This window comes from Ursus americanus, chromosome 1, assembly GCF_024610735.1.
Source record: "Ursus americanus isolate L20-20 chromosome 1, mUrsAme1.1.p, whole genome shotgun sequence".
Taxonomy (NCBI): domain Eukaryota; kingdom Metazoa; phylum Chordata; class Mammalia; order Carnivora; family Ursidae; genus Ursus; species Ursus americanus.
The window spans coordinates 37010132-37154310 of NC_142127.1; the positions used below are offsets into that span (position 1 = coordinate 37010132).

Genomic DNA, 144179 nt, shown 5'->3' on the forward strand with positions numbered 1-144179 from the left:
GTTTACTGATAAAAATGTTAATATGTGACCAAATTCTCCATCCAATCGATGCATTTAACCTCAATTTACAGATTTGTAGTACATTTGTACCTAGTCCTAATTATTTTCCAATATTCACCAGGCTAGGAATCTTTAAAACTGCCCAATGTGAAACCACGTTTTCACCTACTCTTTTTCTAAAAATTGTAAATACATGGCACAGCAGAAGCCCTCCCTCCCTGACCTCAGGGAAACTGAATTAAACAGCACTTGGCACCAAGTGTTCAACATGTATAATCATTACGGTAGGCCCTGTGCCAATCCCAGTTATGCACAACCCTCAGTATGCAGTATGAAGGAACAACAAGGATGGCAAGCATCCCGTTGAAGAATTAATTAGCGGACCGCCTGGACTCATCAGGACGGTAAATAATTATCCTCTAACAAACTCAGTCAGATGTTAGAAGAAATTGCAGTTTGAATTGCTGTCAATGGTCACAATTCATTATATAAAAGCTACCAAGGGCTACATTTTTACGTAGGACTGGAAAGACGCCCCAGTCAGATAGTGAGACATAAATGTTATGCTCTCCTGTCTATAGACCTCCCCAGCTCTCCTGCCTTCCCCATCTCACCCCCAAATTCTTGAGCCAGCGATTCCTTACCTTTGACCTGAATCCTGGGACCACACTTATATGCCTAAGTGCTGGATTATTTCAAGATACTGACCTACCTTGTTTGGCATGATGTCAATCCTGTCTGTGGCTTCAAAACGCAAGGGCAGCTTCTTATCTACTCCCATCCCTGGCAAGACAAGAGATTACACAGGTGTTGCTTGTCCTCTTCCTTTGGTACTATTACTAATTTTGGTCAGGTGATAATGCTTGAGAACTAAATGACTGATCATTGGGTAATCTCCTGAAGTTAGAGATGTACGGGAAGGACTACCTGGAAATGTTACTTCTTTCGTGCGCTAAGTTGGATAAGAAATGTAGTTCAATGTCTTCCTAGATAGTAGGCATCCTTAAATTATGCAAACTGTGAACTGGGCCACTTGAAGTAACTTGAGGGTAAAAAGAAAAAGGCAAGTATAGTTATGATACAGACTGTGTGCACACTGACGACCATATTCAGAATCACTCTCTCACCCTCATATCAAAGCACTTACATATTCATGAGGAGAAGAATGTAGGATACTTTCCCATACAAATATAATGTGACATCCATAAAAATGTGTTTTACAGCATGGCAGATATGTCCTTCTCAATTTTAACAGAAAGATGGCGTGGGAGACCTAGAAAAGTCCTCTGAATTATTTTTACCTCAGCAATGTGTGCCAAATAGTCCTTTTGTCCCCTCAAGCAGGTAGACACAGAAGCATACGGTAACTCATTGACATGTTGCCTTAAGTAGTTGATGCACTTTAGACATTATTAACCGGAGATGGGTGGAGATCACAAGTCAAGTTTCCTTTACTAACTTCCCCCTAAAACATCCCTTTTTCACAAAAGGAAGTGCTCTGATTGTTCAATCTTAGGAGTAAAGAATTCAAGAATTCATGTCACTCAAGATGATGGCAATCACAGCAAGGTAGCATACTCTTGAGTCAGGAATTGTAACTGTGGCTTCTCCAATTACTAAGGATGTTTTGGTACCACACAGGAACCACATGGTTCGATATAATTTTAATATACAGCAACAGAAAAGCCTGTCTCAACTCTCCACCCTTGGGAACAGGAGAATCAGTTGCTTAGTAGAGGCGGTTTTTAACAAAAGGTCAAATGAAATTGTTTTGGAGACTTTGGAAGACTTTAAATAGCTGCATAAGACAGGGAATCACTTACAGAGGTGAGTCCTTTATGCAGGTGTCTCCTTGCTGCTTCCATGCAAATTAGGAAACGAAACATCCTCCTTCTTGCCTTCCCGCTGCTTCACTCCCCTTCAACCTATAGCCCCATTCACACACAAAGGCTATGCAAGAGTTTATCAATTTAACGAACATTTTTATTTAAAAATATAAAATAATGGGGGTGCCTGGGTGGCTCAGTCGGTTAAGCATCTGTCTCCTGATTTCAACTCAGGTCATGATCTCAGGGTCCTGCGATCAGGCCCCACGTAGGGCTCCATATTTGGTGGGGAGTCTGCTTGTCTCCCTCTCCCCCTGCCCCTCCTTCTCTCTGTCTCTCTTTCTCTGAAATGAATACATAAATACTTAAAAATATAAAATAATGATTACTGAATGGAAAAAAAAGACTATGCTTCCCAGAGACAACATTCATAATCCCGTACTGCTGTTGGGATCCTGCAAAAGTCTAGCAGGTAGAAAAAGAAACATCGAATCAGTTTGAGATTGAAATTTGAAGTTAGGTGAAACCTAGTCCTAGGTGAAAACTCTGAATGTATTTTATAATTTTTCCTTCAAACTTCACGAAAAAATGTGGGATGGAATACCTCCAAAAACTCTACCAGGCAGGTAAATGATGATTCTTTCTTCAAACACCATGTGCTTTAGTGGCTTACATTTTAAAAGGCAAGATATGGTAAAACTATGAGGTATTTGATCTGTAGGAAACTCTCTTAAGGCAGCATAGTCTGACACAGGTTTAGCAGATTAAAAAAAAAAATAAGCAGAGCGTTTGACAAAAAGGGGGAAGAAAAAGCTATCACAGGAAGCTTCTTCCTGAGGGGACAACCACTGGACTAATCAAGAGACGATACACGAAGAATGCCTTCTTTGGTTAAGAGTTTGAATGAAAAGTATTTACAGGCTCTTTAACTCCCAAGTTTAAGAAGTCCATGACTGTCTTGTGGAAGGAATGAACTCAGTATGGTACAAGCCAAGAAGTCCTTTGAGGATAAAAAAACAAAAGAATGAAACAATGGCATATATGAAGAAGAAAGCAAGGCATCTTGGATACAAAGCACATGACATCCATTTTTAGAGAACTCTCTTTTTACCTTCTCACTTTCAGACTCAACCACATTGACAGAACCACATACCGTGACTAGCATTTCACAAGCTCCAGTTTGGGCATCTTAATAAATGGGTCTATGATATGTCGGGGATTATACAGTAATATATCGGGAAGGACTTCCCTCAGTTATGAACAGAAATAACAAAACACTCTGAGAGTCACAACCCTGCTTAAAAAGAGATAAAATGAATTGTCCCAAAGGATTAAAAAAATGCTTTTCATTTTCACCTTCATATTAACATTTCTTACCCAAGGGTGTAGTGAGGAATGTTTTTTGGAAATGATAGCAAGCGCTTTGAACTCTAATGATTCTTATAAAATTAAAGTCTGTTGTCAACCATTTTAAAGATATTTTATTTTCTCAATGGAGATGCAGAGTGCAAAAGCACCATCTTGTGGCTGAAAAGAAAAAATATTTCAATGCAAGCCAATCCGATTCACAAATAACTTTTTTCACACATATTTTTTATGAAATATTTGTCAAGTTTAATTTTAAGCACTTGGTAACTTTCTCTGTAACAGATGGCTAACCGACTTAATACAATTTAGAATTGAATATACCTTTAATACATTTGAATAGAGATAAGATTCATGATTACAAATCCCAGTACATAATAACCATATGAGACTTAAATACCGAAGGCGAATTTGAAACAAAAATGGAATTTAGTTATAATAAACAAAAGCTTAGTCTTTGTAATTTATTAATAAAACTTGTCCTATTGATCGTTTTAAATTTGAAATATAGTCAGTAATTTGTCCAATAGGAAATAGCAATTTTTCTCACAGAATTAATACAAATAAAATCAATTTTTAAAAATATTAGCATTTGTATGTGGCAAATTTCATTCACAGGGAAAAGAGAAGGATTGAGATAAGAATGGCTCAAACAACAATAGATATCTATGGGTACATAAGGATATTTCTCTCTTTTAGCAATACTGAATATCATCTGTCTTCTTATACATTGCAACTTTATTACTGTTTTTTCATTGCTCCCACTTTAGAACTGGAATAACCGAAGTCTGGAGAGGTCAAGCAACTTGCCTAAGTTCACAGCACTAGGAGAAAGCAGAAGCAGAATTTGAATCCAGAACTCAGGGTCCCCTTCCCTGTTCTCCAGTGGCTTCCAATCCCCGTCTTCAGGTGTAGCTGGACTGGCGGCCCCAGGATTACTAGGGCTGTGTTTCTAATCCTTGGAGATTTTAATTAGTAGATTGGCTCTGAAGTCCAAGAATCTATGTTTAAAAAGCTCCCTGTGGTTCTACTACAAGAAACCAGCCTGTTAAAGCTGAAAATAACAAGCACAATAATTAAAGACAAAACTGAACATCAGTGAATTCTCTTCATTTTAGCTATTAGCCTTAGTCTATCTTAATTCATAACTCCGCTTCTTCAGAGTCTACTCCAAAGCGTACCTACTCTAAAGCTTTCCCTGATGAACCCAACTACTCTTCTCAGTTTCTCCTTCACTACGTTAAAAGTAACTCACTAAAGGTAACATCAGCAACCACCATCTATGCTGCAGATATTATCATGCTGACGTTCTAAGTATTTTATCATGCTTTAATAGTGATAAAATATAAAATAATTTTTATTGTAAATACCTTATAATCAACTGATTCCCACAGAATGTTTTCATTGATTTTTATCCCTCTTTATCTGTAGCCAACCTATGATTGCAACTGAGAAACAAGTGTAGTTCTGACATGAATGTAATTGATATTTTATTGAGGTTAATGAGTAAGATAAAAATGAAAAAAAGGTATATGTTGGATTTCATTCATTCATCAATGCGTAAGTGACTATTTTGCTGAATTGGATAATTGTTTTCAAATACTAGAAGAATATATCCTCGGGTTTTTGTGCCATTCACAAGGTAGCAGGTACAAACACGATATTCTTATAGATTTAATCCACAATATTAACATTCACCATCACTATCTTATTTCTAGAAATCAACAAAATGATAAAATCTAATTTATATGGCTGTCAACTTGTGTAAAGCATATACTATTATGTATTATTTCCACCCTATGAGTATCATTGACGTAAATAATTTCAAAAACATATATAATACTAAAATGTAGCAAAATAATTAGGAAGTCTTGAGTTTTGAATATATGTTACCTTTGGGTTTAACATAATTTATTTAATTAAAAGTTTATATAATTTAATTTTTTAATAATGACAATTTTAATAATTAGATTTCCAAATTCCTAAAAATTTAACAATTGGCTTTTGCAAGCCACGGTGAGTAGACTTCAGCACTCCTCTGATTATTAATGTAAGGAAACTGAGTAATCCAAGTGGTTGATTCATCCTGTCTTAAAGAACATAAATTGCAGGTCATAATTCAAACCCAAATCTCTTCAGTTACACTTGGTACTCTTGACCAACCTCTGTATTACCTGCCTACCCTGCTCATCTGCACAATAGTAATGATATCTTACTTACACGTTGCTTTAAATATTTTTCAATCATATTTATGTGTGAAGTTTCACTATTGTAATTTGAATTCTGTGTCCTTTTTCATCTAAAATCTCCTTTAATATCTAGGTTGTTTGTTTGGTTTTTAGCATAAATAAATTCTCAAAATTTTGTTCCCTGATGAGAAGAAATTAAATTGAAGCCAACTGGTGTCTAACTTCAAGCCAACGTTCAGAAATTAACTTAAAGTTAACTTTTGGTCTCCCACAGAAAGAATGTTTTATTTTGAGATACATTCTAATTCTAGAATTTTCTTTTGGAGTTCTATATTAACTATTTTCCTAAATGGGCAGCAAGATGGTGTAATCTAGAACAAAAGTGACATAACAAAACAATCTGGCCTGTCATCTCAAAATTCATCCCAGCTTACAGTAAAAGAGGGAAAGGAATGGTGAAAAAGAAAAATGAAAACAAACAAAAAGTGATGTAAAAGAGAATTCAGTTTTTTCTCAACTGAAGAGAATTTAATTCATATTTTTCTAAAGCTCTTATAAATTTTAAAAATAACAAAATTTTTAGTGAAAAAGCAGTTAAGCCTTTTCTTATACAACTTGGTTTCTTCCTTTCTCACTTATTTGAAAAATAAAAACTTTCTGAATGGTAATGGTAAGTGTAACATTTTATTTGTACTTTTAACTGGTTGTAGAAAGTTATGTTGGCAAATATATTGTAAATTTGAATTAAAAAAAATAATGGGAGATATTGTGGCAGCTACTTTAAAGGAAACTAACCAAGAGTTATTCTTAACAGTTTTTGATGGATAGCAAAAGGAACTAAATTACAGCACACCAATATAATCATGGCTCGTTTGAGCCATATTATTTCTTCCCCTTAAAATTAGAAATATTTGAGACAACATGGATGGACCTAGAGGGTATCATGCTAAGTAAAATAAGTCAGACTGAGAAAGAAAAATACCATATAATTCCACTCATACATGGATTTTTTTGTGTTTTTTTAATAAACGAAATCTTAAAAAAATGAATAAACAAAGAGCAGAATCCGAACTATAAATATGAAGAACAAACTTATGGTTGCCAGAGAAGTAGGGGGTTGGACACAATGGGTGAAGGGGAAAAGGAGATACAGGCTTCCAATTATGAAATGAGTAAGTCACGGGAATAAAAAGCAGAGCATAAGGAGCACAGTCAATGATATCGTAATGATGTAATGGGACAGATGGTAGCTATACTTGTGGTGAACATAGCATAATGTGTAAACTTGTCAAATCGCTAAGTTGTACACCTGAAACTAATGTAACGTTGTGTGTCAACTATACTAACACAAAAATAAATAAATATATTTTTAAAAAGGAAATACTGAACAATACCTAAATATTGGAGTGGGATTAGGAGTAACCCTAATATTAGAAGATTACATGCTGTATGTAATATTATGTGAGAAACACTGAAGTTTCCCACCCACCATTTGAAAATATCCCAGTCATCACCAGTCTACCAAGGTTGCCTAAATTCCCATATTAGTCTCACAGGTATTTCAAGAGATGACGCATCCACATCCACCAATTTGTTATCATCCACTAACATCTCACAGAAATGACTTTATCACATTAGCTAGTCACTTTCAAGAAACTGGGAAACTCAAGTTATGAAGTAATTGGAACAAAGTTAGATTAGTGAAAAACCACAGTAAGGGGTTATGGGATACTCGCGATATGATAAGTGGTCTAAATATAAATGGGGCAACACTAAAATGGTACCTTTTGTAGAAATATTGTTCCCTGGGAAGAAACAGATAATAAAAGGAAAGAAAAGTTTAGGTCTTTTATAGTATTCATTTCATCCAATTTAAGTAAAATGCCATTAGTTCATAATGCAATTGCTTAAAATTTTATTATTGTTCAGCTACAGATTTTTATTTTTCTAAATTTTTGTTTTGTTAAGTCAATGCAATTGAGATTATGGATATTTAAAACATTCTATTTTCAAGTACTAGAATAAAAATCAGCAATTAATTTCAGTTTCAGTTTAGCTATTACCTGAACTTGATTTCAATGAATAAGGTCCTTAGCCCCTCTGAATTTGTCCCTTTATCAACAAAATGAAGATATTTTGCTAAATAAACTCTATGATACTTTCCTATTCTTCTCTCCTACCTTTATGGATTATGATCAACAAATCTCAGTCATAATTTCATTTCAATAATAAATACTTCAACATATGCCTCTAAAAAACAAAGGTTTTTTTTCCCACACCTAGTGGCAGTGCAATTATCACAATAAAGTCTCAACATTGTCTAATATCCAATTAACATCCAAATTTTCCCTATTGTCTCATAATTTATTGTTTATAGTTGATAGTTGCACGGAGTGCAAAAGCTATTAGGTCTTTTCGGAATCTTTGTCCCCCCCCATCCCCTTACTTCCTTTCTTTTTTCCCCCAACGCACTTGCTTAAGAAGCAGAGTTTTCTCAGTAGAATTTTTCATACCCTGGCTTTTGCTGATGGGATACCCTTGTTGTCATCTCTCTATCTTCTCTCCTATGAGATGAGGTCTTGAGGCTTGATAAAAATAATGTTCAATATTTTGGCAAGATTACCTCACAAGTGGTGATGTGTACTTTCTATTGTGCATAGTGTTTTGGCTGTTAAGGTGGATCAGGGTGTGGGGCCTGGATGGCTCAGTTGATTAAGCATCTGCCTTTGGCTCAGGTCATGATCCCAGGGTCCTGGGATGAGCCCCCTGTTGGGCTCTCTGCTCAGCAGGGAGTCTGCTTCTCCCTCTCACTTCCCCTGCTTGTGCTCTCTCTCTCTCTCTCTCTTTCACTCTCACTCTCTCTCAAGTAAATAAATAAAATCTTAAAAAAAAAAAGATTGATCAGGGTGTTATCCTGAATTAACCATTTAAAAATTCCCGCTGGCTTTTCATCTGTTTTAGCACTTATTGATGATCATTCCCTAGATATAATTTTTAATTAGGGATGGTAAAAAGATGATATCCTGATTTTATCATTTTCCCACACTTATTAGTTGGAATCCTTCCTTAAAGAAAACCTCCCAATTTCCAGTTTCTGGTCCGACATGTAGGGAACTTAGAAGTCAGCACTCCACAATATCAACAAGTAAAAAAATTAAACAGACTGAAGATCAACTACTCCTCTTGGATCTAGTAAAGAAGTGAGATCACAGGGCAAACTTCTACCCCTAAAATTGGAGAGACAGACAGATGGATACAGAGAACCACTACTTGTGAAAGCAGAAACCCACAAGAAGAAAACTCTATGGGAACCAGTATCACAGTAGAAAAATCTGAACTGTAATCGACAAATTACTAGAAGCTAAGCATGGACAACTCTGAGAGTTAAAAACTCCAAAAAGTCCCAGTCACGGCAAGGGATGACCACACTTCTCTGAGTTTTATCTGCAGGAATTCTAGCAGATTTTCACAGTGAAAATCAGAATACCCACCAAGATAGAACACATTCTGGGCCATAAGACACACGTTAACAAATTTAAAAAATAGAAATTATACAATGTCTGTTCTCTGACCACAATAGAATTAAACTGGAAATCAATAACAGAAAGACAGTTGGCAAGTCCCCAGATATTTGCAAATTAAATAATACACATCTAAGTAGTACATAAGTAAAAGAAGAAATCTCAAGATAAATTCTAAAATATTTTTAATTAAATGAAAATGAAAATATAACCTATCAAAATTTGTAGGATGAAGAAAAAGGAGTACTTAGAGGGAAAATTTTTAGCATTGAATGAATTTATGAGAAAAGAAGAAAGATATAAAATCAGTAATCTAAGATTCCACCTGAGGGAACTAGAAAAAATAAGAGCAGATTAAAATCAAAGTAAGCAGGAGAGAGAGAAGAAAGAAAGAAAGAAAGAAAGAAAGAAAGAAAGAAAGAAAGAAAGAAAGAAAGAAAAGAAGAAGAAGAAGAAGAAGAAGAAGAAGAAGAAGAAGAAGAAGAAGAAGAAGAAGAAAGGAAGGAAGGAAGGAAGGAAGGAAGGAAGGAAGGAAGGAAGGAAGGAAGGAAGGAAGGAAGGGGGAATTAAAATTAGAACAGAATTTAATGAAGTTGAAAGCAGAAATCATTAGAGAAAAATCAACAAAGCAAAAATCTGATGCTTTCAAAAGATTGATAAAATTGATAAACTTCTAGCAAGGCTAACTAAGAAAAAAAGAGATGACACAAATTAGTAACATCAGAAATAAGAAAGGCACATCAGTATAAATCATATGGTCATTAAAAGAATAATAAGAGAATACTACAAACATTGTTATGCCCAGAAATTTGTAACCTAGTCAAAATGAACAATTCCTTGAAAGACAAAATCTTCCAAAGCTCACACAGGAAGAATTAGGTAATCTGGCAATCTATATCTATTAAAGAAATTGAATAAATAATTAATAGCCTTCTAAAACAAAAAGCACCAGGGAGGCCAGCATTACCTTAATACCAAACTCAGACAAAGACATTACAAAAAAACTATAGGCCAATATCTCTTATAAACACTGGTGCAATAGTCCTCAATAAAATATTAGCAAATAAATCCAACAATGTCTAGAAAGAATTATATACCACAACCAAATGGGATTTATTCCAGGTATACAAATCTGGCTCAACATTTTAAAATCAATTAATGTAATCACGTCAATAGACTAAAGAAGAAAAACTACATGGTCATATCAGCAGAATTAGAAAATGCATTTCACAAAATCCAACATCCATTCATGATAAAAACTCTCACCAAACCAGGAATAGAAGGGAACATCCTCAACTTGATAAAGAACATCTATTAAAAAAAAAAAGTCTACAGCTAAAAACACAACAATGGTGAGAAACTTGAAACTTTCTAACTAACTGCTTTTCAACATCATACTGGAAGTCCTAGCTAATGCAATAAGACAAGAAAATAAAATCAAAGGTTTAGAGATTGGGAAGAAAGAAATCAAACTCTTTTTGCTTATAGATTACATAATTGTCTATATAGAAACTCTGAAATAATTGATGAAAAAAGTCCTGGAACTAATAAGCAATAATAGCAAGATTGCGGGACACAAGGTAAACATACAAAAGTCAATCAGTTTCCTATATACAAGCAATGAGCAATTGGAATTTGAAGTTAAAAACACATTACCACTTGCATTAACAGTCCTCCTTGGCATCAGGGAAATACGAATCAAAACCACAATGAGATACTACCTCACACCAGTCAGAATGGCTAAAATTAACAAGTCAGGAAACAACAAATGTTGGTGAGAGTGTGGAGAAAGGAAGGGGAACCCTCTAACACTGTGGGTGGGAATGCAAGCTGGTACAGCCATGCTGGAAAACAATATGGAGTTTCCTCAAGAAATTACAAATAGAGCTACCCTACGACCCAGAAATTGCACTACTAGGTATTTACCCCAAAGATACAAATGTAGTGATCCAAAGAGGCAACTGCACCCCAATGTTTATGGCAGCACTGTCCGCAATAGCCAAACTATGGAAAGAGCTGAGATGTCCATCGATGGATGAATGGATAAAGAAGGTGTGTGTGTGTGTGTGTGTGTGTGTGTGTGTGTGTGTGTGTGTGTGTACATATACAATGGAATACTACTCAGCCATCAGAAAGGATGAAATCTTACCATTTACATCAATGTGGATGGAACTGGAGGGTATTTTGCTGAGCAAAATAAGTCAATCAGAGAAACAAAATTATCATATGGTTTCATGCATTTGAGGAATAGAAGAAATAGTGCAGAAGATCATAGGGGAAGGGAGGGAAAAGCAGAATGGGGAGAAATCAGAGAGGGAGACAAACCATAAGAGAGAGACTCTTAACTATGGGAAAGAAACTGAGGGTTGCTGGAGGGGTTGGGGGTGGGGGGATGGGGTAACTGGGTGAGGGGCATTAAAGAGGGCACATGATGTGATGAGCACTTGGTGTTATATGCAACTGATGAATTAATGAACTCTACATCTGAAACTAATCATCTACGTGTTGGCTAATTGAATTTAAATTATAAAAACAGTCAAGATAAACAAACGTGTTCTTTGCCATTATTTACCAAGTTAGAATAATGAGAAAATCTCCCGCATTTTCCAAAGGTTCACTGATCTTTAAATACTAACTTGAAAAATAGGAGCAAGGATACATAGTAGATATAGTCCATATCCTTACTTTGCAACCAGGCACATAAAACTTTTTAAAACTCATAATCATCTTTTACAATTATAGTTTTAGAACCATTTGTTTTATTTATGCAAAACAGTTGGTAGAAGGGTACAGTGAGATAGGGTATGATAGGAGTCAAAACACCTACATTCAAAATGCCAGGGGCACTACCTGGTCAGATAACCTTGACATTGTCTTAACCTCTGTTCACTTCCTCCATGTGTATGTGGCACAATAATACCTACTTTATTATGATAAAGATTAAACCCAATGCATCTAAAGTGTTGGTACTTGATATATATATACATATATCACATAAGACTTCCATTCATGATACAAAATCATGGGACAATCTACTTCATTTTCCCTGCCTATGGAAAAACAACTTTTGGAACAACCTAAAGGGAAGTTGTCTAGATAACTTTATAGATAATCAAGTTAACAGTAGCAAACCTCTCTGCACTGTTGTGACAACACAGAAATATCCTCTGGACATTGCCAAACATCCTGAGGTGGGGGAGCAGGGCAAAGTCAGTCCTGCCATAAAGTAATAGTGACCTTCAAAAGGTAAGAGGAAGTCGTCTTGAACTTTTTTAAGAAAAACTGCCCTCATATTTGAGGGAATGGCCCACTGTCTTTGTGGTCTTATGAAACTTCCCCTAGTTTTCAATTATCTGAAAGTGTAAGTGATAAAAACCTAAGTATTAAGTTCTTTTGAACCTTTATAATCACACTTACATATCCCCTTGTTCTACCGTTAGCAATTTGTTATAGTCGTAATGATACTATGAACACTAAATATGTTCAAATCTAATTCTCTCTCTAAACATTGAATATAATCATTAAAAATAAGACTATGACACAAAATCTTTCAAATAATCGCTTTAAATAGCAAATCATAAATTTTTCATGCTATATTTTGACATGTTTGTAAGGGATAGATTGACGATTACAAAAATCAATCAGTTCCCCATAAGACATCAGCAAACCTGCAAAATCTTCAAGCAAGGACCTTCTAGGAACCCTAAAAATAATATGTCTTCTTTTAGTTTAGACTCACCTACAAGATCCCATGAAGCCCTCTACCTATTGTCACCTTATATACCAGGAAAGACAAGCTTGGTCTGAATAAAAACTTATTTTGACTAAACCTGCAGCAAGCTGTTCACCAGAATTTCTAACAAATAAGCCCTTCTGTTCACTTGTTAGAGTCATAATCAACAAGGAGCCAAAATAAAAATGCTGTTAATCCACTAGGCTCTTTAATCACTGAAGAAAAGAAAGATTGGGTCACTGATCTGGCAAAGTGTTCACCAATGGCTTAAAACGGGAGATACAACAAAAAGCAAAAATATTTTTTCTAAAAGTCAATTTCTAATATCATGCTATGTGGTTAAACATTTTAATGTTCATGTCAAAGATAAATTTACAAGCTGTTGTTCATGGCGTTGTCATAAAAGAAAATGACTTCCTGGGGCGCCTGGGTGGCACAGCGGTTAAGCGTCTGCCTTCAGCTCAGGGCATGATCCCGGCATTGTGGGATCGAGCCCCACATCAGGCTCCTCCGCTATGAGCCTGCTTCTTCCTCTCCCACTCCCCCTGCTTGTGTTCCCTCTCTCGCTGGCTGTCTCTGTCTCTGTCGAATAAATAAATAAAATCTTTAAAAAAGAAAAAAAAGAAAATGACTTCTTGTAGGAAAAAAACACACATTTAAATTAGTATTTCTCATAATTTGGTTGGTTAGACTTATTAACTATTAGTATTTACTCAATATAAATCCATCCTCCTAGACCAACAACAAGGAGGTATCAAGCAGTCTAACTCCATCCATTTAATAGATTTGAGAAAGTAAGGGGGAAGGAAGAAAAGAGATTGGAAGAAATGGATTTAAAATGCACTTTGACTCATTTTCTAGTGACCACACCCCCCAAAATGACTATACCTAAGAAGGAAGAAAAAAATGTAAGTTCTACCATAAATTTTCTTTCTGATTTTTGCAGGAACTGTTTAGATACTTACAAGCATTTCCTACTGAAAAGATAAGCCTTTGTAAGCAAGAAAACTCGTCAAGAGCATCATCCTGCTTTAGATGTCACTGTTAATATTACTGTTAATAAAAATAGTAATTACAAATAGACACCACTAATTTGAGCAGCTACTATATGATACTATATGCTTTACCTAATCTTCACAACTAATGAAAGTGGGATTGTTATCTCTGTTTATAGATAAGAAAAATGAGAGCCATGTTAAGCAAGCAACTTTTTCAAAGTCACATAGTCAGTATGCTCAAATTATTTTCCTTTCATGATTCATGTTTTGTGTGTGTGTGTGTGTGTCCCATCTGAGAAATCTCTGCCAAACATGAGATAGAAAGATTTTTCTATGTTTTCTTATAGAAATTATTTTAGCTTTAGATCTTACATTTTAGATCAATAATCCATTTTTTTAATTTTTATTTCTTTATTTTATTTTATTTTTATTTATTTTTTATTTTTTAGTCAGAGAGTGTGCAACCAGGGTGGGGTGAGAGGGGGAGAGAGGGAGGGAGAGAATCTCAAGCAAGCTCCATGCCCAGCATGGAGCCTGACCTGGCCCTCAATCTCATGACCCTGAGGTCATGACCTGAGCTGAAATCAAGAGTAGGACGCTGAACTGACTGAGCCACCCAGGTGCCCTGAGTTATTTTTTTTATATAATCTGATATAGGTGTTGAATTTCATTATTTTGCATTTAGATCTGAAGTTTTTCAATCTCACATGTTAAAAAGACCATTCATTCCCATTAACTTATCTTGGCACTTTTATCAAAATCCAATTGACCATGCATATGTGGGTCTATTTATAGATTCAATTCTGTTCCATTATTCGATTTGTCTATCCTTAAATTAATAATACTACACTGTTTCATTTAGTGTAACTTTATGGTAAGGTTTGAAATCAAGTAGTGTGAATCCTCCAAATTTGGAGATATTTTAAATTGTTTGGGGTAATCTAACTTTTTTTTATTTCCACATAAATTCTGGAATCAGCATGTCAATTTCTACAAAAACAAAACAAAACCACAATGAGATACCACCTTACACCAGTCAGAATGACTAAAATTAACAAGACAGGAAACAACAAAATTTGGTGAGGATGTGGACAAAGGTGAACCCTCTTACACTGTTGGTGGAAACACAAGCAGTTACCGCCATTCTGGAAAACAGTACGGAGGTTCCTCAGGACATTAAAAATAGAGCTACCTTATGACCCAGCAATTGCACTACTGGGTAATTACTCCAAAGATATAGTGAAAAAGGGGCACCTGCACTCCAATATTCATGGTAGCAACATCCACAATAGCCAAACTGGAAGGAACTGAGATGTCCTCCAATGGGTGAATAGATGAAGAAGATGTGGTTCGTATATACAATGGAATACTATTCAGCCATCAGAAAGGATGAATATCTACCATTTACATTGACATGGATGGAACTGGAAGGTACTAGGCTAAGTGAAATAAATCAATCAGAGAACCACAATTATCATATGGTTTCACTCATATGTGGAACATAAGAAATAGTGCAGAGGACAATGGGGGAAGGGAGGGAAAACAGAATGGGAAGACATCATTGAGGGAGAAAAAAACGTATGAAACTCTTGACTCTGGGAAACAAACTGAAGACTGCAGAAAGGGAGGTGGGTGGGAGGATGGGGTAACTGGGTGATGGGAATTAAAGAGGGCGCGTGATATGATGAGTCATTTCAACTAATGAGTCATTGAATGTTATATCAAAAATTAATGATATACTATACCTTGGCTAATTGAATTTATATTTTTTAAAAAGTGAGGGGAAAAAAGCTTGCTGGGATTTTGATGAGAATTGACATTTTGTCAAAATTGAGTCTTCTGATCCATAAACACAGTGTTGCTTTCTGGTTATTTATGTCTTAGTTTCTTTCAATAACGTTTGTATAGCTTTTCACTGAAATGGTATTGAACATATTTCTTAAAAATTTATTCCTAAGTGATGTATTTTATGCTACAAAAATGGCATTTTTAACTTCAATTTCCAGTTGTTTATTGCTTGTACATAGAAATACAATTAATGCTTGTATGTTGACTTTGTATCCTTTTCCATATTCATTAACATAACGTTATGACCATTTCCTTTTTTAGGAAAGGAATCTTCCTTCTCTTAACACAATAAAGTACATCAATTGCTGTTCAAATGGTTCAAGCAACCTGTAGTCCTGGGATAAATCCAAGCTGGTAATTATGTTCTATTATTTTTCTGTATTGCTAGATTTGATTTACTACAATTTTGTTGATCATTTTTCTGTCTATAATTATGAGATATTTTGGTCTGTAGTTTCTTGTGTCTTTCTATAATTTTTGTATCAAGATATGAGGGTAATATTGATTTCATAAAATGAGTTTAGACTATCCTCTTATTTTCTGGACAAATTTGTAAAATGTTGCTATGATTTCTCCACTAAATGCTTAATAGAATTTACCAGTGAAATCAAATAGTCTTGGAAGTTTCTTTGTTAAAAGATTTTTAACTACAAATACTACAAATTCAGTGTTTTGAATAAATACAGGACATGCAGATTATATATTCCTTCTTGCATGACATTTGGCAGTTTCCATCTTCTAAGGATTTTTTCCGTTTATCTAAGTTGTCAAATTATAACCATAAAATTGCTTATAATATTTCCTTATTATTTTTTAAATATCCTTTTGGGGTCTGTGGTAATGCGAGCTTTTCATTCCTGATATCTATAATTTCTACATCCTCTTCTGTTTCCTTAGTCTGGCTAAATAGTTATTCATTTTATTAATCTCTTCAAAGAACCAGCTTTTGGTTTCATTTCCATTATTAGCTTTATTTTTTCCTTTTTTAAAATATTGTTCTTATCTTTATTATTTCCTTCTTTCTTTCCTTTATGTTTAATTTTCTTTTGTTCTTATGGAGTCCTAAGTGGAAGATTAGATTACTAGAGTTATCCCCTTCTTTCTTTTTCCTCTTTTCTTTAATCCACCTTTATTGAGATGTAATTGATTATAACATGGCATAACTTTAAGGTATACAGTGTGATGGTTTGATACATATATATATTATGAAATACCACAATAAGGTTCAATTAACACAGGAAACAATAGGTGTTGGTAAGGATGTGGAGAAAAGGGAACCCTCTTGCACTGGTGGGAATGAAAACTGATGCATCCCCTCGAAAGCAGTATGGAGGTTCCTTAAAAAGTTAAAAATAGAACAACCATACAACCCAGCAATTACACTACTAGGTATAGACCCAAAGGATACAAACATGCCGATTCAAAGGGGTACATGCACCCTGATGTTTATAGCAGCATTATCAACAATAGCCAAACTATGGAAAGAGCCCAAAGGTCCATCAACTGATGAATGAATAAAGAAGATGTAGTATATGTATACAATGGAATATTACTCAGCCCTCAAAAAGAATGAAATCCTGCCATTTGCAAAGACATGGATGGTACTAGAGCTCTGTATTATGCTAAGCAAATTAAGTCAGAGAAAGACAAATACCATATGATTTCAGCCATATGTGGAATTTAAGAAAGAAAACAGATGGACATATGGGAGAAGGGGAAATAAAGAAAAAAGAGAGGGAAACAACCATAAGAGACTCTTAAAGATAGAGAATAAACTGAGAATTGATGGAGGCAGAGGGATGGGGGATAGGCTAGATGGGTGATGGGCATTAAGGAAGGCACTTGTTACGATGAGCACTGGGTATTATATGTAAGTGATGAATCACTGAATTGTACTCCTGAAACCAATATTGCACTGTATGTTAGTTAACAGGAATTAAAATAAAAATTTGAACAGAAAAAGAAAAAAAGGAAGGTCAATTTGTTTTACTCAGTCTACAGATTCAAATGTTAATTTCTTTCAGAAACCATTCTCACAGACACATCCAATAATAACTTTAACAATAATAAAACTCAATAACAATGAATGATGTTTAACCAAATATCTCAGCATCTCATGGCCCAGTTAAATTGACACATAAAATTAACCATCACACAATTGTTTTCTTCTTATGTGATCATATGGCTTCCTCCTCATTTTGCTGTGCTCTATCAAAGGTAAATCTTTTGTGGCCCTCCTCTTTTTGGAGAGGCTTGTCATCCTTTGAAATTCAGTGATCCTAGTTTCTTTGCAACCTCAGTTCTCTGATGAGAACAAATAAATTATGATTTTATAGATGATCTCATATTTTTGTTGTTAGATTAAGAGTAATCTATATCCAAAGTAGAGGCAGCTTTCCCCAATACTCGAACACTCAGAGTAAAAAGCTTTTGAATCAAGACATGTTTATTGAACACCTCTCAGTTTTGTTTGTTTTTTTTTTTTTACAGTAACTGGAAAGACAAGTGATACAATGTCTCTATTCTTAAGGCTTTACAAATCTAATGCACAAAAATGATGGGTATGCAACAATAATTCTAATAGTTCAATGAGAATAATTAAATAATAATATTCTTTAAGCTACGAACCTAGAAGATCAAGACACTCTATAATCTACAAAAATAGCTTTGCTGACTCAAATTTTGCATAGAGCCAGTCCTATGTTGCTCAATATCAAAATAATACTATCATTGGCCTGGTAACATGGTTTAGGGTATACTTTTAACTCTAGATTTTTCATATGCAGAATATTTGTAATAGCTTTGTCTTATATTTCTGATCATTTGTAAGATAAAATTAAGCTTCTTTATTTTTTAGATAATCATTCTAGGCTATTTAATTTTATTCCTAAATTTCAATAAGCTAGCATTATGCTTAACATTTTCTTGTCCTTTATGAAGAGTATTAGAATTAACAGTTAAAATGTACTGGCCTTCAATTCATGGTAAAGATGCACCTTGTTTTCTTTGTCGAATAAAAGCATGGAAATAAGAAGATAGTTTGTCATATGGCTACATTTGATATTAAAGTTTTCCTCATAACGAACAAAAAAAATAAACCCACTTCCCACAATAAATCTTATTGTTGAAGAGTTTAGTAAAATAGCAATTGATTATTTTTTGAATTACATGTTTTAAATAAGTAAAAACATATCAGTTTCAACTTAGGTTTCATATTATAAAAATATGTTTTTAGAAGTTCAGGATGCAAATATTCTCTGGAACCTTAAAAAATTCAAAGGTTCTTGGCACAGTGCCTGTAAATGTATTATAAATAAAATAATCTTACCCTTACCTCCTTTCCTGATTCCAAAGGTGGTAATAAAGGCAGGGAAGATGACAAAGGCCAAAGCACTAGTAGCAGTGTAGTTCCTTAATCAATTTATAAACTAAAACCAGCAGGAAAAAACACACTTTATTTCCTCATAGGGAAAAGGGGAGCTGTGTCATTAATGGATCATACATGTTTATAATTATTCAGATTCATATGAGCAAACACATGAAAAAAGAAAGTGTTTCTTTAAAAGAGAATACAGTCGGGGCACCTGCGCTCAGTCATTAAGCATCTGCCTTCGGCTCAGAGTGTAATCCCAGGTTCCTGGGATCGAGCCCCACGTCAGTCTCCTCCGCTGGGAGCCTGCTTCTTCCTCTCCCACCCCCCCTGCCTGTGTTCCCTCTCTCACAGGCTGTCTCTCTCTCTGTCAAATAAATAAATAGAATCTTTTAAAAAAAATAAAATAAAATAAAAATAAAAAATAAAAGAGAATACAGAAAAACATTCCTGTGGGAGGGGATAATAAATTGTTTCAAAATTACATAAACCTCAACAGGTATAAACCATATAACATTCCCCTCGCATTTGGAGAATTCCATTAAACAATGCAGAACATAATATTTCCTCCAATATATGAGCGATGTTCCCACCAGAATCTCCACCACTTTCAACTATTTGTTGTTCATGTTATGGGTGCTGGTTCCAAATTTAAATCTATAAGAATTAACGAAAGATAAGTACCTGAAAAAAATGATTCTTCCCTCCCATCCCCAGTAGTATGGCCAAGAACGGCCTGAGCATGAAAATTATTACAATTTTGATGCCTTTGAATTTTCTGGAATCTCACTGAGGATGAAATAGTTTTATAAAGTTTTTATTCCAAAAATCTATTTCAGCTTCTCTAAGAATTATTCAAGAATTATTCATTAAGAAGTAACAGCGTCAAGGAAATTTTGTGGGCCGTGGCCAACTTCCACTTGCTCTTCTCCCTCTGTTTTCCCTGTTAACAGGCAGTGGAAAGATGTCAGCGCAATTGGTATTCCCTAATGGGAAAATTTTCCACTCATTCTCAACTGTTCAGCCAACTCAGTACAGAACAAACTCATGGTCATGGGTCAGCGCCCATAGTTCTTTGCTATTTGTCTTGTTATTTTTAAAACTACAGTATATGATGGTTGTCCTCTGAGTTTCAATTTTCTGAAGACAATTTTACAAATTTATTTCAACTATTCTGATGTAGAAAGCTAATTAAGTAAACTAGTTCAGCAACTGATCACATTTCACTAATTTCAACCATCTGCCTCAACATTTGTTCCTATGTGCACCAGCTTTCATAGCTTCGTTCCTCTAATAGCAATTAATGAAACTGTTAATAAGCTACATATATCATACAATGTTGTAACAATTTACCAAAGGATAACATTATGAGATAAATTACATTTAACAATTGTAGAAAAATGACTCCGATTATCAAATGTTGTACAACATCAACTAGTTTTCTCCTTAACTCATGCTTCTCAATTAATTCCCTAATTAATTTAACACACATTTTATGTATAATTTGTTATTTTAAACTCTTGGTCAGATATGCCATCTATTTTTACATGCTGTCTGCTTATATGAGACACATATTAATGAAACACAACCTCTGCACAAATTACTGAGACTTGATTTTATTTTCATTTATATTCTGAAGTTCACTGTGTTTTTTTCATAAGAATTATTTTCAATTATTGTGGCATGCATAAAGAGGCAAACTATACTATTACCCAGGTTTTGTCCTATATTCGAAGAATAGTACATGCACAAATGCACATTTATACCATGATTCTAATTTTTTAAATGAGATTAATTTGTAAATACCTTGAATAAAACAGTGTACTGAAAAATAAGACATTAATGGCTTTTAAAAAATAAGCCCTATCAAACTAACTTAATCTTTTATAATAGCTTCATGGCTCTAGTAACATTTGTACAAATAAAAAAAACATAAAATATCATTTGACTTTGCCAAAGATTTGAGGTTTATTTTCATGGCAATTCAGAAAAAAACAATCAAGAAAGATATATTAAAAAATATATGTCTTTAATACATTTTCATGAAATACAGAGTAAATGCTGAAAATTCACCTCATCAATACTAAGTAGCCCTCTGTTTAGCCACTACTCTCATTCAAATATACACCCATACGCATGTACTCACCCATACTCAAGACTGCACTCTTCTCTATGGTGACCATCACCTTCTGTTCCATACCCACAATTAAAATACTGTTATAAAAGGAAAAACCCTGGATATCATAATCTATCCAAGGCATTTTTACAAAGCTGCAAAATATAGATGACCTTACACATCTCTCCTCCAATAAGTTGTTTGGATAACACAGACCAAAGCCAAGAATTTTCAAGATGTTTTTATAAATTTATAGTGAATGATATGAACAAGAAAATATATCTGAAATCATAATGGTAAAAATATATAGCAAGTTTCCAAATGAATAGAGTAAAAAGACAATTTAGAATCTTAATGAATCATAACATGGATATATTTATAGAATTATTCCCATCCTACACTAAGCTATGTTCACCCTATGACTCGGGTACATCAAGATTGGACGTGACAGAAGGACCAATTAACTAGATTTACCAGAATTCTGTTTACAAGAAGGACATAAAAACCTTTTGAGAGGAAACTTATTCTACCACCACTCAGAATATCTCTAGCTATATACCACTCAGGTAATCTCTAACTCAGTTCCATGAATGTGTGTTTTATCTTATTTAACCCATGAGAAGATTGAAATTTAAAGAATTTTTGGTTAACATCATAAAAGTCAAAGTATGACCATTAAGTCATATGGGTACTTGGCTAGAGACATAACTCGTATTGTCTGTACACAGATCATCAGTTGTTCATAATCCTTCCTTGCTTTCACTTAAATTGCAGATTATGCTTGCCCTTTCCTGCCCCAAACTTAAAACCAACCTACTGAGAACACCTATACATACATCTCATGTCAAGTTACTTCTCACATTTTGCTTGATATTGTCATTTATAGAGATAAACAAGTACATTTTGATATAGTTAAGTTTGGAATAAATGTTGAAGGACTATAATGTGCTGCTAAGCAGTCTTCGTTCTCCTCTGTTTTGCCTATTTTTATATAACTTAGCAATTTTTATGGAAATTACTGCTACTTTACTGTTGGTATATAGAGAGAATTTAAATAACCCAGAGAAGAATAATACAAATAATTCAAAAATAGGAATTAAGTTCTTGGAAGAATGATGAACAGGAATCGGGAGCCATACTAGAAAGATTAAACTCAAAATTACAATATAAAGTAGTCCAGCCTCCTTTAAACCTGAGTGTTTTTAATATATAAATATATTTTATTTTACAATTGCTCGCTTAACTAAAATAATCAGGTTGAAAATCCCCTAAACTGAAGAGGCAGTGGAACTGAGAAGCTCTACCCTTTCAATTCATAGGAGAATAATCCCACCCCAGTTTAGAATTCACTGAAATTACTTTAGCAGTAAATTACATCGGTTGTGTCCATATAATTTTACTCTTTAAAATTAAAAAAAAAATCTTTTATATCTTGCATTTCATCCTAAGAAACATTCACTCTTAAGTCTTGTGCCTACAGTGCCAAAAGCAAGGCATACTAATCACAATCCTGTAACTTCTCAATAACTCAAAAACAGAACTGAAATTATACACCATGCCCCAATGGAAGAAGCTGTGCATGGACCAGGGAAAGACAAATTCTCTCCCTTATGTCAAAAGAAAGAAAGGAAGGAATGAAGGGAGGGAAGGAGAAAAGAAAAAACATTTCACGATTATATATTATGCAAATATCACACCTAAAGTCAAAATCCAATCTATCTGCATTTCTCTGAGGACCATATCAATGATGAATGAGTAAGAATACAACTGCGCCCAGTTCAATGCAATATCACCACAGACAAGCCACAAAGCATTTCATGGATTGAGTATGATGACCCAGGGCAATTTGTGTTTCAAAGAGCATAGCTCAAGTGCTTTCGATATTTATTCAACACATATGAGAGCTTTTAGGTTTCATTCACCATTTTCTAACAGTGTTGTTCACAATCAAAATCTTTCCATTGTTTGAAATATTCCACCCTTTTTTCCTTTCCTTTCTCTTTTGGAATTTTTCTCCCTTTTTAAAAATTTCTTTCTATAGCAAGAAGCCTATGGAGTGTTTCATGTTATTTTTCCATCAAAATTTACTATAAAAAACATACAGTAGAAGATAAAGAACCAACCCATTTAGACCACAATAAAGGGAAAAAATAAGCAATTTGGCACAACCTGAAATAGTTGCATTTTTTTTAATGAGGCAAAAGGTGGCTGCCATATTTCAACGCCAACTGTAGCTGTGAACTCTCTTGCAGCCAAAGCAAAAAGAAGATGAAAACACTGGTTTTACTGTTCTCGCTGTTCAGTCTTATGATGGAGCCTCCTGTGGTGAGGAGCAGAATGCAAGCAGCACCAGCAATCATAACAGAGGGCCCTCAAATTAGCTGGTCCTCTAGACATAACTGAGTCCTATGTTCTTTCTGGCTCCATTCTCTTTCCTAAACTAACCTCTTAATCTTGACCTCCTTCACCTGGGCAGTAGATAAAAATGGAGACCCACACCACAAAATTCAGTAAGTACCACTCACTGACTGGCAATGAGAAATCTGGCTTTAAAGATTTCCTAGATCAGGATCTAACTGGGCAGGCTTGGAATGAGTAAAAACCTCAGACCCCGTCCCTTCCCTTTACCACCGTTCCAAACACAGTCACCCAGCAGTCATATCTCTTTGTATTGGTGAGACACAGGAATTCCAAATTAATGACTTTCCTCATCGGCAATCTGCCAGTCATTTTCCAACCAAGCCTTCAAAGATTCGAATGTATCATCTGGAAGACAAGTAAGAAAATCTAATATGCCCAGCATTATCAGGAAGATCAACTACTTAGCATGGATTTTGAAGCAAATCCTTTTAACAATATCACTCTTTGAAAACCACCTTTTTTAAAGAAAATTACTTAACTTCTCTAATGACAATTTCAGGGTTATCATTTTGATTATGACTAGGAATTCATGAGACATGTAAGGTGTCTTGCTATGGGAAAATTGTCCCTAATCTGCTTCTTGTTTATACAAGGAGTCCTCTAGCCTTCTTGAAATCAGCTGCTATTTCTCATGGTTGTCATTAGGTTACCACTTTTCATCTGCTCTCTGTCTGTATATAATTTTCTGGGTAAGATTTTGAAAGTGTGCCAACATCTTTTCTGGAAAAAGCTCTTGACTATCATTTATCATTTAGAGTATTTTTTCATTTACAATCTGGTTCATAATTTGGTTTCAGATTATGGACTAAAATCTGCTTTCTGGATCCACTGGGGTTCATGGTATTGTATATGTTATTGTTGCTTTCCCAGAGAGCATCATATGTTTAAAATAGATTGGCTTAGGTTACCATAAATAAGAGATAAGAACTTGCCAGGAGCTTAATATTGTAGCCTATTAGCCTTAGAGATATGTAAGGAGCCTTGAAAGTTCTTTCTCATAGGCGTCTTGGGTTTCCAAGCAAAAAAATCCACTTAAATAAGAAAAATGTATTCATTTCTCTCATGGTTAGCTCTGGATCTTTAAATCAGCCCAACTCAAATACATGTGCATACCACAAACCACTAACACAAACCTTAAATATCTACAAAGGTTTTTAGCTTTTCTCATTAGCCTCCTCTTACTTATTCCCAATCAATTCCCTCATTTCATCTTTACTAAGCCCTAGTCTTCTCACTCTGTTACTCTTGACTTTATTTCTGCTTCTGGTATAAATATTTCAGCTTTTCTAGTGAGCTTGGATATTCTGGCTTTTGACTCCTGGGTAACCTCTGGTAGAAATCCCTTGCTATGGTTCCATGATTTCTTTTAACATGTATTTCAATCACTTCATGGGACTAAGTTTACAGAAATTTAGTCAGAAACATGTGAACAGAAAGTTAGTAATTGCTTAATAAGAATATTTAACTCTTTTCAAAACCATGGAAATTGCCAACCTGCTAAGTACTTGTAAGGGAATGCAACAGGATGTTGAGGGAACTTTTCCTATTGCTGTGGAAATTCTGCTGAAGCCCAATAATGAAAATCATAGGCAAGAAGCATATTCACCTTCCAAAAAAAAAAAAATCTGATACACCTATGCTAGACTTAAAAATGGCAGAAATGATGTAATGATTTTATTTATCACAATGACCAAGTTCCTGCCTCTATAGAGTAGAAAATAAATTGGAAAGGGATTTGAGATGGATCATGAACTGGAGAGTGTTGAATCATTCATTTCCTTTCCCCCCACATATAAAGAAGAGAAAGGAACTGCTTCCCATCCTTGAGCAAAGAAAGATTGGAGTGCCTGAAATTCAGAGAGACATTTAACTTTCCAGATAAATATTCGTTAAACTAAGGAGATCTTAGGGAACCAGAAGTGAGTGACATGATGAGGTGATTAGAGAGTCTGTAAAGTGTCCCATGGAGACCAGGAACATCGATGAACAAAAAGATTGGAATCTGCTTCCTGCTTAGAAAATTTTGAAGGCAGGGATCTGGGTGGATTGTAAGAGGAGACAGTTCAGCTATGAGATCAACTGTCCTTTTCAGCAGTTGGTGTGCTTAGAAAGCCTAAGTCTCCTTACGCCAAATGATCATTACTTAAAGTAGGTGGGTTCAAAGCAAGTCCATGGGATTCTGTCCAAGATGGCTACCTCCTGGGCTGAGGAGACCCATTAGAAGTGGCTAAGTGAAATGTTTTCCTGGGGTGAGGAAGTAAAGGAGGTCAGGCAGAGTCATTACTGTGTCAGAGAATGGGGGCAGGCTCAGAACAAATTGAGAACCTGCCATAACATATTACCCTGACCTGGCAAAATCATCATGTGTTCTAGACAAGGGGCAGATGACCATTTGCCAATGGTTTAAGAATTTAGTATATTTAGTGTGAATTTCAGATGATAAATCTGAAATAATCAATTCTTAAGTATAAGTCTTATAAAATCCATGATGGACTATGTTGCAGAAACAGTTTTATGCTTAAAATAACACCAAAAAATCATGTGTTGGAGCATTCTGGCACATTTTGTACCATCACTATTCTATGCCTGATATGGGTCTGAAGACTGTACAGTGAAAAGGAAGAGAGAAATGTGAATATGAAAGCCCTAAGTCATTTTTAACATAATGAGATAGGGCTTTGATTTAATATTAACAGATAGAGATATTTCAAGTAATAACTTAGACATTTGAAAACAGATATTGAGGAGGGTTCCTAGAAAACAATGTGGTAATCTTGGCAATACTCTCAAACTGGTAGACTATCACAACTAAAAGGCAAGGGCACAGCAGAAGTGGCCATCCTCACTCATCCACTGACAGACAGTGAAAAGCTTTGGGATTTACGCCAGGATCAATCAAAATACTAAATGTGAATCTCTCTCTCCTTTCCAAAAATAGCCATCTCATTTAATATAGCAAACCCATCGAATACATGAAAAGACAATCCAAATCTGACATTTTCAAAAAAGATTTTATTTATTTATTTGAGAGAGAGAGAGACAAGATAGCGAGAAAGAGCAGGAGCTGGGGAAAGAGGGAGGAGCAGGCTCCCAGCTGCGCAGGGAACCCAATGTGGGGCTTGATCCCAGGACCCTGGGATCATGACCTGAGCCAAAGGCAGACACTTAACCGACTAGCCACCCAGGAACCCATCAAATCTGACATTTTTAAGTAAAAATTAAACCAATACTTCTGAAGCTACATTGGTATTCATCTCCAAATCTGAAAACAGGAAGACAGAGATCAAATTCTACATCGTTTAGAAGAAGGGGAAAGTGGGGCGCCTGGGTGGCTCAGTCGTTAAGCGTCTGCCTTCAGCTCAGGGTGTGATCCCGGCGTTCTGGGATCGAGCCCCACATCAGGCTCCTCTGTTGGGAGCCTGCTTCTTCCTCTCCCACTCCCCCTGCTTGTGTTCCCTCTCTCGCTGGCTGTCTCTCTCTCTCTCTCTGTCAAATAAATAAATAAAATCTTAAAAAAAAAAAAAAGAAGAAGAAGAAGAAGGGGAAAGATTTTAAATTTAAACAAACGATTTGATCATGTGGTGAAATCTTCTATTATGAACCACATGTCTTCCAATACTTTCAAAATCTACTGTTTCTTTTCTAGGCACAATTCTGCCAAGTATAGATCCTCCTCAAATGTCACGATTTTGATTTCTAAAATGATCTTGTTTAGATGTAGCAAGCTGTATCTTCTTGTTTTCAGTTTTTTAAGTTTATTTGAATTACTATAAATGATCATTTGAAACAATACCTGGAATATCTGAAAAAGCATCCAAATCATTCTGAAATTTACCTTAGATTCAACATTCTGTAAAAAAAAAAAAAATAAGAGGAAATAGCACAGGTTACACACTTGGAGTTTTTTGTTTTTGTTCAACTCAAGATTTAACTGTACAGAGGATCTTTCCAAAGCCTGAATGTAGGGAGTTTCCTGTTCTTCCTGGTAAGAGAAGAGATTTTTTAAAAGAAATTTTTTTTATTATAATCATTTTCTCATTTTCTTCTCTCATATTTCTCATCTGTCTACTAAACTTATAGAGGGTTGCTAGGTCATTAAAACATGCTTATATTTCCTGAGTCCTAGAAGCCACTTTAAAAATGTTTCAGTGTTAGAGGCAAATAATGTCAACCACATCTTTAAATTAACATGAGTGGAAAGTAAATGCTATGATTATAGGTCCAGATTCCATTCAGGTATGTCTTGCCTTCCTGCCCTGTTTGCCAGTTAGAAATATGTGGTAGGTTAGTGTGGCCCAGGTGAAGAAACACAATAGGCATATGCCTAGGATAAAAATGAACTGCCGAATGTAAAGCTAATATGGTCTCTTTCCTCTCCAAAGACTGAGCAGGATACATCACACAGGTAAGGGTCAGAGGACAGCCCCAGTAGCCAACTCCCTCTCTGAATCCTTTATAACTAAGGAATAATTAACTTTTCTATCATCGTGTCCAAATGTTACAAGAAAAATACAAAAAAATAATTTTGCATGTGCTAGGTACCACCTACATCTGCCTACAGATCTTCATGACGCAGATTGAGAACAACCTGCATATGTCACTAGACAGAGGGGGTTGGAGTTCAGAGCACAAATCCCATTGGCAAGGATGTATTTTAGTGGGTTGACTTACACCCATCTGATAAACAACATTTGGGATCACCACGGGGAGGGCTTGGAAAGAGAGAGCCTGCTCACGAGGAGATGCTGCTACCTGGGAAGAAGCCGGGAGGAAGTGTGGCAGAACAAAACCCCATTTAACTATCAGTGATGGCTTCTCCAGCGTGAGACTTGGCTGTCCATTGCCATCTTGGAAGAAGTTGTGTAGATATTGGTATGCCCAGATAAAAGAAAAATAGGCTCATTCTTCAAATAACTTCTTTCACTTAAAGTTATTCTTCAAATAACTCATAATACCTATAGGATTCTACTGCAAAAAGACTATAAAAGAGCAAACTTCAGAGAATTTTAAAGTCTTCTGGGATAGAATCTTTTCACAGATTCAGTTGGATTAAAACTAATTCCACTTCTGAGTCTGTCTAAAATTTTGCATTCGGTTAGGTGAGTTAGCTAAGATTTATCTTTGAAGTTTATTTCAGCTCCTACAGTGTGCCATATATATGAATGAAACTGATTTTTTTTTCAATTGAGCTCTTACACAGCAATCTTGTTTAATTAACTTACAAATCCTAATAATTTATCAATAGCTGGCTCTAATTTTTTTGTTTATGCAATCATATCATCTAAAATACAATGACAATTGCATTTCTTCCCAATTGTCATGGATACTGTGGATAAATAAATGAAAAAAGAAAGAGAAAGGAAGAGTTTCCAGATACTTAAAGATCATGAAATGGTCACCTGCTATAAAATTTTTCTCTTCTTGAGTGTGGAATGCACAGGGACTAGAGGTTTAAAACTAGGTTCAATACAGTATCTGGAATATGCTGACATTAAATAAGGTAGCAATTTCTATATCAAAATGAAATAAGAAACTCTCTAAAAAGAAAAGAAAGAGAAAATGTACATTTCTGCCAATTATAAAGTTCTCTCCATTAAATTTCCAATAGCAACTTGTTACTAGGTTACTGCCTTTTCATTTAAAAAAAAATACGATGTTTGAAAGAGGTAGAGGAATGCAGCAGGAGTTTTTGGAGAAAATGACATCTGTTATTTGACATAGCTCAGTTGTATAGCTGATCATCCATAGTTTCTCACAAGGAGTCCCAAAGATAACCCTCTATACTTTTAAACTTTGTGCTTTTGGCCTGAACTTGGAAAAATATTTCTATTAGCCTGGCCAAATATGCCCACTGCAAGCACTATAGACTGAGTTTCTCTAAAATTCAACACATATTTCTGTCTTTTTGAAAAGCATTTCCTCCCTTGAGAAAACAGTCATCTTTGTATAGATAAGTTAATTAGTTAAGTTCATACCACTCCAATTTTAAAGGAGCATAAGAGCTATATTTCAACACTCAAAGATGTGGAGTTTCTCAGTTAAGTAGTGAGACGCACTTCATAGCAGAACAAGACAAATATTCTGTGTGACTAGAAAACTCCTCCAGCTAATGATTAAAATTAAATTTAAAAAAAATGGTGACCCAATATTTTATGTAACATGAAGGAAACAACAAAAGAGAAACCAAGTCTCTCTATTTGAGGGGCTTATGACATTTGGTGGTTATGCTGATACATTGTCTGTATAAATGTCTATGTATAAACTGTCTGACTGCAAGGTGGGCCACTGTGTTCCAAAGACTTAAAAAAATATTATGGGTAACTTTTAACTGCACGTAAAATTTACTTTTGTTAGAAGTGGAAGCGTGTAATCAGGGCAAAATTATCAAGGAACAAATAATCATGGCACTTTCTACCCCCTCCCTTCAACCCCTTAGAACTCAGGGCTGCAACTCACCTTAAGTCAAGAATAAGAAGATCTCATTTTATTTTAGTTAATATGGACAATGTTATTGCGGCTTGTCAAAGAGAACATTGAGCTGAACGGGGTGTATGAACAGAAAATAAAAAGCACAGGTTAAGGAAGAATTGAGTAACAGTCAAACTGAAAGCAGACAAGTATTATGTGCTTACACAGCACACAAAAGTATTGCACAACTCCAAGGGCACCATTTTCAAAGAACAAAGTAGTGGTGCTTGCCAGAATCATGCCATGACATTTCCTCTAGGAACTTGCCTGGTGAAGATATATGAAATCATGGTCAAAATAGTAAATGTTGCATCTGTTAGGAAAAAAGCTTTGATCAGAGAAAAAGTTGAGTTCAGTAATTATAGTTGCTGTTCAAGTCAGATCAGAATATTGTCAGACTGCAGTAGGGATTGCTGACTTGTCCAGCAATTCTTTTAAGTTGACCACTAAGATTTATAGCAAACTCTGAAATTGAAAAGAATGAGAACCACTGAATTCTAGCAAGGAAATTCCTCAATGTAGCAAAATCAGTGACCCCTTTGGGTTGAATATTTTAAGAAAAGGCCAAAGTCCCCTCTACTCAGAATAACTCCCAAGTCAGCCCCCCATGATTCCACTCCATCCATGGAGGCCTATCTTCGGTTTCAACACTAAAGGATTTTTTATAGTAAAGGTATTTCTTTCTCCCCATTCTTTATTTCAGTGGTCTTATTTTTTTTTAAGGGAAAAATTTGAAACTGATTTACATTTACACAAGAACCTGCACACAGATGTTCACAGCAGCCTTATTCATAATTGTCAAAACTTGGAAGCAACCAAGATGTCCTTCAGTAGGAGAACAGATAATAAATTGTGATACATCCAGACAATGGAATATTACTCAGCACTAAAAAAATGAGCTATGATGGCATTAAAAGACATGGAGGAAGCATGAAGGCACATTACTAAGAAGCCAATCTGAAAAAGTTACACACTGTATTATTCCAACTCTTTGACATTCTGGAAAAAGCGAAACTATGGAACAGCAAAAAAAAAAAAAAAAAAAATCAGTGATTGCCAGGCAGTGGGTGGGAGGAAGGATGAATAGATGGAGCACAGAGGTTTTTAAGGCAGTGAAAATATGATATCGTGGTATCATAACTCTATAGGATACCACAGTAATGGATACATGTCATTATATATCCATCCAATCTGCAAAATGTATACACGAAGACTGAACTGTAATGGACTTTGAGTGACTATGATGTGTAGATGTAGGTTCATCATACACACATTTCAGTCACTTAGGGTAGTATTCATGTATCTTGTCGCTAAAGTCTTTGGCCATTATTGTCTGGGAACTGTGGGCTTCTGCCTACTGAGTATAGAGCAAATTATTGGGCCTAGTCTCCAATATTCTTGTTTTTATTGCTACAGGCACTACTCCAAACTGTCATAACTGAAAACTGTCATAATAGCAACTGCCTTTTTTTCATGTGTCTGTTGGCCATTTGTATGTCTTCTTTGGAGAAGTATCTGTTCATGTCTTCTGATCATTTCTTGACTGGATTTTTTTGTTTTTTGGGTGTTGAGTTTGAAAGTTCTTTGTAGATTTTGGATGCCACCCCTTTATCTGATAAGACATTTGCAAATATCTTCTCCCATTCTGTACATTGTCTTTTGGTTTTGTTGACTGCTTCCTTTGCTGTGCAAAAACTTTTTATTCTGATGAAGTCCCAATAGTTCATTTTTGCTTTTGTTTCCCTTGCCGTTGGAGATGTGTCTAGCAAGAAGTTGCTCAGTCGAGGTCAAAGAGGTTGCTGCCTGTGTTCTTCTCTAGGATTTTGATGGATTCCTATCTCACATTTAGGTGTTTCATCCATTTTGAGTTTATCTTTGTGTATGATGTAAGACAATGGTCCAGTTTCATTCATCCACATGTGGATGTCCAATTTTCCCAACACCATTTGTTGAAGAGACTGTCTTTTTTCCATTGGATATTCTTCCCTGCTTTGTCAAAGATTAGTTGACCATAGAGTTGAGGGCCCATTTCTGGGATCTCTATTCTGATCACTTGATCTTTGTGTCTGTTTTTGTGCCGGTACCATACTATCTTGATAATCATAGTTTTGTAATAGAGCTTGAAGTCAGGCATTGTGATACCCCCAGCTTTGGGATTGATTCCTTAATTTCTCTTTCTTTTGTCTCACTCTCAGTGTATAGAAATGCAACTAATTTCTGTGCATTGATTTTATATCCTGCCATGTTGCTGAATTCCTGTATGAGACAAATGAAAAAATGTCCAACATCACTCGGTGTCAGGGAAATACAAATCAAAACCACAATGAGATACTACCTTACATGAGTTAGAATGGCTAAAACTAACAAGTCAGGAAACAACAAATGTTGGTGAGAATGTGGAGAAAGGGGAACCCTCTTACACTGTTGATGGGAATGCAAGCTGGTACAGCCACTCTGGAAAACAATATGGAGTTCCTCAAGAAGTTATAAATAGAGCTACCCTATGACCGAACAATTGCACTACTAGGTGCTTACCCCCAAAGAAACGAATATAGTGATCTGAGTGATCTGAAGGGGCACCTGCACCCCAATATTTTTTGCAGCAATGTCCACAATAGCCAAACTGTGGAAAGACCCACATGTGCATCAACAGATGGACGGATAAGGAAGATGTGGTATTTGTGTGTGTGTGTGTGTGTGTGTGCGTATATATATATATATATATGTATATATATATATAATGGAATATTACTGAGGCATCACAAAGGATGAAATCTTACCATTTACATTGACATGGATAGAGCTGGAGGGTATAATGCTGAGCAAAATAAGTCAATCTGAGAAAGACAATTATCATATGGTTTCACTCAAATGTGTAATTTAAGAAACAAAGCAGAGGATCATAGGGGAAGGGAGGGAGAAATAATATAAGATTAAATCAGAGAGAGAGATGAACCGTAAGAAACTCTTAACTGTAGGAAACAAACTGAGGATTGCTGGAGGGAGGATAGGTGGGGGGTGGGATAACTAGGTGATGGGCATTAAGGAGAGCACCTGATGTAATGAGCACTGGGTGTTAAATGCTACTGATGAATTACTGAACTCCACATCTAAAACTAATGATACACTATATGTTAACTAAGTGAATTTAAATAAAATGTTAAAGAAAAAAATAGCAACTGCCATTAATTTCTACCTTAGCATGTAATAAGCATCTACTATGTGCCAGACACAGAGCTAGGTGTTTTTACCCTGCTTGTATCCAATTCTCACAATGACTCTAACAAATAGGCATCAAAATCCACAGCTTGCACATGAGGGTTCTGGGGTGACTAAGCCCCATCACAAGAAAACAACACAGCTGAGATATAAATTTAAGATTCAGTGACCTCAAACTCTGTCTGCACTTTACTATACCAGGCTGTCTCCCTAAGAGAATTTTGTACATATGGTTCTCTATTCAATGTTCTGGGTTTTTACAAAGAATATATAGTGGGTAAATACTCATTTCTTTTTATGCAATTAGACCTTTAATGCACAAAAACACTAACAAACAGAACAGTAAAGATGAAAGAAAACAAAGAAAATGCTACCCAAATCATGACCATGTAAACCAGTGAACCCAGAACACTTCAGACAGACCAGCAGGACCCTGAGCAAGCCAATCATATAGCCATGAAGACCATTGTTGGCTTTCTTTCCTAAGCTGGGCTTCCTCATAGGCAGACAGACACAGATCAGTAAATAAAATTCCTTATAAAGTCAAATTCTGGTAACACTCTCAGTGAAGTTATGGGTGGAGGTACACATGGGAGAAAAGAAGTCATTTAAAGTTTTGGTTTTATAAACCCTGAATTATTCAATTATTAGTATTATTATTATTATTATTATTATTATTATTATTTTACAATCTCAATCTTAATCCCAGTATTATGGTTGAGCATTTAATAGACTTTATTCATTTATTTTCTTTTAAGAAAGCACTATGCCGAACCAACATGACGGCTTGAAGTCATGACCCCAAGATCGACAGTTGCTTGCTTTCCTGACTGAGCTAGCCAGGCTCCCCAGTAGACTTTATTTTTTAGAGCAGGTTTGTTTCCACAGCACAACTGAGCAGAAAGTACATAGAGTTCCTATAAACTTCCTGTCCCCCGACATTCACAGCTGCCCCCACTATCAAGATCTTGGCCCAGAGTGGTACATAGAGTACTTCTATTTTAATAATTATACACTATTTCTATCTTCTCCATGGAATTTTTTGAGTGCTGGTTCATCATGTTCCAGCTCTCTGAAAATCGATTAAGGCATACAGAAATTCTCATATAATCATCGTGTAAGATGAATCAAAATAGCTCATTCACAGCCATTTCAGAAATATCAAAATTGTAGTTGACACTTGCCGAATGTTTATTTGTCTGTGCTTTTCTACTCCTTGACTTGTAAAAAGTCATCTAATCCTCATAAAAAATAGTGAAAAGTGGGTGAGTGTACACATTTTAATAACTATAAAATGTCTCCATTCTCTCCATGGAATGTGCGGCATTCACACATGCAGGCTACATGTGCCACAGGTAGATCAGCAAATGCATCCAGGAAAGGCAGGAAAAGGTTTAACACTTCTCAGTATAGATTTTTAGAAAAAGACAATAGTCATCTCATAGGGGAATACTATGGCTCAGACCACATGTTATCATACACACTTGTGTTTCCCACCAAATGGCCACTCAGAATGGGAAAGAGAAATTATTTAAACAAAAAGGATTAAAATCAATTGGAGATATTGTTCATTGTACCAAATACACATCATTATGAAGATTCTTGACTCTGTTTGCATAAAATAGATTAAAAAGGACAAGTAAACAAGCTAATGTCAGGAATTTTTTTTTTCTAAAAAGAATTTCTATGTCAGTACAAAGTTTTAACAGATTCTACTTAATTAAATGTGCCTCCTAGAGCTGGTTTATGACGGAATTATCATTAAAGTTCATGATTCTGACCTTGGGATATGGCAAATCTTGAAATGCCTTCTGAGTCATTCTTTAGAGAAAAAATAATCTTCATTATCAGTGTAGGATTAAAAATGGTCTATGGTATGAATCACAACCTGTTCAAGTGTAAAGAATTAAAGAAAAAAACTTTTTCAAAATTCTGTTGTCCCTACATGTTGTAAATGTACTTTTGTATCCGCTGACTGAGCAAATACATAGTGACAAAACTCCTAGGACTTTAAATGAATTCACATTTTATTGATTATAACTGTGTATGGGGGGGAGGTGTGAGTGGGTGTTAGGGAAGTGTTTTGCATATGTGTGAGAAGGAAAAGAAAGACTAATTTTATCTGCCGATCCTTACTGCACATATGTGTCCATGGTGGTGTCCTGGCCGCTCCACAACTTGAAGGGGTCCATAGACCACACTTTTGTAAGTACTGGCTCATTATGTTCTACTTCCCCAAAAACTGGTTAAATCATGTAGAAACTCACATACACTCAATGTGTAAAATGAACCCAAATAGTCCATTCCTGGCCATTTTGGAAAAATAAAAATCACTGCTGACCCTTGTTGAGTGTGTTGTCATTGTCTGTGCTCCTTGGAGCACTGGGATTGCTCATTAATTCCGTCTTCACCACAGCCTTGTGACGTGGATGCTCTTATTACCCTCCATAGTACAGATGACAAGAACGAAAGCCCAGAAAAGTTAAAGTACTTGTCCAAGATCACAAAATGAAAAGTCATGGTCTATCTCCAAAGCCTTCACCTACCAGGTGACTGGGACTCTGTTGTCATTTGTGGAGACAGAGTACTTGATCAGGTGAAACTGTCCCTACCCACGTTAGGACACTGAGCATTCCTTCTCTTCTCCCATTAAATGCTAGTCTTAACCCCCAGGCATTATGATGATTAAAAGTGGTTTGCAAGCAGGAGCTCTTCCAAACATCACTTGGAAGAGAAATAGTCTAGGTTAAAAACACTACAAGCCTTATTTCCCAAGCAATAGCACAGCTCACTGAGGATTTACAACATACACATACACATATTCACATATTCATACACAGCCAGAATTTGAAGTGAAAATAGAAGTTAATTGAATTAAACATTTTTCTTCCTCATTTTCCTTTCTCAACAAACATTGCCTTTTCTGCATCCCTATGTCTAGAGGGCACAGGCAGGATGAAGGAAAGACAAGGGAAAAAAGAAGAGAAAATATGAAACATCAAGGAAATCAAATAGAAGGAAAAATATTGTTATCTGTAGGATCTTTTGAGAAAGGAGTGAGCTGCTCACAAGTCACTGAACAAGATAAAAACAGTCATGAAGCCAAAACCATTATCTGACTTGACTTGCTTTAAAATATGTTTATATATTTTTGAGAAACATTGAATTTCAGAATGGAGATAGCCCAGCAAATGACTGCAGTCCCAACGCCCACCAAATGGAAGAATGCCCCCAACAACTTTTGTGACAGATGGCCATGCAGCCTCTGCCACATGTCATTTCCAAGAGCAAAGCAGATCATTATCTACTTTTAGAAGGACTCCATGTCTCTCTTGTATGGTACTAATTGTTAGAAAGTCCTTCTCACTTAGAATAGAAATCTGCTACGCCTCAGCCTCATTTCTACCCCCTGGAGCCATATGGAATAAGTTACATCCTTCTTCCACATGATATTGCTCCCAAATTTTGAAGCAGTTGTCATGTTGCTCCTGAGCCTTCTTTTACTCAAAATAAACATATGCAAAACATACGATACGTCCTCCAAAAAACAGGATAACTGGTAGTATGACCAATGTCTTTAAACGTCCTTTTTCATTTCTTTCTCAATAATTTTTTTTCTTACAGAGCTCCAAATCAGCACATCTGGTGTGCATTTGTGTGGGTGTGCTCTGTAAACTCATACATACATATGCATGTAACTATGAATATGTGCACACAAGCATAAACTGCACTTGGAGTTTGCATGGAAACATATAGACACATATGTGTGCACACGTGTAAAATCTACAGGTTGCTCACCTTCTCTCTCAAGTGTTCCTTCTTTGAGTGGCTCCAGTCCAGCCCTAATATGTGGGGAGAGTTTGCCTAATTCCAGACTTATTTCATCCCCCTGGAATTGGTTGGGGGGGTACTTTAGAGCTGTCTTTACCTCTCATAACTCAACTGTGAATGGATGCTTGCACACTCCCATCTCCTGTGTGCTCAGCCTTGAGTAATGAATTAATCCTCATCTTCCAAAGGTAAAGAAAACACTTGGACACTCTATATGAGAAGAGCTGAGTAACTCTGAAACTATGTGATAATGTAAACAAAATTCAGATCTTGTGATAAACTACAAGTCTGACATTAATCTGAACTTATTTGTCTTTTCCTTTCTTAGCTTCATTTCCAATGAGGTATTATTTCCCCCATTTCTCAGTTAGCATATCACTTGCCCCTTTCCTATCCTATTTTCAGATTTCAAAAATCTACTTCAATATTGAGGGAAATGTCCAAAGGGTCCTGAATTCAAATCTCTTTTATTTCTCACATTAGGATTTGAGTTTCACAGTTCAGTACTTTAGCAAGCCTCAAATGAAAGGGTTGTTTCCAGGTTATGATAACGTAATTGGATCCAAAGTCATTGTCAGCATTTCATCCCACAGAAAGTTATTTTGATCTTTCTCCTGGGGGCAGAAGTTGAGTTGGTGGGGGGAGTGGGGGGAAAGAAGAAACAGCATCTTGCTGTATTTGAAAGGCTTTAATTTCATCCCACTTCTTCACAGCGCATGAAAAGTGCCCTCAAATGCCCTCCATAGCTCCTGCTATCTGCTCCTCCCATGACACTTCTTTTTCTACTCCTCTTCTCTTTGCTAAAATGGAGGTCATAGAGAGAACAGGAGGGTTCCAGAATAGGAAGGATGAGAAGAGAAAGCAGTGTCGGGATATGTTCTGAGGGCATTATTTGTGTAGGCACCTGGAAGACCACAGAGGGGGCCCAAGCTGGGCATGTGACCCTGGGGGTCAGGGCGGTGGACTGGGCACCAAGTGCTCATTTCATTGCATCTGGCCATTTTGCTCTGGGCAAACAAAGACTTACCCATGTCTTTGTTTTCTTAATCCAAGCTCTACATGAGTCACTGAAACTTTTAAATAAGTAATGTCAAAGAGCAGCTGAAGATTAATCCAGTTTCTGCCAAAAGTAAAGGAGGAAGAAATTTTATATCATGGGTAATAGATTTTCAAAGGATAAATCCCCTGCACACCTGTGGTCATCAAAGTATGTCTCCTTCCACCAAAAAAGCAAACAGCAACAACAGCAAAAAATCCTAGTACCTACCTTCTATTCTAACCTGTACAGGTTTTATAAATGCTTCAAGATCCAACCATTCCACTTCCTGCAGGAGGTAAGAAGTGTTCCATGACATCCTGCTTCCCACCAAGCTGATCAGAAATCACCACTCTGGGGGTGCGTGGGTGGCTCAGTCAGTTAAGCCTCTGACGCTTGATCTCAGCTCAGGTCTTGATCTTAGGGTCATGAGTTCAAGCCCCACTGTTGGGCTCCATGTCAGGTGTGGAGTCTACTTTAAAAAAAAAAAAGAAAAGAAAAAGAAATCACCACTCTGTTTCTGCTTCCCCATCATCCTCTGTCACTCTGCTTCATGAATGCTATGTGACTGTCCAGATCCTCACTCTGTTCTGTTGTCACTCAATCTGTCTTCCCCTGGATTAGAGACATTGGTTTAAATGTCAGCAGGGCTCTCAAAGTTCTCTAACAATTCTTACTCTTGTTCTGAGTTAGCTGCATTTCTTTCTCTTCATAACAACTGATTCCAACCTTTTACCAAGTGCATTGACCCCCTTCTTGTTGGCTCCCAACTTGTCATGTCTGCCTTGTACTTATTTAAAACAATCTGAAGCCTTTGGGCACAAATTCCCCCAACTTCCCACTCATCCTTATCTGCCCTGGAACAGGTACAATTTCAAAATGAAACATGCCCCTAGTCTTTTTCTAATGAATTAAATAATCCACCTGGGTTCTTAGGCCTATTTTCTGTCTCCTCCGGGACTTCACTTTCATCTGATAAGGCCTTATCTCTACTTTATCTTCAATCTTACCATCTTCCTGCCTTACTCTTGAAAAACATTCAGGTCTTCTCTATCCTCAAATAAAAGACAGTCTCATCAAGTTACTGACTTCTCCTTTTTATTCCCTTATTTGTAAGAAAATTTTACAATAAAAGTGTTTATTTAAAAGACATGATTTATTTATAAGAAAAAGTATTCATGGGGCAGTCCTTAAGCGTCTGCCTTCGGCTCAGGGCGTGGTTCCGGTGTTCCGGGATGGAGTCCCACATCGGGCTCCTCTGCTGGGAGCCTGCTTCTTCCTCTCCCACTCCCCCTGCTGTGTTCCCTCTCTCGCTGGCTGTCTCTCTGTCACATAAATAAATAAAATCTTTAAAGAAAAAAAGAAAGAAAAAGAAAAAGTATTCATTTATTTATAAGATTTATTTACAAGAAATTTTACAAGTTATGTGTTTATGAGAGGCATTACAGTGCAGTGCATGCATTTTTTTCTCAGTGAAATGATGTGCCCTCATGGGGGTAAAAATTGGTTCTTTGGAGGCAAAAGTTCTAAAATACTACAATTGTTTCTGGCCCTCCGAAGTTCAACTCCACTCAACAAAATAGTAATTCTTAGTAATTAATTTCTCTCTTTAGGGAGAGTTTTAACTTATTTTTCTGCCAAGGAGTGGGATCCGATAATGACAAGGAGATTGAGAAACACTGGTGTGGATCCAGACTACCCGGGTTCACATCCTGGACCCACCAATGCTAGACTGGTTGTGTGAACTTTGGTCGGTTCCTTAACATCACTGTGCCTCAGTTTTCTTACCTGTAAAATGAGGGATATTAGCATCTATTTCACCCAGATGATTTTTTAGAAGACTACTTGAGATAATGCATGTAATGCCATGAATTCTTTCCTCTCTTTCAGCCAATTCAATTGTATATACAATAAATTAGCTACAAAATCTGACCCCTGCCTGCCTCTCCAAATTCGTATCTTTTGACTTCAGTTCTCACCCCTTCCACTCCAGCGTCTCTCGCATTTCTACCTATGCCCCACACTCCAGGCCTAGGATCAATTTCAGGTCTTGGCTCTTTCTGCTTTCTTCACCTGGAATCTCTTCTCCTGGATGTTTTCATGCACTCCCTCACTTGGTTCAGGTTTTGCTTAGATATTCTCTCTTTAAAAAGCCTGCCTGGTTTATATTCGTTTTCATTTCTCTCTATTCCCTTTTATTTCTCTCTCTGGTGTGCATCAATACCTAATATTGTGCTTTTTGTCAGGTTATTTCATTGTGTATCCCCCACTAAAGTGTGAACTACAGGAAGATGGAACCTTCTCTGGTTTAGTCACTCTTGTATTCTCAGTGCCCAGAACATTGTGGAAAGGTCACATAATGTATGATTCCATTTACATGAAATATCCAGAATGTTGGTAAATCCATAGACACAGAAAGCAGATTGGGTTTGCCAGGGACTGCTTAATGAGGTAGGTGTCCTTTTGGGATGATGAAAATTTTTGGAGCTGGATAGAGGTGGTGCTTGTACAACACTGTGAATGTATTAAGTGGCACTGAATTGTTCACTTTAAAATAATTTTGTTATATGGATTTCACCTCAATAAAAACAGATTCACTTGAAGCCCACTGAAGAACTGTTAACTGGCAAATCTAAAAGACTATTTTTAGAATATAATTGGCTTAACTTCTTAGATGCCTCTGACCCTGTTAACTGTTTTCCATTCTCTCCTCCCTGGGATCTTATGACATTATTCTTGCCCAGCCTTCCTGCTCTCTATTCTTTCTCATTCTTTTTTATTATACACTTCTTCTACCTTCTTTATATGAGTTTCCCAGCCATTTTCGTGGCTTGTGCTCTCTGCCATAGTAGAGTAACCTTATGCATACAATATTAAATATATGCTTATGACTCCACAGAGGCCTTGAGCTCTGGCTTCTTTCCTAAAATCCAAGCCAATCTTTTTTTTTTTTTTAAACAAAGGGCATCTCTAACCAAATATCCATTGGCATCTGAAACTCAACATGACCAATCAAACCCTTCACGATCCTCCACACACTTATTTCTCCTCTGCGGTCCTCATTCTCAGCAAAAGCCAATGTTTCTCCAAGTGTGGTCGCCTAACACAATTAGCCTCAGTAGGGAATTTGTTATAAATTACAAGTAAATTCTAGGACTTACTCCAAACCCAGTCAATCAGAAACTTTGGGAGTGGGGCCACTAGTCCTCTGGGTGATTCTGGTTCATGCTAAAGTTGGGGAACCACTGGATAAAAATCTATTATTCACCCAGTCACCCGAATAGAAAACTTAAGTTTGTTCTGTACTCCCTGGGTTTATTCCATATTCCTTGTCTCATTAACCGAGAAATTATAATTGATTACCAAACCCTCGTAAGCATTGAGTTCTGTTCCCTCACGCCTCCCACCACTCCTCCCTTTCACCCTTTTCATATATTTCTAAAGCCTTCACCATCACTCTTGGATAGGGTCCCTGGCACAATCTCCACCCTGGGTCTGGGTCTGGAATTCCTCCCTATTCATAAGGTGAATTCACATACAATTGTCGCAGGGATTTCTTTTCCTTCATTGTCAGTGGTTCTTGGTCATGCCACTTCATAAGAATGAAGAGGTAGACCAGCTGAAGAGTGGTGGGCAACAAGGCTCCCAAAGAGGGAGGGGACCTGAGAGGGTTGCCACCAGTTTCTAAGTCAAAGGGGTTTTATGGGCTTGTCAATGGGCTTTTTAAATCTGATTAACCCTCCATGTGCCTGTCACCCAGCCAGGTTTTTGTCATCTAATTATCATGTGGGAAAGGGTGGAGGGCTCCTTCCAGGGTGGTGTAAAATCCTCTTAAGTGTGGTTTCCTCTTAGGGCGGTGCCCCTTGTCCCTGCCTGAAATTGTTTCAACTGTCTTTCATTACAATCTTCACCACCAAAAGCCTTCTCAATCACCCACAACCGATCAGTTGCTTGTTCACTTTTTTCATTTAATATTAATATATTTGCCTCTGCCATTGAACCACTCAAGGTATGGTTCTTGGTTCACCTGTATCAGAAGCATCCAATAATCTAATTTAAAAATCTAGATTCCTAAGTCTTACATCTGACCTCAAAATCTCTGAGGGTAGAAAGTGGGAATCTATATTTCAACCATCCCTCCCCATGAGCTTTTTGACACACAAAAAAATTGAGAACAACTACACTAAACTATGAGCTTCAGTTTCTTTGTTTTTCCAGAGCCTAGTACATGGTAGGTACTCAATAAATATTTGTTAGACATACACACACACACATACACACAGTTTCATATATATGTATATACACACACAAACAGCATTCAAGTATAATTAACATACAATGTTATATTAGTTTCAGGCATACAACATAATCATTTATAATTCTATACATTTTTCTATAATAATTCTATACATTTTTCAGTGCTCAAGATAACTGTACTCTTAATCCCTTTATCTTTCACCCACCCACCTCCCCTCTGGCAACCACCAGTTTGTTCTCTGTATTTAAGAATCTGTTGAAAAAATAAAATAAGATATAGACAGAGGAGGCAAACCATAAGAGACTGTTAAACTGTGAGTTGCTGGAAGGAAGGTGGGCGGAGAATAGGGTAACTGGGCAATGGGCATTAAGGAAGGCACTTAATGCAATGAGCACTGGGTGTTATACGAACCTGATGAGTCACTAAATTCTACCCCTGAAACTGATACAATACTCTATGTGAACTAACTTGAATTCAAATAAAATCTTTAAAGAAAAAAATAAGTCTGTTTCTTGTCTTTTTTTCTTTCTTTGTTCATTCATTTTGTTTCTTAAATTCCACATATGAGTGAGCTCATATGGTATTTGTCTTTATCTGACTGACTTATTTCACTTAGCATTATACTCTCTAGATCCCTCATGTTGCAAATGGCAAGATTTCTCTTTTTGTGACTGAGTAGTAGTCCAGTGCATGCGTGTGTGTGTGTGTGTGTGTGTGTGTGTGTGTGTGTGCGTGTGTGTGACATTATCTTTGTCCACTCATCTATCAAGGAACACTTGGGTTGTTTCTATGTTTCGGCTGTTGTAAATAAGGCTGTAGTAAACATAGGGGTGTATATCTCTTTTCGAATTAGTATTTTGTTTTATTTTGGGTAAACACTACTGAGTAATAGTGGAATCACTGGATCATAGGGTAATTCTATTGTTAATTTTTTTGGGGAATCTCCAAACCAGTTTTCTTTTTTAAGGATTTTATTTATTTATTTTATTTGACGGAGGGAGAGAGAGAGAGAGAGCACAAGCAGGGGAAGCAGCAGAGGAAGAGGGAGAAGCCGGATTCTGCTGAGCAAGGAGCCCAATACAGGGCTAGATCCCAGGACCCTGGGATCATGACCTGAGCAGAAGGCAGACATGACCAAGTGAGCCACCCAGGCGCAGCCCCCCGCCCCGAGCTATTTCTTACAGTGGCTGCACCAGTTTGCATTTTCACCAATAGTCCACAATAGTTCCTTTTTCTCTACATCCTTGCCAATACTTATTTCTTGTGTTTTTTATTTTAGCCATTCTGACAGGTATAAAGTGATATCTCATTGTGGTTTTAAATTGCATTTCCCTGATTAGAGATGTTGAGCATTTTTTCATGCCATCAGCATGTCTTCTTTAGAAAAATGTCTGTTCAAGTCCTCTTCCCATTTTTTATTGAATTATCTGGTTTCTCTTTGGTGTTAATCTGCATATATTTCAAGCCCAACATGTTTAAATCTGAACTTCCCATTTCTCTCAAACTATCATTGTTCTCCCCACTTTCCTGTCTCAGTTAGCGGAGCCCTTAGAAAACACCTTGAAGTATTTTCTTTTTTTCCCCCCAAAATTCTAATTAACCAATATCAATGGCTCTGTTAACTTCATATTTGGGTTATAAGTCTTGGGGTCATTAACAACTTGAGCTTTAGGGGCTTCTCATTTACTTTTTTCTGACAATTAGCACAATTCTTTGTCCAAGCAAGATACTCAATTATTGTTTTTCAGTTAAATTTATTAAATTTTTCCTAATCAAAATAAAACATTAAAATTGGCCAGGGACCTATAGGATAAGCACAAATGTTGGCTTGGTTCTACTCTTCAATTATCAGTGAAACCTGAGGTCCAGCACAGTATAATGTCTTTTGAGGAAGGTCTTGCTTTCTTTAAACACAGGTTTAACTGATGGTGATTTACCACAACTAACATGGGAAATGATTTTCTTTTTCTTTCTCTTTTTTTAAGATTTTTATTTATATATTTGATAGAGGGAGTGCTCACAGGCCTGGGGGGATGGAGAAGGAGAGGGAGAAGCAGGCTCCCTGCTAAGCGGGAAGTCTGACACAGGGGGCTCGATCCCAGGACCCTGGGATCATGACCTGAGCTGAAGGCAGACACTTAATAGACTAAGTCACCCAGGAGCCCTGGGAAACCCTTTTCAAGAACAAATGTCTAACAGAATATTACAGCAGCTCTCCGTCTGTGGGCCTTAGCCACTGAGGCCATTTCTTAACCAGCTTCCAAAACTTCTAAAGAAGGAGACATACACCAATGCTTAGATGGCTGCCAGAATTTATAGTCAACCATCTTCTTTGGAAGAACTGGTTAAAATGGAATAAGATTCTGATTTGTATTTTTAGTTTACTAGTGGATTTTGCAATAAATCCAGCCTTTAAATTTTAATTTTCAGTCTTCTTTCTTTTTTTGTGGATTTTGTTCACAGGATGGTGTTATCCTGCTAAATACATTTTTTTTTTCTCAAAAGAAATTTTTTTGAAGCAAAAGAAATGACCATATTAAAATAAGAAAGCAAAATGATTCATAATATGTCTTTGGCTTTCCCATTTGAATTTCTCGGATGAATAAGAACTTCATTCCATATTGTCTTTAACTAGAATACCTAAATTTAAATCTAAATTCAAATTCAGTGATGCGTCTATAGATTATCATTATTCTACATAAAAATGCATTTTTCTTTTTATATCTTTTGTAATTAGGGCTAAGCAGTTGAGTAAAAATCATAAAAGAAAAAAGATATTAATTAATTGGAATATACTTATATAGTCAAGAAACAGTCAAGTACCCTGAGAGAGTAACTTTATTGTAAATCCAGAGAACTAGAACCAATACTTCTAAGATTCTACATTTCTACTGGGGAAGTTTGAGGCTAGAAATAAAAACATGTTTATTAATCTCCTACAATTAACAATGAGGAGGATTCAGAGATATTTGCCATGGAAGCAGCATAAAGGTTCAGCTACACAGAGCTGTCCTGTTGAACAGTCTATGATCTAGTCTGGGAGAACCTAGTGGCAGGCACTCAGTAAATTTTCAATAAACGGTTGCTATTAATATGATTATTTTGACAGCAACCAAGTAAAAGAGAGCCCCCCCCCACTGATATACCCATTTTACAGAGGAAAAAGCTAAAACTATTTTTATTTTTTTACTACACGGTGGAGTCAGAATGAAAATTAGAATAGCACCTCCAAAAGCCTCCCAAGGATTACTTCATAACTCAAGATTTTTAGACGGATATCCACTCCAACTAAGTATGTATAGATTCTTAAGAAATTTGAGCAGCTGAAGCTACCATTTGGGATGACAGCCAGAAGTATCTTAAATAGTCAAGCTACCTATAGATTTAATTTTATGCTGGTAACATGGAAATTAATACAACTGAAATAAAAAACAGCACCATTTACCTATATGAAAGGTTATCTGTTAGATAATGTGTGTATTGACTTCCATTAAATGTAGAATTTCTTAATTTCTTTGTTTTCTATTTCTTTTTATCCACACTTTGTCATTGGTATGAACATCATGTGTCCAGACAAGGGAGGAAAAAGAGGAGATATGTATAGCTGCTGGGGGGCACCAGAAATTATTGCTGGGTTCCTGAAGATCATAGCATTGGGTCTGTAATGTAGTTTATAACCAACTTTTGTCATTACTATAGAGTCTTATAGACTCACCAGGGGGGGAAATGGGTAAGTGGCTGGAAGAGGCCTTTAGAGGAGCTCTTTCATGTGTGATCATAGCCATGATCATGTCTATTAATGACCAAGTCAATACTTTAGACCAAGTCTGCCAATCCACTCCTTCTGTAGCAAGGGACTAGGTCAATGTTTCTTTTCTCTCTTATGTAGTCTTCATAGCTTATTCTGTATACTATACCAGCTAGAACTCAATACTAAGCCAGAGTTAATATGTAACTTTACCTACAATAGATAAGCCAAGACTCTCTTCTAATTTTTTAAAAAATTTTCCCTCCTGTTGCAAGTGATTTATGTTTTGATTTCAATGGACAGACCAGAGAGAGAGAGAGAAAGAAATCATTGTTCTTAGATTAAATAAATATAGAAGACTCAGGATATTTTTCAAGCAATGTTTTAAAGCTGTCAAGATTAGTAAGGATGTAATAAGTGTTGACTTTTCTAACAGGAGTTTGAGTAATTCCAGCTGCCATTTTGGGGTGGGGATGTGGTTGGACAAGACTTAAATCTTGGATAATAAAATATTTCAAAGCATTCTATTTTCATATTTAAAGCAATACTGTCGTGTAAACCACATATCCATGATACGAAAAACGATTTCTCACTTTATTTTGGAGCTTGGATCCTAAATAGTTGTGCTACTTTTTATGTCAAAGGTGTTCTATTCAGTGGAGTTTTAAGGTCATTAGGGAGCAGAAACAAAGTTACCTCCTTCAGTGTTTTGGGCATATAGTGAGTTCTCAGTGAACAACTGTTCATTGATTGAATCCAAAATAAAGGAATTAGGAATAGCAAGCCAAAAATAAAATACTCAAATATCCTTCTTGCCCTGTTGCCAAAAGCATGTTAGTCATCAGTCTTATTTGATTTTCAAGAAGAGCCGGTATGCTGTCTCCCACATGCACCCCACACTCTTATCACACAAAATACCAGCAACTATATTAGAGGCAGTGACTATACCGTTCAATATAACAAGAACTTTACATTGTTTTCTCTAATCTTTACATTCACCTGCAAGGCAGAATTTATTTTCTTCTTTTAATCACAGAGTAAACACATAACATTAACTAACTTACAAGATTATACAGCTAGAGAAGCAGTACTGTGTGGCATTTAAGTACATGGACTCTAGCGTCACACAGTCATTTATTCCAGATCCAAATCCTCCTTTTCAATTGCAAGTTGTTTCAGCTTTCTAAGCTTTGTTTCTTTGATAACAAACTGATAGTTCTCACTGTATCTTCGCTATTGGGTTGTGTGGAGATTGAGTGAGATACTCAATGGAAAGAGATTAGTAAAGTGTTTGGGACATATTGGGTACACACACACACACACACACACACACTCATGCCTACTAATGGCAGAGCCCGTGTTTCCAGTCATGCTTGTTCTCAGACATTTGTGCTTCCCCTCATGTACAATAGTCTGTCTTCACTTCTGTGATTTTGCTAATTTAGCTGCCTTTCACCATGCAACTAATATTTCTTCTCTCAAACCACAATATGAGCAGAAATGATTATGTTCTCATTCGCCCCTTAAGTCTAAGGATGGTTTCTTCAAAAATTATTCATGCACCCCAAAACTACCCTAGGTCCCTGTAGAATCCAGTAGATGATTGTCTCATATTAATTATCATGCACTGTAAATCCGCCTATCTGTCTGTACCCACCAAGAGAGTGTGAGTTTTCCAAGAGAACTATGTCCTTTAATTCCATATCTCTCAACGCCTAACACAGGACCTGAGCCATAAAACACAGCAAACACTGGAAAGGTGGATGAATCACAGCAGGCAGGAAATGACTGAGCTACCAATGCTGTCAGCCATGTGGACAGTCCAAGCTGGAGTGAGCAGGCGCGGAATAAAAAGGAGAATCGGGGATTCAAGAAACATGTTACCATAGCTGCATTTAGCTGGCTTTTCTTCTTTGGGGCAAGGTGCAAAGTTAAAGGCCAAATGCTACCGAAGATAATGCATAAGTATAGAGAATTCAGAATTTGTCCTTCTTCCCTTCCCAAGTCTTTAGGAGCCTAAATTTACCTGAGAGCAGAGACGCTGTGCTCCCCCTAACTCTAGAGTAGTAAGTGGCATTGCCGTCTACAGATGGCTCAAAGTTCCCAGGAGAAGAGTGCTGCTCAGAAGTGCTTCTCAAACTTCATGGACAATGTTCGTAACAGGTGATGTTAAAACGCAGATTTTGATTCAGTTTTACTCTATCTGGGTGGGAATTTCACAAAAATTATGAGCAGTGTTCAAAAACAAACAAAAAGTGTGGGGTGCCAGGGTGGCTCAGTCTGTTAAGTATCTGCCTTTGGTTCAGGTCATGATCCTGGGGTCCTGGGATCAAGCCCAGGGGCAGGCTCCCTGCTCAGTGGGGAGTCTGCTCCTCCCTCTCCCTCTGCCCCTCCCCCTGCTTGTGCGCGAGCGCGCACGCGCGCGCACTCACACACACACACACACACACACACACACACTCTCTCTCTCTCTCTCTCTCTCTCTGTCAAATAAATAAATAAAATCTTTAAAAAAAAAAATAAGAGGTATTTTATTCTAGACCAGTGTTTCTCAGCTTTGGCTGTACATTATAAAGACCCGGGAAGCTTCTTAAAAGCACAACACCAGACCAACTGCTCTTGCTGCCCACATCCCCCATCAGTCAATCAAAATTGGTGGTGAGGGGGGACTTCTTTAGAATGGTTCTAACAGGAAGTCTGTGTGGGGGCCACTGCTCTGCCAGCGTCCCAGGGCCTCCCCAAGTCTGGTCCAACCCCTATGCAAAGTGTTTGTTATTGCTCTGTGACAAGGTAAGTACCAAAACTGAGTAAGCATTTAGAAGCTTTTACAGCAATATGACAAATTAAGTTTATGTCTAGTCAATCTAATAATAAAAATAGATGGAGACATTTAAAAAAAAAAAAACATTGACTTTTAAAGAAACGTTCTGATTCCCACTCAAGGAAAACTGCTGAATAATTAAACACCCACCTCTGGTATTGAGATCATGCTAGACCCCTTCTTTAAGCTGTTGCCTCTCAAAGCTGAAACACGAAGATCTGTGATTATTTGCTGGGCCAGAGGGTTCAGAAACCTGGGCACAACAGGGTTAATGAGCAGGCATGGGGTAGGTGGGGTTACAAACCAGGAACACATGCCCTCCAAGTTTTCTTTCCCTTTAATTGCCCAGAAAACACACACACTCTCACAAAACACGGAAGGTGAGAGCTGAATGAAGTTTTCTGGGTAATGGCTTGAAATGTTTTCCTTATGAGAAGTGGTGTTGAGTTACAGCGTGCAGACGGAGCTCTGGGAGGAGAGAAGTGGCAGCCCCAGCCTGGCCCCCACCTTTTCTTGGGCTTATAGGAAGGTGGACGTGGGCTCGTGGGCTCGGGGAGACAAGTGATATGTGGAACTGTCTGGTGGCTGGAATCGACGGCTCCCGGAGGGACCGAAGGGCAGTGTTGAGCACGGTTTAGCCAGGGGCCAGCCCAGCAGGCACAGATGCTCCGCTGTGAAATGCCACGCACGCAGAGACTGACGGGCAGTAGGAGCTGAGCTTTCCCCCTTGCACTGCTGTTTCCTGCTCTGTTCAGGGGAGGGGGCACTTTCTGGCAACTCTGCTGCTGCGGCTGCCACGGCTACTTCAGCTCTCACTCCATCCAAGGTAAGCAGGCTCCAAGGGAGGGTAGGCTGCAAGCGAAGCCTCTGCACCATGAACAAGATTCGAAAGTTCTTCCGAGGAAGTGGGCGAGTCCTGGCATTTATATTTGTAGCTTCTGTCATCTGGCTGCTCTTTGACATGGCAGCTCTCCGCCTGTCATTCAGTGAGATCAACACTCGGGTCCTCAAGGAAGACATCGTCAGGAGGGAGCGGACGGGATTCCGAGTTCAGCCAAATGAAGATCCTTACAGTAGCATAGAAGAAATGAAGCCCCCACTGAGGGGAGCTGGGAAGGGCATATGGGGCAAAGAGAACTTTAGAAAAACTGAGAAGAGTATGCTCAAGGTTGAGGATAACTTGGACCAAACCCAGAGGGAAAGAAAAAGGCAGAACGCCCCAGGAAGGGGCAAGGTTGCCCCTTTGTGGCATCCTGGGTATCTACAGACTCTTCCAGTGACTTTTACCAAGCAGAACACAGAAAGGCAGGACCTCAGATCTGAAGCCTACTCTCACCACATAGCCAAGCAAATGAGAACTCAGGGGGCTCAGAAAACCCCATTCATAACTGCAAGAGAAACTCAATTGGCCAAAATCTCTGCACACGTGGGACCTGTCGGTATAAACCAGGAGGCCCCGAAGAGTCATAGTCTCGGCAGTGACACATCAAAACAAGCAGCTGAAAGAAATCCAAATGTGACCATCAGTCCTAATCCTGACAGATCAAAGCAGCGATCACAGGCAGTAGCAAATGAGAGGACACACCCTGCCAGCCCACTGTTGCCAAAATCCAGGGAAGCCATAGCCTTAAATAAAACTGAGACGCAGAGCAAAGAACTAGATTCAAATAAACACGGAGCCAATAAGAGCCTCCCCTTTTCCAAGTTTATTGCCAATTCAAATCGCTCAAAGAAGCAATCTATGAACGAAGCCCAGTTGGGAAGCTTGCCGAAGGATGATGGAGCCAAAGTGGCTGCTGGGAAGAAATTCAATTTCTCTGAAAGCCACGTTGTGATTATAACCAAGGAGGAGGAGCTAAAGACAGAAACCAAACAGGCCCCCAATCCTAAAAACAAAACTGTGCTCCCTGTTGTACTGGGTGAAAGCCGAGGGAAACACACCTCTGGGAATAGAAGTGAGACACCTTTCCCCCCAATTGCTCTACAGAGAGCAACGGTATCTCAATCCCATCAAGCCTTAGCAGAGAGGCTAGAGCCAGCAAGAATCAACTTGACCACCAAGGCCCAACCTGCAGAACTCAGCCGACATCATATAAAAGCCTTGTTATCTGAAGAACGTGGAATGCACCAGGTGCTAAAAATTGACGTGACACTTTCTCCAAGGGACCCCAAAGCTCCGGGCCAATTTGGACGGCCCGTAGTCGTTCCCCGTGGAAAGGAGAAGGAGGCAGAAAGAAGATGGAAAGAAGGAAACTTCAATGTCTACCTCAGTGATTTGATCCCAGTGGACAGAGCCATTGAAGACACAAGACCTGCTGGGTAAGATCCGTTTCTCTTCTCTTTCCTCCACCTGAAGTATTTTGGCCCTTCTCTAGAGAAGACTTATTTCTAGGTGATTTTGCATGATTTTTGGTCACCTAGAGAATTAAAGCAACATTAATTATGAGATAGAGTCCAAATAGTCTCCCACACAGAGAAAAGTCCTGCTATAGCCTACCCACTGTGTGCTGTCTCTACACTTAACTTCTCTGAGACTTTGGCTCTCACCCCTGTTAGCTCATGCTCCATTCCTTTCCTCTACTGAAAACCTATTGAAACTATTAGATGAACTTAATTCCTAATAAGGTAGATATGAACGGTAGAACTTAAAATGTAATTCCATTAAAATAGTGACAATGACATGAATACCCAATTTCAGAACTTTATTAGCAAGTTTGTCAGGGATATATTCAGGAAATGAGCACAAAGAAGGTGCCTTCTAGGCCTCCCAAATTATATCTTAACCAGCAGAATTCTGCCTAATCTTGACTAATGATCACCAAAACAGCAAATGAAGAAATGACTTTACTCCCTAAAATTTGATATCCTTTGTAGATGGGATGGTAGACATTTCAGGAGTTCAGTTAAAGAGGAAACATAAGGTTGAAAAAGTCAATCAGTTAATAACTTGCAGCACCTGCAGGATGTGTAAGAACATGTAAACAACCACTTATCTGTTTAGAATTTCACCATGTACAAAGAGCCTGCACACACATCACGGGAACTTCACAAGAGCCCCAGAAACGAGCCAGCAGATATTATGGGTTCAAATTCATAGATGAGGGCCCTCAGAAATCATATCACTTTCCTAAGGTAGCACGGCCCTGAAGCCGCCCAGCGGGCCCTCATGAGCCAGTTCTTCAGTGAACTAAAGTCCTGTAACTACGTCACCAGGAGGTCCATCAAATCACAAATAATCTCATCTGATTCCAATGCAGTTTGGTTCCTGGTTCTTTTTGGTCCCCTCCTAAGCGAGGGTTCTTTGTAGCCGTATATTCATTATCCATTAATTGACAATACAGTTCCACGTATGCCTTGATAGTCAATTCCTGAGCCAAACAATGTTCGCCTGGAAGTTGAATTAGGGAATGTCAAGATTCAGACTTAGCACCTGTGGTATGTAAGCCGATAGCCTTGCTTGGCCTCGGTGGAAAACTCTTGTTTATGATCTGGGTGGCCGGTGCTCTTAGGAAGAAGGCAGGTACAGATGTGTCTGTCATATTCGTAAGAGGAGCCTCTTCATGGTGATGGCAGCTAGGGGAAGTCATCGTCAGCTCTCTCGGCCATTGGCGGGTGGCTATCAGTCACGCACCGATGCCTGCTCAGATTAAGCACCGTGCCACTCACGTCCCTTAGCCTGGTAAAACTCATAACCTGGAGGAGAACACAAATATGCCCAAAATAAAGATGGCAAAACTGAGGCCCTGGGAAGTTGTATTATCTGTGGTCATAGAGCGGTAAATGTCAAGCAATTATTAAAATCCATGCTCAGAATTATGCTGTGCTCTTTATCTCTGGACGCTTACCCCCCCAAAAAGGATCTTAAAAATTCTGTGGGACCAGCTCTGATCTGAAATCCTGTATATCACATATCACACATAGATTTACATATGCATACATAAATTTGCCAGCTTGGAACACGAAAAGCCGGAGAACGAAGCAGTAGGTCGAGTAGCTTCGTTTTTACATCCCTTCACCGGCCTGGCAGACTGCTTTGGAGCCCGGGGAAGAGGCAGACACGGCACAGAAGCTCGGGCTGCAGTTCCAAACCAGAGAAGGGGCACTTGTGTGACGGCCAGCAGCAAGTAATAGTGATGTTAGCGGCCACGCGAGTTATTGAAGGCTCAACAGCGCCCAACGCCTATTAGTTTCTGAAAATGGGTGTGTGGAAGAGGAAGGTGGCAGAAAAGTCACAGTGAGGTTCTGGCTACTGAAGGAGGCTGTCCCAACTGCAGAGACACTGACACGTGTGCTTGGGAGGATGAGTCAGACAGCATGTGGCCGGGCCCCCTCCCTCTTATCACACAACCCACCTTGGCTAAACATAGGCGCTCTCGGCAAGCTGCCTCCCTGATGCTGCACGCCGACCGGATGGAGGTGACTCTGCAGCCACCAGGGATCCCGTGTACAGGGCCCGCTGAAGTATTTATAGCCTGTGTGTGCCACCCTTCCTTGAAAGAGGGTGAATTATTTTTCTTTTCTTTTACCCAAACACTCTGACTATAAATATATGCATGTTATGTATTCCTATGGATAAAGGTTGGGAGAAAATACAAATGAAAAACATTTGATTCATCAGGTTGGCACGATTTGAAGTCTTCTTACTTTGATTTTATTTATTTTCAGCCTTGCGCAGAAAGTATCTGAAATGGCTTACACAATAAGATCTCGGAAGATAATAAATCTTAAAAGTCAGCATGAGGGGAAAATTGTCATAGAATGTAATAAGAGAATATGTGTGAGGGAGACAGAGAGACAGAGAGAGAGATCTATAAGAACACAGGAGGATAGGAGGGCTTGCCTTAAAATTAGCCACAGTTGCAGCCCACTGAAGCCCTTAAATTTTAAGAGTTCTGGGGAATATCTCCCTCACTGCTCTTTACGGTTCCCAAAAATGCACCTCTGTGGAATGATTAACACAGTAACTGGCATATCATAACTGCCTATTGAATACACATTGAGCCAAAAAAAAAAAAAAGAAGGAAAACCATCGGTTTGCTAGTACGTTCATTTAAATTCAATTCTCCTGAGTAAAGATATTAACCAGTACCAGTTAAGTTAATATCTTCTTAAGGATGATTTAACGGATACGCCAGGATGAGGTTGGCCCTGAGAAAGAGAGGAGACAAGCAGGATGTCCAGGACAATTTCACCTGCTCTAGTTCCAAAATCAAACTCCAAAACTTCTTCCCTCCTTTTCTCCTGAGTCCCAGAGAACCATTTCTAGGCTGTTGTGATGTTGTCATGGTCTCTTCCAAAAGCACAAGGACTCCTGTCTGTCATCAGCATTATTCTCACTCTCCTTTTCAGTGCTAGTCTCTGTGCCTAGACTCTGCCCCTTGCAGTATGGTGGGAGCTTTCTGCATATGACATTCTCTCTACTGTGGGCCTTAGCATTAAGAAAGTCTCTCATTACCTTATCGTGCATATCACGGTCTGTCCCATCCACTTTAGAGGGTCTGACCTCTAAGGTCCAACGACCATGAATGGGCCCGCGGTCACTGAAACACTCCCTGTCGTGTGCCCTTTCTTCACTAGAGCCTCCAGAATCTGTTTTGCCTCCTCAGTGAAAGCATAAACTTCTCCAGGAAATTCTGTCTTTTCCTTCATTTTTTGCCGCCTTGGCCCTGAGCGATATGGTTTTAAACGACATGTTTCTCAGAAATGCTTTTTTGAAAATTGATACTATCTTAAAACAAAAAATGAGAGGTAGCTCTTTAAATATGGCACGTGATAAGTCTTTTTATAAATTAACAATGGCTTCCTAATTTTTCATTTTGAATATATAGAGTATGTTAGTATCTGGTTTAAGGTAAGTACATCCTATTGTAACACTATGATCTATTCATTGATTCACACTTGTTCTTTAGTGCATAGTTTTGTTGTTTGGTTTTTCATCTTAACATTTGGACTTCCGAGGGAGGAAAAATCTCTTTTCTTTATTTATAACAGTGTTTGATGTCCGTAAGTAAAATACAGTCTCATTTTTGCTTAGAAGTTTTGCCTATAAAATATGCTTCCGATAAAATTTTTGATAGTCATTTTAAAGTTCCATATTTAATGTTTTTTTCTTTATAAAGTGCTAATCCTTACAATTCTTGCTTTCCATTATTGAAGTTTGTTTCAGTCAGCAACAATCAAGACACACAGATTTTGCTAAAACACAGTCCTAACTATGGAAAAGGTAGGGCCATTCTACAGAAAGAGGTCTGTCTTCTGGCCTGCCGCTATCTAGTTAGGATGACACTCCCAAAATGAACTTATTTTAAGAGCGCACTTCCGGAATCTGTTTTAGAGAAAAATGACTCAAAAACTCTTTTGCTGCCAGCATTTAGTTTCTAAAGTACACTAAGAATTATGGCACGCTGTTCTGCTGCTGCTGGGTGGTCATGAGGCTACAAGGTTGCTTAATTGAATGCTTTGCTTTTCCTGCAGAACTCTGGCAAGCCCCTCCATAAAGCAATTAAAACTGATCTTTACTCTCTTAGCCCAGAGCTGGGACTGTCAACCAATCATCTGATTCCTGCCTGCACAGATACAGAGGCTTTTCTTTTGGCGCATATGGAAAGCAAAGGATAGTGCCACGCATTTGCCACAAACCAGTCTAAATGACTGAGGGGAAAGGAAAACCTTTCTGGAACCTTAATTTCCACCCCTTCCTCCCCTCTCAATCCGACTGAGGTCAAAAACCGTAACTAATAAATTACTGGAGGAGGGGGAAGAGCCGTCAGGAGAGAAAACATAAACTGACCACGTATCTTTCCGAAGTTCGGGCTCCTAAAAGTTTATCGGGCTGGGAGAAAAGAGAAACTTGAAAGTTAAATGAAGTTCAAATTCTTTATTTGTACTCAGGATGGATATTTTAATTGATGAAATGAGACTGCTTCTGTGACTAACAGTGAAAAGGGAATATTATCTAAAACTGACTGCAGAGGCTCCCTGGGAAACTAAACAGGAGCGGGAAAAAAACATCTGACAAGATGATTGAAAGGGCTATTTCTGGTGCTCCTGAATTGTGCGTGTGTGTGTGTGTACATGCACATTAGTGCACATTTGTGTGTGTGTGTGTGTGTGTGTGTGTTAGAGCACAGCGTGCGATTTCCCTGAAAAATCATGTCAGAGAGCAGGAAATAAAAAGCCAAATTTGTTTAAACAGTACAGGCTAGACCGTAGCATAACAAAGGTTAAACGCAGCCGAGAGATGACACAGGGCCTTTCAATACTTTAATTTATCACACTCTCCCCCCCCTTGAGATTCATAAGGAGAAAGATGATCCGAGGACATAGAACACATTTCTGCTACCAACTCAAAGAGAAGGAAACAGTGAAACAGTGCCTGATGAATGTAAAACTGAGAAATGTTAAAGCAGATCAGTGACTTTTTCTCCTAAATACTGCCAAAGACCTAGAAATGTCTCTGGGAGAGAAGAGTCAACAAATGGAGGCATTCGAACCTATTGACACTTTTCTGTTCATCTAATCCATGTGCCTAATTTAACCACCAGCCTAATTTTATCAAACTCTTGCTGCAGTCTTGCCCTGGGTACTCTTGTCTCCGAAAATAACTACCTGTTGGGCTCTTACGGGCGACCCGTTCCGAGCAGAGCCTCTCCAGAATGAAACGTTGTTTGCTCAGGGGTCAGAAAATTGGGGGAAAATAACAGTCTTTAGAAGCTCTCTTTTGTTGTTGGCTCCAAATGAAAGGAGCTTTTTAGAGTCCCCTCTGTGTTTAAAAAAAGTCTACATTATTCCAAACTAAATTATCTCCTAAACGGGCTCCGCTTCTAGAATGTGGTGATATGGGCATGTGTGAGAAGGAGCAGTATGGAGAAACAGTATCTCCGAGGGCCTTCCCGACTTGCCTCCTCTCATCGAATCCTTAAAACCGTTCCTCAAGGCAGGGGACAGTCGCCGTCCCCGCTCTGCCTATGGAGAAACCAGACCTTGAGGACCCGCTGGGGTTTCAGACAGCAGCAGGGCATTCACAGGGGGCCGTCCACCTCCTTCCATATGCTAGGTGCCCCCCGCCTGTCAGGAGCGGGGTTCCCTGTACCTGGTGGCAGCTGGGACCCGTCAGCCTTCATGCGCACCATCGCGCTCGATCCTGACCATAGTCGTGCCTGACCGACGAAGTGTCACATCCCCTTAACAGAGAAGGGAAAAAAAAAAAAACACAGGAAAAGGATTCTGGCTAAGCATCCAACAGCTTACAGGTGACAGCATGGGGACCCAAACTTGAGCCTTCTGATTCTTCCTCGCTCGGTAATGATCCCGCCCCACTGGGCTGGCTCTCTCCCCGACCCAGCTCCTCCTCCCCCAGAGTGACCGTCACCCTCACCTCTCCTGTGTTTGCCGAGGCTGTCTAAAGAAGGGGATTCTCGTTTGCTGGGCCTTACCCAAAAAGTGCTTATTTATGTTCTAGACAATGATATATCTGCTGTCCCTGCAAGCCAACAGCCGAGCTGTGACTCAAAGGAAAATTTCCTGACATCTAATCCTAGTCCTCTTTCCACAGGATACAGCCCCTCCTACCTTTTCCTTTGCTTCCTTATAATCATAGAGCTTTGACAGAAGCTAAAACATCTCCCTTCCTCTTCCTTCCACATGTCAGAGGTGTGCAAAAGGAATTAGTGTTGCATCTCAGCTACCTCCTCAGAGAGAAAATTGATAGGAAATTATTTTCTATTTAACACTAAGCAAAAGGGAGTCTAAAATCGCCAACAACCACAGCCAACGGCCTCGAGCTCCCACCATGTCATCTGCCATCTGAGCAGGGTCTCTGCCTCCAAGGCGAGTACAGGAGGACGTTTTGTGGAAGCACAGGTACTCCCAGAGTAAGGAAGGGAGAGCCCGAACCTGGCCTGAGAGAGGACAGAGACCTGCAGGGGTAGGGAGTCAGAGAAGTGGGGGAAAAGGGTAAAAAAAAAAAAAAATGATCCATTAAGAAACTGAAGGAAATCCGACATGGGGTGGGGGAGAGCAGTGGAAATGAGACCATGGAAAGTAAGCAGAATCCAGATCCCCTCAGGACCTTGTTAAGGTTCTTCTAAGGACCAGTGAGAAAATGTGGAAAGATTTAAAACCATAGGAAAAACAAATGAATTTACTTTTTCTCAAGGGTCTCGTGACCCAGAGGGAAGCACTTACGGGTGAACAAGGCTCACGTTGCGTAGACAACCACAGAATGTTAGTACTGGATGAAACGTCAAAGTCAATGTAGTCCAGTCCCTTATGTTACAGAGAAGTCTGAGAAGGGAAGTGACTTGCTCAAGGTCATAGCTACCCCCAAGGTGCCCTGACCGCCACCCAGAACTATTTCTGCCACATGACACCACCCCTGCTCTTTTCCCTTTCATCCCGATTTCACTCTGACAGCTGTCTGCTCAAAATAGACGATTGTTAAGGTGGGGAATGTTGATACTGAGTCTGGTAGCTTTGAAGGATATAGGGTGACCTCAGGAACCACAGTCTCCGCTGGCTGAGGCCTTTGGAGTAGAGGTGGTGAGTGTGACTGAAATCTTCTAAATTAGCAGTCAGGCAATTCTGACTGAATGTCAGGGTTGTCTACCCTAGAAAGAACAAAACATAAAAGTAAACTTTTTATATAACTATACCCTGTTATCAGGGAGAGGCCAAGAAGCCCCAGTATATCGAACGTCTTATAGAAAAGAATAGAATTCTGGATGAAGCTCCTTAGCAGGATGCCCGATTCCCCTTCTGATCCTCCTGAAGATAGCAGGGCTTGGGGAAGCAAGGCCCCTGAAGGCTTACCTCCAGGCACTAGTTGAATTGCAAATCGAACTTGAGAAATATCCTCCTCGACCTTCTGTTCAAACCTGAGAAGACTGAGACTTGACCCGCATAGTACATTCTGGCGGTTTTGGAATAAAATGAAAAATTCATCAAAATGAGAGAATGTTATCATTCCCCCAATCTTATGATTTGAAACCTTCTTTAATGGATAGACTACATTCAAATCAGGTTAGTGGCTAAGCATTCAGCACACACAAGCCAAAAAGGCAAAACACCTCGCTCCCTGAGTCTCTTGATAACTGATGAGCCCTTGATAGATCTGAATTAAAGGTTTGCCTGAGAAAAGGTCAGTCTACCCGGTCAAAACGTGTGTGTGTGCATTGTGGATACTGCCAGGTCCTCACATGGGTTTTCACTATAGAACTTACACAGTATTTTTATAACCATTATCACATCAAATCTTCACAGACCCTCTGTGAGGAAGGCATTGTAATCTTCACCCCGAAAGTAAAGAAACCGAGGGTGGGCACAGTTACACGGCTTACTCGTGGACGCGCAGCCAGTAAGTGTCAGAAAGGCATCAAAACTCAGTCCCCTGTCATCTTTCTCAAGTCTAGAGAAAGTCCAGGAAGCTGTTCCACCTCGGTAGGATCAACAATGTGCTGGACAGTGGACCTCATGTCAGAGTCCCCGTTTGTGTTTAGTACTCGGGTTGGCCGCCATGATGTCAGTCCCGGCTTCCCCCAAACAAAACAGATGGGGTTCATTTTCAGATATAGTGTGGAGTCTGTGGACTCTAAACACCTGACCTGTGGAGTGGATGAGCATATAGAGTAAAAATATGATTTCTTAACCTCAAAAAAGACTACAAACCCAGAAATACCTTGCATTTAAATGAGACTTTACTTGAGCTGCAACTCCTCCCCTCAATACAGCAAAAAGCACGGTTTCCGATAGGCAAATTGGAAGAAAGGAAATTTGCTTTTGGTTGGTCAGTGGAGGAGAATTTGAAATGGTTTTTACAACCTGTAGTAACCCAGCTGACTGTCAGTACATAAGAAGGGTGCAAAAGTTAAGGTGGAAAGCCTTTCTGGTCTGATGCTCTGCGCCTCTAAACAAAGAAAGCTTGCTAGTTTCTCTAGACATGTGGAAACTTGTTTAACCTGCTGAGTTATGCAGGAAACCAGGTATGTGTAAATGTCAGAGTGGCCTGACAGCTCAGCCACCCAAAGCAAAGCACACTCTGCAACTTCATATTTTGAGCCTTTCTCACCTCCTCTGGACCCTCTTCCCCATCCTTTAATGCTGCCCCTTTTTCCAAGCACCCGTGTGACCTGTACAATATAGTCTTCGGCAGAGTCGTCTTGAATGGATTCTTTAAATGCATCGGAAATACATGTCTGCCAATAACTGGCACAGGTACTACTTATTTCTTGGGATACTGGCATCTAGTGGAAACCTTCCTGACCCCACCCATATGGATTTCTAATGGTGAAACTAAGGCACCATGATGGGATGAGAATGGAAGCTCAGACATTTGGCTGGTGGAGGTGCCTCCCCCAAATCTCAAATCTCTGAGAGCTCTTCCTATCTCCAATTTCAAACTGACTAACATTACAACACTTCTCGGAACTTCCTTCTAAAAGAGATTAAAAATCTACTGATTTATTATTACATAAGAAGTTTCATCTGCGTTAGCCTACATGGTTAACTCCCTGCGTTAGCCTACATGGTTAACTCCCTCATTTGTAAGTAGATTTTCTAATGTCAACCAAATTTTAACAATAAAGCAATTCTCAGGACTTCACAGCGAGGCTTGTTGGTTCAGATGGCTCAGGCAGAATTTGTGCAGCTGACCCTTCCTTTTTAGAATTGGTTTATTTTTCTCACCACCAAATGGTGTAAGGAATCTTTAAGTGTAACATGTGCATTTTCCATCCACTTAGAGATGAGGAAGTCATAGGAAGTCACTGATGTCTTCCTCAGGCTATTAAACTCCTCTTAGCTTTTCTTCCTCTCTCCCGACATACAACCCACAATGGAACCTTTACCAATTTTATACCATTGTCCTCAAAATCCTCTACCATTTTTCTTTCTCCTTTGTTTGCTCTGATGACCCCTAGACTTGGACTAATTTACGATCTGCTTTTATCTCCTCCTATGCCCAGGCTGGTGGAGTAAATCACACCAGTGTTTTGACTAAAATTTTGAGATCTCCAGAAATCCTTCTATGTGTAGTTTGCCAGTACTCCCTCCCATTATTCATAGTGTCTGTTCTAAATATTCTCTATTTTTCTCAAACCCCTACCCTATCATATTAAAAAACAGCCTTTCCTCCAACATGAGCTACACATTCTTTCAACTTCTCTGTGCATAAACTCATCTGTCTACATAGCACTTTTTTCTTCCTATCTCAAAGAAAAATGTCTCTTCTTCCACCATCAATCTTTTGATTTAGGCTTTATTCCATTTCCATTTTTTTCATCCACCCATTAAATACATATTTATCAAATATTAATTATGTGCGACTATGCTAGAAGCTTGTGGCATTGTAGTAAGCAGGTAACTCTGGATGCAGAAGACAAGAAATAAAATCAATAAATTAATGCTATGGCCTCTCGAACTGTGAAAGACTATGTTTCTGTTGTTTTAAGCCATAAAGTTGGTTACAGCAGCCACAGAAAACTAATATAATTTTCATTTCAAAGAGTGAGTTGCTGCTGTAACAAATACCTAAAAATGTGGAAGGATTATCCAAGTAATAGCCAAAGAATTGAATAATACATAAAAGCTGGGAGAATGTTGAGAAGCATGACAGGCAAAGCCTAGATGGCCTTGAAGAAATTGTTGATAGAAGCACGCATGTTAATTGTCCACAATAGCCAAAGTGTGGAAGGAACCGAGATGCCCTTCAACAGAGGACTGGATTAAGAAGTTGTGGTCCATATATACAATGGAATATTACTCAGCTATCAAAAAGAACGATTTCTCAACATTTGCTGCAACATGGACGGCACTGGAGGAGATAATGCTAAGTGAAATAAGTCAAGCAGAGAAAGACAATTATCATATGATTTCTCTCATCTACGGAACATAAGAACTAGGAAGATCGGTAGGGGAAAAAAGGGATAAAGAAAGGGCAGATAATCAGAAGGGGGAATGAAGCATGAGAGACTATGGACTCTGAGAAACAAACTGAGAGCTCCAGAGGGGAGGGGGGTGGGGGATGGGATAGGCTGGTGATGGGTAGTAAGGAGGGCACGTATTGCATGGTGCACTGGGTGTTATACGCAAGTAATGAATCATCTAACTTTACATCGAAACCAGGGATGTACTGTATGGTGACTAACATAATATAATTTAAAAAATTAAAAAAAAAAAAGAAGCAGCAGCACACATGTTAAAGATGCTACAGGTGAGGGCTTAGAAGGAAGTGAGAAGTACAGAAAAGAAAGCTTCTGTCCTCTTGAAGAATACGTATATGTCTTGAACAAAATGTTGGTAAAAACTATGAGCATTCTAAGCACGTCTTGTGAGGGTTCAGAAAGAAATGCAGAATATATTACTGGGCACTGGAGGGAAAAGGATCCTCACAAGATAGTGGCAAAAACCTTGGCTAAATTGTGTCGAATAGCTGGGTGGAAGCAGATATTCTAAGCCATGACCTTGGATAGTTAGCTGAAGAGAATTCCAAGTCAAGTGCTGAAGGGGGGGTCTGGTACTTCCTCACTGTTCATAATAAAATGTGAGAAGAAAGAGATAAATTGAGGAAGAAACTGATAAGCAGATCTTTTTTTTTTTTTTTTGGTAGTTTGTTACAGCAGTCACAGGAAACTAATACAGCCCTTAGTGAAGAAAGGGATATCTCGTATTATCTAGAAATGCCAATTCGTGGATCTCTAGCATAGAATCAGATCAGTTTAGGCTGCCTGCTAGTTGATGCTCATGTTCGATACCTGATCACTAGCTCAGGATGTCTGATGAAAATGTGTCATTTGAATTTACATCACTTGAAGATTCAGGACATGCTCCTATCAGCCCTCGGTTTATTTATTTATTTTTTAAGAGTATCCACCAATGGTAAGTAAAATTAAATCCACTTTGTTTTAGAGCTCAAGTTCCCGAACTGGCCTATCAACAACTTGTGGGGTGTCTACTTGTTAGTAGATCTTTACTTACATTGTTTGTTTATTTTGTATTAAGACACAGATTCTCAGGGCCTATTCAGAACTGCTGAATTGATTTTCTGGGGTTGGTGATTAGATATGTATGTTTTCATAAGGCGCTGTAGGTTAGTATCATAATCACCCACTTTAGGGAACCGTTGAAATTACAGACCAAAGTTGGATTTGCCTACCTTTTCTTAAGTGTCTGCTGCGTGTCAGATAAATAGTAGGTGAGTTTTATAAACTATTTGCATTTAATCTTATAATAAATTGATTCTTAATCTCTGCTTGGAGCTTCTTAATCTCTGGCAAATTGGGATTCAAAGGAGCTACACAATTTATCTAAACCGGTAATTAGGGGATCTGGTATTTGACCACAGATCTATCTGGTTCTAAAACCTGTGCTCTTGGTACAGAAAAATCAGCCTAGGGCAGTACAATGACAACTATGTGTTCACATTTCCGTACACATCCTTTCTAGGTGAATCATGTTGGGTAAGTCATCTAACTTCTCCAGCTTCGGTTTGGTCTACTTAGAGAAGAGGGTAATAATATGGATCCTAAGCAGTTGTTAGAGATATCTGCATGATCGTACTTGATTAAGTACTATTGATAAAGGGTGAATGCATGGAAATATGGTTTTACTATGGTTTTTGCTCTTATCTATTTCTTTTTGACAGACTAAGCAAAGTGTAGCTATATTGTCTGGCAGAAGTGCCTGCTCCCACAAAATGCTACATCTGCTGCCAGCTTCTTTTATTCTTGAGAACTTAAGGCTTCCTGTATGGCTATTTCTGGAGTCAGACCAGACCAGAGTTTGAGTCCCAACTCTGCCATTTACTAACAGTATAATCATGAACTAGCTTCACCATGATTTCAATTATTCATCCATTTAAAAAAGGAGAAGAGATGTTGTTGGTTTAAACTGAAATAGTACAGCATGCCTAGAATATTTATGATCATTGTAATTTAATTATGACATTACTAACAGTAGCTGTGTTAGAAGGATGGCAAATACTTTTTGTGAGGTTCCACTCGGCACCCTCCTATGACGAGTAACAGGCAGGGGATGGAAGGATGCCAGCAGCGAGGCAGTGCACATTGCAGGGTGTGGAAAAAAACCCAAGACCAATTACAACCCACCTGAATACCAACTCCCACTTTAACCTTATCCTCCTCTCTATGCCAGGAGGATTATTTCAACTGTGGTTACTCTGTAGCACGGAGAGCCTCAGCAAGTAACCCCTAAATAGATAGAGAAGATGAAGAGTTTAATTATATATCTCCATATATATATCCATAAATATACTCACATGCAGAGTGGGAGAAAGAATATTTCCTTTGGCACTTGGCAGGAGGCCAGTTGGAAGGGCAATCAGAAACTACTTGGTAACGTTAAATAAGTCAGAGTGTTCTCTTGTGGTATGTGGTCTAAGTAGGATAGCACTAGCTACCATTTGGTGAATTCCTATGCCAGGAACTGTGCTAGACATTTTATGTGCGTTCTCACTAGACTGTGAAGCTCTGTTGAATAAGAACGTTTACCTAATTTTAAAGATGAAGAAACTGAGACACAGAGAGAATAAGTATGGTATCAATGGATAAAAATCTGAGAAATATTGGGGGTGAGATTCAAAATAGTGCCTAACCACCTGCAAAGCCTATGCGCTGTCCACTACAGCAAGATGCCTCCACAAGAGCTTCTCATGTCTTGCATTGCTAGTCCTTTTCTAGCAACTGCTGTTACTGGCTATTCTTACTCTGCTTATTTATTTTGCTTATACCCCTCCCTAAGAAAAACACATGACAAAATCATCACTGATATATGTAGCAGATGTTGGATGGATGGATGGATGGATGGATGGATGGATGGATGGATGAATGGATGAATGGATGAACAGATATATAGACAGATAGACACACAGGCAGATTAACAGAGCATGTGAGTATATGTGTATATACATGCAATTGCATACTGTGAGTTTTAAAACCATCTTGTTAGTTTTAAAATGAGTCCTGCTTGTGTCCTGGCTCAGGTGTGCAGAGCAGCTGGTTCACAATAACCTCCCCACCACCAGTGTCATCATGTGCTTTGTGGATGAAGTATGGTCCACTCTCCTGAGGTCTGTTCATAGTGTCCTTAATCGCTCTCCTCCGCACCTCATCAAGGAGATTCTGCTTGTGGATGACTTCAGCACCAAAGGTAAGAAAACCACTTCTGGAAAATTACAGTTTGATATGAGGCAATAGCAATTTGGGTGGATGGCAAAAATATCAAATTAGTGTTTCATGTGGTGCCTTAGAAGCATAAGGCCAAGCATCTTCAGGATATAGAAAGTGAGTTCTATCTTCAGTTAGCTGTCTCAGACTTCCCTTCAGCTCTGCCTTCTCTGCCACATAGAGATGATTTTCTAACTATAGCTCCTTGGAGCACCGTGAAGCTCCAGAGACCAGAAGATGTTCAACCACTTTATGAAATCTAATAAGCAAGCACCCCACAATTAATAGGATGTCTTTCCCACTGATAATAACAAGTCAGAGTTAGACTCTATGGAAAACAAAGAAATGGAAGGCCAATGGTTTCTTCCTCAAGAGCAAAGCTCGTTATGTGTTAAGTGTTGAGAAGACAAATTGCCAATAGAACCAAAGAGATAAGGTTTCAACAGAGCCTTTAACAAAGGCAGAATCCACCACGGTCTGGAAGAAGTGAAGAATCTCCCTTTTGGGGCTATTACATAATTTGTGTAAGTAAGTGGTCCATTACCACCTGAAGTCCCATAGCCACTACATTACAAATTCCCAAAATACAACGCACTTCAGGAAATTTTAGAAAATAGCAAAGAGAGGACAACCCTAATAGAACAACTTAGCTCTGTTCATGACCACAACAGCATGAGCCAGTTTCATCAGCCTCAGAGCTCCTACCGCAATCACCCTGAGGTCCATTAGCAGTGAGATGCCTAAGAAAAACTGGTTGAAAACTTTGAGAAGGGGCCTTGACAGCATAAACAGAAATAGTATCCAGTCACCAGGCAAATAATAGTCTTTTTATGGATGGCAGATCCAGGGACCTGAAGAATCCTCTGGAGAGACCTGGAGCTTATAATGTTTTCAGCGTCCTCTTTAAGGAAAAAAAAAAAAACTCAAAATCAGTAGGAATGTGAGCAGCAGAAGTACTTCTGGAAGCCTTTCCTACCTGAAATACCTGTCAATAGCTTAATTACACACAGAAGTGACTGCAAGTCATGTAAATGTATCCCATAAAACCCCAACAACATTCCTTTAGATGGGCTCTTCTTTGACCACCCAACAAGACAAAAGAGGTATGACTCAGAGGGTGTCATAGTAGGGAAGTGACAGTGCCTTAACCAATTGCAGTTGTAATATCTTTCTTTCACAAGTTTTTCAATTTCAGTACAATGTTTAGCCTCTCGTCTGGGTCTTGGAAGGGGCCTTTGTAAGCCAGGAAGTTTGTACAGAGACCCAAGTTTCATTTATTTCAAGGTGAATTTGCCCCTGTCCTCCTCTGTGAGGTGAGCCCTCCCCTGTGTCGCTTGGCAACACTGAAAAGAAGGATTTGGAATTTGAGAAACAGGTAGCTTGGAGTATTGAACACAGACAAAAATTCATCCAAGAAAATGACATCAGAAAATAAAATCATGGCCCAAGGAGTAAAATTCAGTGACTACAGTAAATATCATAGTTTCTAGAATTTGATCTTGAGAAGCCACTGCTAGTATTATCCAGATCTAGTTACTTAAAGTGTTTCCTTGTCTGTTCTTACTGTGATACAGACTACCTAAAAGGTAATTTGGATAAATACATGTCTCAGTTTCCAAAAGTTCGGATTCTTCGCCTTAAAGAGAGACATGGTTTAATACGAGCCAGGCTGGCAGGAGCACAGAATGCAACAGGTAAGAAGCTGCTAATTTTTTGTGTTAGTTATATTTTTGTTTCAGTTTATTTGTTTTCAAATGGATAGCAAATTTGAAATAATATTGCAGTGAACACCCACATAGCCATCAATCATCATGCCACCAATTTTTAACTTGCTGTACCATGTGCTTCATCACACACATACACAGACATGTGTTTATATATACACACACTTTTGTCCTCAACTTTTGAATTTACAGACACTACAACTCTGTGTACCTTAGTAGGCATCTCTGCAAAATACAAATGTTCTCTTAGACAAGCACACTTTCCTATCTAAATATCATCTGGTTTATGCTCTTTCAGACCTCGTCGTTGCTCTGAAATGTTTTTTATAGCTGCTTCTCTCTTTTGAAATGTGAGATCTTATTAAGTTCCATGCACTGCATTTGGTTGTTTAGTCTCCTTAGTTCCTTAGCCTAGAGTAGATAACACACTACTTACCGTTAACTTTGTTTTTTTAAAGAGTCCAGCCCATTTGTTTTGTACATGTGGCCATTCTGAAATTTTCTCATTGTTTCCTCACGTTACACTCAGGATAAATGTTTTTGGAGTAACTAGTGCAGAATATTCCACTCTGTAGGTGGTAGGAATTATGTATTGTTTAATGGCTTCAAATCAAGAGACACATGATGTCAGGTTGTCCCACTGTGGGTGATAGTAATTTTGAGCATTTGGTTAAAATGTTGGCAGACGGATTTTTCTTTTGCGGGTACTAAGTAATTTGTGATGTGATACTTTGATCCATATGAATAGTTTTCCTTACATTTTACTCAATGGTTTTGCACCCATTGATGATCATTGCTTGAATCAATTATTACACTGAGGGCTGTCCATCTCTCTGTCCTTCCTTCCCTCTTCTTTTTATCCTCCCTTCCTCTCTCTCCCTCCCTCTCTCTTCCTCTTCCCCTCCTATGCCCCCACCAATACGAATTTATGCTTTAAAAAATTCAATGTGTATATTATTAACTTCCTTCCTTCCTTCTGTTCTTTCTTCCTTCCTCCTTCCTTCTGCTCTTTCTTTCTTTCTTCCTTCCTTCCTTTCTTTTAATTGTACTCAGATTGTCCCAAATTCGACCACTTGGAGCCCTTTCAAGCCTATGCCTTTTTGACCTGATCCCATCAGTATTTGAGGGCTTAGAATTGTTTACTTCTCTCTTCCCTGACCTATGGGTATGTCTGCGCTTCTGACAGCTCTCTCTGTCTTCCCAAAGAGCAACATGCCTTCTTTTCTTCACCTCTTTTTAGTGTGTGGGTGTTAGTGAGTGAATGGGAGGAGCCAAATCTTTTCTGCCCACAAGTACTTTCAAAATAACATCAAACATACTGTTTATTTTCACATCCTTCTGTGGAAGGACCCATTCCCCATAATAATTGCTGAACTTACATACCAGGTTCCATTCTAAATACATTCTACAGTAATTGATTTAATCCTCATAATAACTCTAGGAGCTAGGCACAATAATGTTCCTCATTTTACAGGTGAAGATATGGAAGCACAGTGAGGTTATGACTTGCCCAAGTTCTCCCAGCTAGCAAGTGCTACAGCAGGATTGGAACCCAGAAAACTTGGCTTCAAATCTGCACTCTTATCTGCTACATTTTCTTGCCTCTAGACATCTAGCTAGCACCCTCCCCTGTAACCCATGACACTGCAGATCTCCACCAGCTTGAATTTAAGCATGTTCTTTTTTTTTTTTTAAGATTTTATTTATTTATTTGAGAAAGAGAGAGAGCATGAGCTGGGGGAGAGGCAGATGGAGAGGGAGTTCCCTACTGAGCGGGGAGCCCAATGTGGGGCTTGATCCCAGGACCCTGGGTTCATAACCTGAACCAAAGGTAGACACTTAACCAACTGAGCCACACAGGCGCCCCACATTTAAGCATGTTCTAATGGTAAATTATCTGCTTACCTAAGTTACACTTCCTTGTAACTAAACCCCAAATTTTGAACTTTTCTTATCCCATTGGTTTGCTAACAGATTTCTTTGGCCTGTAATGGAAATTTAAAATTAACTACAAACACATCACACCAAAATTGACATTGCAGTGATAACTAAAATTCTTAATGATAGACCCCATTTGGAACATTAAGTAAAAATCCATGTTTGTTTTCTTTTGGGAAGTAATTACACACAAATGATACAAAAAATAGGATAGTGAGGAAATGGTCCAAGTAGGCAAGTGTGGGGCTAAGATCTGGATGGAGAACATTCCCAGGCAAATGGAACAAGAAGTTGCAAGGTCCTGCTGCAGAAATATGTTCTGTGTATTAAAGTTAAAGAAAGAAGTTTAGTACGGCTTATTGTTGCTGACCATAGAGAGAGTGATTGGAGATTCATGTGGGGGTCATGGCAAAAGCAGGCTTTTGTAAAGCTTTATGAGTCATTCAAGGAGTGTAGGCATTATTCTTAGTATCATATGAAACAAAGGTAGTACATTAAAGAGGAGGATAAAATTGTTTAACTTAATTTAAAGTTCAATTTGGCCATCTTGTAGAGAATGGGTATTAGGTAGAGGAGAGAGGAAGGAGGGGGGCCAATTACGAGGTTATCATTGCGGCGCCTGGGTGGCTCAATCAGTTGAGCGTCCGACTCCTGGATTCGGCTCAGGTTGTGATCTCTTGGATCGTGGTCATGGGATTGACCCCTGCAGCTGGCTCTGAACTCAGCGGGCGTCTGCTCGAAGATTTTCTCTCCCTCTACACTCCCCCCACTCACTCTCTCGTGCTCTTTCGCTCTCTCTCTCAAATAAATAAATATATCTTAAAAAAAAAAAAAAGAGGCTATTATAGTTGTCCAAGCACCAGGGAGGTACTAGGGCAGATGGAGGAAGGGGTCAGAGTAAGAATATATTGTGGACATGAAGCCCACAGAACTTGTCATCAGACAACGTATGAAGAGAATAATAATGAGAGGAGTAAAAAGAACCCCAAAAAACAAAACAAAACAAAAAAACCCCTAGAATTGGCATCTAAGCAAGTTGGTGGGTGGTGGGGCCATAACCAGAGGAACAGATTTGGGATTACAGTTGAGTTCCGATTTTGTCCATGTAAATTTGAGATGAAAATGAGACATCCATGTAGAGAAAGCTGACAAGTGCAGAACCAAAAATGTACTGCTTATAAAAAACTTCTCTCTGCCTGCATGGAGCACAAAGCATGCTGGTGATGATCTCCAGAATAGTCAAAACTGTTAGACAACACGGGAGGCCTCTTCAGATGAGGGCAATGAACTTGCTCAAAGCAGTTGCCTAATCGGCCTGCTCAAGTACTTGCGGTTATACAGCCAGAAAATAATTTCTTTGGATTTAGAAAATCCAAATGTATAAATGTAAACTTGCCTCTCAGTCAGTCATTAACACCCTTGAACACATTAGCTCAGTTTTCATTCGGTAACTCTCAAACTATTTTGACCATGACCCATGTTAAGAAATAAATCTTACATCACAACCCAGTGCATATATATATTACACATATAACTATGATAGACATTTCATGAAATAACATGTGCAGCAGATTCTAATATCTTCTTTTCTATATTATCTGTTTTTTAGATTCTGGTCAACCCCACTACATTGTTGTAGTGACTTGCTCAGAGGTCACAACTTTAGTTTGGAGAGGCCAGCTAGGTGCATTTTAATTGCCTGCCACTGTCTAGTGAAGAGTTGCTTCTCAAACTAGCATAGAAGAAGTTTTTTCTTCCTAATTTCCAAATTTTGTGGACCTACCCTTTGTAAATTATAATAAAGATGAACTACCTAAGAAAGAAATGGGGAAAAAATAAAGCTAGATACACAATTATATATGCATACATCTATACTCTATGTATATAGATATATACATAAATTTATTATGTATAACATATACATGTGTATGTGTGTACATATAGCATAGATAAGATACAGATAACATAAATAATGACATATATCTTATATAAGTACACATATATAAAATAGAGAATAAATTAACAAATTCCAGCAAACTGCTAGGGTTTTAAAGCATTTGTTCTCAATTTCTGTTCCTATCACTGATGGCGGGGTCTGTGGCCACACTTTGAGCAGCATTAGAGGAAGGTCAATGCCTGAATTTGGAAAGAAGCTGAAAAGTGTGTTTTGATGGAATTAGTACCAGCCTTGCCCAAGGGCACATCCAAGGGCCCTGAAGTGCATCTGACTCCTGTGGGAACTTCAAGGGGATTCAGAAGCCCATACCAGGTTTAGCTGAGGAAATAATTCAGGGACTGTTCAGGGACTGGCCCTAAGTGGGGCTGACCAGCCTGTTAGTTATCCCAGACTCCCCCTGGGCATTCCCCAGCCATCACAAGTAAAGCACAGGCAAGAGACATTCTAGGCCCGAAAAGTCTCAGTAAACAGAGGTCAGCAAAGATACCAGGGCAGAAATTTTCTCTAGACTGCCTCAGCCAAGAATCTGAATTCAGAATCTGACAGGCCTTGACAGCTATTGTTTCCTAAAGATTTACCCTTTAGGATTCAGAAAAAAGGGAGGGGAAACCACAGGCAAGGATGAGATCAAAGATCCAAGGACCTGAAACAGGTCAAGTAGCCCATTGTGGTCCCAAGGTATTATTAGACTTTCTGAAAGTACATAATACAATATAATAAGGGCAAAACAGTGACTCTCTGACCACTAACAGCGTTCACTACATATTCAGTTTCTAGGGCATAATAGGTTCTTCATCTGGATATGATTTAGGCAAAAAGATCGAGTCCAATCAGTTATTTCCTGAGAATGAGGACATAGAGAGTTCAAGTAGGATTTAAAAATCTGAAGGGCAGGCCATGGTCAATGGATCTCTAAGGAAAGTGTCCTATAGGAAACCAACAGAAGTAAAAAGAGAGGCAGTAATTGAGGTACAAAGTGAACAAGCCAGCCACTTGGATCTCATGCGAGTATTGAATGAAAGAGCGAGTTATTGCCCTGCCAAGAAGCGTCTGCAGACGGGCAGGTTCAATAGTACACTCTGGAGAGTCAGAGTAGAGATCAGATTCTCATTTCCTTTATAACAAGGGCATTTGGCAAAATACGTGACACTGCTGTGAGCATTCCAAAGAATCAGTTGGCTAACTTTAAGTATGTGGACTAAAACGACATCTAACTCCTGGACAGCCCTGGGGTCTCCTGAAAAGTGATAGTCCTGTAAATTTCTACAGTTTGTTTCTGCTGCATGTAAAACAGGTGGTTTCCTTAGCATCACTTGTAAATTATTATGTAAAATCAAACACCCAGCCAGGTCCACATCCCTCAAGGAACCCTAGACACAACACTCCAACACTAATTGGTGCTGGCAACAATATCCCAAGCTGGTTGGCTGAATAGAAATGGGGGTCTGTACTCAAAAAGGAGCCAAAGCTTTTTGGCACATGGAGCATCTCTGAGTTGGTCAAAAAGTAAATAAATAAATAAGTTACAATCAAACCCATCTGCAAACCATCCAGCATTGCTGGGACCTACTCTTAAGAATCAGAAAAGCCTGCCAGGTGGCATCAAGATAGGATGATTTGAGCTCTAGCTTAAACTCTCGTTGAAAAAATAGTAATAACACTAGCTATTTATAAGGGAGTTAGGTGTTAGGTAGATCTTAGAACTATCCCCATAAGGTAAATCTCAGAGAGGTTAAGTAATTTATCCCATGTGGCTAAGGAAAGCAGAGCTATGTGGCTTCGATCCTGTGTTCATTTCATTATAAGTCTAGGGGTTAGGAAGAGTATGTGAAATGTCCAGAGACCATACCCACTACAAGTAGAAGTCCCAACCAGAGTCAGCTACATAGACAGCTTCCTGGTCTAGTTCCGGAGATCTTATTTTAAATTAAAGTGTCTGAAAGTGGAGCAATGACATTCATGCATGGGAGGATTCGCTTCTCACCCAAAATAAAACAGTATAAAATTCCAGTCTATGTTTTGGACAGAAGCTGCTTCCTTTGGGTCCTGGCAACAAGTGAATGAAAATCTGTGTGGGGATCTGGGCCAGGTGGGAAGTGAATGTAAGTTTGGGTACCCATCATGCTGCTACCAGGGATTGAGAAAGTCAATCCAGGCCCCTTTGACCCTCTAAGCTTACTCTGGGGATAGCGACATGCAGTCTGGTAGAGACTGCTCTTTGGTTCCAATGGACCAGCAGTAGAAGGAGTGAGAAAAAGGGGGTTGTCTTCTGCACATGCTATCACTAGCCAAGTAGGACCTTAGCAGGCAAGCTTACATACCTTACACACCTAAATAATCCCTGTGAACCTTCTTCCCACACAGGGAGCGGACTGTGCAAAAGGACACCCATAGTTGATAATGGCCTTTCATTATCAAACAAGCTATAATCTCTGGAAATAGGACTCCACCAGCATGATCAGGAGTTGTAACCACTGTTTCCAAGAGTTGGGGATAAGGGGGGGTGGGGCTTTAGCCTAGCACAACCTGGTGCTGCCTAGGGACTTCTGAAGAACGTCCCTCACCTAGACCTTGGCTAAGGTCAGTTTCTTACCCTTATGCAAAAATTCCTTTGTTCATCGGTTAATAAGATACTGAACCATTAATTAAGAGGTAGTTTATAGTTTTTCATGGATAATGAGCTATCATCCAGGTATTTAATTTCACCTGGTTCTTTGCCTGCTGCTGTCTTCTTTTTTTTTTTTTTTTTCCCAAAGATTTTATTTATTTATTCGACAGGATAGAGACAGCCAGCGAGAGAGGGAACACAAGCAGGGGGAGTGGGAGAGGAAGAAGCAGGCTCATAGCGGAGGAGCCTGATGTGGGGCTCGATCCCATAACGCCGGGATCACGCCCTGAGCCAAAGGCAGACGCCTAACCGCTGTGCCACCCAGGTGCCCCCTGCTGCTGTCTTCTACTTTTACTTTAAGCTTTCCCATTTTCATAGCCCTGCCTCTTTCTGGCCATTTTTTCTTTCTTTTTTTGGGGAACCCAGGCAATGGAATAAGCTATTTTCTAGTATCAGGCTGCCACTTAGCTGTGTAAACTTGAAAAAATTGCTTAAGTCCTTTGTTTCTCTTAGATGGGAATAAAACTTAGAGCTACATCTCATTTCTTAAGTGGAAATAAAAATTAGATTTATACCTCAGGTTTGTTGTGTGGATTAAACAAGACAACCATGTAGAATGCTTAGGACAGTGGCTGGCATAGAGTAAGCACTTACTAGAAGGTAACCGATGTTGTTATAGGGTTGTCGAGAGCTGAGGGGAGCAGCCAGGGGTCAGAGTGGTTGATTCAAATAATAAACCAAAAGGAAAATAATACTCAAGTCTTTAATCATTTCCTCCACTAATATAAGTAAGAAGTGTAAGTAAGAATTGAAACAGAAGGAAGTGCTGGCTCCTTGAATGTTCCATTTTTCCCTGTGGATTGTGCAGACGTGAGGGTCATCTCACTGCCTAAGGAGCCCAGAACAAAAGGCTCCTCCTGTTTTACAGCCTGGAGCCTCGGGTGAGAAAAAGGAGAGGGCTCAGAGTGGGAAAGTATCGAATGCTGAGTCAGATGGAGGAAAATGTCTTGGAGACCTCCCCACCTCGCTTACGGTGACACAGAGATCTTGGCCTGAAGGAGGCCTCCAATGGAGGGATTGAGCTAGGAATGAAGCTATGCTGAGAGCATGTCCACTGAAGAAGAGGGAGGGCTTGAGCTTTGACTGCAAGTCCCTTCAGAGGCTGTGGTGCGCTGGCTGCAAGTCCCTTCAGAGGCTGTGGTGCGCTGGCTGCAGACCACGTCTGGTATGAGAGGGCAGCCTCCAGCCATGAGGACCTGCCGGGGAAAGCCTTTGCAATTTGCCTGTGGTTGGGCCTGAAAGGACACAAATAGGATTTTGGCCATAGCCCAGATTTCTCAGGTTATTATTAATCTTCACGCACGCACACACACACACATACACTCCGCTTGTATAAAATCATTTGGAACCATGTAGATGCTACAGAGAATTTTATTGGGAAGAGAGTGTTACTTCACACAACTAATAGGAAAAAAATAAGTTTTAATGATTATTTTTTAGCCTCCAAGTTTTTTTTTTCTTGTTTTTTTTTTTTTTCTCCTGCAAGTCTTTGATTTTTTATTGTGGTAAATTATGTGTAACATAAAATTTACCATCTTGGGGTGCCTGGGTGGCTCAGTCGTTAAGCGTCTGCCTGCGGCTCAGGGCGTGATCTCAGCGTTCTGGGATCAAGCCCCACATCAGGCTCCTCCGCTGGAAGCCTGCTTCTTCCTCTCCCACTCCCCCTGCTTGTGTTCCCTCTCTCACTGGCTGTCTCTATCTCTGTCAAATAAATAAATAAATCCTTAATAAATAAATAAATTAATTAATTAAATAAATAAATAAATAAAATTTACCATCTTAATTATTTCTTCAGTGCACAGTCCAGTACTCTGAAGTATATTCACAGTTGTGCGACCAACCTCCAGAATGCTTTTCATCTCGCAAAACTTAAACTCTATACCCATTAAACTATTCCCTATTCTCCCTCCCCATCCCTGTAACCTTTTAACACTACCTTCTAACCTTGCTCTTTCTTTGTCTTTTATTTGTTTTCACCCCTGCTATGCAGAGTGATTTCTCGTCTTCATCATTCCTATGGCCCACCTTGGAATATCAAACTCTGCCTGGTTCACGCAGGCCCATGCCAGGTTAATGGGACCCACCCTCCTTAGAAGAGACAAAGCAGCCACCTTTACTACTAAGGATTCCCTTCAAAGTCTTGCCAATCTATTCTAAGTGGCTTACCAATTTTTCACAAACAAAAATGATGCTTGCCCCATAGGACTTCTAGAAACAAAATTGATTTTATTTCATTATAGACTGAAATTATAGGGACCAGGAATTCAGTGAGAAGACTACTACCCTTATAATCACCTTTCTGAAGCAATCCCCAAGACCTCTGAACATGAAGTACACACACTCAGTATATCGCATTTTCAAATGGATTCTTTTTTTCTGGTTCTCTAGGTGATGTGTTGACATTCTTAGATTCTCACGTGGAATGTAACGTTGGTTGGTTGGAACCTCTTCTGGAAAGAGTTTATTTAAGTAGAAAGAAAGTAGCCTGTCCAGTAATTGAAGTCATCAATGATAAGGACATGAGGTAATACTGTCATATTCCACGAGACACTTCTAAGTGAGTCTTCAACAACAGCAAAAAGTACTGGTCATATTCCTAAAGTGCACATTTTTGCAAATGAAACACACAGTTCATCCATTTAAATAAATAGAAACACATAATCGATATCTTAGGATCAGAGGTCAATCCAGTAGTTTATTGGATCATCAAAATGCTTAACTTTTAATAACATTAAATCCTAATACTCATTGTCCAGTTCTTTCCTCTTTCTATTCAGCTGTACCTGAACCCAGAAAATATTTATCTTCCTTAAGATTAGTTCATCTTTTTGTGGAAAATATACATATGCTCCTAAATTGTTTTTTTCCCTCAAAAATAGTCAGAACATTATTAAAAGTAAAGTATAAGTTAAAAACTAGCAATCCAGCCAGTAAGTCACTAATGTAAGTTGTACTCATAAATTTGCTTGAAATGTTATTAAAAAGTTTGTGGTAATCTAAAATCATTTGTGTAAGCACTTGTTTCATTCATTTGAACAAGGCATGGTGTCCGATTGATTAAGTATATGTGTACGATCTCAGGTAGCTCTTTTGTTTTTTTCCTGGATTAGTTACATGACAGTGGACAACTTTCAAAGAGGCATCTTTGTGTGGCCCATGAACTTTGGTTGGAGAACAATTCCTCCAGATGTTGTTGCAAAAAACAGAATTAAAGAAACAGATATAATAAGGTAAGTGTGTGAAATTTAAAATTAGAAAGCAATTATGTATCTTTTTACAAATGCATAGGAAGCAATTCCACAAAACAAGTATTTCCTGTCATTCTCTAGACCATCAACAATTATAGCTTTAGGGGCGCCTGGGTGGCGCAGTCGTTAAGCATCTGCCTTCGGCTCAGGGAGTGATCCTGGCGTTCTGGGATCGAGCCCCACATCAGGCTCCTCCGCTGGGAACCTGCTTCTTCCTCTCCCACTCCCCCTGCTTGTGTTCCCTCTCTCTCTGGCTGTCTCTGTCTCTGTCAAATAAATAAATAAAATCTTTAAAAAAAAAAAAAAAAGAATTATAGCTTTAGCCAACAGATGATCAAAAGCAAACAGTTTTCCTAAGAGATTACTTTCCCACTACCAAAACTCATTCTTTTAAATGGTCAACTGGACCTTATTCAGCCCCGAACCCAGAGAAATTCACTAATACTACTCCTGTTCTCTGGGATTTACAGCCTAAGAAATATAAACTAATTGAATATGCTGCATAAATGCTAATATAAACATGCATATTAAAGCCGACATGAGTAAAAATTGGAAGAGTAAATAATAGTAGTAAAAATATTATTGTAATAATAGCTACTGTTAGGATTTTCTTTTCAATTCTAATCCTACCCTTTCCATGGGAGGGGTGCCAAATTCTGTAAATGAATTGAGAAATAGATACAGAAGGCAGATATGAATTAAAAGTGGGTCTTTATTGCTGGAGAAATAAATTGAAGAATAAATTGAATATTGCTGAATTGAAGAACACAGCTTAGACCTGAAGCCAAAGTGGGGACTTCTGAACACTTCCTCCAGAGTCTAGACCTGCAGGACAAGCATGCAGCCAGCCTCAGGAAGAGCAGCAGGAGTCCCAAAGCCTTCCCAGCTGGAGAGAGAACTTGAGCAGACAAGTGCCAAGAGAAAGCCCCAGCCCACACTGTGGATTGTAGCATTATTTCTCAGAACTTAACCCTCAATAAAGCATGCCTCATTCCTTGCTAGGTGTGATGCCTTCAGAATTGGTATTCCTAGTGAGTCAAGTTAGGAGTACTATCATTTATTAAGCACTGTGTATTTAACCCTCTCTGTAACCCTAGGAGTGAGATGGTAGTATTGCCATGGTAGAGATGAGGAAATGGACCCTAAAAGAAGTAATTTTCCAGGGATATACAGCCAGGAAAAGAACAAATTGGGATTCACATCCATATCTGCCTGAATTTAACACACTTACTCTGATCCCACATCTAAAGAACTTCTTTGCCTTTTTCAGACTCCCATTTTGAGGGTCAATGTAGTGATTGAGTTCAGATTATAGTCCACATAACATTAGAAAGAGAATGCATTCTGGATGGACTAGAAAGGACATTGGGCATTCAGACTGCATATGTACATAAATGATGGGGGACAGGAAGTAGGTGTGGGGCAGGAATTATCTTACCCTTGACATTGCTTTGTACCCTAGACACAAGAAAGGCTCTCCACACAAACCTTTCAACTGGCTCAATGTAACCACCATGGGAAGTGATTACCACCTTGTCGAGCTGCTGATTCAAGTGTAGTTTCTATTCCCCATAATCTAGAACAGTCATGAAGACTCTGGAGTCGGACTCTTTGAATTTAAATCTCAACTCTACTACCTTTTAAAGGTGTGAGCTTTAAAAAGTTACTTAACCTCTCTGAATCTCTGTTTCCTCATTTTTTGCATTAAAGACTGATAGAAGGAACTACCTCTATCATCTAAGAATTAAATCTGATCATATCACATACTTTAAAAAGTGTTTGCCACATAATAAGCTGTCAATAAAGTCTGTCTACAGTTGAGACGGTAGAGTGGAGTGAGCAATCATAGTGTCAAACCAGGCCACCTAAATTGAACCCCAGGTGTACATCATAGTAATCTGTGATCTCGGGAAAGTTTCAAACCATTTCTGGGCTGTAGTTTCTTAACGGTACATACTTGCAGGATTTCCATAAAGTCTGAGATAATACACATATAATGCTCACAACAGTGCCTGGTACTCCCTTAGCACTATTAAATAGGCATTGTTAAAAATAACCTAGCTCAAGAGTTTGTGGCGAAGAGTAAAGGGCAAATAAGAATCCTACTTCTAAGCCCCATCTTTGCTGACCCTAGTCAAGCTCTGCCACCAGGAAGCAGGGAACTGATGACCTCAGGGCTATTTGTGACTCCCTTCCAAGACCTCCCCACACTTGGTCGCTATTTTGAAATCTCTCTTAACTCCATCACAACTGCACAGAGGACCCACTCTAAAAGTTGAAATCCCATGACATGCAAGTTTAAAAAAACATTTCTTTTTGTAGGTGTCCCGTCATGGCAGGTGGATTGTTTTCTATTGATAAAAATTACTTTTTTGAACTTGGAACATACGACCCTGGGCTTGATGTGTGGGGTGGAGAAAATATGGAGCTCTCATTCAAGGTATTATCAAGTGGTCCTCCAATTCTCTCTACAATTCAGACTTTTTCATTTGGTTTCATTTTACTAATATAATCAGATATGGGACTGCCTCTGGGAGGAAATTGCACAGAAATTTGGGGGCCTCTAGATTAATGTTTTTATATCCCAGATTAAATTTGGAAGAATCAATAGCTCTCATGAAATTTATTAGTATTCCCTAATATTTCATAACACTGTTTCTATATGTGACTATGGGGGAAATAATTGTCTGCCATTCTGTATAAATGCTGCAGGATTCACACTACATACAAAATATCTCCAGTAAATCATTCAGTAATGGTTCATGTTAGACAGCACAAGTGACAGAAGTACAAAAAGCGCCTTTAGAGCAGGCCATCAGCAGGCAATGGTGCAGCAACTTTGGACATCCAGACAGCTCTGGGTATTTATAGTCATTGATCAACAGCTAAGAAAGCCTTGGCAGCAGCCAGAGTGAAGGGAATCCAAAAGGCAACTGCTTTCCTGGGGAGTGAGGTGGTATATAGTAAAAGGGGTATTACTTGGAGCTCATTTTCAGGTTGTGTTCCATAAGTCGTGTGGATCATCCCAAGATGAGAATGGAAGTTTGAAAAAATGGAAATATAAACTCCTTTCCCTGATCCAACCAAAACAGGAATTCATAGTTTATATTTTATACTTTGGGATTTGGTGAGAATTTCTTTATAAAATAAAAAGATGAACACTGCAGGGTAGGGAAGAAAAATATATATTTTTTACGAATCCTAAAATGGTCCACAGCAATGGACAAAACCAAATAAACCTGTTGAGTTTAATTTGAAACTACTAGAAAAAACTACTTCCAACTGCGGGGAGGAGGGAGTGGTGATCAAGTGGTTCCTTGTCATTGTTAACTGCCCATGATTTGTGGACATCATTTGAAAATTGATGTTTATCAAACTGTTCCAGGTGTGGATGTGTGGTGGTGAAATTGAGATCATTCCCTGTTCCCGAGTGGGCCACATATTCAGAAATGACAATCCGTACTCCTTCCCCAAAGACCGGATGAAGACAGTAGAGCGGAACTTGGTGCGGGTTGCTGAGGTCTGGCTTGATGAGTACAAGGAGCTCTTCTATGGCCATGGGGACCACCTCATAGACCAAGGGTTAGATGTTGGAAACCTCACAGAACAAAGGGAACTTCGAAAGAAACTAAAATGCAAAAGTTTCAAATGGTACTTGGAGAATGTTTTTCCTGATTTGAAGGCTCCCATTGTGAGGGCTAATGGTGTGGTAAGTTCAAGCAGTAATTACATTCTGACTCCATAAAAATAAAATTTAAAAACTCTTGAAAATGTGTGGAAAAGAATGAAGGATTACATTATAAGTAAATACCAAGTATGAGTGCAGATGAGACAGAGCATGGTTAAGGGTTAAATATAGGTGAACTTACGGGAGGCTTTTAGGCAGCCATTTTCATTGATTATTTCAGCAAATACCTACTGGGTATCAATAAACCAGACAGCATTTCAGAACTGCGTTATAGGGTGATGTATAAAGCACACTTGATTCCTGTTTGTGGAGCTTAAAGTTGAGTAGGGAAAACCATGTACAAGTATGTAACGTTTAAATAAAAAATAGAATGGCTCTCATTTAGGGAACTGGTCACAACTGAGGAATCCTTCTAAGCTAGAGTATTCAACTCTGAGGAGATGTTGAAGCCCAGGCCTGAAAGACAAGTGTCATCCAAGCTCTAAAGGAGAGAGTCTTAGGCAGAGGATGCCCTTTGTGCAAAAACTCTAAGATAGATGACTGTCCAGGCACTCAAGAAGTGCCACGAAGATGAATGTTGTCAGAAGGAGAGAAGAATCGCACCAGATGAAGGGGAGGAGGGAGGAAGAGTCAGGTCACATAGGTCCTTACAGGCAGAGTAATAATCCTTCCTTCCTTCCTGTCTCTCTCTCTTTCTTTCTTTCTTTCTTTCTTTCTTTCTTTCTTTCTTTCTTTCTTTCTTTCTTTCCTTCCTTCCTTCCTTCCTTCCTTCCTTCCTTCCTTCCTTCCTTCCTTCTTTCCCTCTCTCCCCCCTACTGAATGTAATAGGAGGTTATTGAGTAAGGTTAAGCAATAGGATGACATGATTTAATTAGATTTTTATAGATTTCAAACATGGGTTGAAAACAAAATAGTCAAATGATGACAGACAAAATTCCAGGGCACAATGTAATGTACCAAAAGGGAAGAAACCAAACTAAACAGGTTGGACAGAGTACAAAGCTAAGAACTAAAGCAAGAAAGCAGAAAACCTGGATGAAAGCCATTTCAAACCCATTCTGGGAGTGGGGCTTAATTTGAAAAGGATGGCAAGCTATGAGGATATTTACCGTAGAATAGGTTTAGAAGTGATTAGTCAGGCCTTGACCTAGAGCTCTTCCCTAGTCATGCAGAATTTTAATCTGTTTTATTGTTTTCTCATTGAATTTTGATTTATAAATATTCCTGGAATTATTTCATTTTCTTTAAGAATTTTCTTTTTCTTCACGAAAGAAGTTCTCAGACTTGACCATCAGTAAGCCTGCTGTTTTAGGCCATGTTTGTTCAGTTCCCCTAGAAAGTGAATTGTACAAACAAATCAGTCTCCGCCTAGGAAATTTCCTGATGATGACAAGGACTTAGAAGAGCCATTCTCCCTGGCAGTATAGGGGAGATTCTGGAAGAGTATGAAAGAGAGGAAACATAAAAATTCAACTGACAAACTAGTATATGTGACCTGTCTGTAACATAATGTAGTATAAAATTGTCATTTTTATAGGTCAAAATAAAATAGCAGCTATTTCTGGTAGTTCAACCTGGTTTTTTTTTCTAGGTAACTCGTTAGGAATACCCTGAATTTATACACTGTTCAAATAATGTGTCTGTAAAATAAACTTACTTTTTCTTTTTTTAAATTCTAACTCCTGAGTAAGAAAAAAATTTTCACCATAGTAATTTTTTTTCCTGTCCTCACACAGAATCTCAGCAAGAGCATTACTAAACTTTAACCACCAGAGGGAACTAAAAAACTACCTTTTGCCTCTGTGAGGTTAACTTGTGTAAGAGTTCCCATGAAATTTCTGAAGCTCTCTCCTGTAACAGCCTTCTGCTGCTGCCAGAGCTATAATATATTAAAATGAAGAAAATATTTTTAAATGATTTTTTAAAATTCTATTTGTTGCTTTCCTTAGACAAATTATAATCAAGATATCATTTGCTCCCTTCTGAAATAACCAGTAGGGTGCATTATTACCATTTAAAAAAAAAAAAGAAAAAAAAAAGATTTTTTCCAGACATTTCAGACTAAGATTAACTAGACCATTATTTTAGAAAGACAGATTTGAGTCCCAAGAAAATAAATTCTACAAGTTTTTATTTGCTCCACATTTTCCCTTCTTTCAACCTATTTAGGAATTTAAATCTAGTGCAAGATTTTTTGTTTTCTTTTCTTTTTTTATAAGAACATATCATATCTTATTGAACCAAAAATGTTTGAGGAATGAAAGCACATTGCCAACAATGTGTCTTTATATTGGATTAGACGCTTAGCAAATAGCCTATAGCCCGAAGTCTGGCAATTCTGTGATAAACTGTGGGGAACTCCTCCTAAATTGGAAAGTGAAATAATTCAAAATGGATTATTTAAAATTTATATACTGTCCGATATTTTTAAAAAGATTGAAATGGTTTACAATAAAAGCATAAATACAATTCCTTGAAAATAAAATGAAGAATCCATTTTTAAAACCATTCATAATGAGATAAAGAATAACAACTCCTTAGGGCTTCATAAATCATTTCTATGTGAAGAAAAGCAGTTTCTCCCGAAATTTCTGATAGGGACGAAGAGAAACAAATCTTCAGAGAAAGCCGGTGGCGGCGGGGCGGGGTGAGGGGGGGGCGGGTGACGGAAAGCAAGGGAAAGAAAATTTTTTTCCTTCCATGTAATGCTTTTTCTATGCTTGGCAGAAGGGACTGTACAAAATAAATACAAAGAACTCAGTTAAACCAGGGGTTCCCATACACTGCTCTGGGCACTGTTAGTTGTGCTGCCAGAAATAGGATCCCAGGGCCAAATATATTTGGCAGACGCTCACGCTGCCTTCCCCCTTAGAGCAGAGAGCTAAACATTAACGTACTGGAGGTTCTGCAAGGTTCTGGAGCAGTACGACCTGTTCAGCTGTATTGAAGCCAGAGTTTTCCGAACCCGTGGGAAGACAGAATCCACAAATACAGAAGTTTATATTTATGTCTGTTAAAATCCAGAGAACAATTGGAGCACATTTCCTTTCTTTAATCTCCAGGCCTATCCTCCTTTCATGCATTTCTATTAAATCTCCGCTGGGCACCCTGCTCTGTGATTCCTCTGGGCGTCCTGACTGCTCCATTTACTAACGGTGGATTGTCTCTTCCCATATTTGTCACTTTACATTGTGAATAGAGCTTTCTTTGAAGATTTCTGATGGAAATTCTGTCCTTCCAGAGTTGTTTTACATGCCAGCCACCCCAGAAGTAACCAACCTGGTACTATTTTTTTTTTTTAAGATTTTATTTATTGATTGATTGATTTGAGAGAGAGCATGAGCCGGGGGGGGGGGGGGGGGCAGAGAGAGAGGGAGAAGCAGACTCCCCCACTGAGCAGGAGCCCTTTGCTGTGAAGCTTGGAATTGAGCTGATGCAGGGCTGGATCCCAGGACCCTGGGATCATGACCTGAGCCAAAGGCAGACCCTTAACCAACTGAGCCACCCAGATGCCCCCAGTCTGGTACTATTTTTATGTCTGTCAAAGTTCCTATCCGATGGAAGTAGTGTAAACGTACATCTCAAACCCAAATGAAGGTCTACGTAAGGTTCAGATTCCCAAGGGAGAGTCTAGCTTCCTTGTCTCCTTGTGCTACCGGGTAAATTGTTTTTCCCAGGACACCATTCTGCTGAGGGTCCGATTCTTTGGTCATCCATCTTTATGTGGAAGACTGCAGTTCCAGCTTTCTGGCTTACGCATGTTTTTCTACTGTCCTTACAATGTCGGTCCCTTTCCTACCAGTATTTGCAATTTTCCCATTTGCTAAAGGTTTTTGTTTTGTTTTCTTTTCTTTTGTTTTCTTTTGTTTTCTGCATTTTATGGTCTCCTAAGATGCCCCTGACTTTCTTGTAAGCTGAGCTATGCATGTAAAAGTGAGGGCCATCCCACTGAGCGCCGTGTTATGAAGGCTTACAACTCTGAGCTACACAGCTTCATCGGGCAACACTTTAGAGTCAGGGCTCTGTGTTAGGCGCCCTGGAACAGGAGGGGGCACAAACAGTGTTCCTGCCAATGAAGACTTCACCACCTCCCAGCTCAGAAGGCTTTCCTGAGTGTAGACTTGACTCTACATAGCTCTTCTAGAAATCTAAGAAGTCTAAATTGCACTATTAACTCACCATCTCGTTAGCCTTGCCCAAGATGTCAAACTGGGCAAGGGAATCAACATTTTTCTGCATTAAATGGTGACTTATAGAAAGCTGCCTCCATATTTGACCCTGCAAATCCATTAAAAACCTGGGGGCCTGCCAGATAGTGCCTTTAAGGTTGGCTCTGTATTAGCTTTCGTGACTTTCCTGTAATGAAATGTAGCTTGCCTGAGTCATTAGGAAGATTCTGACAGGGAATCAGCTGGAATCTGCTGTTCTTTGAAGGACTCAATTTATCTATGATTCAGTATGCCTAAGCAGGGAAATGGCTTGAAGGGGTCAGCCAGGGAACAGAGCCCATAACTGTTGGTTTGATTAAATTGCAAGTCTGTGCATTGACTTTTAATGTATGCATCAAAAAAACTTGAGACAAGAAAATAACTACTTTTCATGCTACCTTTTGCTCATTCCCTATTCAGCATTCCAGGCAAGGGTTAATTAAAAGCTTCTGTTTGTTGGCTCTGTGGCTGAATCATAGGCCTAAATTGACAGATTGAAGCTGTACTTTAGCAAGATTACATTATGTCTCTGTGAGAGATAGCAACCAATAAAATCGCATAGTGCTAAGTAATGCTAAGCTATCAACTTAACTATCTTTTACCTTATTATAGTTTTATAGTCTGTGTTTTCTGAATGTCTTATTCTACTTTAAAATATTTTTTTTCTTAATGCATATTTTATATTTTGTTCCCTAGCTTATTAATGTGGCCTTGGGCAAATGCATTTCCATTGAAAACACCACAGCCACTTTGGAAGACTGTGATGGGAGCAGCAAGGTACGCTGGGCTGGGTTTCCTCTCTCATCATAGGCACCGTTGATAGATGGTGCAGGTGTACCTGATAAGAGCAGAGTATGGTACACTTACTGCTCACTTGAGAAATTTATTTTTCCTGTACAAACAATAATTAATTTATAAATTTCTACATTATCATAAGGTTGGTGATAAGACAACCCACAACTAAATGTAAAGATACTGACCAAGGGAGTAAGACTGAGTACTGAAGTCAACCCACTAGGGACCCAGTTCTGGATCCATCACTTCCAAAAATGTGTTAACTTTGCAAATCCTTTATCCTTTAGGTAAATAGCAGTTATAACAGCACCTACCCCTAAATCAGGTTTGAGGGTCAAATTATGTCATACGGATGAAGCATGTAGAACAATATTTAACACTCAGTGCCCTGCAAATGTTCACTGTTACAATAAGACAAAAAAGGGGAAAAATAAAAAATCACATCTAAAGATAAAATAATAAAGGAAATAAAGGCAGAGCATATTTTTGAATAGTCTAAGGGTGCAATTTTATTCTGATTCAGTCCCCTCTTCCCCATTCTCCTACATATTGAGGGAGTGATGCAAATTACATAATCCATGATCCCTGGTGGAAAACCCTTTAGCAAATCTCTGACGACTCAGAACACAATGGTTAGGGGAGGAAGGAGGGCCAGGGAGAACAGAGACTCTGCAGAGCGGGAGGTGAGCTCTGATGGTACCTCCCCCTTCAGCGTATGTTCCCCACCCATTCTCATTCTGTGCAGATATTACTGGTTTGGATGTCAAACAAAACTCATAGAAACATCAATCCATGAGTAGTACTCAGCCTCCTAAAATTGTAGATCACTCTTTGGTAAAGAAATTATTTTGTGATGAGAATCCAGGCTTCCCCAGATTTACCTGTTTGCTTTGACTTAGAGATATTGCTTCTATTTTTGAGCACATCTCCTCCTACCTCTTAATTCAAAGCTGAAAAGACATTTTTGTCCTCTCTGTTGCTATAATACAGCTATGGATTGTAAACTTGACGCTGAGGGAGCTCTTTCTTAATTAGGAAAGAAAGGAGGCAGAGGGAAGAGAAAAGTGTCAAAAATCATTTGAAAGATACAACTCGTATTAACAATTCAAAGAGGAAATAAAGTCATAAATTACAAAATAAAACCACAAGTAGTCCAAATTATATGAAAGTAGTATTATTTAATTCAATCCTTCGAGACTCATTCTTCTTGTGATTTTCTGTGCCTGATTAACCAGTATTTTATATGAAGATCCAAGTTGTGGTCTGGATAACGACTGAGTGTCTCAAGGGGATGCTGGGAGGCGAAAGTATGACTATGCAGCCCCCGCTTTCTACAAACGCCCAGCTCCCTTTTTGTCTTGTTACTCACTTTTAGCTTGTAGTTTGTTTGAATAATAAAAAGTAAAGGGACCTGGAGGAAGGGAACTTATTTTGGCAGAATTAATGAAGCTTAATACCAAGCCAGATTATAGCACTCATCCAAAAACCTGTAAAGGAATAAAGCCCGAGGATTGAACCACCGAGCCTTAGCCTTCACTTTACCTAAAAAGTCCCCTTAGCTATTAACTTTTCAACCAGCTGAGATGTCCCTTTTAAAGGTAATGTCTAGCTTCTCCTAGTAGCCACATGACGCCTTGTATTATGACATAAGATCATGCTTCTCAAATTTTAATGTGCGCACAAATCACCTGGGAAGTTTGTTACAATACAGATTTCTGATTCAATAGGTCCGTGGTGGGGCTGAGATTCAGCAGTTCCAACTAGCTCCCAGGTGATGCTGATGTTGGTCCAGAGACCACCCTTTGAGTGGTGAGGTCTAACCCAATGACATACTTGATAATCTAAGTTAAATCTCAGTTACATTACAAATGATTCACTAGGTAAAAGCATTTAGGTAGGTTTTACCAGCAGTCTATTTTTTTGTTGTTTTAATGTTCACATTGGTGCAAAACAACAAATTTCCCGCAGACCCACAGACTTAGAATAAATTGACAAGGCAGATAGTACTAGGGTGTAAATAACTGGAAAAATTACTTATAAAAACTGAAAACATGGTTCCATTACCTGAATTGGTATTTATTTTTGACATTGGCAACTCCCCTGGACTTCTCCAAGGGTGGTTCTTAGGAACTAGCGGATGCTAACAGGACAGAACCTGATGATTCTTTCTGCGATCAGCAAAGAAAGATTTTTACCCTTTCCTACAAAGCTCTAAGAGTCTGGTAATCTCGATGGTCTTAAACAAAGAAGCATAATAATTTCCACCAAAGTAATTTAGGACTGTGACTTGGATCTCCTTATGGCCCAAATGCCTACAGATGGTTTGAATGTTTCACTGCTTCAAGCACCAGGCTTGTCTGGGATTCAGAACACCTGAAATGACCTACATTTGCAGATATATACTAACTGTACTCAATAATTTTTATTATTGCAACTCACATTTCTTGACGGCTTACTGTGTGCTAAGCACTTAACAGTCTGAGATACACCCTAATGCGATCCAACTTAAAAATGATAAAAATGAAATTAGATATGGTAATAATATGCCCATGCTATCAGAATCAAAAGTGGCAATACCAGGATTTGGGTACAAAACATTTGATCAGAGTGCCTATATCCTTAACCATTGCTAACCAAAATGTTTGGCAAAGCCCCTACCTGTATTTGCTGCCTGAAGTGACCTTCTCCTTGTTCATTTCCCAACAGCGTCAGCAATTTAATTACACCTGGCTAAGACTTATTAAACATGGAGAGTGGTGCTTAGCTCCTGTCCCCGATACCGGGGCCCTGGGCCTGCACCCTTGTGATAACAGAAACAAAGGGCTAAGATGGCTGCATAAATCAACATCAGTCTTTCATCCAGAGCTGGTAAGCAAAATATGTGTCCCTCTTCTTTATCGCAAATCCAACTTCCCATTAAATGGGACGTAAAGCTCTCCTTGTCCGCATCCTCAATCAGAAGCTTTCAGTGTGTTTGTGAGAACTAGAGGCAGCGTAAAAGTTCATACAGAGAGATAAACGGATATTTTTGTAAATTGTCAATGCCTTTTTTTCTTTTACAAAATGTATTTGAAATCTGTTATTTTAAATATAAGCCACCCGTTTCTTTGGTTATATAGCTATCAGCATCTTTGTTTCTATAAGCCATTCGCTTCAGTCAACTAACAATGCCAAAAATCATGCTCAGAGGCTAGAACTGGCTCTGACTGGTTCCCAGAGAGGCCCGTAGGGAGAGTATATGGGGAAAGCAAACAGCAGTGTGCTTCCGACAAGCTTTGCACTTTAGCATGACTCTGCTTTTCAGCATTCTGCCTCCTTTCCATAAAGGGAGACTTTTTCTCACCCCACCCCCTCATTCCCAGAGACCTGGGCCTCAACAGGTGGAGGCAGCTTCCACCTGCTCGTAGGAGCTGCCAGTGTGCACGTGCACTTGCCACCATCACATTCAGTGACATGACCCTGGTAGCTTAAACCAGCCACGATGGGAGGAATTCTGTAAACCCATGCTACTAATCCAGGGATGTTTTCCTAGAGGTCCAGTTGTTAATATTTACCAGACCACCCCAGCTCTACCCTATTCGCTCTCAGAATGATAAATGTCAAAGTCTTGATCAGTTTCTCCAATTCTGTTTTAACAAGATACAAAGTCATAAGTTTTGGTGTAAGATCTTGGAGTGACAAAAATAATTTCAGGCCAACCTTCTTAAATTTTCTATTATCCTACTGGCAAGTAACCACCAAATCCACAAAATGTACTGGGTATATGAAGACCATCATCTTGCTCAGGGTTGTCCCCAAAGCACCCCCCCCCCGGGTGCCACCATTTCTTTTGATGTCACAACCAGTGACTATTCCCTTCATGGCATTTTTCTTCCTACTTGGGGTCTAAATCAGGGCTTGAGCAACATATTTTCCAATCTTCTTCCCTTTCAATCTTCTCTGTTATATTTCAGTACCTTCTGGGCATTTTTTTTTCTCTTTAGTGATAATGACTATTATTGAGTTATTTAGAAAAATTAGGAATTACTAGTGCAGCAATTACTAATTTTATGTTGTGTAGTGTTGGAAAAATCCATAAACATCTATCAAACATTATCTTCTGCTTGCTTAACCTTATGCCAAAAAAAGCTGGAGGTGGGGTGAGGGGTGAGAAAGGATGAGAATGAGAACATACTTTTCATCTCCAGAAGTGAATCTGTTACCAGAAAAAAAAAATCAGGCTAATGAGAAAATATTTAGGAGCAAGCAGCCTTTAAATCACATAGGTCTTATTTATAAACTGGGTTGGCCCCTTTGAAAACTTAAGCCTTTATTAGCTGATTTTTATATAGGCTTAATTTTGGTTCCTCTAAATGGTAAGCCAATTTGTAAAGAGTAATTTAATTAAGATGGCAAAAATTCAATGTTTCCTGACGCTCCTTGTGCCTATGAATTTGTAGCATGTCACACAGCTGCCTTCTGCCTTAAGTTCCCCTTTCCATGCTGCTTGATGTCATGGAGATGAATATCTTGATAATAGTTTTCCTTATTTTTTCAGTATTTTGGTAATTTTCATACTGAATCTCCTGAGTCCTCCAAGGTATGGTAATTCTTTAAAAAAGAAATGGAGAAAAAGACTGAATAATAGGAACATGTCTCTCCCTTTAGCATTAGGAATTGAGAGCTTCGTAGAAGGAAATAGGGTAACAGTGAATTTGACCCTGAATACCAATGAATTGTTAAAAGTATACATTTCTAATCTGCATTTAAAATATATTCTCTAGGAGAGCCCACCCCAAATACTGGGGATTATAGACACCGAAGAGGAAATTTTTTCATAAGTAACTCCTAGGTACTGTGACATGGAATGACTCTCCATCACTGGTCCCTTCATCAACTGTCTTTAGGTTAGGGACAAGTTATTCAATTACCTCTTTACAATCCACTGGCAGAATGTTGTAGATAATCCGGGATGATTTTGCTCAAGGCCAACTCCTTTACAAAGCCTTGAGCATACCCAAACATCATATTTCCCAAGTCTTACAAGGATGACAATGGTTTTGTAGGAACATCTTTAAAATAAACTATTACGAAGTCACCCCTATTTGGTATATTTTTTAAAAAATATTTCAAAACAATATACATATAATTAAGATTATCTTTGTCATAGTTATGGAAAATTGAGAGGATTAATAGATGAAAAAAATTATAAAGCCATGAGCCAGTTCTAAGTTGGTTAACTATTATTTCTAGGATATTCCATAAATATTAATCAATAATAGAACTTTCTGAAATACCTTTGACTTTTTTCTAATTATATCTGGATTTTCTGGACATCAGGCATTACATACTACCAGAGATTACGGTGGGTAGCTTATAAATAAATACATCATTTCTAGTACTTTGTATTCCATGTTTACATTCTAAGGTATGAACTTAATTGAGAACTTAACTGACTCACTTTTTGTGATGGCTGCTTTTTCATGATCACCATCAATCAGAGAACCATCACCCATCAAATATAATAAACGCCATATGGAATTATTTCCTTTACGTAATACAGTTATCAGACCCGTCATCGGAAAATACATCTTCTGCTTCCTCCCCGAGGAAGTCGTAAAAGTCTTAAAAGCCTTGTATCTTGAAGAAGTGAGAAGTTAGTTTGAGATGGAGACAAATTTAATACAGTCCAAAGGCTGTGGTCCTGTTGTTAATTTAGTTCAGAAGAATTCCTAAGGAATCAAAAATGTAATTATCTTTTTTTTAATTAGTTTTCATTTCTTTATATTTCAGCTGTCAAATTCATGTGGCTCATTCCCAGATCCCCTTTCTTTCCAGGTGAATCATATTGTTTTTGGGAACTATCATCAGTTGTTATGCTTAGAAGGAAATATTTCTCAGAAGACCCTGAAAGTCGCTGCTTGTGGCCCAGAGAAGCAATACCAAAAGTGGAAATTTGAAAAATATTATGAAGACTAAAGAACAACTAATATTTTTATCTAGTAAACCCATTAGACACTGTGAAAATGACAGTGGATGTGGGGACTGTATTTCTCCATGGTAGTTTACATTTTCAAAATTAATAGCATTTGAATAGGAGATTTAAAAACCCACAATATTTGAGAAACCAAAAGTGAGCTCAGGGAAACAACCTAACGTTGAACTGGAGCCCGTCTTCAGCTCTAGGTGGCCTTTTGAATCGCATGCTTCCTGCCCCGTGCTGGATGGACCTCAGCACGCAAACTTCCCCATGCAATCAAACAGGTAACAGGAAATATAGGAAATGAAGCCAAAAGTACTTGAGGAAGTACAATGATATTCACGATGACTGAGTTTGATAATAACCAGCTCTTTTGGCCCACAAGTAGGTATAATCAATGAGAACCTAGTCTTTTATTTGCTTTTTTTTTATTATTATTATTATTTAAAAAATTACTTGAGCTCCTGTAGCTAAAAGACCTCAGAAACACACAGCTGTCATCTTGGTGAAGTCCCTCCCAGCTACACGCCTGTTCACCTAACAGTTTGAAAGACCATCGGCATCATACTCCTCAATGGGAGGACTTTGATCGAGATGACTACATAATGGTTTTTTGTTTTTTGTTGGTTTTTTTTCCCCCAATCTGAGTCAGTGGAAAAAAACTAAGTGAGGAAGTCAAATGCTTATTCAGTTCTAGATATGGGACATTGTTTCAATTCATTTTGTGCTTTTTAAAGCTACACTTTAAAAAAACAGCCGTATTAGTAACTTCCTAGACTTAGGTGGAAATTAAAAAAGAAAAAAAAAGGCAAAGAAGAGGCTGGGTCACAATGCACTGTAATCACCAAAAATACACTTAATTGTTGAACACACTGTAATGTAAGACCAAATAAGAGGAGCTGAAACAAATAAAGCAGCAACAGAGCACTGAAGATTATTAAGGATTTATAGAAAATACGACTTTAGATTTAACGGCATTCACAGGGATGAAGTATGCTAAAAATAACCTCTAAAAGATTTCAAAGTAGAAATAAAATGTAGGGAACATAATGAAAGGGGAAGAGAATGAGGTAAGCAACCCTCTGGAAGAGAGTTAAGAAAAAAATTGACATAGATTTGGCCAGAAAAGAAAAGGAATCTGACACCTCTGTGGGGTGGGGGTGGGAGATAAGGCCGTGGATGTGGGTCTAATGAGAACACTGATAAATTTGGGGAAAGGTCCAATATTTTTCAATCCACATTGAATTCCTAACCTTATATATGCCATTATTTAGTCATATCAGAAGAGATTCTAGAAATCCTCACATCCTTTATATTGATTTTTGATTAAAAAAAAAATTGATGCCCAGAAATCATATTACCTGTCTAAGAGTCCCACACCAGTTAGTGAGAGATGAGGATTAGAATTTGGATCTCCAGAGGCAGGGCTCAGTCCAGTGCCCCAGGCCTCTGGCCTAAACCTGTTCCACAGCATTCTTAAGAAAGAGAGACAGAAGCCTTTTTGCTGGGGTTGGGTCTCTGGAGGAAAACCATGCTCTCTGCTTGTTAATGTAAAAACAAAGCTTTGTTCAATTGAGCTGATGGTTAAACTGGGCATCTTTAGTTCTGACTGCTTATTTAAAATTTAATTTTATCTCCCAATTAATTGCACAAAAGCAGAGCTATAACCATGTCTCAGAAGGGGAAAAGGTTCTGCCTATTTGCATCATATTTAAGATGTTTTATTCAGATAATTGACATTGCAGATGAGATAAGAGAATGACTAGAAAATGAGATAATTCTTTTCAAAACAGAGCCATATGGGGGATAAAACACAAGTCAGTTGCCAAAGGACTAACTGAACTGCTGACCGAACTGAGTATGCTGAGTGCCTCATGCAATTCTTCGCATAACTGCAAAAATGTTGAAAGGTTTTTTGCCCCCAGTCTGATGACTCCTGTTCAGAAAAAGATGAATTACAGTTCGGAAACACTTACCTTGGGGCAAACCAATGAAGGAAATTTGAATGTTTTTCACAAAAAACCTTCTACAGTGTGTTCAGTGTATCCTGACTTCACCTTCACATAATATGAAGCTTATTGGAACCTACGTTGTCAATATAGCAAAGGATTGTTTTCATACGTGACGTGTTCGCTCTTGGAAAGAATTTTAAAAAGAGCTTTTACCATGTATTTGTTCAACTACTCTAAGATGCGAGGAAGTAATCACTAATTGGAAATTGTATAAGCCTAAATTTAAGAATACTGACTAATTGTGAAATCTCCTACCAACACTTTTTTAAGCATTACCCTCTACATTTTGTTTTCAGAAGACTGTAATAAAGGTGTAAATGCTACTAGACCTCTGATACTTCTAGTGAGAAACCCCCTAGTGGGACGCATTAGGGTCCTATTCAACCGTATATTCTTCAGTAGGAGGCTGTGGAAGACTTCAGAGTTTTCCCTGGATTGGCTTGAGTCATTGCCTTTTCTTAGGGAAATGTCTAGACATCTCGTTACTTTAAACACAAGCATAGTTTTGATATTTTACAGGACTTATTTGATCAAAAACTAACTTACCAGACCATCTGAGTGCTTCTGAACCTTTTGGTTTGCACGGTTCCTTTCTCTTTTTCAACAGTTACCCAGAGCTTCTCCCTGAAGGATGACACAGCTGTTGTTGGTACAACCATGTTTTATCACCAGCATCAAATTTGCTCAATTCTGCTTGCTGACATTCAATCAGTTGTCATTCACAGGGCCAAAAACCACCATATGCCATAATCACAATGTATTGTTAGTTTCTCCACAACTAATTTGGAACTACTCTCTTAGATATGAAAACACCTTGCTTATAGTATTGCCTTAGGGATTGTAGAGGGGCAAAGATACCAATTATAGTATATAGGAATTCAAATTCTCCAGTCAACCATGAATTTATGAATGGCTTAGGATTGTTTTTAAGGGGTTCTCATGCAAGAGAGTGGGGTTGAGGCTGGCCAGATAGTACCATCTTTATTTGTTTTAACAACTTTAACTTCCATGTTCAAACACAGAAAAGAAATTATGCCTCTGATGAGGGTCCCAATATCTTTGGTACAAACAAGGAATTTATAGGGAATAAGGGAAAGACAGATGAGAACTGATTATCTTTGAGTACCTACCATGTGCTAGGCACCAATTGTGTTCCATCTCACTGTTGTGCACAACTCAGTGAGTTAGGTCTTACTGTCCTCATTATGCAGGCAAGAAGGATGGCTAAGGGGTATTATCTAAGATCATCCCACTAGTAAGAAATTAAAATCTAGTTTCCATTCTATCTGGCTGAAAGAAGGAGAAGGAGAAGGAGGAGAAAGGGAGGAAAGAGGAGAGGAAGAAGGAGAAGAAGAAAAGAGTCTCTTTGATGACAACATGCTTCTATGATTTGTTCTTTTCTTTACATAAGGTGGTCATCTGGAGTGGGCTAGGTTAAAATCCCTTCATTGTGAAGTCAAATGCCTTAGGTATTCCTTGGCTGTGATAAAGAGGCTGTACCCTTTCTGTTAATCAACTGAAATGTAGCCTTAGTGGTAGCTATCCCCACATGCTTTGCAGTGGTCTATCTCCTTGACTTCATGCAGGACATATTCTTTTCCATTTCCTATAACAAATATGAGAAGGAGAAGCAGACATAGAGGAATAGCTTCCCTGTAAATAATACTGCCAACTCTTTCTTCCCCCAACCATTATTCAAAGCTGACAGATTGTTCAGTTTGAACAGAGGTGGGAAGTAAAACATTGAAGAGCTCTTTAATTTAAAATACAAACCAAAACCTGTAACTTTTACTTTGTTGTGTAGATTGTCACCATCGTGCTTTTACAACAACTTTTGTGTAGGTTATTCAAAAATTGCTATGAGCCACATGCCTTGAAATGAGAAAAGGAACACTAACCAAAGCTAATGCACAAAATATTTATTTTTGGCAAACAGCCATTCCATGGACAAGTTTGAGTAAGCTATGTAAAGTATTAAATACTCCTGATGAGATTTAATGGATGGTATCTCAGGTAGGCGTTGGTACCTAAAAGAAAGGAAAAAATCCCACCGCAATAAGCAGATTCAATGCCTCTGTTTTCAACCTAATGGGTCAATTAGTAGTTACCATTCCAGTTAGGGTCTCTTTGCAAGTTTACGTGAATCATTGCTTTGCAAAAACATACAGGAAAGCTCTCATTTTTCAGCAAATAGAGCAACTTCTAATGTGGTCAGTTTCTAATGTTGACAGTTGCCATTAAATAAGTAACAATTTCTTTGAAAACAGAGGCTTTCTATTTTATTATTGATTGGTATTTGCCAGTTCAAAGATATTAGTCATAAATATCTATATAAAATCAAACCTTTATGTTAGATATAAAAACAAATTTTTTGAGGGCCTAGATTATCTTTACTTGACCAAAAACATATTGATCTTTGTAAATATATATGTATATATACATATATATTCGTATAGATAAATATGTGTATATATTCATATATATGTGTGTGTATATATAATTATATATATGAGTCTCTATATTTTATGCTTTGAAGTGGGAGAAAATAAGACCAAGAGTTCGTACTTACAAATATAAAGAAAACTATGAAATGTTTTTGGGTATTTTTAATTCTCTGAGGTGCACAACTTTGTCTGCATCTGGCCTTCTGGACAAAAGTATCTCCAGTGGACTTTCATTCTGGGTATCATTCTCCATACTTGAAGGGAGTAACCAAACTCTAAATTATCAAGGTGCTTGTTATTCATTTCAGATTTTGCACATGCCTTACTTAATTCTCCTCCTTCAAACAACTTCCCAAATGTTGCTAGTTTTATACGTGTTAGCTATAAGAGGTGGACAGAAAAATAAGAGAAGGCAAAGGTAAAATTAGTGAATTTTCTTATTGATTACCTAAAAACTTCTGTTAATGGGAGAACGAGATTGAAACAGTAGAATATATGGGGCGCCTGGGTGGCACAGCGGTTAGGCGTCTGCCTTCGGCTCAGGGCGTGATCCCGGCGTAATGGGATCGAGCCCTGCATCAGGCTCCTCCGCTGGGAGCCTGCTTCTTCCTCTCCCACTCCCCCTGCTGTGTTCCCTCTCTCACTGGCTGTCTCTCTGTCAAATAAATAAATAAAATCTTTAAAAAAAAAAAAAAAGAAAGAAAGAAACAGTGGAATATAAAGGAATTTGGAGTTTAATTTGAACATTTTGAAGTACCCAATTTTTCTGCCTCTTCCAATTGAAGTTATTATAAAGAAGGAATCAGATATGAAATTTTAGGTCACTAACTAAAAATTCAGATTACTTTCCAAATTCATTTCCAAAACTCTCCCACACTGGCAGTTAATTACTAGGTATTGTCCTTTGATTTTGTAGTTTGCCACTATCTGTGGAGTGATTTCTGCTGTTGATTACTACCCGTGTCATTGTGTTTATATTGATTGTATGGCTTAGTCACTTCGTGTTCCTCATGAACTGTATACACATTTTGGTATTCATATTTATTATGTTACTGTCTGATATTTTAATATTGGCAAATGTTTGCTATAACTTTTGACATTACTTTTTATAGCCCTCTTGTTTTTATAGAGCAATGAAAGTTAAGCCTTTAAACATAGTTGCCTTTCTCAGATGGTCAAACATATTTCTTCTTTATGATACGCTGGTGCTTCATCTTTTTCCATAATTCTCTATTATTACTTATTTTAAATGTTTTTCCTAACACTTTGAAAAACTTAAATGTCCGTTCTTCATTTGAAAATGTGCCAAAAGTACTACCCCATGTAAATATGCAGAAACAATTACTATAAAAGTGTCAGCATGGCTTAAATGTATTACCTTGATGGCTATAAAGATATTTTTTTTCAGTTGTTGGAGTGAAGGTGTATCTAAAACAAAAGCTCAATTCCTATAAAAATAATACAAATTTTTCATGAACATTACATATCCACCTGCCAGAAATTTTTTTTGCAATTGTGTACACAATCATTTTAAGACCTTTTTGAAATAAATAATGCTTTTTGAATTTAAATAAGGTGTTCTCTTGATTTCTAAAGCAGCATTTCTTAATGGTCTTTAATAGCTGCTGATATGCAAGGGTTCTTCCTAAATTTTAAAGGCAGCGAAAGAAAATAAATTCTAGACACCAAAAACAAGGACACAAACTTTTATTGAGAGCAAGTCAGACACATCAGTTCTTTATTTAAATTGTAGACAGATGATAGATAGATTCTGACATATTCCATGCCTTCCGATGTAGCATTATATGAAAGGTAAATTTTATATTGACAAAGAAATAGAGCTTTTATTAATTCCTGTTCACCCCAAAACTAAGAAAAATTAAAAAGTCCTGTAAGAAATAGCAACATTCTCACAATAAATCAATTTCTCCCTCCTACCAGGTACCAGAGTCCTTCCCTCCCTGAACGTCGAATCACAAAAGCAGTAAATCTGCCAGTATAGTTCCCAATTTGTGTTCTACCTTGTCTTGTAAGAGCATCTAATATGTTAAATGTTCCTCATGAAATCAGAACCATACCTTTGCCTTTCCTAGATTATAAAGAATCAAATAGTCACCTAACCCCATCACATTACTTATGATCACTTAACTCTGTGGCTTTAGTATAAGATGGCTCACAGGGCAATGGGCATTAACGTCAAAGAGCAGTTTTGGTGCTCTTTTGTTAACTACACTGCCCCATAAGCACTAAGCATTTGCTCATTGAACACACCCTGAAAAAGGCTTTGTTGACAAAATCTTTCACGTTTGGTTAATTATATGGTAAGAACACGAAGCTAAAAAGGCCAGTTTTACTATGTATTGGATCCCCGTAAGAGCCAGTCGTTTGGCTATGTCACACCATAGACCACCCGGCTTACTCAAATTCCACAAGAACTCCACACTTCTGCTGGAGCAATGAAAAATACAGGCTCTGGGGGCGCGTGGGTGGCACAGCGGTTAAGCGTCTGCCTTGGGCTCAGGGCGTGATCCCGGCGTTCTGGGATCGAGCCCCACATCAGGCTCCTCTGCTATGAGCCTGCTTCTTCCTCTCCCACTCCCCCTGCTTGTGTTCCCTCTCTCGCTGGCTGTCTCTATCTCTGTCAAATAAATAAATAAAATCTTAAAAAAAAAATTATTAAAAAAAAAAATACAGGCTCTGTTGATGGTAGGTTAACAATATGCTCCTGTTCCATGACGGATAACACAATACTGTGCTTTGAAGTTAAGTAGAAAATTGTAGAGGTCATCAGTAATCCACAAAAGAAAATAGGCTGTCCAGGTGGAACGATTTAGAGGATCTAAATAAATAGGAAATTGTCTGAGGGCTCCAATCTTTTACCTAAATTTACCAATAAACATCTGACTTCCCTGGCTTTCTTCTGAAAACTTGCATTATAAAGGACAAAATCCATAGCTTCTACAGATGAAGAGCAACAGAACTTTTACACGATCAGGTTGCAAAATATCTGTTTGAAAGAATAAAAGAAGCGCTTCAATCTTGAATTCAAAGTTGAGTCTTGTAAACAGTCAATAATAGTATATGATACCATGGAAATATATTATATGACCAGGAAGAATTAAAGAAATTTCCATTAGAATGTGTGGGATTTGTTACACATAAATAAGCAATAATCTAAGAAGGCCTAACCCGGGTTTTTTCACAAAATGCAAAAGAAATAAACAAAGGGTTGAATAGTACAATGAAGACTGTATTACACTCAGACAATAAGGAATTGTCTCTTTATTTGCAAGGCCAAAAATATCTTTATCGGTGGTGACAGAAAGTTCAGGGTGATATATATGGAAGCCTGAAATGAAAAATTATGAAACTATCTAAGAATATAAATATAGACTCTCCCTTTTCATAAATATTCAGTACATTATTTGACACACTGGCTTGAGTGAAATTCCATAGGCACAATTTTAAGCATCTTGATTTGGGCTGAGGTCCAGTAAATTATATATTCCGCACAACCATCAGAGCTTTCTCACTAAAAATACATGCTCACACTCTACTTCGAAAATATTCTAAGATAATTATTTCCATTTTCGTAGTAACTAGTACAGTTATGACTACAGTTGTCTTGGGTTTCTAAGGAAAGAAAATTATTCTGAGATACTGTTAATAAGAGAAAGTGTGGTAATAGAGAGGGGTATTTTCTTAAAATTGTGCTAAAGTTGTCATTTTCACTTTTAATGACTTTAACTCTGCTAGACGAGATTTTATTTTCAGTCACAGAAATAAACTATCTGACTCTTTAGTCTATTGCCCACCAATCTTCTAGCCCCTCCCTGTATCACCCTCACAATGGATTTTATTCATCTTGAGCGCATAAAGCCAACATTTAGTCAACAGAATTTTCCTGACTGACAATTGCTGAGCCGCTCTAGCGAGAAAATTCAGTGAATGGTGACACCTAGGAAGGAGGCCTATCCAGACTTTCCACTCTGTAGATGCCAAGGAAAACCACTTAAAATCTTTTCTGAAGATACTAGGAAAGGCAAAACTTCTTGGACAGCTTATTGCCAGTGTCTAGTTAAAACACATGTTTAAAAGAAAGAGAGGTTTAATACCAGACTTTCTAGCACCCTCGATGTACAAGAGGAAAGACACCAAAAAAATACAGGTCATTTCTCGTAGTCCTCTTTCATTTGATAACTGTATTTCCCAGTGTTGCTACTTTTAAAGCTAAATCATGCCAGATTCTCCCGGGGTGCTTGCTGTTTGCTGTTTAGTGCTCATCACACAAGACTGTATTAGTGAAATTTTAAAAAGCAAATGCCCACGAATGAATCTAAAGCTTTTTGACTTGAGGTTACCAGACTGCATTTTGTCTAGGATTACTTCCATATTATTCTACAGTGAAACAGATTAAGCTTTCACGTCTTTAGAGGGGATGACTCAAATAAGACATGCAAAGATGCATCTCAGGAAAACAGAATTAGCTTTTGCTTTAGTGGGCAGGAGAATTTCTCAGTTCCATTTAGTTTATAAGTGCATCATAGACTCGAATTCATCAATTCTCTGCTTGGTGTTCCCCTTCCTGATTTTCCGATAGGATATTGTATTGTATCTTGAATAAGCATTTCTAGAGATATCACTCTTCTTCCCGAAGGTTGGCTGCTCCTCAGGTGTCACAGGTTGGGAACTGGGGCTGCTCGGTGGGGAGTCCTCATTTGCATCTCCTTCCTCTTTTAGTTGAGAACCCTCTTCATTTTTTTTCTTAAATTCTATCACTCGAACTTCATCTTCCTCATCATTGCAATCATCGTCATCATGAATTTCTTCATCCCAAACCTCTTGCTCCTCCTCATGTTTAGAACGCAACACATCAACTTGGTTAGGTTTCCGAAATCCCAACCATTCAATTTCAGTTGCCTGATGAGCTTTGTTCTTCCCATCCTCCTCTTCCTTCTCTTCTAGAGGTTGTTCAGCAATCCTTTCCTTTTGTCTACTTATTTCTTGGTTACTGCTGCTCAGAGGAATCTTCTCCCATTGATGTCCTGTAGCAAAATCAATTGGTAATTGAAATACCCAACTCTTACTCTTTAAATTATGTTTCTGGACAATCATTTCCCCCACACATGCTTTATAAGATATTATTCTGTGGGTTAATAATATGATTTACACAATAAAATGGTTTGTACTATCAAATTAGTTTGGAAAATACTGCATTAAACACAGTTACGTAAGCTTCATATCCAAGTCTTTAAAATGCCAACGAATATTGTCAATCTCCAGGAAGTCGACAACTCAACTTCATTTGACCATGAAACTTTTTTTTGTTGCTGTGGACTGTTGTGTCTAGTGAGACTGGTGTTCCTGAGACAAACTTATAAAAACCTGTCTAGCCTGTAGTGACTGGAAATGTGAACATGGAAAATAAAATATTTGGACCTATCTCTTACATAACACACACACACACACACACACACACACACACACACACACACATATATTCTCCAAGGAAAATTAGAAAAATATCTCACAGGAGAAAAAAGGCTTTCTTTCAGTAGTAAAAACAATTACTTCCCACATCTGGGCATGCTCAGAGTAGCACATTCAGTATTTGCCCCACGCTTCTCAGAGCTGTGCTAAAGTCCCAGTTGTGGAAGGAGGAACAGGGGGCCATGGATGGTCAGGAGTCATATGCTGGGCTAACTGGGGCACCAAGCCCACCAAAGCACACACAATGTCATCTAAGGTCTGCCATTGGTTTCTAGGACAGCCAAGCTTTAAAAATCATATTGTGGTCATCCTATATAGCACTAGACTAGCCTGTCACGTTAGACATACCCCTAAAAACAACTAAGTGACTTAAGGTGTTTGGTATCATGCAGTGACTTTTACAAGGCTTAATTCACGTCAAATTTCAATTTTCAAACAGATCACGTTGGCATATCCTTAACAATATGTATTGAGCATGCTAAAAAGAATTAGAGTGGAGGTTGTTTTCTGAGCTTTCACCTCTAAAGGGACTTCTGTGAGAAACTGCAGTCTATGTGTGACTCCAAAATATTGTCTAGACTGTGTGGCTTGTCAGGCTTCCATTCACTTTCCCCTTTCAACACCATAAGAGTCTTTAAATAAAGTGAGAGGCAATGTTCCTCTTTGCCTTCCCCACCACAGCTTTCTACTTTCACTGAAAGATGTTCACAAGTCTCTTTCCAGTCAAGATTTTTCATTCTCTTTTCATTTTTTTGTTTTCCCAACGACAGGAATCAGACTGTAAACTTACAAAAAGAGATGGAAGTGAAAATGAGATAGAAGTGAAGAGGGATTGTCATTCCTAACTGGTTGTACACAGTTCCTATCAGGTTGTTGGTGTCCAGTCACTGTTCTTTACATTATAAATAAATATACATTAGCACGTTTGCTATAATCTTAAGCTTTCTTTTATTCTCTTTTTTTCCATAAGAACCAAAGAAGCTGATCTTTTTGCTCATTCCATGACTCAGGCATGGAGTTGTCATGCATGAAATTACTTCTTGAATTTAAATTATAGTTTTTCCTCAATATTTTTAGCATCTTGCTATTTTTCAACCCAGGAGTATTCTCTTTGGAGACTTTATAGCTGTTTGTCATTGTGAAAACAGAAGACACCAACATGTGCCTTACAGGAGAAACATATGTTCCACCAAACACAAAAGGATTCATTCAGGGAAAAATTCACCCTGACACCATCTACTTAAAAAATCCAGACTGCTTTCATTCTCTATTTGATAAAATGAAAGATCCCAGCAAACTGTTGTCCCCAGCGGACTTCCTGATCAGATATTTGAAAGGGTCTTGGGCCACCTGGGTGGTGCAGTTGGTTAAGTGTCAAACCCTTGGTTTCAGCTCAGGTCGTGATCTCAGGGTTGTGAGATAGAGCTCCGAGTCAGGCTCCACACTCAGCTCAGAGTCTACCTGAGACTCTCTCTTTCTCCCTCTGCCTCTCTCCGTTGCCTGTCTGCATGCGCTCTCTCTCTCCCAAGTAAATAAGTAAATCTTAGGGGCGCCTGGGTGGCTCAGTCGTTAAGCGTCTGCCTTCGGCCCAGGGCATGATCCCGCGTTCTGGGATCCAGCCCCGCATTGGGCTCCCTCCTTGGCAAGAAGCGTGCTTCTCCCTCTCCCACTCCCCCTGCTTGTGTTCCCTCTCTCGCTGGCTGTCTCTCTCTGTCAAATAAATAAATAAAATCTTTAATAAATAAATAAATCTTAAAAAAAATTTTTTTGAAAGGGTCTCTAGATGTACTTTGAGATCCCTGCCTGTGAGAGCTTGCTACCTTGGGAACAGAAAGATTAGGGCAGAGAAGTCATTTAGTTCATTTCATGGGGCTTCAGGCTTAAGTTTTATAAATTACCTGTGATAATGTAAAAGCTTAATAGTTGTTGTTCCTTACTACATTACTACAATAATGGCTATTCCACCACTACATGGGGACAGCAGATAACTCTGAGAGGTGTCCAGGGAAAGTGGACAAACCCAAGAAACTGCCAATCAAATCCCTATCTTCCTTGGCATCTACTATTTTATGTGATGTTCCAATATTTAAAAAAAAAAAAATCTCTTCCATGTTTTGCCTATTATGGTCCTAACTAAGCTAAATTGCTCAAGGTCTAATGAACCAACTTCAATTTTGAGATAAGATGTTTATGGTTGCAAAAGAGGAAATGAGTGATTAATTAATACGTGTTTATCCTGCACTTGATTTGGAAATTGCGTCAATGTAGGTATCTTCTTAGAAGTAAAATCTAAAAGATTTTGTGTTTCTTAGTCTCTTGAGTTTATTTGAAATATATGTCACTTAAAAATCAATGTTCTTCTTATTCTCTCACTTTCTGAAAGAACACAATTAAAATTAGCTTCATCACCTGGGAGATTTCTTTGACAAGAATTAGATAACCATTTTCTGCTTACATAGGGACCTAGAATTTTTCTATAGATCAAGTAAATTTATAATCTTATTTTTAAATGTATGTCAACGGTAAACTTTTAGGATAAACCCATTTTTAAAACATTCGCGTTTCACAAGGTACCTGAAACAGATTTAGGGACACTAAATAAATCTTACAAAAGGATTGATTTAGTGGACTAACTTATTAAGAGACTGATACCATTTTGTCAGATCAAGGCATGTCAATCAGTTAGACCAATCCATGCAGTCTCAGGCTTGATGCTTCTGGAATACCTTTGAAGGTGAAGCCCACAGATACTCAAGAGCACTCCCTTACCTGCCTGGAGCGGCTTGGAGCTTTTGAAGGCATTGCTGGGATTGCTTTTTCAACATCACACTCACACAACCTCCCATGCAAAAACTGCCATCCATATTCAGTCAGACAATGTCTGTGTACAAAATGGAAGTTGCTCTCACCTTCTCTGAATGTCATTTCATCAACACTTGTTTCTTGGAGAGAAAGATCTGTAATAGCCTTATGAACAATAAAAAGATTCTCTTCTGGTTTTTCTGGGGGGAAAAAAACCCACAAGATTAATGCTGTAATATTTAAACAGTTCAAGTTTAAATAAATTATCAGTTTAGACTCTAGGTAGGTAGATCGATTTGATTTGAAAAGTAACTATTTCACTCTCCCAACTCATTTCTTCATTGGTTCCTACTTATAAACGTAAGGATAACTCTCCTTTTCCATCTATATATGTTATAGAACCATGAATTCAGATACGTTCAGGTATATTTCAGAAGGAAAATTTGAAATGCTGACTTTCCTTTGCTTAAATAATAATGGGGCTGTCCATAATAATAATAAATAACAGTAGTTAACATTTAACCAACACTTAGTAATCCTCGTGACAAACCTACAAATGTCAGTCCTTACATTTCCACCTTCTGCTAACCGAGAAAGCTAAGGCTTCAGGAGGCTAGTGAAGTTGTCCAGCGTCATAAAGTTATCAAATAAATAAGCCTGGATTTGGCCTGAGGCAGAGATTTGGTCCTTAGCTATCCAGTGCCAGTAGAATAAGAGACCACATTTGGGCAGGAACATGGGTGGGAGGATGGACAGCACATTCCTGTCATAACAGTTTATCAAAAGAATCACGAGTGAGTTTACAAATTAAATCAAGCAAATCAAAGAGAAAGGAAAATGCTTTACCTTTTAGAATCTTCTCATCGGTGGACCAGTTGACTAGCATATTCCCTTGCAATTTTTTACTTTTCTCCTGATTTCTTTCTATGGGTAAGTCTTCAAGACGGGGGTCTACCCTGTAGTATGGTGGGGTACCACCCACATCACTGGCTTCCTCATTTGTTTTAGTGATTGGTTGTTGACCATTTTCAGGTGGCGTATCCCCATTGCATTCAGCCTGACTGAGTGTCCCTGGAACGTCTGTCATGATGTACGGTTGAGTCCAAGGGCGCAGAGAGAGCTTCGGGGAAACTGAGTGAAAAGATCCTTGATAGATGCGTTCTCTTCCCTTCAAGTTCTATAGTTCCAACTCCTACTCTAAGAATACGAAGTATTTGCTTCAGTACATAATAATGAGCTGCTTTTCCTAAAGGTGTCCAGATAGAGCTTAGAACTAAAGCAATAGGATTTGACAGATTTGCCACCAGCCCAAGAGCAAGCATCCAGCCAATCACCACCTTCTTTGTCGCTGGGCAGCCCCACTTGCTGAATTAATGGCAGCCTTTTGATTTACATAAACAAACAATCTGAGGCAATCAGGCTTTTGTGCTGGCATGTAGAGAGGGACTTTCAGCTTGTCAGTCCCCCTCTGGGAACAGAGATTTTTGTCCCTTTTCATAATGGCCCTTTGTCATTTTCCTTGTAACAGGAGCCACAATTGTTCCACAGCTTTAATCCAGAGAGAATGACCACCTTGAGGCATATTAGTTCTGTGTAACCAGCTTAACATTTCCAAACGGATTTTGTTCAAGTAAAACCTCAGCTATTTTGTAGGGGATAATGGCATCGTTTCTTATTCATTAAAGAATAAAAACAGCTTATCAAAAACCTGTAAATAGGACAACTTTATTGTAAGTGGTTCTGGCAGCAGATTCCATGGTGTGCTTCAGGAGCCTAGAGGAAGGACCTAAGAAAAAAACAAACAAATTCTACCATCTTGCTAGTACCAAAAATTTTACATTTTAGAATAATTCATCTGGTCTGTAGCTACTTCTCCTTTAGTTTATTGAAGCCCAAACTATCCTTTAAACCCTTAATATAATTTCTTCCACGGAGTTTTCCCTTTCCCCAATCAGATTTATTCTCAATATTCCCTATTGATATTGCATGATGCTGGTAAAATTATATAGCACCAACGTAGCCTGCCATTGGGGGAAACAGGTAATTATGGAAAGCAACTGCTACTTACCAACCTTTCCTCTTTATTTTTTTTATTTTTATTTTTTTAGTTTAAGAATTTATTTTATGGGACGCCTGGGTGTCTCAGTTGTTAAGCGTCTGCCTTCAGCTCAGGGCGTGATCCAAGCATTCTGGGATCAAGCCCCACATCAGGCTCCTCTGCTGAGTGCCTGCTTCTTCCTCTCCCACTCCCCCTGCTTGTGTTCCCTCTCTCGCTGGCTGTCTCTCTCTCTGTCAAATAAATAAATAAAATCTTAAAAAAAAAAAAAGAATTTATTTTATGACACAACAAAAACTCATTAAGTTTCAACGGAAATACATTTAATGCACATATTATTTTCCTTACGATATTAAAAATAGGAATTCAAATACACATTCACATACAAGATGTACAAAAAATTTTTCATGGCAGTGAATAATTCACTAATTGGTTTTCTGTTAGAAACAACATGAAAACCAGCTTCTTTAAAGCTTAGGATCTTTTCCATAAGAAAATTTGACTCATGGTACTCCAATAATTTAAAAACTGGAAAAAAATCCTCTAAGACTTAAAGGAGACAAGTAAGGCAATACCATCAAATACAACTGAACAATAAAGTGTGAGTTTGGGAATAGACCATAATAAAAAACGTATGATTCTTCGTAAAGTAGATCAGCATTTCCTAGTGATCGGTTATCTAGATTAAATCTAGATAAATCTAGATTAAAACTATAAGAGATGCTCTAACAGGAGCAGAAAGGGGGTAGTTTAATGTAGGCAAATGCTTTTAAAAATAAGAATTGTTGTATTAATTTCTTAGAATATCATGGTGATCACTGAGTTAAGAAATCAGGTTTTTTAGTTTAAATTCAAGTTACTCAACGTATAGTGTAGTATTGGTTTCAGAAGTAGAATTAAGTGATTCATCACTTATCTATAACACCCAGTGCTCATCACAAGTGCCCTCCTCAATAAACATCAGCCATTTAGCCCATCCCCCGCCACCTCCACTCCCACAACCCTCAGTTTGTCCTATATAGTTAGCCTCTTACGGTTTGCCTCCCTGCTTCTATCTTATTTTATTTTTCCTTCCCTTCCACTATGTTCATCTGTTTTGTTTCTTAAATTCCACATATGAGTGAGCTCATATGGTATTTGTCTTTCTCTGACTGACTTATTTTGCTCAGCATAATACACTCTAGTTCCATCCATGTTGCTGAAAATGGCAAGATTTCATTCTTTTTGATCACTAATATTCCATTATTATATATTAGATTATATATTCCATAGTATTCCATTATTCATATATATACCACATCTTCCTTATCCATTCATCAGTCTATGGACTGGTTCTCTCCATAGTTTGGCTATTGTTGACAATGCTGCTCTAAACATCAGGGCGGTGCATGTGCCCCTTTGAATCAGTGTTTTTGCATCCTTTGGATAAATACCTAGCAGTGCAATTGCTGGGTCAAAGGGTAGTTCTATTTATAATTTTTTGAGAAACCTCCATACTATTCTACAGAGTGGCTGCACCAGTTTGCATTCCCACCAACAGTGCAAAAGATTTCCCCTTTCACCACATCTCACCAGTGTCTGTTGTTTCCTGAGCTGTTAATTTCAGTCATTCTGACAGGTGTGAAGTGGTATCTCATTTGGTTTTGATTTGTATTTCCTTGAAGATGAGTGATGCTGAATATTTTCTCATGTGTTTATTAGCCATTTGAATGTCTTCTTTGGAGAAATGTCTGTTCATGTCTTCTCCCCATTTCTTAACTGGATTATTTTTGGGGAGTTGAGTTTGATAAGTTCTTCGTAGATTTTGGATACTAGCCCTTTATCAGATATGTCATTTGCAAATACCTACTCCCATTCTATATGTTGCCTTTTAGTTTTGTTGATTGTTTTCTTCACTGTGCAGAAGCTTTTTATCTTGATGAAGTCCCAATAGTTCATTTGTTGCTTTTGGAGATGTGTCTAGATGTTGCTGTGGACAAGGTCAGAGAGGTTGCTGCCTGTTTTCTCCTCTAGGATTTTGATGGTTTCTGGTCTTACATTTAGGTCTTTCATCCATTTTGAATTTATTTTTGTGTGTGGTGGAGGAAAGAGATCCAGTTTCATTCGTTTGCATGTTGTACAGTTTTCCAACCCCATTTGTTGAAGAGACTGTCTTTTTCCATTGGATAGTCTTTCCTGCTTTGTCAAAGATTAGTTGACCATAGAGTTGAGGGTTCTGGGTTCTCTATTTCTGGGTTCTCTATTCTGTTCCATTGATCTATGTGTCTGTTTCTGTGCCACTACCATAATCTCTTGATGATTACAGCTTTGTAATACAGCTTGAAGTCTGGGATTGTGATGCCTCCAGCTTTGCTTCTGTTTTTCAATGTTATTTTGGCTCTCCAAAATGGATATGGGTCTTTTCTGGTTCCATACAAATTTGAGGATTGTTTGTTCTAGTTTTGTGAAAAATGCTGGATTTTTTGTTCTTTTTTTTTTTAAATCTGGATTGCATTAAATGTGTAGATTGCTTTGAGTAGTATAGACATTTTAACAATATTTGTTCTTCCAATCCATGAGCATGGAAGGCTTTTCCATTTCTTTGTGTCATCTTCAATTTCTTTCATAAGTATTCTATAGTTATCAACATATACAGACCTTTTACCTCTTTGATTAGGTTTATTTCTAGGCATCTTATGGTTTCTTGGTGCAATTGTAAATGGGATCAATTCCTTGATTTCTCTTTCTGCTGCTTCATTATTGGTGTATAGAAATGCAACAGATTTCTGTACTTTAATTTTATATCCTGTGACTTTGCTGAATTCATGTGTCAGTTCTACCAATTTTGGGAAGCAGTCTTTCAGATATTCTGTACAGAGTATCATGTTGTCTGCAAATAGTGAAAGTCTGACTTCCTTCTTGCCAATTTGGATGCCTTTTATTTCTTCTTGTCTGATTGCTGAGGCTAGGACTTCCAGTACTATGTTGAACAGCAGTGGTGAGAGTGAACATCCCTGCCCCCTTTCTTAGATGAAAAGCTCTCACTTTTTCCCCATTAAGGATGATATTAGGTGTGGGTCTTTCATATATGGCTTTTATGATGTTGAGGTATGTTCCTTCTATCCCTACTTTCTTGGGGGTTCTTATCAAGCAAGGATGTTGTATTTTGTCAAATGTTTTTTCTGCATATAGTGAGAGGATCATATGGTTCTTATCCTTCCTTTTATTAATGTGGTGTATCATGTTGATTGATTTGTGGATATTGAACCACCCCTGAAGCCCAGGAATAAATCCCACTTGATCATGGTGACTAATCCTTTTAATGTACTGTTGGATTTGATTAGCTAGTTATCTTGTTCAGAATTTTTGGATCCATGTTCATCAGGGATACTAGACTGTAATTCTCTTTTTAGCAGGGTCTTTGTCTGGTTTTGGAACCAAGGTAATACTGGCCTCATAGAATGAGTTTGGAAGTTTTCCTTCCATTTTTATCTCTTGGAAAAGTTTCAGAAGAACAGGTATTAATTCTTCTTTAAATGTTTGGTAGAATTCCTGTGGGAAGTCATACAGCCCTGAACTCTTGTTTGTTGGGAGATTTTTGAATACTGATTCAATTTCTTTGCTGGTGATGGGACTGTTCAAATTTTCTATTTCTTCCTGTTTCAATTTTGGTAGATTATATGTTTCTAGGAATGTATCCCTTTCTTCAAAATTGCCCAGTTTGTTGGCATATAATTGCTTTTAATAGTCTCTTATACTTGTATATCTGTGGTGTTGGTTGTGAGCTCTCCTCTTTCATTTGAGACTTAATTTATTTGGGTATTTTCATTTTTCTTTGTGATAAGTATGGCTAGGGGTTTATCAATTTTGTTAATTCTTTCAGGAAACAGCTCCTAGTTTCATTGATCTGTTCTACTATTTTGTTTTGTATTTTTTATTTCGTATCATTTATTTCTACTCTAATCTTAATTATCTCCCTTCTTCTGCTGGTTTTAAGCTTTATTTGCTCGTCTTTTTCCAGCTCCTTTAAGTGTAAAATTAGATTGGTTATTTTAGATGTTTTTTGCTTCTTGAGGAAGGCCTGTATTGCTATATACTTTCCTATTAGGACCACATTTGCTGCATCCCAAAGGTTATGGATTGCCGTGTTTTCATTTTCATTTGCTTCTATTTATTTTTTAATTTCTTCTTTAAGTTCCTGGTTAACCCATTAATTCTTTAGTAAGATGTTCTTTAACCTCCACGTATTTGTGGTCTTTCCAAATTTTTTCTTGTGCTTGACTTCAAATTTCATAGCACTGTGGTCTGAAAATATGCATGCTATGATCTCCATCTTTTTGTACTGGTTGAGGCCTGATTTGTGACCTGGTATGTGATCTATTCTGGAACGAGTTCCATGTGCACTTGAAAAGAATATCTATTAAGTCCATCTGGCCCAGTGTGTCATTCAAAGCCATTGTTTCTTTGTTGATCTTCTGCTTAGATGATCTATCCATTGCTGTGAGTGGGGTGTTACTATTATTATATTATTACCAATCAGTTTCTTTAAGTCTGTTATTAATTGATTTATATATTTGGGTGTTCCCAGGTTGGGGGCATAGATATTTACAATCGTTACATCTTCTTTTTTGATAGACCCTTTTACTATGACATAGTGTTCTTCTTCATCTCTTATTACTGTCTTTGGTTAAAATCTAGTTTGTCTGACATAAGGATGGCTACTTCAGCTTTCTTTGATGTCCATTAGCATGATAGATGGTTCTCTACCCCCTCACTTTCAATCTGGAGGTGTGTTTGGGTCTAAAATGAGTCTCTTGTAAGCAGCATATCAATGGGCCTTGTTTTGTGTGTTTTTTTTTTAAATCCATTCTGATACCCTATGTCTTTCTATTAGAGCACTTAGTCCATTTACATCCAATTACAGAATAATTATTGAAAGATATGAATTTAGTGCCAGTGCATTACCTGGAAAGTCACTAGTCTTATAGATAGTCTTGTATCTGGCCTTGCTGGATAAAGTAATCTTGACTGCATATTTTTCCCATTTAGCATGTTGAGTATATAATGTCACTGCTTTCTGGCCTGCCAAGTTTTTGTAGACAGGTTTGCTGCTAACCTTATGTGTCTACCTTTGTAGGTTAAGGTCCTTCTGTCCTTAGCTGCTGTCAGAATCTCTCTTTATCTTTGTATTTTGCAAATTTCACTATGATATGTCTTGGTGCTGACCTGTTTTGTTGATTTTGAGGGGAGTTTTCTGTGCCTCTTGGACTTAAATGCCTGTTTCCTTCCACAGATTAGGGAAACTCTCAGCTATAATTTGTTCAAATAAACCTTCTGCCCCTTTTTCCCACTCTTCTTCTGGGACTCCTATGATATAGATATTATTGCACTTTGTGGAATCACTGATTTCCATATTTTTTTCATGATTTAATAGTTTCCTTTCTGTCTTCTTTTCAGCTTCATTATTTTCCATAATTGTATCTTCTATATCACCTTTTCAATCTCTGCTTCTTCGATTCTCATTGTCATTGCATCCAGTTGGTTTTGCATCTCAGTTATAGCGTTTTTTATTTTGGCCTGACTAGTTTTTAGGTCTTTTATCTCTTCCGTCAGGATTTCTCCAGTGTCCCCTATAGTTCTTTCAAGCCCAGCTAGTATTCTTATGACTGCTGTTTTAAATTCTTGTTCAGATACATTGCTTACACCCATTTTGAGCAAATCCCTGGCTGTGATTTCTTCTTGATCTTTCTTTTGGGGAGAATTCCTCCAGCTTGTCATTATGTCTAGGTTTCTGTCACTTGTGCCTTACAAAAGCATGTTATGTTTCCTGCACCTGACAGTAATACTATATTAACAAGGGGTCCTATACTCTCCAGGGCCTGATGTTTCAGGAAGTGTTTCTGGTCTATGCCAGGTGCCCTCCGTTGCTGTGTTTTGGCTGCTCTTTCCCACAGGTCAGTTCTTTCAGAGTTCCTCCTCACTTGCAGGGGGTAGTTTTGGACCTTTAGGTATGCTTTGATTTGTTTGTTAAGATAAGCCTGATTAAAAAAATAATAATAAAAATAAATTTAAAAAGAAGAACTGATCCAAGAAAAAAGGAAAAGAAACAAAAAACAAAACAGACAAACAAAAAAGCTATATGCCTGAACCAAAGAAAAAGAAAGACAGAAAAAAGAAAAAGAGAAAAAAAATGAAGCCTGATCCAAAAAACAAGAAAAGGAAACAAACAAACCAACAAATGAACAAAAAAACTATAACCCTGATTCCAAAGAAAATAAATAAATAAAATAAAAATAGAAGTAAAGCAAAAAAAATTTAAAAAAAAAAAAAAAAAAGCATGGTCGTATTTCCACCAGAACTGAAGTTGACACTTTGGAGCATTCTATGACCAGTAGTCTTGGTACATCCAGGAGGCCTCTGTTGGTCTTCTGAGGGACAGGCCAAACTGGGCTGGATCTGTCAGACCTGCTCTAGTAAAGGTGCCCCTGCCTGGTGCAGGGGGTAAGGTTTGGTGTAAGTGACTCCAGCCTCCAGTGGTTGCTCTGTGTTTGTCTCTGAAGTCCTACAGTGCTGGTTGGCTGAGTTGGGCCGGGGGCGGGGTGTGTGTGTGTGTGTGTGTGTGTGTGTGTGTGTGAAAGATGGTATCACCCCATCCTCTTGTCCCCAGGGAGGGGAATTCATTGCTGCCACTGTTCAGGAGGCCCTCACAGAAAATGGAACAATTTCCCTTCCTGTGTCCCAGGCTTTGGTCAGATCCCTTCCCTCAACCTGTCTGTGCCCTGGCTGCAGGCATGCCTGGTGCCACAGTTGTCCTGTGTTTTGTCTCTGGCAGGCAGCTGGGATTCAAAACTCCAAATCTTAAAGGACCCAGCAAGGCTCAGACCCACTCTTCTCTCTAAAGGAGAGTCTTGCAGCACTGCACCCAGCACTGTTCTGTCCCAGAAAAGCAGTCATACGGCTGCATAGGTGCTCAGAATCTATGGTGAAGCACAGAGAAAAGGCACACCCAGGTTATCTGCCCCCTGTGTACGCCTCTGTCCCCTGCTGTTGAACAGCTGCTCAGTGACACCCAGACGGTCTTTTGTCCTCGGAGAGGCAATATAACCTATTCCAAATGTACTCCAGGAAGGGGAGACCTCTCCCAGTATGACCGAGGGAATTCCCACAGCACAGCATCTTGCATGAATCCTATGCCCTGCTCTCTCTCTCTTCCTGACTTCTCTCAGCAAAAAGGGCTTCCTCCCCTCCCGGGCACCACGGCTTTTCTCTCCCCCAACTCATGTGTCCAAACCTCATATCTGCCATGTTCTTTCTCTCCTATTGTGCAGATTGTTTTCTTAATCTTCAGATTGATTTCCTAGTTGTTCAAAATGAGTTGATATTGATCTGGCTGTGTTCAAGGGGTGAGGCAAGCTCAGAGTCCCCCTACTCCGCCATTTGAATGCTGAAGACTCACCAACCTTTCTTTTTCAAAGGAAGACATTAATTCTTTTTCTGTTTTTGGATTTCATATAGTGAGAAATGATTCCAGAACTTTTTGCCCATGCTCCTGCCTCTGCTTGAAATGCCTTTCTCCTCAAGGCCAAACCCCTTTCCTAACCAGCTCCTTTAAATTCTCAGCTCTTCAGGGGAAATATCATCTCTTCAATGACACTTTCCTTGACCCACTGGATTTAGATGAGACTCCTGTTTCACATTATTGTTGGCCTTCAAAGTACTCTTCACAGTTGTGATTAAACATGTAAGTGCATAATTATCCATCTAATGTCCCTCTCACCAACCACAATCTAAGATTTATCTAAGCAGGGACCGTGTTTAGCTTGTCTACATGTGTCTCCAGCATGTATCATGTGCATTGAACAAGGTAAGTACTCAATAAATATACATATCGTTTATATTGAATATATGTTATTGAATAAATAAGTAAATTCTACTCCCAAGAGAATACACTTCAGGTCATTTCTAAAAGGAAGAATAGGGTTGGCGAATAATTATAAATTCGTTTAAAATTGTGTGTAAAGCTGAGCCCATTAGGGTCTATAGCAGGTATGACAAATATCTGGCACTCTGGCCTCAGCCCCTCTTCCCATGTCCTTGGAGGACATCTTCAACAGACTATTAACGTGCTCTCCCTTGTCATCACCAGCTCTTCTCTGCCCAACACACTAATTGTTTGTGTAGGAGAGGAAAAATAATTGTCCCTCTACCTTTCTGAGTCCTTGGCTGAGAATCCTGCAATAAAAGACAGATTAACAAAAGAAAAAGGAACAGAACTTTATTAGCATGTGTACCTCATGTCTACAAGGGAGCTACCCGGGGTAACTCAGTAACTCCCCGACATGGCCCCAACTACCAACTCAAATACCATCTTCAGCTAAAGACAAAAGAAGGAAAGGTGTATGTTGGGTGTGGGCGGGAGTTACAAAGAGTTACCAGGAAAAGCATAGTAAACAAGCGTAAGGTTTGTTATGCAGATTGAAGTGCATGCCTTTTCCATTGGTGAGATTCCATTGTGATTTAGTCATTTTTTCTCTTCCCGGTACAGAGAGAAAGACATACAAATGAAAATTTTCTTTATAAACATCAGTTTTCCCCACACAAGGTTAACTCTTATTCTGTTTTCAGAGCTTCTTCAGTGTCTGGTGCTTCTCAAAAATAATCAGCTCAAAACAACCCTTATCCCGAAGAGGTATATTTTGAGGTGACATAATCTGCTACCCTTCATTTATTTTTTAAAAATCTCTTTAATATTTATATAACACTTACTATAGCCAGGCACTATTCAAATTGCTTCACAAAGGGTAACACATTTGATCTCCGTAACAGCACTATAAGGTAGGTGCTGTTAGCATCCCCATTTTACACACTAGAAAAATGAAGCACAGAGAGATTAAGGAACTTGCTCAAGGTCACATAGCTAGCAAATTTACCAATGAGAGTTTGCAGAACAGATGAAATCTAGGGCCATCCCGGGCCTAGCTGCTGTTTTTTCCATGGGCCATAGGTCCCAGAGGGCTCCATCCAGCCTGATGAATTCACCTCCTTGGCAGCAGAAGTAGTTGTGGCCAGGAGAGGGCAGCAGAGGGCTTGAGGCCATATTAAGGCCTTCTGAAGGCAGACACCCCAGCTGCTGTGGACAGTATTGGGAAGCCAGGGAATGTCCTCCCACCAGGAATAACAGGGTTATCTACTTAATTCCAAGATCAGAATCTGAAACTTAAGAGCCAGGTCAGGCTGCCTCACTAACTTAGAGTTAGAACAGCCCTGGATCTGGAGAAAGAAGAAAATATTGAATGGAATCAGATGGGGGAATGAAGAAACTAAGACCAAAGCTAGCAACACATGGGGATATACTAGATGGTGAGACTCTTAAGGGCAGGAAGTGACACAAGCTCAACAAAATGTCCAGCAATAAACAGACATGGAGAAATGCTCACATTAGCTTTAAAGGCCTGACTCCAATCATTCGCAGTTCCCTCAAGACTGCCATGCACTTCAGTTCAGGCATGCGGCAGTTTAGAGAGTTTAGTTTCTCTCTCTCCTACTCCTAGATTTCTCTGACCCTTGAGCAATGTGCAATTTATACCTTAGTTTTTACGGGAGTTTCATTTTTCTTTTTTGGATTATCTTCTTTCTGACTGCCTTGCTTTGACTTTTTTCTTTGTTTCTTTGTTGTTGTTGTTGTTGCTGCTGTTTTCCGGCATTAGAATTATTTCAGATTTCGAACACCGAAAAATAATTCAGAGCTCTGTCTAATCAGCATGCTCACCTCTATAAAAAGCATAGCTTTTCATGCTTTCCTATGGAATAATGGAGGTCAGGTAAATGGTTTATCACATGTACTATCTTTCCTACAAGCACATGGCAACACATGATACATTTAGCACCAAGATCTGTCTATCCAACTACCAAATAAAACGTAGGGTATTTTATCCACAAAAAGTAAGTTGTCACTGATTGTAATGTTGGAGAGGAACAATTTTTCTCTATCTTTCAAGATTGTTTTGGTTGGCCTAAGAATTAAATTGACATGAGACAGATTAACAAGAGTAAAACAAACAAAAGTTTAATAACACGGATACTCCTATATACACAAGAAAGACCCAGGAAAACTGAGTAAGTCCCGACACAGCTGAAGCCATCACTTTAAACACCATCTTTAGCTAAGACAAAAGATGTTAAGGTTGGGGAGTCAGTTATGGAAGCTTACCAGAAAGAGCACAGTAAATAAGGGTGAGTTTGTTATGCAGATTTAAGTCATTGTCTTCTCCACTGATAAAAGTTTCTAGAGATTGAGTCATTCCCCTCTTTTTGATAGAGCAGGAAGACTGCCTTACAAATGGAAATTTCCTTTATAAACATGAATATCTCTTGCAAAGGGTAATGTCTACTTGTTTTCCAAAATTTATCTTTTTTTCTGTAGTTTCTTAAAAGCCTAAGTAATCAGAATTACGGAATCATATATTGGGGTGGCAACATTTTTTCCTCCTCAGTAACAACCTATGACTTGTACAGTATGTTAGAATTTGGACTAATGATCCTTACTTCAAATACTATTGCATAATCTACACTGCATGAAATATGACTTTTTTAAAATGGTTTAGTGGGGTGTTTGTCCTTTTTCCTACTTATTATGCTGAATGGTAAAGAACGCATAAATGTAACCATTATCACGTCTATAACAAAATATGATAATGAAACGATCATCACTTGGGAATGTGAAGTATCAAAATAAAAGTACATAAATATCTACACTCCATTCATCAAATACCAAATGATAACTGTTAAGGCAATATTAGGTCCAGAAATAAGATTTGGGGAAAAGTCATAAAATCCTGACCTTTAATAATGTGTAAAAAGCCACACCACAAGTCAATGTTATATCTGAGATGGCCAATGATCACTGAATAAATACAAGAAATAAATTTGAAAGATCAGCTTTTGATCTTGACAACTTGGAACCAATTCTTATACAGACAGATTTGTGTGTCTGGAAAAGGGGTATTCTAACAAAACAGGGTTGAAACAGAAAGGTAGAAGCACTAAGAGATCTACAGATCGATCTATTGTGATCTGTCTACCTACCTCCCACACCACGGCCTAGGAATCAGAGAAACTGAAGGAGATCCAGAAGGAGGTGGGGCACTTGCAGGCTCCGTGCTGCCATGTAACAGGTAAGCCAACAGGTTAATAAGAGTGTGTGAGTTACAGAATAGTTGCTGCTTCACTTCTGCCCCACAAATCTCGAACACACGGAAGACTTTTTTAGCCCACATTTCTTTTCCTGGAAACAATTAGGAAAGGGAATTTTGGGAAATGTAGTTGAGACTGGCCAGGCTGAAAAATAGCATCAGCACCATGGGTTTTCAGCACCTCTCTGAGCCAGGGTGGTACCACATGCAAATTTTCAGCTCAAAATCCTACCAACGACCCATAGAATCTTCTATAAGGAATAGGTAATGCCTCAAGGGACTGTGCAGTCCTGAAGGAGATAGGATGATCTGAATTGCTTCACTTAAGGGACTTAATTCCAAATTAAAGGGCCAACCCAGCTAAAGCGAATAGATATATAAAATATAACATAATAAAACCTATCAGTTTCCAAAATATTTCACTTCAAAAACTAATTGCCTGCCACCTAGTATAAATTAGATAAAGTTGATTATCTGCTATGATCTTAGTACTTAATACTTATATTTATGCCTGGTATAAAACAATAGCTTCCATTTTGGCAATAAAAGATCTTAAAGTATAAAGGATGTTTTGTGTCTTTTTTCTCCCAGAAAGCCAATAGTGAAGTCTATGGGCAGCATGTGAGTTTTAAGAATTTGATGTAATAGAATTTGAAAATTCAACCGTATCTCACAAGAAGCATGCTTTCCAATCTTGGAGGTAAGTCAGGATTGGGGGGTAGGGGTTGTCCATCGTCTCTGTACAGATGAAGACTTTCTTACACCCCAGTAAAGGTATATCTCTTTGTGGTCCTAGAGTCTGAAGCCTGGAGTCCCAGTGAGTCACTGTATACTTTTTAAGGAAAAGTACTGGAAGGAACAGGCTGGGTATTTGTTGAGGATGAGAGAAGAGTATACCCTGAAAGAAAGGAGCCACAACATAAGTCCCTGTGGCCAAGATAGGGAGGGGTGGGGGATGAGAAGGAGGGCACCAACCAAGAATTAAGAAGAACCCTCAAATAACGGACAAATGAGCATTATCATCAGCGACCGCTATAGTGGTCAAGAGGATGGACTCAGGCATCAGATGACCTGACATGAAATCCTAGCTTTGCTGCTTTTTAACCCTGGGCAAGTATACGAATCAGGCCTATTTGAGTTGCAGATGGTAGAAACTCAATTTAAAGAATCTTAAACTCTGTGAACCTAACAGATCATTTAACCATGAAGTCCAGGGTTGGTTTCCTACTTATTTGGATCCCAGCATTTAAACAATGTCACAGGTAACCTTTCTTTATCATAAACAAGACGAATATTAGGAGAATAGAGGGTACTTGGGTAAACCTCAGGGTTCAATCTTTTTCTGGGTCCCCATCTCAGCTGAGTATAGTAGGCTGAATGATGACCACCCCAAAGATGTCTAAGTCCTATTGCCCATAATTTGTGAATTGTTATGTTACACAGTAGAAAGGAACTTTGCAGACATTAAATTAAGGAACCTGAGACAGGAAGACTGTCCTGAATTATCAGATCGAATCCAATGTAATAATCACAAGGATCTTGATAAAAGAGAGGCAGGAGGTCAAAGGGAGTAGTAGTAGATGTGGCAAGACAGCCAGAGTTTGGAGTGATACTGAGAAAGAAACACGAGCTAAGGAACAGCCCATAAAAGCTGGAAAGGCAGCTTTTTTTTCCCCAAATTCTCCCCTGATGCCTCTAAATGAAACACAGCCCTATCAACACCTTGATTTTAGACTTCTAACCAGCAAAACGAAAAAAGAATAAATTTCTACCATTTTAAGCCACTAAATTTGTCATCATTTGTCACAGCAGTAATAGGAAATTAATACACTTAATTACTTGCTTCTTTGCCTTCATTTTCATTGACTGGCAAGGGGAAGAAAATTTAGCTTTCCAAGCATTTGTGGGATACACATTTTTGAATCTCAAACTATCTTGGACTGCTTGTTACAGGACAAAAAGACCTCTCATAATAAGGTTGTATTTTCTTCTCTCATCTTTTTGACAGTACAGGTTTGACTGAAACTTGTAGCAGTTGGGGTGGAGTTTGATCACTGAAGGGCTCTTTTTTATCAGTAGGAGACAATGTGGAGGCTTAGACATGCCCGCTCCTGAGACTTGTGCCCATACATGGAGTTTAGATCTAATGAGGCTTCAGTCCTGTCCCTTCCCGTGGTCCCTGGGAATATTTTGGTTATTGGCACCTTTAAAGTGGCTTGTTGTAGGGGATCACTGCAAACAATGTTGGCATCTATTCCATCTAATAACGCACATCGGGATGAATACCATAATTTCATCCTTCTTATCCGAAATTGGGATTAGTATGTGAGTCCCAGTCTATGGCCACTACAAATACCCCATTGCATTGACTTGATAGAAACTGATCCTTAAAAAGTATGAAATAATAGGGTGGCTCTGTAAATCCTGACCCATAGGCCTATCTCCCACATGAATCCACGCAGTAGAGAATGAATGATGTTTGAGAGTATTGGAGAGCAATTGCACGGATAAGGAAAAGGGAAGCCCCACAAAATAAGTTTAAGAGTATACTATCCTACACACATAAGGGAGTGTCCCCCCAGTGGACTGGGTTCTCCACAGCTCTTAGCCAGGCAGTTGCAATCCTGTTTTACTTACAGTGGGATTTTCCCTGATGCATTTTAATGGAAAGAATTGCTTCTCTATTCATGAAGACTCCATAAGTGTTCAGTAAATAGAAGTGGAATGTGCACAGGTGTTTATAAAACCACAGGAAAAGAATTTTTAACTGTATATGCTAATAGACTGCATGGTAGTTTAAAAGTATTTTATAATCCTCCTGGGGAAGCAGAGCTGTATGAAAGTAATATCACTATCAGCAGCATCTCTCCTGAACTGTTTTGAATGTCACTAGGAGTTTAGGGCAACATGTTGTTTTTCAGTGGAGAGAGGCAACAAAATAATTAAACACATTTTTCTTTAAACGAAAAAAAAAAAGCCATCTCTGCTTTTGTAAGAAGGGGATAGTGATGTGACCACGAACAAATATAATTTCTCCTAAGATGCCTCTGATAATTTGGCTCAGGAAACTTTGTCTCAGGGTACAAAGGAAAAAGTCACACATTCTCAGTGAGTGAAATAAATCTACAGATATATTAGCAACTCTTGTAAAGCCTTTGTGTTGAGTCTAAGAAAGGAACATTGGACAGCTGTGCAGATTCTCCTGACCTTCAGATGAGTAGGGGTTGGGGGAGGGCAATGTTTTTAAAGCTCTATTGAGTCACTTACTCATCCCCAAGCATTTGAAGGCAAACAGAAAATGCACTTCAGGAGCTGAAGAACTCAAGACAAAAGCAGGGAGAACAGCACACTCACTCAGTGGGGTCGACACAGTGAAGTAAATTTGGGCCCTCAGATTCGTTCATGTGGACCATTTCATAGTCTTCTGCCTAGTTCCCCACCTTCAGTCTACAATCCTTTGTCCCCCACCCCCAAACCGAGATATTGTGAATAATCCCATAGTACATTATCTGGTTCATTGTAGATGTTCAATTAAAAAAAAATGAATTTTTCAAAGATCCTCTATTTGCCATAATCTTCTACACACACACACACGCGTGCACACACGTGTGTGCATGCATATACACGTACACTCATGTGCAAACTCAGCTTTTGCCCATTTGCTCCATTGTTTTGTCATATTAAGTACAAACTCATAATGTGATGCGGCTACTTTTCAGGTTTATCACTAAAATTTGCGCGGTTCTTTTTTCTACCCTTCTCACTGATAGCTATTCCATATTACCAAACAGGGTTTCCCATTTCTATGATTTGGCTGCTTCTTTCCCACACATGGAACTCCTGCCTCGTCACATCACCTAGCATCCTCTTTACTCTACAAAAGTCAGAGCCATGTTTCAAGGCCCATCACAAACATTACATCCTCTACAAAGTATTTTATGACACTTATACCCACAGTTGCTACTTGGATTTTTCTTTGAGCCTCCTTCCCAGTTTAGCTCTATGTTTTATTGAAATCTCATCCTTTTGCCTTGCATTATTATTCGTACAATTGTTTTACCTCACTACCACAAAATCTTATGTTGTAATTGAAAGACCTCAATTTAGATCTCATTTCTGTCACTGAAAAGCTATATGAGCTTCGGCAAATTACCTAATTTTCAGAACCTCAGAACATCCAAAGAATGCCTACCTCATGGAATTTTTTGAAAGATTAAATTATGTGACAAAATATATGTGGATAACGTGTTATAGTGCCTGACACATAGTGAGAGCTGAATTATAATAGCCATGCTATGTATTAATATATTATCAGTTCCTTGCAAGTTTTTTGTGATCCATTTTTGTATTTCTGCAGGAACAAGCATTACACCTGGTTCATGATCTATGTTACATACATACACTTTGAATTGGCCATAGTGGTTTCTGGCACTTGAATGTGACAGCAAAATTCATTCGAACATATCCCTGACCCAATTTTCCATCCTTCTTTTATAAATCTGTTTTTATTAAATATCAAGGAGTCAGGATCTAAGCATTCTTTGTGTTGTCTACAGTTTAGGATTTAGAAGACGCCACCTACTGGTAGATAGGCAGAATTTAAGTTAGAAAATGAAATAAAGACAGCTCTATGGCTACTGAGAAGGCTGTTCTCGTGCACACACCTCCTGGCTGCTCATTGGACAGACCCTCTCTGTAAAATGTACATTGGCTAATACCTTCCTCCTGTATTAGAAGACTGGATGACGCATCCTGTAGTAGAGGGGTTTCTAAGTCAGCCCTAATTTGGAGGTGAATATTTTGGGGTAAATTTCCCAGACCAGAAAGCTTCCGCAGAGGAGAAGTAAGTGCTCGGACAGGATGCAACTTGTTTGACGTGTTTAGGACCAGATTCTGGCCAGATAGACCCAATCCCATCTTTCAATGTGCTGCTCACCAGCAGAGCGTGGGCAAATCGTTTAACCCTTGAAAGCCACAATTCCTGATCTGAAAAATTGAGATTGTGTTTGGACCTGTCCTCAGAGGCCTGAGATCCTGTCCAGAGCGCTCAGTGGCTGGTGTCCACCATATGCTCTAGAAAGGGCCTGCCGTTGTGATTGAGCGTGCTCAATCACAGGGCGTGCTTGCTCTACTTAGCTGTCATCAGACTAGTTTGCCCCAGACCTCCTGGGCCCCTCATCTAGAACGTGGATTTCTATCGTACTGTCAGATATTCTGATTTGCTTAAGGCCCAGAATGTGTATTATAAACAAGTACCTGGGTGATTCGGGTATACATTGTAATAAACGGCACAACACTTTCTGACCTCCAACACACTCCTAACCAAGGAAAAAATAAAAGGCAGCAACTGTCTTGGAGGACAAAACTTCTTTCATTATTTGTATTACTTAAAACTTAGAGCCCTGAGATAAACTGCTGGGAATAGTAATAATAAAAAATAATAGTAATAATAATTATAACCAACATACTCTAGCTCTTATTATTCACCAAGACTGGTCAAAGAGCTTTTAATAACAATAGGCCTTTACTCTTCAAAACAACCCTTTGAGATAGGTACTCTTCTTGTCATCATTTTACAGATGAGGAAACAGGAAGTGTCAGTAACTTGCCACGGTCTCTCTATAAGGGACAAAGCCAAGAGCCAGGTTCTGAACCAAAAAAGTCAGGCTCCAGAGCCTTTGCTCTTAAATACAGATTCACCCTTTATTAAAAATATATCAATATTCCTTACCAAACTGAATCTCATGGACTAAACAGCTCTTCTTCAACAGAGGAACAACAGGTCACAAATACTGTAATCATAGACCACCTTTTAATGCATTCAACCATTATTATTTTTTTTTAATTTCTCCTCATTCGGCGTGTCTCCACTTCTTTTACAATATCCCAACACTGAACTCTCATTGTTACCATTTTTTAGTCTGATATTCTTGGATAGACGTGCAACAATGTATTTATTTCTAATTTCAAAAATGAGCTGCCTGATAAAACCAACCCACCTTCACTGAAAGTCAAGATTCACAGAGGGGAAGGGCTGGAGAAGTCTAGCAATCTCTACAGAAGGCTGGTTTGGGGGAAAGAGCTAATGTGCACCTGAAAGCCTAAAGGTTATACCTTGTTTTTACCATCTACAAGCAAGAAACATAGTTTAATGGGCAGCATTTCCCAGGCTATGTTTTCAGAGATTCTATAACTGAGAATGAAATTCGTTGATAGGGCTGCCTTTTGCAACCAATTTTAAGGAGCAACTTGCCACTTCTTCCATCCAAAATCCCAAGGATGAAGAGGAAAACAAGTAAGGAAATGGCAGGAATCAGAACTCATCATCATCCTTAAGGGGACTTGGTGACAATTCAACAGTGGATTGTTCCCTTTCTCATTACTAACCCCTCCTGCTCTGCGCACAGGCTTTCGGATAATAATCACGTGTGTATAGATGGAACATTACAGGGTCACAGTCTTTCACAACCAGGCATTCATTTGATATGATTGAGGCAAATCATCTCAGACTGAGTCTAGTTAAGGGTTTTTCAAAGACGATACCTGGCAACCCGGGATCACAGACCTCTTGTCACTGAATTGACATGGGCTGAGCGAACCTGAGGGAGCAAGGACCTGCAATTTGGCCTCACCCACTGAGAACTAACACAGTGCCTGCCACCAAGCAGGTCCTTCACAAATGTTTGTTGAATGAATAAACGAAGTATCTTACCCAAATTCCTTCTTTTAGAAATGAAAAAAACTCAAACCTCATAGAAGTGGAAAATTTCATGAAGCAGAAGTTAAGGCATGAAGAGAGGCAAAAGAGGCAAATAAAAGAGAACATGCTTCTGGCAATCAGCCTCCTTTTTTTCCAGTTCTCGCTCATCTTTTCTCTGTATGTCTCTGAATCTTTCCTATCCTCCCTTGCTTCCTTGTTCATTAAAGTAACTGACATTAATCAGTTATTGCTGTTTAGGTATTAAATTAAGGAAAATTAAAATATTGAAACACACCTCTTAAAAAAATAAGCTGACCTCAGTCTTGAATGTCTCTGTACATCTTTATGTCAGCAAACTATTTTTATTTGTCTCTCATTGGATTAGTAGCCCTCAGGGATGAAGTGGTTCTCAATTTGTAGTCTAACTTACCAGCAGCTTAATTGGGGGGTTAACTTATGTAGTTCTCTGGCTTTCATTTTATTTCTGTCTCTTGGGTCTCTTGCCCAGATGCTTCGGGATGAAGAGAGCTTTGAGTTGAATCTGTGACATGTACTGTCCAGTCGTTTAATGTCCTCTACAACATCTGTTCCAGCATTTAACTGTTTTCTTTTTTAATCTCTAAATCATGGAAAATTCAGCACCTCATGGGGGCAGCCATGCTTTGAACCATTCTGAGTTCTGAAAACTTAGCCTCGTGTGGAGCTGAACTTTCATGCCCTAAAGATTTCACACAGTTATTGTTCTTGATTAAACCCTTTGTAGCCACAAAGAACAAATCCAGTCTGTCTTCCCATGCCGATTCTTCAGATATTTGAAGACAGCCTTTCTGCTCATCCCCGTCCCCCAAGTCTTCCCTTTTCTGGAATAATCATCTCTGGTTCCTCTGGCTATTCCTCATATAACATTATATTGAGTTTACACTGTTCAACATTCTTCTCTGAACAAATTCTTCGCCCATGTACGGGGCTGTTGGTGGGTAGATCTATACTGCTACAGACACAGGGTATTAAAATATTGAAATAGTTTCACTATGATCAGTAAAAAGCCATGATTCTAAGTCTCTCCCTGAGTGCTCACCACTTACCTTCCCCATCATCTGGGACCCTCCTGACATCTCTATGACCAATAATCAAGGGTTGGTCATAGACCACCACCTTATCAATTGGTAAATGACAAAATTGTATTAGTTGCTAATATATGACCCATTACTAAGTATCTTTTTAAAGGTAATGCCTTGGAATAAAAACCAATCAAAAAAACAATTTAAAAAATCCAGCATTTACTCAGAAATTCTTCTGTGCTTAGCACAATGGCGAGTGTTCTCAAACATTATTCTCATTTACTTGTTATAGCATGAATACCAAGTAGTCGGCATTATTCTTATTCTATAAATGTGAAAACTAAGAGCCTCAGAGGTTACATATTTTACCCATTGTTTCACAACTATTAAATGCGAGAGTTAGAGTTAAAAAACAGATAAATGGTCAAATATATTTGGGAAACGCTACCAGTTCTTTATCCTTTTGCAAAATCATGATGAACTTGAGCTCATTGAAGATTCTAGGGCAGTCTTCAATAAAGAAAATGGTTTACTTAATGTATTTGAGGTTTGGCCCTTTTCTTGTTTAATACCCAGAAACACTTTAGTGAACCGATGCTTTAATTATTTTGGAATTTGATCCTCACTGTTGAGTCATGGTGATCTAAATGGTGACTCAGAGCCCCACGTATTTTTCATGTCATTGTTAAGGACCAGCTCACCTGTCCCAACCTTGAAAAATGCGTTTTGAACCCAAGGACAGGAATTTAATTTCATCCCTCCTATATTACCTTTGGTTGAATTCATGCCATTGTTTCAGCTTCTCAGTATTTCAACTCTGTCATCCTGTGTGGCCACTGTTCCTCTTGGTATAACTCATCCTCAGACCAGCTGACCATATTCTCTTCATCTTCAGACCAAGAATTATAAATGTTAAACAAAAGAATTGAGGACTTCCACTTTCAGTTTCAAAGTGTAATGAAATTGGAAGTTATCTGTTCCATCCTTATGATTAAAATATCTGGATAAACTAAAACTCAGTGACTTTTCTTATACCCATCAGAAAATTGAGGTTTCAGGACAAAACATTATTCTGTAATCTGGAGAGACGTAGTTGATATGTGTTTACTTAAAGCAGAAGATATTGGAATCATAAACCATTAGGAATATTTACAGAGTAATTTTGACAACTCGCTAGCAACTGATTGAGGATTAGTGTGAGAGAAAAAAATTCTGGGGGTCACAGTCTTAGGGGTGCCCTCCCACATTATGAGCTTTACCTCCAGAAACCCAGCTAGGTTCTCCTGGTGAAGATCTGAGAAAGATTCCCTATTGGCTGGGGCAGAAAATGGGGGAAGAATCACCACTGTGAAACATGCTGGAGTCTTCTCCATAACAAAGGCCTACCTTTGGTGGGGGAAGACTTCCCTGAGCCTTATTCCAAATAAGGGAGGGTATTCCCCAGTCCAACTCCCTCTATCCTTCCTGTGCAAACTAAGGGAGAAATTAAAAAGTTATGCCACTGCATAAACAGTAGTGAAGGTGAGAGCCCAGAGACACAGCACCAACCCCACAAAGAAAAGACTGAAATTTCATCATAAAATTATTAAACGCTTCTGCTCCTCCACACCTTCCCACCACAGCAATGGAGTTCTGGTATAATAACAATGGATTACAGATGAAGGAGTTGCAAGACAATGTCTCTCTGAAAAAAAGTGCATAAGGAAGCCCAAATCAGGAAGGGAGACATTTAAGAAAGAACTTGAAGCCTCTGGTAACTAAAGTTCTAGTGAACATTAAAGACAGTCCAACTGCTAGCAAGCTTAACATAAATCCTTACGTGAGGGGCTTATTACCTATTTACCTGTCTGATTTTCAAAAAAATAATTATGAAGCATACCAAAAAGAAAACAAAAACACAGTCTGAAGAGACAAAGCAATCATCAGAACCAGACTCAAATATGCCATAGATATTGAAATGATATTGAAAGTCAGAAAGGCATTTTATAATATAATTTCAATGGCTAATATGTTAGGGGCTTTAATGGAAAAATTATACAACATGAAAGAACAGATGAGCAGTACAAGAAGAAAAATGGAAACTTGAAACAAGAATCAAAAGGAAATTCTCAAAATAAAGAAAAGAACCCTATAATAGAAATGAAGAATGCCTTTAATGGGCTCATCAGTAGACCCAACGCAGCTGAGGAAAAAATCAACAAATTTAAAGATGGGTCAATAGTGACTTCCTGAACTGAAATGCAAAGAGAAAAGTAATAAGAAAGATAGCACAACATCTAAGAACTACGGAACAATTTCAAAAGTCATAACACATGTGCAATTAAAATATCAGGAGAAAGAGAATGGAGCAGAAGGAATATTAGAAGTAAAAATGGCCAAGAAGTTTCCAAACTAACAACAGACACCAAACCGCAGATCCAGGGGGATCAGAGAATACCAATCAGGATAAATAAGATAAACAAGACAAATACCTGATCATATCATATTCAAACTGCAGACAACCAAACACAAAAAGGGAAAGTCCTGAGAAAAGCTGGTGGGGAGCCCACCTTATCTACAGAGGAACAAGAATAAGAAAGACAGCAAACTTCTTCAAGCAAAAAAAGAGAGTGGAATGAAATAGATTACTGGAAGAAAAAAAAAAAGCCACCAACCTCGAATTCCATTCCTGTGACGTTATCCTCTAAAACTGAAGGAGAAATAAAGACTTCCTCTGGCAAACATAAACTGAGTGAACTCCTCACCAGCAGACCTGTCCTGCAAGGAGTGTTAAACATGGGAGAATCCTGAGAAGCAACAGTAAGAACCTCCTCTTCGGATGACATCATTCTGTTAAGCATCCCTTGTTCGGGCATATGTGCACCATCTTGCAACAGGGTGTTATTTACCATTACCATTGCTTTAAATACATTCTTCTCCATCCTTTCCCCAGACACTTGATGAAAAAATTGCCACGTGCCTCTGAAATATCAGATATACACAGAAAGCAGGCAATGTTGTGTTGTGTTGTGGTGGTGGTTGTTTTTTACTAAAAATCAAATGATGATTTCTGTCATGAATTGATCGTAGTGAACTTTTGCTAATCCTCTTTTAGGATTTTATGACTCCTCTCTTCAATAATTCATTCTGGAACCTTGCCCAAAATTAATTTGAAGTTCACTAATCTGGAACGGCAGAACACACTCTTTTTGTTCCTCTTTTTAAAATTTCAATCTACATTTGCATTTTCCTATCTTCCATTTCCCCTTTGTCCTTATAATTTCTTCATAGATCACTGTCCTCATTTGCACCCCGGGATATCGTACTCTGGGGTTTGCTTTTCCCACAGCAGGAAATCTGAACTAATTTTTAGCAGCAGGATTATCTTATACCACTTTATCCCATCTTTATCTTTACTCTTCCATACCAATGTTTATACAGTTGAGTGGGGAAGTCAGTCTTTCACAGAAAAGACAAAGCAAAAAAACAAAATAAAGAATACTACTCTGCTATGTCAACCACCGGCTTTATCCCAGAATTGTGACATACTGCCCTATTCCTGAGCCCGTGCTTAGGATGATCTTATTCTTGTCCTAAATGCAGCTAAGATCTTTTGATCGTTTTTGCTTTTATCATAAGTTGCAATCCCTTTTGGACCTGAGCCTTTCTAAATCTGATCTTCAGATCTTTGCTTTCCACTCTGTTGTTACCTTATATTTTTTTTAACATTTAATCTCCCTTATTTCCATTGCTCTAAATCGGAGGGCATCAGAGAGTGTAGTACACTTTCAATACTGCCACCGGCATCGAATCTCTTCTTTCTCCGTACATCTATTTCACTCTATACACGTGCAGATGAATAAAATTCACTTCCAATCTAGATCCTCTTGAAATAAATCACTAGCAGAGGCTGAATACATCTCTGGTTAATAAAATCCTATCATCAAGATATTGAAATGAGGAAACTCAGTTTCCTGTTTCTTGATGAAAAAATTTTTTACTAATTTCTATTGTTATTCACTTATTTAAGATATTTAATAATAAAAGAGCTCAGTGAAATGAGTCAGAGAAAGGCAAATGCTGTATTATATCCCTTATTCGTGGAATCTTTAAAAGCTGAACTCACAGAAACAGAGAGCAAAATGATGGTTACCAGAGGCTGTGGGTGGGAGAAATGGGGGGATATCTGTGAAAAAGTTCGAACTTCCAGTTAGAAGATGAATAAGTTCTGGGGATCTAATATATAGCATGGGAATTATGGTTAATAATACTGTAATATATACTTGAAAGTTGCTAAGAGAATAAATCTTAAATGTTCCCACCACACACACACAAAAGTATTATGTAACATGATGCAGGTGTTAGGTAATGCTAACGGTGGTAATCATTTTTCAATATATAAGTGTATCGAATCACCGGATTGTACACCTTAAACTTACACAATGTCATAAGTCAGTTATATCGCAATAAAGCTGGGGGAGGATAAAAAAGAGCTGGAAATAAGAGTTGTATTTATAACATAATTATATAATACAATGATCTTATAATGAAAAGGGCTTTGCTTATCAAAAATCTGGGTTTGTCTGTTGTCTAATACTGACTAAATGTAGAAGGGGTCTTTTAACCTCTTTGTGCCTTTGCTTCCACAACTCTAAAATTGGGTTAATAAATAAATATGCTGTCAGTGCGAATCTCATAAGGTTCTTATATGGGTAAATAAAATAGTGTACATGAACTTGACCTTGGAGCCTCAAGACAGTGAATTCCAAAGTGTGAGACCTGACGTTTTAGATGGCTGTTGGACGTGAACTCAACAGCATTACTGAATCACATAGTAAGAAAAGTATTTCAATTCTCTTTGATCTTTCTAATTATATAAAGAAGAAAATCTCTTTTTGGTGCCAGTATGGTTTCACACCCTCCTAGCACTTGCTAATCTCCTTTTTAAACAGAGAGAGTCTAGGTCATAGGCCTCCCTTCAGCTGGCAACAGCATTTACCTACAATTTAATTACATTATTTTGGTTTAATTGTATTTATTTTTAACAATATCTTCTATTTATGGCAAGCAATGTTTGTTTTCAATTTCCCATTTCTTTTTCAAATAAACTAATTTAAACATTTTTTAATTGATTTATTTTAAATAACAAGTAAAACCTAACATAGACGTGTTGAGCTTTGGCAAAAGTCATGAACTTAATATATAAAAGACTGTGGAAATATTCTATAATTCAATGTACACATTTCTTAATGTATTATACTAGTATTATCAATGATGTTATATTCTTATTATGAAGCTATTTCTTATTACGAAGAAAAAATAGTTCTTTAGTGTTTGGTACAGGTTCTTAGGTTGATTCTCAGAACTTCTTACACAGAATTTTAAAAGGATTCATCAATTAATAATAAAAATACAACTTGTATTTGATATCTGATTTTATTTCCTTTAAGTTAGGGGTAAAATCCCGCCTCCTTTGCACGTCCTACAGTAACCATCAGAGTCTGAGTGCACAATTGTTGCTAGGTAAATATTCAAATGTTTGAATTGACATGTAGGCATATAGGGAAAGTTTATGTTTAAGATATCAGTACCTCTCGGCTCTCCTCAAAGTTCTCCAGATGTTAAACACCAGGACAATTTCCACACCTACCTTCCATTCTCAAATTTGAAGTTATAACTCAGATAGAGCAGAGACGAAAGAAGCCAGGCAGGATCACAGCATCTTCAGCTGTATGTTGATTCTCTAACGTGTGCCAGTACCTTGCAAGCAGTCTGGGTGATGTCTAAGGCTAGATCAAGGAAGCGTACTCTTCTCCATAGTATGTATATGCTAGGCCTTTTTACCATGCTGTACTGTCTTCTCTAATTCCTTCCCAATTCAGCCCCTGCTCCCCATCACCATGACAACACATATCTTATAAAGAGAGCCTTTCTCAACAGTCATAAGGTGAGACCTTTGATGTTACTCTTCAGGGATCCCATCCACATCCATATTCTCTGCGGGCTGCTGACATTTTAATGTCTGAAATCCCGGAATCCTATATAACCAATAGGAAAGGGAAAATAACCCGTCTCCATTCTAATCACAAAGAAAGTTACTCAAAGTTCTAAGCCAAAAAGAAATGCAAAATGTTTCCAGAACCTCATCCTGGAAGATATTTAAATATTCATGAGAAGCATTATTTGTCATTAGAATATCTAAAAGGAAATCCAAAAGCTGCAGAGGAAGGCCAAGCCAGAGGTAGATTTAAAATCCTCTGCCCTTGAAGCCAGGTTAGTAGGGTCCACACCAATTCCATTTGATTAGTTTCTTCTTTAAGCCTACATAATCCTCTCAACTAGTACTGTGTTTTTCCTTTATTCCTGACTCTTGGTCTTGAGGCCCTTAATAAAAAAGTGACATGGATCACTGCCAAAATAACATAATTGGCTAGAATCCAAATTCTGACATTTGTCTGGCATGCTAGGTTGTTCATTGGAGCCTAGATTTCTGAATCCTCTGAACACTGGGCTGGCTGACTGCTTGCTGATAACAAGCTTTCCACCAGTCTTCCATCTGCCCTCACGTAGGAATCTGGTTTAACTACTTGTGAAAGACCAAGCTCCATTTTACCCTTAAACAATTTTTCCCATCATCCTCCCAACAATCTAGTGAGGTAGTGTTGTTGGCTGCTTTATATGGAGTAAGAAACCTGAGCTTAAAAAGTTAAGTAAGTTACTCAAGGTTATGGAACTTGTGAAGGGCAGAGCAAGGTTAAAATCCAGGTCTGTCTGAATACAAAAAAAAATCATTCCCTTTCTATCACACCAGCCAGCTCCATAATAGTGTTATTCATAATGTCAATCTTAAGAATGTCTTAGAATATTAAAAGGAGTATTTCAATTGACTTGCATCCAATATTAGCTTATCATTTGCTTTAAGAAGCAACTATTCTTCTTCATCTGTCCAATCAGAAATTCAACTCTCAAAAGATATTTAGTATCCTCTCTGGCAACTTTTGATGGTGAAACAGCTCCTCTGTCAAGATGCTATTATTGTTAATTCATATATATGTGGTTAGAATCAAAGATGGCTACTATGTTCTTGTCCCTTCTGCAGAAAACAGAAAATAAATGGACTTCCATATCTTACTAAAGCTTATAACTGCTCCATCGTTCAGATTCCCAAGCTGCTTCTGTTCAAGTCCTATTTTTCTACTTACCTTCTGTGTGTGTGTGTGTGTGTGTGTGTGTGTGTGTGTGTGTTTACCATGAATAACATTTGTTTGTTTTCTGTCAAGTTCAAGAAAGTCATACATGTGGAGCTCATGAACAGCATTTCTAACAGACCAATAGCACTTGGAAATGGAATAAGAATGAGCAGTCTGCAAATAATACTCCTTCCATGAATGTACACCAAGCCTCAGGAAATATTTTATACTCCCTTCAGCTCTCTCAAAGAAGACGAGATTTCAGCTAGAGAAAAACAAAGCTTGGGACAATTGGCTGCCTTCTGAAAGCTTCCATATGTAAGTCTGTGACTCCCAAATTTTCTGACCAGGAGTGCATGTTAGCACCTGTTCATTGCATGTAGAGGCTAGCCTGGAGTATATGGATTTTTTTTTTTTTAAGATTTTATTTACTTATTTGACAGAGACAGCCAGCGAGAGAGGGAGCACAAGCAGGGGGAGAGGGAGAGGAAGAAGCAGGCTCCCAGCAGAGGAGCCTGATGTGGGACTCGATCCCAGAATGCCGGGATCACGCCCTGAGCCAAAGGCAGACGCTTAACGACTGCGCCACCCAGGCGCCCCTGGAGTATATGGATTTTATATTTATATATATTTCTTCATGCTCCTAAATAGTGTTTTCTTCCTTCACCATATTCTTAGGTCAAAACTCTATTTACTCTCCAAAACATACCCTTCTTTTCATTTGTGCCACTCTTCCCTGAATTCTTCTAATAAACCAATTGTTAGAAGAAACCCCAACAGGATGTCTTTTTTTTTTTTTTTAAGATTTTATTTATTTATTTGACAGAGAGAGACAGCCAGCGAGAGAGGGAACACAAGCAGGGGGAGTGGGAGAGGAAGAAGCAGGCTCTTAGCAGAGGAGCCTGATGTGGGGCTCGATCCCAGAAAGCTGGGATCATGCCCTGAGCCGAAGGCAGACGCTTAACAACTGAGCCACCCAGGCACCCCCCAACAGGATTTCTTACGCTAAGAATGTTTTTATGATGTTCTAGAAGTCCTTGGACCACGGTATTATGAAAGCCCACTACTAGTATGATTTATTGGAATAGCTTATTACCACCATTCTTCAGCTCCCAATAAGAACAAACTTCTACATCTCTCTGAAGAGAAAGCACTGTGTCCTAAGTCATAGGGAGCCCACTATGTCCCCCACAGTGGTTTCTATTGTCCTTGTTAAGCCTTGACTAATAATGATGTAATTTAATAAGAAGTGACATTGAGAACTTAGGCTATATGACTCTGAGCCCCATGCTCTTTCTACCAAGAAATAAATGGCATACTCATGAAGTTAAGAAAATTTCCATCTCCTTGGTTACTAACTAAAGTTTAGCTTAGAACTGGATAGCACCTAAGAGTCATTCTAGTCCAATGCCATCATCTTACAGATGTAAAAACAGCCCGGATTTATTAACAGACTTGCCAGAATCAACCAGATAGAAAGTGGCACAGTGATAAAATGAACACAAGTCTCTTGAGTGACAGAAAAAGAAACATATTGATTAACCCATTAACTTTCATATCACCACACAGGAAGAAAGAGTCCTATGACTAGATACAAGAGGGGGACAAGTTGGGGTCTTGCTAAGAAAAGGAGGACAAATCAGGATGAGCCTTCACTTTATAAAGAAAATTAGGAGTAGAAAGGGGTATTGAAGATTAATGCTGTCGTCTCCAAATTTTGCCCACATACTTCACACACACACACACACACACACACACACGTTATGTGTATTTATGGGAATGAAAGTATGGTTCTAACACAGCTTCGTCTGTAGGATTGAGGAAGAAAGGCTGCCCTGAAACACTAAAGGAAACTGTGAGGCTTGAAAAGGTGGGGATACTGAGTTCCCATCTGTGCCTGAGAGGACTTGCATCCACTACCTGGCAGGTGAGGGGCTGATGGGTAATGTGAACATATAAAATTCTCCAGAGCAGTGACACCCATCCTGGGGGCTACAGATTCCCACAAAAGAGGAAAGGGTAGACTCAGAGTAATTTCAAGAGTTCTGCTCATACACATAAGTTCCTAACATAACATTTTCTGTGGACTCATTATTACCAGACGGAGGCAATGAGAAATTAAAATAAACTAGATTCTAATATTCCAAATGACTATAGGTTGTATTTTAAAGCAAATGTATTAGCTCAGCCACATCTTCTTCCTGCCCTGGCTTCCTTCCCTTCACCACCTCACTCTCTTCTGGTCTGCACACCACAGCAGACCGAGCACTGGGGCATTCTCTGCAACTGCCCCAGACACCTGGGTGGGGAGATTCAAGGGAAGCACAGTTACTTCTATATAAAGAGAGGATCCACCAAAACGGAGAAGTTGCAAATATACCCCTAATCCCCGTCTCATTTTCATGTATTTCTTTCAATTTCTATCACAGGAAAAACAGAATGAGGCAAAAATCAAAACAAAACAAAATCTGAAAAGGCTTTGCAAATATTGTCCAAGGTCACTTTGAGATTGGGTTCTCAATAGAAATAATCACTATATTGCAACCAGCTATTCATCTCAAAAAGCAAGAGCTGTGTGTCTGATTTAGAGGTTGGGTTGAGACAGTCAAAGAAATCCTGAAAGTCCCTAGACTCAATGCGACTGCATTCTAGGAAGTGAGAAAAAGATGGAAAAGCACATGAGGACTCATGATGCGTGGCAAGGAGGCCAGGCCGATGACCTTGGCGAGCGCTCTCAAGAAACAGCTATTGAATTGAACTTAAACAAACTAGCTATCAAAGTGAAATTTCAACTCGATATATGAATTCAAGACTAAAATAGCTCTAGGTAAAAGTGAATACTGTGACGAATAGAGAAAGGATCAAAGAGGAGTCTGGCAATTCCACTGGAAAACTGAAGAAAATTGTCAACATTTTTGTGGACTTAGTTGGCTAAATATAACAATATATGAAGAAAAATCATAAAGAGTGAGCTAAAAACCTTAACAAAAGAGAATAAAACAAGAGGAAACCTTGAGCTCTCTCTATGGGTCAAATATATCACTTTCTTTATATTCATAATAAACCTAGGAGATGAATATTATTATTTCTACCTTATGGATTAAAAGGCCATGATTCTAGAAGATTCATAACATGCCTGAGGTCACAAAGACAATTGTGTTCCTGCAAATGTTGCTAAGTATTCTACAAAATGAGTTCCATGGTAAATAATTTTTTTGAAAAACAGCTCCCACCTTTTCTCTCTTCTAAAGATTAGGCTCTCAGAAGTCATACAAAGGATCAATTTTTTTAAAAAGATTTTATTTATTTATTTGACAGAGAGAGAGACAGCCAGGGAGAGAGGGAACACAAGCAGGGGGAGTGGGAGAGGAAGAAGCAGGCTCCCAGGGAGGAGCCCGATGCGGGGCTTAACGACTGAGCCACCCAGGCGCCCAGAGGATCAATTTTTTTAACCTTTTTAATATCTTTTTAATGCAGAACTTCTCAAACTTATAACATGAAAGGAAATGTGTTTGTGTGTGTGTGTGTGTGTGTGTGTGTGTGTCTGTATTCTTACTACTTTAGTGAGCACATGAAGGTTCCACTGGAAGCATTTTGGAAAAGGCAGCCAAAGGCTATAATAGAGCTAAACCAATAAGACTAAACTTAATACAGATAAATTGAAATCAGATATTAGATATTTTAAAAGTCCAATGACAAAAGGACAAAATTCAGGCCAACAGTGCATTTTAAAATGTCCAGAAGAAGGGCTACTACAAGCCTAAAAATGGTGACGAAGCTGAAAGTCAGTGAAATCTTAGGCCACATTAACAGGAGTATGCTGTCTATATCAAGGGAGATTAAGTATATGACTGGCCCTAAATGAAACCTTAAAGTAGAATGTTGACAATTTAAAAGAAAATCAGACATTGGCGGTAAAGTTGAAAGTTCTGGGAACTATATCACATGACTTTACTGGGGAATCTGGGAATATTTTAATTGATGTAAATGTTTGACTGGAGGTATGAGGTTGCTAAGATGTGGTAGTTAACAGTCTTCCAATAGTTAAGACCGTGATACGGATAATAGTATAGACTTACTTGGTGTTTTCTTAGAGTCCTGAACCAGGAGTAACAATTTATAGTTATAAGGGATTAAGTTTAGGTGTCACCGAACAAGATGATTCAATCAGTTGTCTCGGAAGAAAATGGACTGATGGAAGATTAGGCTTGTTAGATGGTCTCTTGGAAAGTCACCAAGGATCAGAGGTATTTTTCTAGTTGCCTCACTTAATAGGGGTACGCTCTGAAAATTCAGTAGTAGTGGAAAAGGAAGTCTCAGAAATGCCATAGCCACGTTTAAAAAAGAAATAAAAGTTTATTTACTGGTGGCCAGAATCGAATAGCCCCTTTGTTTATCAAAGAACTCTTTCTGTTGACCCCATGGCTACTGTAGTCATTGACTATGTTTGTGACAGTGCTTCTCCTCTTTGCTGCTCTAACTACATTGACCTGCCCCACAACCCACTCATGTCTTTCTCTCTAAGGGCTTCCCACAATTCAAGGCCGGAGGACCTCGTGGCTTCTCCTCACTAGTTTCTCTCTTACTTGGCTTCTGACATCTGTGCTTCCTGATGATTTTTCTCTCTGACTTAACCTTAAAAACGCCTAGAAGATCATCTTATTGGGTTGGCCTGTTAACACCCAGTAGAGTGCAGCACCGTTAGATTTCTCTTACCGCGATCTTACAGATGGCGCACTCCACTCAACTGTCTCTGAGACAGCCACACAGCCATGATCTAGTCAGCGGGAGCAGGGTGATGTGATCAGAGGATAGCAAACACCGCAACTTATATGAGACACGTTCTTAGGAGGGGATGTAAACCCAGACACTTTAAATGACCCATCTGATACCTCCATCTCATAGGAATGCTCTAGAAGGTACTTCTGCTTTGTATGAGGGATTAAGTAATATCTCTTGTATAGTCCCTTCTAATACCAATATTCTATTATATTAGGGCATAACTCTAACCCATTATTTTTCTTCATATTTATAAACTTAAGTTTACATATATATATATAGGTATATATATATTTATAAATCTTAAGTCTTATAGAAATAATGGATTACTGGTATCATATTTAACACAAAACACAACTGAACATAATATTACTTCTTCCAATAAAAGCCTCTAATCCAGACCATTTATTAATGAGTGAGACAAAAGAGAAATGAGAATAAGATGTGAATATGCATGGACACAGCATCTGTTTTCCATGTTCCACCCTGGGTCTTACTTGATGAATTTCAGCAGATCTCAATATCTCCAAAATCTGGTTTCCTCATTTGAAAAATAGAGAGACACTGACTTTCAGAGTGTGAGAATCACATTTTATAACATGAGTATGATAATTCTGCATAAGTGGCACAAAGTTCTGTAATGCCTTAACCAATAATCCAGAAATGATTCACATCATGAGATTTTGTTTCCCTCCATATCTAGTTAGCAAAATAAATTCTTTCAGGCAACTAAAGAGTGCCTGTTTGGTGCTCAGCAGAAAATTGGGCATTTGAAATTTTCAAGGGAACAAAAAAAGTTCAGGCATCCTTCTAGGTGATGAACTTATTAAGCCAGCAGTTCTGCCTTGATTCTTACCTTTCTCTTTCTCATGGTCTACCATTTGCTTTCCCTCCATGACTCATAAATATAGAACCACCAATTATTTTATATTTCATATTAATCTCTGCAAACCAAATTGAGTTCCAATTTAGACAATAAATCCTAGAGGAAATACCCAAGAGACTGTCATAACACATTTCTTGTTCTCTGGCATAAGCAGAGATAATAATTAAGAATCACATGACGTATCACTAAAAATAGATTTCCTGTGCGGTTTTTGTCATACACTCATCTAAGCCTTTTTTTAAATGTTTATTTTAATATGCTACACATTTAGCCTCTGGGAATCATTTCACTGAGTAGCTGGAAAGCTGCAGTTAATTTCTGGTTACTAAAAAGGCAAGTGGATGGATTATTTAAACATCTTTATGTCCATGACAATAGGTTTGTTTGAGACCAATCTTCCTGCTGTGGCTAACTGATAAAGAATTCACAGCAGAGTAGGAGATGCCATGCTTCCCCCCCCCCCCCCAATTCATGATCATCTTTAGACGTTCGCTCATTCAACAAACATTGAGCATCTACACTGGGCGAAGGCATTTCTTCCGGAGCTGAGGGTACTGCAGTCAACAAGACAGATGAGTGTTCTGCTCCCCTACACTCACAAATCTGTTTTAGGAAGCCAGATCGTAAACAAGGAAATAAATTAATAGGTAATTCCAGATGGAGTCAAGTGTTAGAAAGAAAAGAAAAGGAGTAACAGAATAAGGAGAAGCAACAGAGATGGGGATGAGGAAGAACGTCTTTAGATAGGCTGACTATGGCGGGCCCTAAGAGGTAGGGAGCCCAGTGATGAGAAGCCTGCTGCTTGAACACCGGAGGACAGAATAGTCAAAGTACAGGGAACTACAGTGACATGGCACGTTTGGGGAAGACAGGCCAGCGTCGCTGAAGCGCAGAAATCAGAATGCGGTTGGAGATGTGGTTAGCGTGACAGACAACAGCCAGATTCTTCATGGGCCTGTGCACGGAGATGAAGAGTTTGTACTAAATCCAAATTCAATGGGAAGCAATTAGAGTCTTGGTAATGAAGCAATGAGATCTAATTTACATTTTTAAGAGTTTAGTTCTTTGGGGGATAGGAATGGAATTGGGGAAATCACTTCGGCTTTTGAAACATTGAGTAGCACAGACCAAAAACAATCTAATGGTTTGGACTACTGTTACAGGCACGTGGGAAGAAATGGTGATGGTGAGAAGTGGTGAGATTAGAGCCAATGGATTTTTTAATTGATGTGACATGTGAAGGAAAAATGAGGGATGGAGGCAGAAATTTCTGAAACTTGTCCCTCAGTTTATTTTATACTGGTCTCTGCATTGCAGAGTCTGGTTCTGCGATCACTGTAGGAAGATGAGAGATTCTGAATTTTCTACTTCCTTCCTATGTAATAACAGATGAGCCTACTTTGTCTTTGCAGTTTACACAAGACTGTACCTTTCGCACAATCTTTCATTAAGCCCACAGCCTTACTACCTAATTTCAATAAAAATTTGGTCAGCATAGATGTGAACAATGAAAGGAGAAAACAAAATTAAAGTGAAAAAATATGTGAAGGCAAAGAGGATGAAAGAAATAGAGGGGAGAAGCCTAAAACATGCCCGGAGAATACAAAGAAAGTTCATTTCTGATTATCAGCTCCTGTGTACTTTTGAACTGAGGAAGTTTTGAACTGAGTGAGTTCAAAGGTGGCCAAGACAGATAAAGTGTCTTTGTTAATAGAAAAATGTAAAACTGAATCCACTCAAGAGAAGCAGATCGAGAAGTCCTCTAATGAGTCTCTCAGTGGAAAAAAAAAAAAAAAAAAAAATCTGAACCTAATCCTTTAAGTTCAATTTGTTAGTTTTCTTAGTGAAAGAGGAGTCTAGTGAACCAACTTTCATGAAAAGCTGAAAGGGAAATGCTGCAGAGAATTAGGGTGCAAACCATTGCATTTTAGGCCTTTCCCCCTTTTTTTTTTTTAATCCTCTTTGTTGGCTCATCGAGGAACCATGTGTCAGGCTGCTAGGCAAGGCAAAGGTCTGAACTCTTTGTGACAGGAACTGAAAATAATCACATTATGTCTGTCAAAGCTTTGTATTTCTGGAGGTAAACAGGAACGATCAAGAGAAAAAAGGCTGCCATCTGTATTGGTATTACAGGGATAATGACCAGGACCCGTTGTACTTAGTGAAAGAATAATGTGGGATCGCAAGCTAAGTCCTTGAAGTACAGATATGATTGCACAAGGCTTCCCAAAGAAAGCTTCTTCTTTGAACTTCATGGCCCTTGGTATTTTGGTAAACCTAGTTTCACAGCCTTATAAATGATGCAAGGGAATTTCAATACAAATGTCAGGAAAGTAGAAATGTTTGTAGAAATGTAGAAATGTTGTAGAAATGTTGTAGAAATGTTTCGAAAACTTTACTTCTGTAATTCTCGAGGAAATTGTAAACATCTAACTTTTACCAGTTCATTACATCTGGGAAATAAGTCAGCTGCTTTAGCCATGGAATAAAGAGCAGAAGAAATTTAAAGATTCAGAGCTCTAAACTCCTTTATCTCATTTTTCTAAACAGTTATGGAAGATATTTTGTCAACATGAATAAATAAAACAAAGTGGTACTTGAGTTAAAATTGGAGATATCGCTTCCGTAAATAAGTATATAGAACTATTAAGAGTAAAATGGCCAAGGTAAATTAGATAATGGGGCTGGAGGTAGGGACACATTATTTTTGGTGATATAAAAGTAGAGAACAAGTTTTCCTTTTTTTCAGTACCAGTGTGCTCCTCTAGAAGAAATATTTTCCATCGATGGAGGCAAAAGAACTAGTATATAAGGATGGTAAAAGAGAAATTGGGGGGAAAAAAAGACAAAAGCAAAATGCTTAAGCAAGATTATAGCTTAATGCATATATTTGGGCTACTTTATCAGAAGGCCATATGGTATTGCAAAAAAAAGCACAGACTATCTAGTAAGAAAAACATGTTCGCATTCATACTCCAGCATTTACCAGTCAGGTGATCTAGGGCCAGTTACATCACCTTTCTGAGCCTCAGTGTCCTTAACTGTGAAATTAAAATTCAAAAATTAATCTTATAGAGCTGTTGAAAGACATAAATGAGACATCACCTTAAAAGAACCCAACCCTTGGTAGATAATATCTAAAACATATTCACTTCTAATTCAGTGTCTTCCCTAGTATAGGTAACAAAACTATATCGATTTGTATGTAAAGGAAATCTGCATTATTCGAGAAACAAGAAAACTAAAAGAATTCCATATTTTCATTTTCCTTTAAAATATTGCATCCTCCTCTGTAATTATACTGAGGGATTTTATTAGTGGCAATGAATTAACCACCTCTTTACACAAGTACCCTTCTTTCTGTTACCTTAGAGTCTCAGGATAAAAGATAATGGGAAATTTGCCTTTTTCTTTTTTTTAAAGGCTTAGGGATCAAGGGAATAAGTTAAAGTAAGAGGCTAACGAGATAGGCAACTTCTTCTCTCTCAGTGGTATTTTTAGAAAGGGGATCACAGCTTCTAGAGAAGAGCACCAAATGTGGAATCATTTGAGGTGAATTTTATTAGTTGGAAAGTAATGATCTGAGTTTTGGGAACTCAAGTAGGATTACCCATAAATAAAGAGAAATTCTAGAACGAATGAAAAAAATTATCAACTTTCACCTTTTTAAAAGAGTTGGCAAGATAGATACTAAAGTGTGGCAGTTTTTAAACAGAATTAACATTTGCTGTATCTTTTTTGTGGACCAGGCATTGTACTGAAAGCTTCTATTAAAATCTCATTTAATCACCCAACGATGTTGTGAGGTACATCATATTTTTGCATCCATTTTAAAATTAACAAAATAAGCCAAGATCATACAATTTTTAGACAGAGGATACCAGCATCTGAGGCCAAAGTCCTAGCTCTCAACTACTCCACTGCCCCATTTAGCTGCATTGGTAAATGTCATGAGCCTCTGCTTAAACATTTCCATTTACACAGGCTCCTGGTATTTAGCCATACTTCATGGGACTAAATTCTTCAAAAGGAGCTGTATGATATGGGATACGGGCTGACAATTTGTAAGTATCACTAGGTAAGAATCTCAGTAAATTCGGATTGTCAGATTGATATGCAGGAATTCCCTCCTGTGATGTAACCTCTAGTTTTCAATGGAGATAGGAGTCATTTATTGTTTCTGTAGCTAGCATTTATTGAGAGCTTAGTATGCGCCAGACATTGTGCTAATAAGCTCTCTGTATAACTTATCTCATTCGATTTTCACAGCTCTCTCCAGTTAGATGCTGCTCTTGTCTCCGTGGTGTGGCTGAGGAAACAGGCCCAGCAAAGATACGTTGTTATCTTGCCCAACATTACAAAGCTAGCAAAAAATAGCAGGACGATTTGATTCCAGAGCTATCTGACTACAAACCCAAACTCTTAGTAATTGTAAAATTCAATTAAAGTCACATTTTATGAGGTCTATGTACATACCTTGGGCAAGACATATAACCTCAATGAGCCATAATCTCCTCCTGTGAAAAATGGGAATAATAATATAACTGGCTCTCAGAGTAAGATAGCAGATATGACATAAGGTACAGGTAAGAGTTTGAAGAGTGCTAGAGCATATAGTAAGCATTAAATAAATGCCAACCAAAATTTTAAATCTACCCAACAATGTTCTTTGAATAGAAATGCTAAACTCCATACAAATATCTTGAGGCATTTCGTGAGATCCTTGAAGCACCTAGTTGCAGTAATAAGAGTGAAACTTCCTAGAAAGACCTTGACCTGATCACATGCTGTTAAAATGCTACAGCTGGTTGGTGGTGGTTAATCTTACTTGGATTTGTCCTTTGCCTCCAACCCCACTCTCCATGTGAACTAGTGTCCCAATTCGTATGGAGAGCGGAGGCTATAAGTGAAAGCTCCCATACAATTTCTGCCATCCAAAATATTTATAAGACTCTGGTGTAGAAACAGGAATGCAAGATGCCACTTCTTTATGATCAAAGTGACATGGAGGAAAGACACTCTCCTAAAAATGTTTTTCTGGGAAGAGGTTCGTAGTGTGTGCACTCTTTGGCTTTGCTGTTGAGGTTGGCCACCACAGATGGCATCGCATAGTGCACCACATCAAATGGCTATCTTGCAGGCTGACGCTGAGAAAGAAACAGGCCTTGTATTTAGCCCTATCCTTCTAAAATTGTTTGATTTGGAGTTTCAGGGAAATAACGCAGATGAAGACATATTTATTCTGTATTTTTCACTGGAATCTATTAAAAGTACCAAAAACTTTTTAAAATGGGAAGAACATTACAAGTTCAGAAAAGAGCTGTAAAACAAACAGACAAACATAGAAAAAAAAAATAATGGGAGCTTACACAAAACCTACCAATTTCTGCCAAATGTGGGCCAAAATGAAGGAGAAAGCTATAAACTTAATAGATCTTAAAGTAAGCCAGAGGACTGCTAAAGACTTTCCCAATGTCATTTTATATAAAAGAAGAAAAAACAAGAGCATAGCAGTCCACAAAGACTTAGGAAATTAGCCCTAAGAAAGTCAAAGTCAACACTATGCAAATAGCATAGGAGAAATTGACACTAAGGCTGGGATACTTGACCTCAAAAAACCATCTGGAGGTAACACGAGGAGGAGAAGAATAAAAAGAACAAAGATCAGATTTGTAGTTAAAGATTAATGCAACTGAGCAGAAATAAATCCAGAATGATCACTTCTAAAACCATAGTAAGCCAAGAGACTCTGCTGAAACTCAAGATGACCTTGGACCAGTTCACCTGCTCACCCTGAAAAGAAACATGCTACAAGGTCAGTAAACAATGTTGAGTTGATGAGGATTAGCAAGGCAACACTCCCGATCTGAAGCTGTCCCGTGGCCCTAGCTCAGGCCATTGTGCTTTTCCACACTGCTGTGAATCTAAGTGCCAGTACCATTAATTTCTTCATTCAAGAAGAGTAATAAACCTAGATCTCAACATGGAACCCTCAACCAGAAGCTACAATAAACTTAAAATAAACAAAAGAACAAAGACAAGCAAATAAAATTGTACACTAAGAAATAGAAGACAATTACGCTAACGTGTTCTCTGCTCTTACAAAATTGAAGGGATTATGAATTCTGAAAAGGGAGTCAATGAGGAGCTACAGTGATCAAGAACACACCGTAAACACAAGTAACCCCCAGTAAGAGTCACAAGAAGCAACAGACTGTATCATAAGGTCTTCAGATATTGGAGCTATCAGATACAGAATATAAAATAGCGGTGTACTACGTATTTTTACAAATAAAAGATTGACTTCTCTTTTAATGTGCGAGGAACAGAAGGGTAATGAAAATTTGAAAAAGAACCAGGGAGAACATGTAGAGAACAGAAGCATCGAACTTAAATATTTAGTTGACAGATTACATAGGAGAAAAGCACAGCTAAAAGGACCATCTGAAGAAATTATCAAGAATTAGGTAACTTTGAA

The 144179-nt window shown here is 38.4% G+C and overlaps 2 protein-coding genes across 2 annotated transcripts; one reads left to right on the plus strand and one right to left on the minus strand.

Moving 5' to 3' along the window:
- The first annotated feature begins 49120 nt into the window (after nucleotides 1-49120).
- On the plus strand, nucleotides 49121-98802 carry GALNT5 (polypeptide N-acetylgalactosaminyltransferase 5). The gene is made up of 10 exons (XM_045781665.2): nucleotides 49121-51087; nucleotides 64763-64929; nucleotides 66521-66640; nucleotides 75622-75757; nucleotides 76344-76463; nucleotides 78804-78921; nucleotides 79867-80190; nucleotides 85074-85154; nucleotides 87879-88040; nucleotides 90990-98802. Exons 1-10 carry the CDS (start codon nucleotides 49643-49645, stop codon nucleotides 91128-91130), a joined length of 2814 nt encoding a protein of 937 aa, XP_045637621.1. The 5' UTR covers nucleotides 49121-49642; the 3' UTR covers nucleotides 91131-98802.
- Nucleotides 98803-98853: 51 nt separating this feature from the next.
- ERMN (ermin) lies at nucleotides 98854-105128 on the minus strand. Its single transcript, XM_045783544.2, has 3 exons — nucleotides 104726-105128; nucleotides 103987-104079; nucleotides 98854-100632 (listed from the first exon to the last, which is right to left on the minus strand). The coding sequence occupies exons 1-3, from the start codon at nucleotides 104964-104966 to the stop codon at nucleotides 100118-100120; spliced, it is 849 nt and encodes a 282-aa protein (XP_045639500.1). The 5' UTR covers nucleotides 104967-105128; the 3' UTR covers nucleotides 98854-100117.
- Nucleotides 105129-144179: the final 39051 nt, after the last annotated feature.

Coding starts and splice junctions, on each gene's coding strand:
- GALNT5 (XM_045781665.2), top strand. CDS start 49,643: ATGAACAAGATTCGAAAGTTCTTCCGAGGAAGTGGGCGAGTCCTGGCA. Junction 66,641..75,621: donor AGGAGCACAGAATGCAACAG/GTAAGAAGCTGC, acceptor CTGGTTCTCTAG/GTGATGTGTTGACATTCTTA. Junction 75,758..76,343: donor ATCAATGATAAGGACATGAG/GTAATACTGTCA, acceptor TTCCTGGATTAG/TTACATGACAGTGGACAACT.
- ERMN (XM_045783544.2), bottom strand. CDS start 104,966: ATGACAGACGTTCCAGGGACACTCAGTCAGGCTGAATGCAATGGGGAT. Junction 104,080..104,725: donor CGATGAGAAGATTCTAAAAG/GTAAAGCATTTT, acceptor TTTTCCCCCCAG/AAAAACCAGAAGAGAATCTT. Junction 100,633..103,986: donor TGAAATGACATTCAGAGAAG/GTGAGAGCAACT, acceptor ATTTTGCTACAG/GACATCAATGGGAGAAGATT.